The sequence below is a fragment of the Oryza brachyantha genome, chromosome 9 (assembly GCF_000231095.2).
Source record: "Oryza brachyantha chromosome 9, ObraRS2, whole genome shotgun sequence".
Taxonomy (NCBI): domain Eukaryota; kingdom Viridiplantae; phylum Streptophyta; class Magnoliopsida; order Poales; family Poaceae; genus Oryza; species Oryza brachyantha.
This window is the reverse complement of record NC_023171.2, coordinates 10,929,876-11,070,797: the sequence shown is the minus strand read 5'-3', so window position 1 is coordinate 11,070,797 and position 140,922 is coordinate 10,929,876. Positions and strand designations below refer to the sequence as shown.

General features: G+C 42.2%; 18 protein-coding genes and 1 pseudogene across 18 annotated transcripts; 6 read left to right on the top strand and 13 right to left on the bottom strand.

The window, feature by feature from the left end:
- The first annotated feature begins 9,745 nt into the window (after positions 1-9,745).
- Positions 9,746-12,772, top strand: LOC102710814 (serine carboxypeptidase 1-like). The gene is made up of 8 exons (XM_006661259.2): positions 9,746-10,091; positions 10,201-10,308; positions 10,723-10,997; positions 11,730-11,975; positions 12,055-12,161; positions 12,252-12,338; positions 12,436-12,541; positions 12,617-12,772. Exons 1-8 carry the CDS (start codon positions 9,746-9,748, stop codon positions 12,770-12,772), a joined length of 1,431 nt encoding a protein of 476 aa, XP_006661322.2.
- A 2,493-nt stretch (positions 12,773-15,265) lies between these two features.
- On the bottom strand, positions 15,266-20,171 carry LOC102717092 (polyadenylate-binding protein RBP47-like). The gene is made up of 6 exons (XM_006660648.3): positions 19,654-20,171; positions 16,717-17,170; positions 16,219-16,277; positions 16,004-16,134; positions 15,807-15,903; positions 15,266-15,702 (listed from the first exon to the last, which is right to left on the bottom strand). Exons 1-6 carry the CDS (start codon positions 20,044-20,046, stop codon positions 15,535-15,537), a joined length of 1,302 nt encoding a protein of 433 aa, XP_006660711.2. The 5' UTR covers positions 20,047-20,171; the 3' UTR covers positions 15,266-15,534.
- An 11,128-nt stretch (positions 20,172-31,299) lies between these two features.
- LOC102716622 (patatin-like protein 2) lies at positions 31,300-34,593 on the bottom strand. Its single transcript, XM_006660646.3, has 7 exons — positions 34,256-34,593; positions 33,165-33,346; positions 32,899-33,085; positions 32,432-32,599; positions 31,953-32,255; positions 31,681-31,862; positions 31,300-31,597 (listed from the first exon to the last, which is right to left on the bottom strand). Exons 1-7 carry the CDS (start codon positions 34,529-34,531, stop codon positions 31,540-31,542), a joined length of 1,356 nt encoding a protein of 451 aa, XP_006660709.2. The 5' UTR covers positions 34,532-34,593; the 3' UTR covers positions 31,300-31,539.
- Positions 34,594-36,906: 2,313 nt separating this feature from the next.
- LOC102710526 (2-hydroxyisoflavanone dehydratase-like) lies at positions 36,907-38,012 on the bottom strand. The gene has a single exon (XM_040527689.1). The coding sequence runs from the start codon at positions 37,949-37,951 to the stop codon at positions 36,983-36,985; it is 969 nt and encodes a 322-aa protein (XP_040383623.1). The 5' UTR covers positions 37,952-38,012; the 3' UTR covers positions 36,907-36,982.
- Positions 38,013-38,220: 208 nt separating this feature from the next.
- LOC102716344 (tuliposide A-converting enzyme 1, chloroplastic-like) lies at positions 38,221-39,885 on the top strand. The gene has a single exon (XM_006660645.3). The coding sequence runs from the start codon at positions 38,276-38,278 to the stop codon at positions 39,248-39,250; it is 975 nt and encodes a 324-aa protein (XP_006660708.1). The 5' UTR covers positions 38,221-38,275; the 3' UTR covers positions 39,251-39,885.
- A 4,348-nt stretch (positions 39,886-44,233) lies between these two features.
- LOC102710238 (probable carboxylesterase 2) lies at positions 44,234-45,835 on the bottom strand. The gene has a single exon (XM_006661257.3). The coding sequence runs from the start codon at positions 45,547-45,549 to the stop codon at positions 44,407-44,409; it is 1,143 nt and encodes a 380-aa protein (XP_006661320.2). The 5' UTR covers positions 45,550-45,835; the 3' UTR covers positions 44,234-44,406.
- A 2,281-nt stretch (positions 45,836-48,116) lies between these two features.
- Positions 48,117-49,454, top strand: LOC102709957 (probable carboxylesterase 7). The gene has a single exon (XM_040527528.1). The coding sequence runs from the start codon at positions 48,144-48,146 to the stop codon at positions 49,242-49,244; it is 1,101 nt and encodes a 366-aa protein (XP_040383462.1). The 5' UTR covers positions 48,117-48,143; the 3' UTR covers positions 49,245-49,454.
- A 64-nt stretch (positions 49,455-49,518) lies between these two features.
- Positions 49,519-52,236, bottom strand: LOC102709677 (annotated as a pseudogene).
- Positions 52,237-66,832: 14,596 nt separating this feature from the next.
- Positions 66,833-68,249, top strand: LOC102716064 (probable carboxylesterase 2). Its single transcript, XM_015840983.2, has one exon. It carries the CDS (start codon positions 66,955-66,957, stop codon positions 68,008-68,010), a length of 1,056 nt encoding a protein of 351 aa, XP_015696469.2. The 5' UTR covers positions 66,833-66,954; the 3' UTR covers positions 68,011-68,249.
- A 6,557-nt stretch (positions 68,250-74,806) lies between these two features.
- Positions 74,807-76,172, bottom strand: LOC102715786 (probable carboxylesterase 12). Its single transcript, XM_006660644.3, has one exon. The coding sequence runs from the start codon at positions 76,140-76,142 to the stop codon at positions 75,201-75,203; it is 942 nt and encodes a 313-aa protein (XP_006660707.1). The 5' UTR covers positions 76,143-76,172; the 3' UTR covers positions 74,807-75,200.
- Positions 76,173-79,530: 3,358 nt separating this feature from the next.
- Positions 79,531-80,674, bottom strand: LOC102709399 (tuliposide A-converting enzyme b1, amyloplastic-like). The gene has a single exon (XM_040527637.1). The coding sequence runs from the start codon at positions 80,658-80,660 to the stop codon at positions 79,647-79,649; it is 1,014 nt and encodes a 337-aa protein (XP_040383571.1). The 5' UTR covers positions 80,661-80,674; the 3' UTR covers positions 79,531-79,646.
- A 2,136-nt stretch (positions 80,675-82,810) lies between these two features.
- Positions 82,811-84,019, bottom strand: LOC102709109 (2-hydroxyisoflavanone dehydratase-like). The gene has a single exon (XM_040527318.1). It carries the CDS (start codon positions 83,834-83,836, stop codon positions 82,880-82,882), a length of 957 nt encoding a protein of 318 aa, XP_040383252.1. The 5' UTR covers positions 83,837-84,019; the 3' UTR covers positions 82,811-82,879.
- A 438-nt stretch (positions 84,020-84,457) lies between these two features.
- LOC102708829 (2-hydroxyisoflavanone dehydratase-like) lies at positions 84,458-86,012 on the bottom strand. Its single transcript, XM_015841327.2, has one exon. It carries the CDS (start codon positions 85,891-85,893, stop codon positions 84,757-84,759), a length of 1,137 nt encoding a protein of 378 aa, XP_015696813.2. The 5' UTR covers positions 85,894-86,012; the 3' UTR covers positions 84,458-84,756.
- Positions 86,013-88,787: 2,775 nt separating this feature from the next.
- LOC102708556 lies at positions 88,788-90,044 on the bottom strand. Its single transcript, XM_040527748.1, has 2 exons — positions 89,737-90,044; positions 88,788-89,630 (listed from the first exon to the last, which is right to left on the bottom strand). The coding sequence occupies exons 1-2, from the start codon at positions 89,938-89,940 to the stop codon at positions 89,091-89,093; spliced, it is 744 nt and encodes a 247-aa protein (XP_040383682.1). The 5' UTR covers positions 89,941-90,044; the 3' UTR covers positions 88,788-89,090.
- A 1,844-nt stretch (positions 90,045-91,888) lies between these two features.
- Positions 91,889-94,902, bottom strand: LOC102715509 (DPH4 homolog). Its single transcript, XM_006660643.3, has 2 exons — positions 94,723-94,902; positions 91,889-92,719 (listed from the first exon to the last, which is right to left on the bottom strand). The coding sequence occupies exon 2, from the start codon at positions 92,714-92,716 to the stop codon at positions 92,174-92,176; it is 543 nt and encodes a 180-aa protein (XP_006660706.1). The 5' UTR covers positions 92,717-92,719; positions 94,723-94,902; the 3' UTR covers positions 91,889-92,173.
- Positions 94,903-100,697: 5,795 nt separating this feature from the next.
- LOC102708277 (probable quinone oxidoreductase) lies at positions 100,698-111,873 on the bottom strand. Its single transcript, XM_006661251.3, has 18 exons — positions 111,530-111,873; positions 110,155-110,328; positions 109,424-109,605; positions 108,865-108,970; positions 108,523-108,599; positions 107,753-107,840; positions 106,709-106,898; positions 105,275-105,401; positions 105,118-105,198; positions 104,912-105,013; positions 104,706-104,801; positions 104,490-104,564; positions 103,992-104,111; positions 103,293-103,421; positions 102,924-103,001; positions 102,446-102,532; positions 101,105-101,191; positions 100,698-101,026 (listed from the first exon to the last, which is right to left on the bottom strand). Exons 1-18 carry the CDS (start codon positions 111,582-111,584, stop codon positions 100,976-100,978), a joined length of 1,905 nt encoding a protein of 634 aa, XP_006661314.2. The 5' UTR covers positions 111,585-111,873; the 3' UTR covers positions 100,698-100,975.
- Positions 111,874-115,586: 3,713 nt separating this feature from the next.
- Positions 115,587-121,384, top strand: LOC102715233 (probable protein phosphatase 2C 69). The gene is made up of 9 exons (XM_006660642.3): positions 115,587-115,906; positions 116,355-116,526; positions 117,020-117,173; positions 117,245-117,308; positions 118,377-118,484; positions 118,963-119,088; positions 119,175-119,407; positions 120,344-120,546; positions 120,716-121,384. Exons 1-9 carry the CDS (start codon positions 115,700-115,702, stop codon positions 120,721-120,723), a joined length of 1,275 nt encoding a protein of 424 aa, XP_006660705.2. The 5' UTR covers positions 115,587-115,699; the 3' UTR covers positions 120,724-121,384.
- Positions 121,385-129,120: 7,736 nt separating this feature from the next.
- Positions 129,121-130,413, top strand: LOC102707996 (probable BRI1 kinase inhibitor 1). The gene has a single exon (XM_040527705.1). It carries the CDS (start codon positions 129,240-129,242, stop codon positions 129,999-130,001), a length of 762 nt encoding a protein of 253 aa, XP_040383639.1. The 5' UTR covers positions 129,121-129,239; the 3' UTR covers positions 130,002-130,413.
- A 3,940-nt stretch (positions 130,414-134,353) lies between these two features.
- Positions 134,354-135,801, bottom strand: LOC102714948. The gene is made up of 2 exons (XM_040527772.1): positions 135,248-135,801; positions 134,354-134,914 (listed from the first exon to the last, which is right to left on the bottom strand). The coding sequence occupies exons 1-2, from the start codon at positions 135,680-135,682 to the stop codon at positions 134,882-134,884; spliced, it is 468 nt and encodes a 155-aa protein (XP_040383706.1). The 5' UTR covers positions 135,683-135,801; the 3' UTR covers positions 134,354-134,881.
- Positions 135,802-140,922: the final 5,121 nt, after the last annotated feature.

Genomic DNA, 140,922 nt, shown 5'->3' with positions numbered 1-140,922 from the left:
GTGACGGAAGAAATCTTGAGACGAATCTTTTGAGCCTAATTAGTCCATGATTAGCCAAAAGTGCTACAGTAACCAACATGTGCTAATGACGGATTAATTAGGCTCAAAAAATTCATCTCGCGGTTTCTAGGCTAGCCGTGAAATTCGTTTTTTCATTCATGTCCGAAAACCTTTCCGACATCGGATCAAACATTTAACGTGACACTTCTCTCAAAAATTTTTTGCTATGAAAAATACCTAGGTACGTACAATAGTACAACTAGGTGTACTGTATGCCTGTATCCGTCGTCAACGTCGTCAGCGTCAGCTGTCAACTGTCAATTACAATTCGTGTTGGACAGGTTGTTTGTCGATTGATTTTGCTCACAGTGCTTGGAACAGACGCAGCGGCAGGCTGCATTCGATCTCTGCTCCTAATGACATTCTTGTACGACTAATTACTTCTGACAAGCTACAAATCGCATCTCCTCAATTTGTTCTTACTCCAGAGTAAGATCCCCACGTGATTGCATGCGCATATTGATTGAAACGCTCGTGTTTTTGTTCTTTCCGAATCCTGGCAGAAAAGAACCAAAATATTGGCTAGCACGCCAATCGAATAGTACCACACTTCCTTTAATTAAATCTAATCCACACCGTTCTCTAATCTCTAATCTGTACCAAGCTGTCAGTAAACAGGTGACAAGTTGCTATGTGTAATTTGTAGTTCAGAGACACCAAGCTTTATACAGAAGCTGCGAAAACTTGCATAATTACGCCCCAGATCGAGTGTTCCACTCTGGCTACATCATGGCGTCGCTTTTGTGTTTTTTTTTTTTTTGGCAGAAAAAGGTCTGTGACCCTTTTTTCTTCGTGCAGGCCAGCATGAACGATCAGTGTAAGCACCAAGCAAGGCCCACAGTTGCAGCTCTCTGATAGCCTAATCGGGTGCTACCTGGCCCCGTCGACCGTTCCATTGTGTTGATGATGTTTCATCTCGACCAAACAAGTCGACGGAATTAGGAGGTTTGCAGTAGTTTTCATTTCCTTTTTTGATGTACGAATGCACATTGAATACCACTGTCCATGAGGCCGGCGTCGAAGCTGTCCATGAAAGGGAGGCGACAACGTGCAAGTGCGTGAGCCAGTACCAGCACGCAAAAGTCACGATTGCTTCTCGTCTTCTCGACGTTTGATAGCACAGAATAGTATACGACGAGGCTAAGCGTAACGGTAAGTTTTGGATGGCATCATCAACGTCTCTAGCAGCCTATCATGAACAGAGCAGCTGCGTTTCTGCAAGTATAGTAACAGTAGAGTATAGTACACTGCATTCGTTTACCTTTGGTTCAAACGGGAATGTCTACTCTTGCTGCCACCATCATTCGCCGTGCGATACGAGGAGCTGGCTAGAATTATTGAGACGGTGTGATCGAGCTGAGCTGAGCTAAGCCGACTCGACCAACATATTGCTGCCGCGCGCTGCGCCCGTGGTCCAGTGTCTCCCGCTCGCTGCCGCTGCCCGCTGCACGCGAGGACGATATCGAGAGCACGCAGAACGCGCCCGGGCCCCCGGCGCACGGGACCCATTCGACCGATGCAGCGTGCGTGCGTGCTGACATTTTGCGGTGCGCGCCGGTGAAAAACCTGTACGGGGCGGAAAAAGGCGTCGCCTTGTCGTCTCCCGCCGCGCCGCGCGCTGCCAAGCGGGCGGCCAGCAGAGGAGGGCGTGGTTGGCAGCCGCTTGTAGCGGCAACCGCGTTGGAATCCAAGGTTGCCCGGTTGCCGGGATCCGTCGTGCGTGCGTGCGTACTGAGCAGGGTACGTGCATCCATGCGAGGATCGAGTTGGAGTTAATCGTAGTGGCGGAGCCATCTCTCCGGCTAGTCGGACGGCCGTCCGGGCCCACCGCGGCAAAATCCAGGGTAAATTATCGTTAACGTCACTAAAAACTGGTTGATTATCATACAGTACTATAGGTCATTCGGGCGAGGGATGGAACTACATCAAAGTGGTGTCCAGAAACCTAGGCTACAAAACTTATGGGAAAGTTATATTTTATCTATTTTCATCATATATCTTACTCATTCTAAACTTCCGCATCCACATCAGATTAAACTTGACTGAAAGTACTAAAATTAATTGAATGATATCTATTCATTTTGTTCTAGCTCACTTAGATTTGATTTTATCGTATCGTTGGCTCCGTCACTGGTTAATCAAACGGGGTAAAGCAAAGCTTACGAAACTTTAATCGCCTTTTTTTGTGAGAGATTTGGTGTTTTTGTCCCGGCGAATTATTTTCGTGGGCCTGACTGCACGTACGACGGGGCTGGGGTCGATTGGATTAGTCCCTATCGAAATGCGTTGGGCTGCTTGTTTTTCTCTCTCTCCGTGTGAAAGAGGCGAAACAGAGAAAAGCTCCCGGAAGCCACTGTGTGTCCGCGGCCGGCGACGTGCAAGGACAGAGGCCACCCTGCTCCTGCTCTGCTGCGTCTAACCAAAGCTAGCTAGCTCTCTCTCTCTAATAAGGGAGGTCGTGTTGTGCTGCTGCCTGCGTCTCTCGTCACATGGCCAAAGTGGACGAAGAGAACAAAGCGGCATTCCCCTTCGGACTAATCACCTCAAAGATCTTTGGCAAAGCGATCAACGAAACCATGGCAGAGGCGATCAGATTTTCCGGCGTGCATGCGAGGTGGCCTTACTTTGTGCCGATAGAAGTTTCTCTCGATCAGCTTTTGCTCTGCAAAGCAAGTGTTTTTAATGATGATGCCGTGATTATGTCAGTCACTCTGTCAGAAGCGAGTGAACAGCGCTTGTACTTCCGCTCAAAACTACTGGCGGGCAGCGTGCACTATGCCGCTGCCTCCACGATTTACTGCTAATAAGTTCCAAGTTCTAACAATCATTCCTCTGTTCTCCTATGTGCAGTATGATCCCGTGGGATTAAATATGCGTGTAGTACCGAAGCAATGCAAAGAAAAACCTGCTCATTAACTGATGTTTTAATTGCACCAACAAATAGCACGACATGATAGTGGTGCTCTGTTACGCGAAGTGCAACACGACAAGTGGTGCATTTGTTGTACACCCCGGACTGTTCATCCATGTGACCAGGGCCGGCTGGCCGCCTTTTCAATTCCTACGTACCTCTGCTGCAAATCTCATGCCAATAATGCAAGGTCAATTGAGGGCCACGGAGGAGCATGGCACGTTTTGATGAAATATCATTGTGCTTACTCCTAATCCAATTTACAGATTTAATGTGCATAGTTATCTCACAGTGTGAGATTAATTGAGAAAAGGCCACATTAAATTTGTAGCCATTTGATCTCATTTCAATTTATATACTCCAGATGGTCAAACCTAGCCTTGGTTTGACTTTGGTCACACAGCTATGAAACTGTTCATTTTTTATCATTGAACTCTCGCGATTATTTACTTTTTGTCCCTCTCTCAAAACCACAGTGGTTTTAGAGACATGGTGCCTATGGGTGTGTTCGCAAGTGACGCCTGAGACAATTTTTTTTCTCTTTTTTCATGGACACGCTTCTAAAACTATTAAATAATATGTTTTTTAAAAAATATATATATATTTTTAAAAAATCAGATTAAACTATGTTTCAAGTTTGTAAAAGCTAATACTCAATTAATCATGTGCTAATAGCTTTGTTCATTTTACTTGTGTTGATTAGACTATTTGGCACATGCCTATATGGTGTCATGTAATCGAAAATGGTGAAGCACTAATAGTGATAACATCAACATACTAATAAATACAACTTAAATTAAATCACAAACAAGAGAAAATACTGTAATCTATATAAGTCAACATCGTCTCCTTTTTCCTACTCTCCCACACCATATAGATAATTTGTTTTAACAGACCAAATATAGTATTTTTCTCTATTATCTATCCACTGAATATATAAATAATCTTTCCTATATATCAACCCTAACACTCTTTGTTGTTGCGCCGTTGGTGTCGCATACGCCTCCTCTCCCAAGTTTCTCTTATCTACGCAATACACCTCCATCCATCTGCATCCATGTTCTTGATTGTCACTCTTCCTCAATTCCGTTGATGTTCGTTGAGTCAGTCACGCCAGTCTTCCTTCATGTTCCCATCGATCCCTCCAATTAGATCTACCACCTATCTATTCTACTCCACACTTCCTCTCTCATGGTTGATACCATGCATTGTGTGAACGGTGAACCTAATAAACACTGGCTTCAATAGTGACACAACCATTACATATCGACAGTCTAGCGCCACACTCTAACCTCCCTATAAACCCTAGAACCCCTAAACTTTCCACAGAAGAGATGAGAAGAGCCCAGTGTACTAAAAATATAATAACAAAAGAGTTTTTTACCATACTTAAAAAATACCTTAGTATTTCATTTTTTCAGTGTAAAATTTTAATACTTATCTTAAGGTATCAAAATTTTGCACTAAAATTTTTAGTATCTCAAGATATTTTTCAAGTATAGTAAAAAATCCCATAACGAAAAAGCTCTAGCTGATATGAAATTAGAAATTTGGATGATCGTGAGATTATTTTCAGTTCCCCTCGCTAATTAAAGGACGTAGCATGAACTGCAATGTACTACTGCTACCAGCCTGCACATTGTTTTTGAAAAGGAAAACATGCATATTGCTGATTGTTTTCGCGTTAATCAATATGAACTTGATCTTAGGATCATACAGCGCATTAAAATTTGTGGCTCTGAAGGTTAATTATATTTAGAAGTTCAACAGTACTCTCTGACATCATTTTCTTGATTTAAGATCAAGATCTGAATGATGCTCAACAGCCCCACATCACACTGCAATATTATATATGGGATCGATAATTCACGTACCTAGCAATCTTGCCGCCACCGATAATAAGCTGCCTAATTGAATGAAAATACTGTAATCATCTAGCCATTATTATCTCCATAACTGGCACTGCTAGATTAAGGCATTACTACACTATGCACGTTTTATATCCAAATCATCTGTACTAAAAGCAGATCTTGCAAACCAATTAATTAGCCGGCCCATATGTAAGGAAGCAAAGATAATTGATCCACCAGCAGACATATTGAAGTGGCCTTCAAATCAGAGGAAAGCAGCAGCTTCCTATATGCATCCTCTTTTTTACTCCTACTTCTGATGTGTTGTTCTTGTTAGAATCCGCACCGGAAAGGTGGTAGTTGGTTTCTCGGGTATCACCCAGAAAGGATGTCCCAAATTGTCCTTCTGCCCCTTTAATTGTGGCTGATTGATAGCGCCCATGGCGCTCTACCGTTCATGAAATAAATCACTTTGCTTTTGAGACGAGGTGAGAGAGCACATCTGCATATGCTCCTGCTTGAATTATTGCTGGGCATATGGTCTGTGTGATCTGTAATTCAGCTGAGATAGCCAGGAAGAGATCAGGCGATGAAGAATGTGGTTAATATGCTGACCATCTTAGCAGACAGGCTTGGCATAGGATAAGATTTAGCTCTAGATTCCCTTTTTTTTTTTCTTCCTTCACAGATCATGTGGTGACCAGCAACGAGAACCCATGACATGAAAATAAGATTACACGTTAGTGGTGGTCGATCTGGAGGATGTGAGTCATGTGTCACGGTGTGAGGCACTAGCTACTGCGCATTAAGCTTTGCATGGTTGCATCAGCTGATGAGCATTACTGAAGGGAGTTAATCTGAAGCAGTCATTTATCAGACTGGCAGTCTGGCACTGTATAAATCATCACCAAAGCAGCTAGCTTATTATTTTTCATGTGGATTTTATGCCGTGGAATCAGTTAGGCTTCTTACTGCAACTGTAGTAGCAACAGTGATTTTTATTATTTTTATTTTTAAAATTCGAGAATGCCGTGCGGAAGGTGCACTGGTTTGTGAGAATGTGCTGTTCTTGTCATGTTGTTCTTCATGAGTTTTACTCCCCTCGTCTCCTGACCATTGATCAGAACATGACAGCGATCACGGTTCTTGCCAAAAACAAAAGTTGGTGGTTGTGCTTTTATATGCAGCTTCCAAATATGTAGCACAATCATCAGCAGCTCCAAGCAGGAGACGACAAATTGAGAATACAGCCCAGATCGTTAAATTGGAGCCGTTTCAGATGCAACAAGACTTTTGGAAGTTATTTCAGACAGAAAAAATAACTTGATGTGACAGGTTTAATGAAAAGGGTATTCCATGGAACCACATTCCAGTGTACTCACTCCATGACTAGTCTTTTCTATCTTTACGTCCTCATTAAAAAGAGTGTAAATAGACTTGTACCTGGAGTGACTAAGTTTAAAGTGAATAATAATTAAGATTTGTTGAGATAAGAAAATAGATGAAGAAATTAAATGAGAAATATTGTGGTTGGTTGAGACTTGAGAGGAGGTAGGTGAAGAAGTGGTTATATTTTAAGATAAATTTAAATATTAGAAATAACTATATTATATTTTAAGATGGAGTGAGTACTAATATAATCTCCTAAAAACCGTATTATCCCTTAAGTAACCGAGTTGTTACTAAGTTTTTTCCAAGGCTCACTTATCACCTTTTATTGTTAATATTTTTTAAGTGAAGCTTTTAATTATTCAAAATTACCAACTATAAACTTAGTGGCATATTGGTTTGTTGCCAAAATAAACCTATCAATTTGTTGGTAAAGCCACCATTTGGCAATACAAAATTTTGTCAAGAACAAGAATGTAAGGGTGTTGCCAAAAATTTGGCAATGTTAAAATTTAGTAAGGGCTACTTTTGATTGATTCCAAAACTCGTCCTACCAAAATGCTGGAAATTTGAATAGTGCTTTGCCTATGTTGGGTTTGATACCAAAATTTACCAACTAAAGGCATTTTTTCGACAATGGAAATATTTTACACCCCAGCCTCTCCCAACAGGTACATTACATAGAAAACGAGGTTTTGTTGTTGAAAACCCTTACTTTAACGTGTAATGATTTTGCTCTGATTTTGAGGGTTTTTGTTTTTGCCCCTATTTTCTTTTAACCGAAGCATGCGTTCACGCATGTTTTTGATGGATGCTAGTGAACCTGGAAGACAAATTAGAAAAAAAAAATAGAAAACTGATTTTGCAAATTCTGAATTTACCTTTCTACCCCTGGAAATTATGTAAAGTGTTTTCTGGCTAGCAGCTTTGGTTTGCAAATTTGTTCATATTATATCAAAATTGGCATATTTGTTAGAAAGACATGTATCTAAGATTGATTTAGTTATATTCACCGAAATTAGTTTGAAGCATATATAAAATGAGAGCAAATGTATAACAACAATTAAAGGTATATAGTCTTCTCACCAAAGATTTAACACCGTCAACTTGGCCATCCAAACTAAGGGTAAACATCTAGTTCAGTTAAGAAAGCAAGGGCAAAAATGAAAAACCTAAAAATAAGAGTAAAATCAATATTGGACATAAAAGTATGCACAAAAATGAAATTGCCCCAAAAGTAAAATACATGAAAAATTTATGGTCATTACCAGTACCAAGAAGCTAGAGGTACTAAATTTTTAGTTAGTACATCAAGGTATTTCTACCTGTTACACTAGAAAAAATGGCATCTCAAGATATCTTTTTAAGATAAAAAAAGAGTTTTTTTTCCATCCTTGAGGAGGTACCACTCTTTTCTATGTAAAATTTGGTACCTGATCAAGGTACCAAATTTTACATAGAAAATAGAGGTACCAAATTTTACATAGAAAAGAGTGGTACCTCTTGGTACCTCCTCAAGGATAGTAAAATTGCTTAAAAAAACTCAAAAGATAGAGTGATGGGATAAAATTTATCCTAGCTCCTGTCATAAGGTGGCCAGCTGAAATAATGGGCTAACATAAATCGGATGGTCTTGGCTCAGTTTTTGCATGTGTTCCCCAATATGCCTATGTTCACCTGACGGGAAATTTTACGGCATGTAAGAAAATACGTTGAGGTATCACTACCAGAACTTCCTAGGTTTTGGTATTATTGTTAATATTTTGGCATGGTAGCGTACCAAAAGCAATCATAAGGTTTGTTTTGGCAATAAATAAAGCACGGGTTATTTTACCATTTCTAGGAAGATACCGGGAGATACCGGGAGGTACCATGTTTTGCTGTGTAAAATTTAATATCTTAATGTGTGTATTTTAAGTGTAAATTTTAGTAATAGAGATACTTTCTATACGATGTTAAAAATGCCCCATAAAATAAACATACCTTTAGCATGCGTACGAAGACATTTCAAAACCCAGGAAGAAAATGAGCCTAGGGTAGAACTTGAGAGACCAAATTAACGATTTAACTTCTTCATTGGTTAGTCCTGTTTGGAACAAATGAGTGCTATGAAACTAAAACGACTTTCGTAATTTTTTTGGATATATTTAACAGTTGATTTGCAGGAACAGAAAGAAATCCAGTGCTTCAAACAGTGAATTACGCTCAAAGTTACCATCCATCGCATGACTCCATCAGGCAGGTAAACTTTTCTTGTGATTCTTACTGCATCGCCATCCTTAGTAGGCCTTTTAGGCCCATTAACTTCGGACTAGATTGGTTTGGGATGAGATTTTGTTTCAGTGCAACAAAAAATACCTTACGGTATCAAATCATTTTTTATCGTTGGATCTAACAGTGCACATCCTACTCAGCTAGATCCAATGATAGAAAACAATTTGGTATCTTGAGATACCGATATCTCAAGATACTTTTTGTTAGACCAGAGCAAATCTCATTTGGGGTACACCGATACCGCACAGCCTATAGTCCCACCCGCCTTTAGGTTTATACTCACACTCTTCTTTATTCTAGGAAATCTGAATAGTCTCGTAGCAGTTCGTTCAAAAAAATACTAAAAAATACTACGTAATAATTTACCACACAACATTTTGTTTAAGTTCTAAAAAGCAAGCCTTTCATAGTTAAATTACATGCAAGATAAAATGCTAAATCTTGAAATTTCTACCGAGTTCATGAGAAGAAAACCAAGCAAAAGATGTCATGTGTATTGCTTATTCCCTCCGTTCCATATTATAAGACTTTTTGGTATTATCTAGATTCATATATATGCTAATGAATTCATACACATATTAAAACATATATATTGATGAATTTAGAAAATCCAGAAAGTCTTATAATATAGAATTGGGGAAGTAAAAAAGGAGACAGAACACCTCCAGCATATGCTTGGATATACATTGTGTGTATGCTTTTAAAAAAATACAAAATATTTTAATAGGACGCTTATATTTTTGGAACATAATTGTGTAAGCAAATATTTTTTTATATTTTTTTAGGGAGCATAGGACTAAAATCCGGAGTGGGTGTAGCTATACCAGAGCATGCCAGATCATAATTTTTTTTTGTTGTATTACACAATTTATTGTCTATTGAAAACTATGGCTAGTCTTGCTTCAAAAAAAAAAACTTGCTTCAAAAACTATGGCTAGTCCTAATTAAGCATGGTACACTCACTATACGCCAATTGGAACCTTTCTGGGTAACTATTTTGGCTAACACAAGGACAAGGCAAGAATATGGAATCGTGAGGTGGGTTGAGCTTGTGTACAAAAAGGAACTGGACAACGTACTGCCGGCGACCTCAGTATTCAAATGAGCATGAATCATTCAAGGTTCCAATGCGGACAGTTTCAGCATATCATCCTTCCACCAACTTTGGTTCTGACCAATATAAGCAATTGAGCGCAACTCTAATCTTCTTCGTACTGGCATCAGCCCAGCAGCTAATCATTTCATCGCTAAAGCCTAAAAGATGAGCAACGCATTACCCGTTTTCCTCATTCTTATCATCTGTGTGGCAGCTTTGCACGCAAATGCATCGTCGGAAGAGGCTAGATTCAGAGAGTTAATGCGATCCCGGAGGAGCAGCAATGGCTACGGCGTGCATGAGCAAGAAGTGTACTCTGTCTCGGACCAGAGCAATCTGAAGGCTGCCGACAAGATCGCGGCGCTTCCCGGCCAGCCGGAGGGCGTCAGCTTCAGCCAGTACGGCGGGTACGTCACCGTCGACGAGAAGAACGGCCGCGCGCTCTTCTACTACTTCGTCGAGGCGACGACTGGCGCGGCGGCGAAGCCACTCCTCCTGTGGCTCAATGGAGGTTAGGCTAATGTCCGTGCATGTGCTTTCTCATGCCGGCACTGTCTGAAACTGTACCGTTGCCACAGCTCGTGGTGCTATCTGAAACTGTACCGATTGATGATGTTCAGGTCCGGGGTGCTCGTCAGTTGGCTATGGAGCAATGATAGAGCTGGGCCCATTCAGGATAAACAGCGATAACAAAACGCTGAGCAGAAATGAGTTCGCGTGGAATAATGGTTAGGCACATCAATAGCAGTATTTTTGTTTGAGTATGCGTTCTCTAAAGCATGTGTATGTGCTGTAAAATTTTGATGGGCTATGGATTATGGATGAAACCGAGTTTATCATAAGAAAACAGTGATACACTACTTAAGGATGAAAAAAATGCTCAAGAATAAATGCTGATGATTTTTTTTTAACAAAGAAATCACACTATTTAGGAGTTTGGAAAGAATGATCATAATAATCCAGTGGACATAATCACTCTAGGATGGGGCAGTTCTTCTCACAAGAATCCATGCATGTAGACAATGTTACAATTTGTGCGCAAAAGAAAAACTGTTGTAAAAATACGATCATGACTAAGTTGCATCCAGCGACAGGTCGGTTTTAAAATTTAATGTAGTTTTCACTTTGCCGAAAATTTTCAGTGGCTAATGTGCTCTTCCTGGAGTCGCCTGCCGGTGTTGGATTTTCCTACTCCAACACATCTTCTGACTACGACAGGAGCGGCGACCAAAGGACAGCCGATGACTCATACATCTTCCTGGTGAATTGGCTTGAGAGATTCCCCGAGTACAAAGGCCGTGCCTTCTACATCTCCGGGGAGAGCTACGCAGGACACTATGCTCCACAGCTTGCTGCGACCATCCTGAGTCACAACATAGACAGCAAGAGAATGATCATAAACCTGCAGGGTGTATTGGTGCGTGAAATTCAGAGGCTGGAGACATTGCATAATCAAAACTGATTTTTCTTTTCTTTTTAATTCTGCATTTTGTCATGGTTTGCACTTAACATGTATTTACTTGTTCAATCTTTTTTACTACTAGCACATTACCCGTACGTTGTAACGGGATTTAATTTTAAAAAATATCATAACATATTATTAACATTATTTTTATATGTGTCATATTTTATGTTACATATTTATTGGCATATGAGTATATTAATCTCACGGTTCTTCTCTTCTCATGATAAGTAGAGTTAGTGGGAATGGGTAATATATAGAATCCACCATTATTTTTTCTTTTGAAAATAGTGTATAGATAAAAAAACAAGAAGTCCACTAGCAATATTTATAGTAGTATGAGCAATTTTACAGTCCTTGGGTAGGTATCAAGAGGTACTAAAATTTCAGTGTAAAATTTTGATACCTTTTGGTACTTAGATACTAGGAGGTACCAAAATTTGCACTAAAATTTTGATACCTCTTGGTACCTACTAAAGGACTGTAAAATTGCTCATAGAAGTATAGATCCTTAAAAAGATACTTAACTTGGTGAACCATATTTTCTAAGGTAAAAACTTGCTCCGTATTACCTTTAGCCTTGGTGAACTATTGTACTTGATGTATGTAGAGGTAAAAAAATTGCTTTAAAATTTTGATATCTCGGTATACTTTTCGAATGATCGTAAAATTTCTTCACTCTTTTAGGTTGGCAACCCTTGCCTTGATGAGTTCAAGAACCTGAAGGGGCAAATTGACTACTTGTGGAGCCATGGGGTGATATCGGACGAGGTACTTGCCAACATTACCAAGAACTGCAAGTTCAGTCCGTCAGACGGTAAACAATGCTCTGATGCTATGAACGCATATGACTCTGGTAACACTGATCCCTACGACATATACGGCCCAGTTTGCATTAACGCACCCGATGGAAAATTCTTCCCCAGCCGCTATGTAAAAGTTAATGAGATAATGCTATTTGCTCCCGTTTTGTGTGCGTGTTTTGAAAAATTTCTGTTTCTGAATTGTGTAGGTGCCAGGGTATGATCCATGCAGCAATTACTACATCCACGCTTACCTCAACGATCCTGTGGCACAGAAGGCTGTCCATGCCAGAACGACAACTTGGTTAGGCTGCAAGTAAGATCTCTGAACCTGGAGCAGAGAGTGCTGTCACTGATGAGCTAACAGTCTACATCCACTTACCATTCTCTCTTTACCTGAGTGCAGAAACTTGCATTGGAAAGATGCACCGGTGTCCATGGTACCAACGCTGAAGTGGTTAATAGAGCACGAACTGCCGGTGTGGCTGTATAGGTAAAGACTGCTTCATGTCCAGATCGAACTGTAACTACTACGCATATATCTGCCAAAGTGTAAGCTTGTGGCAAATACTCGAAATTTTCTTTTTCAGCGGCGACCTCGATTCCGTGTGCCCGCTCACCGCCACGAGGTACTCTGTCAGTGACCTCGGCCTCGCCGTCACCGAACCATGGCGCCCATGGACAGCAAACAGAGAGGTAATAAGACCAAGCACAAATTCAGAAATTGTTCTGTTCAGGCTCAGAAAAAAATTGTCCTTTTTTTTGTGGCAGGTCGGAGGGTATGTTCAGCAATTTGCAGGTGGCCTTGTGTTCATCTCTGTCAGGGGAGCCGGCCATCAGGTTCCTTACTTCCAGCCCGAGAAGGCACTCATCGTCGTCAGCTCCTTCCTGAAAGGAGTGCTCCCGCCCTATGCCAAGGAGCAGTAAATTTCTCGTGTGATGCGTGAGTGCAGAATCCTGTGCGTGGGTGCGTGAGTTTAGATGCTGATTGTTCTCGCCTGGAACCAGTTCTCGGAGCTCTCCTGATGTGCGTGCTGGCCAAAAATTTCATGCAAGTGTGGCTTGATATCGTTGGGAAATCCTCGGACTTTGCCAAAAAAAATTCATGGCCTCCTGCGATTTTCACGGGGGTTTAGAATCCTTGCCGTGTTCCATGCGACGAGTGGTTGTCTATGTTTGCGTCGCGGAAGCGCAGATGAGCCCGGCCGTTTCTACGGCGAATTCTCCTCTAGGACTAGGGCCGACGCGTATAATGTTGTGACAGGCTGCGGCCATCTCAAGCCCACCAACATCACCTCGCTCTGTATCACCTAATTAACCGCTACACGTTCATAGTGTAGGTATTATCTAACCGCTAGTTTCATCCCAAGCCGGTTATCTATTTTCTTTACACCTAGTAATATATATGCGTATTGTAACACACTAACACGTTCGTAGAAAACCAGGGAACAGTGTGAATTTAGATATCATATATTGTTACCACTCGATGTGCAGAGTAACGTAAGTATAATTAGAGTAGATTGATTCAACAAAGCACACACCGAAGCATAGCAAGTAGTCTAGGTTGACGACTCCATCGTCTCCCTTTCCCACGAGTGTGTTCTCCTTGTGTACGACTACTCCTTCCACGAACACGCCAATTAACATTGTAATGCAGCAGTATCTCAAGTAATATCCACAAGTACAAGTGTGGAATGCTCAATGCGAGTTTGTTGGAACTCACGCATGCCTAGGGTTTGGCTCGTGGGGAGAGTTCACAGCTAGGGATTTCACGTGTATGTCAATCCCTCACCCCGTCTCTAGATAGAGTTTCTAACTGGGCCTTTTGTATCCACAAGGAACTATATTGGGTCCCTATATGTATTATCGTTACAACCGGTAATTGTGCGATCTAGTAGGTTCACGCACACCCGGTACAACCTAAAAATACATTTTTGGTCCACATGTCAACAACGGCCCTTAGTAAGGCTTATGGACCCATTAAGTGTATATAAGATCAAATTGACTGAATTTGTAGCGTATGTATAAATCTCTTTGTTACAGGATATCGATTAAGCTCAAGGCAACATGTGTGCTATCCTTTTAATAGCTCAATTATTCTCTAGATCATGTATTAGATTGCTAATATGTAATTGACTCCTCAATCACTTAACATGGTCATACACTTTCATAATCTATTATATTAAGGGATTATAGATATCTCTTCTATTTAGGAGGGAAAGATCTCATCTTGATTATTCACATCTCACTATATATTTCATCACAAACATAAAGATTATTTTTGTAACTACCTACTTACGAGGCATTGTTTGACAATCCTATGTGAACCACTATGCATATTAAGAACAACGACAATCTCAGGTCTAAGGATTATACATCAACACTTGCAGAAACTAATTGATGGCTCATATATAATTTTTGTAGTGTCTCACGGTGTGTCTATCTAATAACATGTTCTCCAACATAAACCCATATTATTGATTTGGTATCCACACATATGCCTAGAGTGAGGAAAACACATATGGAGTGGTTCCTCGTCGGTATTAGGTCTGGTATATCATCACTAGCCGATGCCAAGCGATACCCATCGGTAGCACTGGGTGTTAGGGTTACTGAAAATTTTGGGTCGGGTTTTTCATATTCCGGGTTATCAAAAAAAATTGTGAGGTTATTCGAAAGAAAGAAAAATAATTTGTGAGTAAAGCTTTGATATGTGTACTCTTAGCAATCTAAATGTCAATGCTGGAAAATAAAATTTGGTGAAAAAACCTTAAAATTAACTCCAAGTTTAAGGTTAAAAATTCAAATTTTGGCTTCTAACCATAAGCAGAAATGAAAAGACGGGGTGCCAACCTGAGAGAGCTCTAGTTAACAAGTCCTGCAGAGTGGGATTGAGTTGCTACATGTCGCTTAGTTTTTTCGGAAATAAGATGTTATTTCATGTCATTTGCATGGCAATGGTGGTTTTATATTAACTCGTCTCCGGTCATAATTTATGACATGTAATCTCATCTTTTCGTCTTTGTTTATGCTTATTAGCCAAAATTTGATTTTTTTAACCTTAATTTGAAGTTAATTTTAGGTTTTTTCATCGTAGTTTATTTTTTAGCCCTGGCTTTTAGATTGTATATAAAAATTTTATTTATAAATTATTTTTCATTTGCAAATTTACCGTTTGACTTTTTCCAAAAAAACCAAAAGATTACCCCCATAGTCCATAATATACGTGGATACTGAATGAATGTACTATGATGAAGTCTCATAAAGACAAGCATTGTGGCTTGTGTCTACCGTTCCAGCTTATAAACCAGTAATTCCGGTCAAAGAGGGATTCCAAACCCTGACCCAAACACCACACCGGTTGATCATCGCTGCAAAGCCAACCGGACGGCAAAAGAAAACGACCAGATAACGCACAGGAGGTATTGAATAGCTTATTGTTCTACTTCAATAAGGTGCAGCTCCAGGTCAAAACTTCTTTTCTGGAAGCAGAGTTCAGCAGACCATGGCCAGTCAATAGGGCGGCTTAGTGGCGCTAGCTAGTTCGTGTAGTAATGTACTTTACATAACCAGTGACTGCAATCTAGCTGACCTAGGAAACCGTCTACCTTGTTCTTTTTTCTCTTCTTCTTCTAGCAAGAGCTACTGCTAATGCGTGCGTGCCTAGCTCCAGTTTGAAGTGACTCTCTTCAGCTCACTTGTTGCTGGTTCCCGTAGAACGGGTAGGCGCCGTAAGCAGCAGCAGCATACATGCCCGGATCAGCAGGGAACGGTGCAGGGTAGCCGTACCCACTGTAAAATGGCGAGGCTGCGTAGTACATCCCGTTGTTCCACTGACTGCCATTGTCACTCCTCAACTGTACATGGTCAAGATATGCAGCCTCAGGTTCTTGGTTGTGTTTTAGTGCATAATTTTGCAGAGTTTCTCTGCTGGAAGCATACCAAGGGGGGAAGAAAGTACCTGCTTGTTTGCTGGATTGCGTCCCCACGAAAGACGCACGGTCTGCTTCCCAATGGTGCTTCCATTCAGGCCTTGCAATGCATCTTCTGCATTCTTTCTGGCAGGAGGAAGTTGTTGACGACATTAATCGAATTGTCACTGGAATAGGAACAGTGGAAATTTACCCTGATGAAAACATATGTGGGCTGAAAATATACCTCTGAATAAACTGCACAAAGCCGCACTGTTTCCCAACTGGAATCTTTACTGAGGAAATTTCTCCGTATTGGGAGAAAGTTTGCCTAAGGTCATCTTCACTAACATTTGGATCAAGCCCACCGACAAATACCTACAAAAAAAATTACTGGACGGTTATAAAACAGGAAATTTCATAGATACATAAGAGTTTATGGGTGAATACATCTGTACTCACAGTTGTGTTTGTCAAATCTCCATCTGATCGAGCAGAGGAACCGGTAGGTCCAGAAGTACCTATACCAAGAAAAGTAATTAGGAAATAAGAATGAAGTATCACCATAATCAGAATAACTGTATAAGATTATCAAAGCAAGTTCGATCCCATGCAGTATATAATTAAATATGGATAAGGCAATAATCCACTATAATTCTCAGAATCTCACGTTTGGTATATAAAATTATCTAAGATTTTCAAAAGCAATCCATGTATTCTAAAAGAATAATTATAGAGTGAATAGTAACAGAAAACCCTACCCCGTTACAGCAAATTTATAGAGCCCATGATAACTTGTTGAAGATTACGTTAACAAAGAAGCAGTAGCCAAATGATAAATAAACTTAGGGGTACTGGTGTTGAACTTACGGTCCTAATACAGTACAGAAAAAAAAATGCTTGGTACAAATGTACTAGTGCTGACAAAAAAAAAACTGAATTAAATACTTGTGATTGAACCTGAGGTTTTTCTGGGAGTTGCAGGGCCAATTCTCATTGGCCTGGTAGAGCAATACAAACCATTCATCTCAGTCATGGCATGTGTCTTCTCGTTATCATCTCCAAATCTCACAAAACCATAGCCCTTTGATCTACCAGTATTAGCATCAATAACAACTTTTGCACCTTTGACAGAGGAGTACCTTTTGGAGAAAGTCTCCAGTAATGTGGTATCATTGACATCAGAAGCAAGATCTCCTACAAATATGGAATGATCTGAAGCAATATCTGAACGCCTGTCCCCCATGCTAAATGATGCCCAGTTTATCCTAAAAGGTTGGTCAGTGTTTGGCATTATATGACCAGCAAAACCTTCAAGCACTTTCTCAGCAGCAGCATGACTATAAAACTCTACAAATCCATATCCCTCCGATTGTCCAGTTTGTTTATTGCGAATAACCTTTATCGCCACAACCTGAAACATATTCAAACTTATGAGCTTGAACTTGTGATGTCAAAATAAGAAAAAAGAATGTCGAATGAATCAGATGACACATTCCAGTTAATTAGGCACCCAAATATACATAACCATCAGACTGATTGAATGTTCAAATGGTAAAGAAAAAAAAAGAAGCAGAAGACTTAATTTATTAAGAAAATCTAAAAAATGCCATTGACAAGCGTCTAAGTCTAAGAAATGCCATCGTACAAACGACTTTGTCTGAGAAATATCATCGCCGTTAGGGTTTCGTCCATTTTTGCCGTTAAATATATTGTTCATACTATAGCATTTGACAGAGAAATACTAACGGAACCCTAACGGCAATGGAATTTCTTAGACAAATTCGTTTGTACGATAACATTTTGTAGAACTTGAACTCGTCGATGTCATTTCTTAGAATTAAGTATTTATCAATGGCATTTGTTAGATTTTCTCTAATTTATTCAATACACTAGAGGGGCATGATGTTATGTATTGTCATTAAATACAATAAAAATACAGAAAATGACATGAAACCACAACTTATGAAAGAACATTTTGTATTCTAGCCTGTTAAGGGCATATTTGTTTTGGAGGAAAAATAAAGGGTTGGATTTCTAAGGATTAGATTCCTATGAAAGACATTTGATTGGAGGAATAAAGTACATGAAAAATAAAGGAAAATTCCATTTCCTACATCTTATAGAGAGAAAACATACGAAAATTCTTATCCACTCAAACCTCTTGAAAAAAATCCTATGGATTGATGTGGGCATATATTACTATTCCTGCACGTTTCCTACTTCAATGGGTTAAAATTCCTCTAAACCAAATAGGCCCTAAAAAATGGATTTCTATTTCACATTTGACAAAAAACACACCCAAAAATCATGCAAATTCTAGACCATTAGATCTGCTTTGATATTTATGCAGGGCCAAACCTTATCCTTTCATCTCCTTCTCCTCACTCAGCCCATGAATCAGCTCGAGCCCACATGCCACAGTCATCCCTGCTCCCTAGCCTCGTTGGCTCTGGATAGCTTCCTCCCCCTCATAGAGGCGGCAAGTGCCCTACCCTATCGTCTTCCTTGCCTCCGGTGGCTTCCTCCCCCCACCCCCAAACCCCTATCTCCTAGTTGGTTGGAATCCCAACATCCCTATTGTCAATATTGGCCCACCACCAGCTCTCGACCCCACAGCTTCAACAGTGGTACCACTAGCTCACCGTCCACCACCGCCTTATCACAACCATCCGTCTAAGCTCAAGGAACTCCCCCACTCCTCCTAACCCTAAAACCTAAACCCTAAATCCACTGCACTTCGCCAGGGTTGCCGGAGCTAGAGGAGGAGCTAGGGTTGTCGGAAATCATGGAGCAGATCATGAAATCAGAAATCTGTGATGGAATGTGATTTACGGAACACCCCCCCCCCCCCCCCCCCCCCAAACCACCACTACACACACAAAAAACACATAGAACAGGAAAAGTTAGTGATCCCTCTACAAACTGAAAATTAATTTTAATCAAAACAACAAAAGGAGAATTCACATCTATAGGCTACAGTGTAAAGTCCTAATTAGTGTCATTCTGGTGCTTGCGAACATCATTTGTCACCATTATTTTCTCGTTACGTTTTGTTTACTTTCTTAGATAACGAAAAAGGGTAAAACACCTCGTATAAACATCAGTTCATGAAAAGTTGTGGAACTATTTGTGTGGCCATCAGCTCTTTAGTATCTCCACATAAAGAAAACATTTCCAAAAACATTAAAAAAAACACATTCCAATCACTGAAAGGTCTACTAACCAACAAGAAACCCTCAAACCGTCCATCTGCTAAATACATCATAAGCCTAAAATTAGTCGACCAATAAGAGACGCAACAGATGGACGGCAATGGTACATCAAAGGATGCTGGCCGTTACGTGGTAGGCTAATAAAACGCTACCCACCAACCTGGCACATCAAGCCGCACGAACGAACATCTCCCATCGCCAGTACAGGACGGCATATCCGCGCAGCCAAACTGATGAAACGAGGCCACTGCAACTGCAAGTTCCAGTATCAGCTCGCAGATCCATGCCTTCCGTTTGCCCAGTGGCTTGCTACTCCTGCTATGCCATTGCCCTTTTTCAGCACAGTGACCCAATCATTTGTACCCATCTCTGCTGCTCTCACTGCACTGCACCTACCTTGTTTTAAGATCCCTCTCTCTCCTACCTCGCGCAACCCAAGAAATGGATCACATTTTGGAAACTTAGCAGCGTATCAAAATGACATTTTTAGTTAATGCAGACATGGATAAACACGTACACATTCGTTCGACTGGCTTGTCACATCAAGCCGAGGAAGGAAAGAAGAGTCATGGGCAGGTGAAGAAAAGAAACGATTTTTTTCGTAGGTTTGGCTCGGACGGGGAGGAAAAGCGGTGGGCCGTGTGGCAAGATCTGGACTTTAGGGAAGCGCGCGCGTGCTCACCTCGCCGGTGTAGCCGAAGCAGCTGTGGAGGTAGTTCTCGTCCATCCAGTAGTGGAGGTCCCCGACCCAGATGGTCTTGTTCTCCTCCTGCCCGCCTCCCTGCGCGTGCGGCGCCGGGGAGCCCATCGCCACGGCCACGGGCGGCGCCGCCGCCGCCCGCGGCTGCGGCGGCGGCGGGCCGACCGCGTGGAACGGCACGAAGTGCGGCGCGAACTGGGGCGGCGGCGGCGCCATCTGGTGCTGCATCACCATGGCCGCCGCCCCGGGGGGCGCGAACGGCATGGCCACCCAATGAGGCGGCGGCGGCGGCGCCGCCACTGCCGCCACCGGCCCCGGAGGCGGCACCTGCTGCGGCTTCTGCACGTCGCCCCCGCCGTTCGCCGCCGCCTGCATGGTCACTCACCTGACCTCGGCCTCCTGGCGCGCGCTCGCCTGCACACAGCTGCCTGCGCCTGTACCGCCTCTGCGAGGAGAGGGAGAGGGAGAGGAGGAGGATTTGGAGGCGAGAGGAGGGAAGAAGCAGCTCGCGGGAGGAGAGAGGGGGGGAGGGGAGATGAGGCTAAATAAAGCAGGCGGCGGCGGAGGATATGGAGGCGCGAGAGCCGTCCGATGGCGTGCGTGGATGGCTTCGCGACCGTCGCTTGGGGATTTTGACCGGATCCACGTCGATGTCGGCCTTGCCCCTGCGGGTTACACGTAGAGTCGTTTCTGACTTTCGATTAGGGTGAGAACCCTGAGCCGGTGTGGATGCAGCGCTCCCAGCTGATAATGATAAAATATAAGTTAGTACTGTAATAAATAGAATGCAGAATATATATATATATATATATATATATATATATATATATATATATATGAGCTCAAATGAGAGCTCTTGAAAATATGAGCATGTAAAAGTTCTAAAGAATGGTATGTGTTAGGATGGGAAAAAATATTTTCAGTTATATATTTGCCAATGCAACATATTTTCCTTCATTTCAAAATATAAGTATTTGTATGCTTCTAATCTTGTTTTAGAATAAAAATATTTCTATCTATATTTATAGTGCTATTTTGCACTGTCAATCAATTGTCATTCAATTATTTTCCTATATTAAATTAAACCCTCGCCTTTCTCTGTCTGCCAATCTAAAAATGTTTATATTCTGAAATAGAGATAAAGTAATTAATTAGGGATTTTTTGCAAAGTGTTGATGGTAGTAGTACCTTGTGAAGATGTTTGAACTAACCAAGCCAACTGCTTGAGCTTGAAAACATAATTTTGTAGGAGCTGGGCTCAAACGGAGTTGTCGTACACTAAGAGGTCTAGACACAGAGACGAATTGAAAACCAAATCATCGTACACTAAGGCCGTGTTCTTTGTTTGGCTTAGGAACCGCATGGAAAATATACCGATGATAAGATTATTTAAAACAACTTTTCTATACAAAAATTTTTATAAAAATAGAGTGGGTGATTGTCAAACAACATAGTTTTAAATAAAAAATAATTTATAAATAAAACGTTTATGTACGTATTTATAGTGGTCTAAAAGCCAAGGCTAGAAAATAAAATATGAACTACAAAATTATCTACAAATTTAAGATTAAAAATTTAACCGTTGGTTCATAATTATAAGTAGAAAGGAAAAGATAAGATGATAATGTTTAGCAATTTAGAAAATGTGCATGTGAAAAACAAGAGAAACTGCTTATTAACTTGAACGAACAAATGTGCCCTAAGGGGTTAAAGATAGAGATAAAAAAAGATCTTCTAACGTACTATTATCTGTGGGTGACTGATATACGGGCCTTCATAACTACGTGGCTCATACATAAATGAGCCATGATAGAGCCAGGGGCTTTATCCATAGGGAAGGACGATTCTAGTGGTTCCAAATGAATTAAGAAAATAATTCTCCGATATCACCGTTAGAAGGTGGAGGAAATTTGAGGGGAGGTGAAAATAGCTTGCTATATTTAGGAGGGCCTAAAGCACCATATTCATGGACTCAATGCAGCTTATGTAGAATCCAATTAATCGGTCAAATAGGAGCTTAGCTCAGCGAAAGAAGACATATATAGTTAACCAGATCTACAGGTCATCTTTTGACTTTTTTTAAACAAAAATTATATACGTGTTGGTAACTATATGGAAGAAAAACTGAAAAACAATCTACGGTTATAAAGACCTAAATCAACTAAAGACCTAAATCAACTCTAAATTAAAGATTAAAATTTTAAATTTTAACTGGTAGGTCGAAGCAGTAGAGAAATGAAGAGAGTCTGGACTTGTCAACTTGCACTGAAAGATAGTTACCGGGTTTGTCGATTCTTGTTCATGACATGTACTTTAGCCATAATTAATTTCTTCAGACGAAGTCAACTAGCAAATGATGTGAGACTCTCCTTAAATGTGGGTAATAAAGTGAGCTCAGTTCCATCATTAAAATAATCCTTTAATAAAACCAAATGTTACCTCACAAATTGTTCACTGATAGCTAACCAAGATTAGGACAAATTTAACTACTTCATCTTCGTATATGTATATGTATCAGGGACATTTTCCTGCCCAGACCATTCGACTGTGCTAGAGTAATTAAGGTTCGGTCATTAAACTTAAGAGTCCCCGTTTAATTTATAGAAACAACACAAAAAAAAATCCAGAGGATTCTAATCCTCCCGAACCCAATCTTCGGAGTTGTTTATGCATTTATGATTATCTATGTTTGTGATGTTATTTTGAGAAAAAGAAAAAGTTTATGAAAGACTTTGAAACAAATGAATGAATCATATCTACTCTCCTTTCCTTTGAAATTTTGAAATTGCTATGGACTAGCTAGATAATTTTATGGAGGAAAATAAAAACGACGCTGTAGGTGTAGCTCATGTTTCCCTATTTCTGAAAAAAAGATGGGAGTAACTCCTTTCTAAAACTTTAAATTTTTGTGTGCTAACTACGTATTCCTAACAATTTTATAATTTTTCTTCATGTTTTCAATCCTTATAGGAATTCTATGTTTTTTGGCAGCGTTTCACATGGATGATCGTAAAATGATGTATTTATAGATAAAAAGTATTTTATAAATAAAATTTTCATATACGTATTCTTATGGATAAAAAATCAAGATTAAAAAATATTTTATGATAAAAAACTTGAAAATGTATTTTAAATTTAAAGTTAAAAATTAAAATTTTGGTTTGTACACATGAGCCCGAAAAAGAGATAGGGCTAAGGATATATACGCATCAGCGGCACGGCCTAGCTAGGCAGACGCAGAAACCATAGAAAACAACCGGCAAAGTGCAAGTTGCACCCACAGATTCAGACTCTAGCACTTGTCCACTCTCCCCCACACCCATCGCCACAGACAAAACGCCATCACTCGCATAAAGAAATGGAAAATGGCGCCGCAGGCAGCCAGGGCAGAGGCAAGGATGAAAACACATGCCAGGCCGTTCGACGCGAACCCCTGCAATCTGGGTAGATAGGTGAACGAACAGACCCAGCAATGCATATGGCTGGCTGGCTGGCTCTCATCATCTAGCTCTAGCTAGCTGTGGTGTGTGTTCACCTGCAGACTCTCATGCTGTCATGCAGATGCAGCCCCAAGAGCTTGAGCTGGCCATGCCCATGGAATGGGGCCCCTGGATCTGCATGCCGTTTTGCAATGTAGAATCTGGCAAAAGTTTGTGTGTCTGTCTGTGTGGATGATTCATTTGCTGCCCTACAAACAAACAAACAAGGAGGGCACCATGTGGTTGCAAGCAGGGATTGCTGCAAGTTGGGGGTGTGGTCTGTCACCTCACTTTCAGCTCCAAATGATTTAAGAGTGTGTGTCTGCATTGGGCAGTGACAAGGGAGGGTGTGGGGGAGGGAGGTGGTGAATCTCAGAAAGTTGAGCTAGCCTGAACTTTGGTGAAAGATAAGAATGGTAAAATGCAAATGCAGATGGGATGGGAACTGCTACTGTTGTTTGTTAGCTGCCATGCTATGATGTTGTCTGATGTTTCCATCAATCAGAAAAAAAGGGAAAACAGTGCACGGGTAGTTTTTTCTTTCCATTTTTTGGGGGTGGGGTGATAGGGTGTCTTCCCTTTTGACTTCATCCATAGAATCTACGGGTGACCACCACAGATCAGGAATGGCACTGCCCCTCATCAGTTCAGTTCAGTTCAGCAAAACCGTTAGCATGTCCCAGAACTAAATCTGACAGCGGCATGCTTCAGTCAGACAACTATAGCCGCTATAAGATGACCTCAATCCGCTATGCCCTATGCTAATCCGGTGGCGTGTCACGAAGAACTCAACGCAACAATTGCATTGCTTCTGTAAATGGCATTTTCTTGACTAGATTTATAATAGAAAAGAGCGCTTTTCTTTCTCTCCGTGTAAACCTTATGGGCCGATTCATGGAATCAGAAACCTACCTAGAGATTATGGGCCAAAATGCAGAAGCCCAAGAATTTTCTTTCGCGATTCTTGTGGCTTCCGTTATTTTTCTTGTCTAAATCAGTTGCTCCAAACTGAATATCTGTCAGGCCAAATCGCGCCTTCTGAAATCCACACGAGCAAAACGCCTCCGAAATCCACACGAGAAAAATACCTGCAGGCTTCTCTGCGCCAATGCTTTCCCAACGGCAAGATTGCCAGGATATCTCTCTCAGAGAGAGGACCAAGAAACCAGTGGGACTAGGAAGGAAGCTCTTCACTTCCTTTTGGTACGGATTCAGAGTAACGACGGATTTAGTATGGAGACGACGGGGTCAGTCATTAGAGCTATCGTGAAAACCTCTTTAAAATTTTATGGCAAACAGCAATGAAAGAGAGACTAAAACTTTATCTAATTTATTCAGACTGCCTAACCTTTTTAGCTAGATCAGCCGTAGATTTAGAGTCCATGGATGCATTCACGCCGGGAATACTGATCGATCAACAGATCTCATGGCCCGTGATGGCAGCCTAGCTCGACGGCAGCAGGACAGAGGGGAATATACTCCCACGATGGCTGAGACCAGTGTCGATCCAGTCAAATGTGGTTCAGAATCTTGGCCATAACATATTACCTGGGGGGCAAAAAGGGGTGCCTCCTAGATCTCTAGTTGGGAGAGGATCTCATGCATGCATATTGTGTCCTTTTCAATTCGATCTGCTTTGCTACTAATAACTAGAGAAGCTGCCATGAGATTCTTCTAATAAAGAGGGCTTGATAGTTAGCTTGAGTAATCAGGAAGATTATCTTAATTAATTGGATGCATGCATGTACTGTACAACTGTGAGGGAATAATAATCAGGGTTCCCTTTGGTTGACAGCCATGTACGAGCAATATACTATAGATTTCAGCCATGCAGCATTAGCTTGATGAATGCTTATCTAGATTGTTCAGCCTTAATTGCTAGAAACCATTTTTTGGATAAATTTAAGTTGAGCTGTTAATAACCCAGCGTTGGCCTGTTTCATGGGTTGAGAAATCCGAATTTAATGTCAGAAAAAGTTAAAACAACACTTTCAAAGAAGGGGTGGAGCCAGAAAAACACATACCTAGGACTGGTCTAATAGGACCTTAACAAATTTCTGAAAAAAAAAGTCAGAAATTATGTGGTAGTTTTATGCTCGGTTCTTAAACAAAGAACATTTATATATTTTATATGAGTTTTACTCCTATCCTTTCTTTTGTATCTTGAGGTACCGGTACCTCGAGATATCAAATCATTTCTCACCATTGGATCTAGTTAAGTAAGATGTGCACTGTTGAATCCAACGATCATAAACAATTTGGTACCGCGAGGTACCGGTATCTCGAGATATAAAAGGAAGGATGAGAGTAAAACTTTTTATATAGTTTTTGGAGGGATTAAGGAATAGAGTAAAATTAATTTAGAGTGATTGTAATTGATTAAGATTCACTATATTTTAGGATGGAAATAGTATAATTTAAACAAAATTGTAAAGCTAAGTCTAGGGTACACACCCTAACTAACTTAGGCCTAGCTCCGCTCTTGATTCTGACCGTGTTCTTTTCACAGGTTAACTAAACCAAATTCTCTTATTTTCCAAGCAAATACTCTTCAAACTGCTAAACAATGTATTGTAAAAGTTTTTTTATATAAAGTTTCTTTAAAAATTATTTTAATTCAATTTTTAAGTTTTTATAACTAATAATTAATTAATCATATACAATATTTGTTGGCCCAAAACCGGGGAGACGCCGGCCCAACCGGAAGAAAGCCTTTCTACACTAAAAAAGCTAGCCCATGAGATGAGAAACCCCTCCCCTTTTAAGTTCATACCGCTCCTTCTAAACTTACAATGTGGAACTATTCCTAACAATATTTTTGCGCAGTTTACTAAACCCACTAGAGAACGGGCCTAGAAGCCTAGAGCCCTACATGAGGCCTAGACTTGTTCCAGAGTTGGGGTATCTCCAGTAGACTACTAATAATATTCTCCCTATAAGTGGTTTTAGGGATAGTCCAAAAACATATTTGGCTTATAGGGGGTTATTGCTTTAATGGAATACCAATAACGTCTCCTCCTATATTACAAATTTCTTTATTTCTCTTTCATAAACACCAAGATGAAAAGATCCTAAGTAAGATAAGATAGTGCGGAGGAAACAAAGTGATTTTGCTGGTTAATAGTCATGACGATGGTGGCAGCGGATGTCACACATATAGTCATAATGGGATGAGCTAGAATGGAGTGGGCTGTGTCGAGTAGACAAGCGTGGACCCTACAAGAGAAAAATTTATTGATTGGAGGAGGGGAGTTCACCCTTTATTTAAGGGGGCTTTGCGTGTCCAAAGAAAAAATATTAATAGGGTTTTGGCAATTTATTGGAGCATCCAAATATCTAAAATGACAACTTTGGGGGTACTAGGATTGATGTGACTGCAGAATGCTGAAGATGCTCTTATAACTGAGAAAGAACTGATTGCAACTTGCAAGGATATATTGAAGAGTTCGTACTTCATCATCAGTTGATCGGTTCTATAATTGCAAAGGAACGAAAGAAGATGTTGCCTTGGTGGCTTTGTTAGATTTGCAGTTCTTGGCTCTCAACAAATCAAGATTCGGTTCCTCTGGTTGGTTGGCTCCTAGGGTGTGGAGGAACTTTCTCAGTCGATGGCTCTCCTTTTGCTTCAGTTCCTTTCCCTTTTTCATTGCCCGGCAACAGTTTTCAAAATGGGCCTTTCTCTTTGGAGTTTTTGGGCTAAACCAGGAGGATTTGGAAACTAAACTGTCCAAACACCACCTCAACAGCTGAAAGATATGATTAAAACACACACACACTGCTTCAGTAGCATGATTGTAAACCAGTACTAGTAGTGCGTTGTACAGACGTTACTGCTCATCCTTATACTGTTTGTTTCCGGCAGAACCTATGGGCGAAATGCGAACGTAGTCTTTTTTTTATAGACAAATTATGTAAACTAAAGATGCACACAATTAACCACTATCAATTTATATATAAATTGTGAAAGGATATATATAGACTGGTGGTTACAGTGATTTAAGTAGCACTCAAAATACTAGGGAATTTCAGATTGGGTATCTGAGTGGCTAAGTTCCTGAAATAAAAAAATTACTGCATATATTCGAGTGGGGATAGAGGCCAGATAAACAAGACTACATAAAAAAAAAGCATGAATGTTAGGTAAACTCAAACATGAAGAAAAACAAACGATCAAAATTCATTTCTTCCATTAGAAAACCTGCCCCTAGGCTCTCTGTGGACCGTAGCTTTTCCAGCCCCAGAAATCTCTTCCTGCATGCACATTGCTTAGACTCTGCTATATACAATGGCTGGCTGCCTCCAGTCGTGTTAATATTATACACACAAAGTTTGCCACAGTGGACGATATCAACGGCTCAGAGAGCATTAGCAACCAAGTTGGTTTCATTTAACATCTTGTACGGTTTGACCCGGCGGATGGAGCGAACAAACCGTAGCCAGTGAAGGTTGCGACGGCACGCAGAAAAGAGAACGCTCGAGATCCTATATTATGCTGCTGGTTCGTACTTCGTACCTACATATTGGCTGCATAATGCGGTTAACTAACTGTTGATGGATCTTCGTGACGGTACATGCCGGGATCTCGTGCGTGCATGCGTGTGTCGTTTTCAAGCTACTGTAGCCAGGATATTTCATAGATTTGTTCATACTATAGCAGCATGCCAGTAAAGCACACAGCTTACAACATCTAAGGGATTTCCCGCACAGTTTTGTGTGGGGTTAGATAAAAAATGAAATTGGATTTAATATACAACGTTTATATATTTTTTATTTCTATAAACATAATTATAATTTTGTACGAAAGTGAAAATATAATTGAATATCATATACACAACTCTTAAAACATAAAATAGAATTGGATTTTATAGGTAAATATTAGTCTCTCCATTCCAAAATATAAGCATTTCTACGATTTAATTTTAAACTATAATATAAGTATTTCTGTATTGATTCACATGATTTTAATCATTTTAATAATTTCAGAGCCAATAAGATGCTTAGAAAGGAGTCTAATCAATTTAAAATTTAAAACTTAACCACAAAAGTGACTAAATGGAATCATTTGATATCTTATTAGTCTATGCTAATTAAACTATAAATGCTTATATTTTAGAACAAAGGTATGCTTTTTATTATGTTTTCATGCATATAGTTTATAATTAATTTTGCATATAATTTATTTTAGAGGTAAAACTAGATTCAATATACAACTCTTAAGTTCTATTTTTATATATACTGTTACATTATATTTTGATATGGAAGAGTAGAGCATTGTTAATACATGTGCCAAGTCTTAAAAATAGTGCAATTTGCACGCCGTCTCTATTTTGCTTTAGTAAAAGCAGAGCGATAAATCAACGACAAGGAGACGAACAACGTGATCATAAAAGGTGGCAAACATTGTCAACACGACAACTTGCCAGAGGCATATCCCAATAGAGTCACTCGAGCCCTCCCGTAGGGCATGTACGCCTGCTCAGGGTGACAGACAGCGGCGGAACCAGGCCTAGGGCAATTAGGGCTTGAGCCCTAAGCCTAGGTCCAAAACATCATTAGATGTTTTGGCTTCCATCCCTAGTGACACTCCATAAGGGCAAGGGCATGGCTCATCAGGGAAGCCGTGTTTTGGGCGACCCTTCTCCATTAGTTTGAATTTTTGGGCGAGCAATCAAACAATCCAATACAATAAGACAGTAATGCCTCAAGTTTGCATGGCTGCAACAGCAAAATAATCTGAGCATCTAGGTAGAACAGTACACAGTCACCGCAGAATATGATGCCAATACGTATATATAAATGTATGCAATGATAGCAACTTTGTTATTTGAGATAAAGTAAAATATCACAACAAGCATTGACCAATGTACATCACATAACGTACAGAGAAAAAACAAATTACAGTGTGCATGCACGCAGCAGCACGAACAAACCGACAGTGACAGACGCCTATATGTGCATTGCCAATTGCCAAGCAAAACCAGCCAAGAATAAACTGTACTCTGATGTAGCCGACGACGGCCGCCGTCGTCCATCTCAACGGACGTTCCCGTTGGCCTTGTTGCCGATCCCCGGGCTGTGGCCCGGGGAGGTCGGCCGGCCGTCGGTGCTCGCCATCTTCGACGCCGCCGTCACGCCGGCTGCCGCCGGCGGGCTTTGCGCTGACGCATGCTCCACCGCCTCCTTGCTCGCCGGCGTCGCCGCCACCTCGGTGATCAGCCGCCTCGCCTCGCCGGGGCACGCGACGTAGCTCGACACGATTAGCAAGACGACCAGAATACATGTAAACGAGGAGACCTTGAGACCTGCCATAAACTAGGTAAATAGGAAAATATGAAGCACTGGTGCTGTTTCAGGTGGCTCCTACTGTCTTGCTAGGTTGTCACTGCCACTGCTCTTTCTCTGGGTTTCTGGGTTTAGATTCTTCACTCAGATTCGATTTGAATGCATGCCATGGCCACTCTGACGACAATTTATAGGTAGAGAAAGTGCACTGTGCAAGTGCAATGCTTGTGGTGCCAAAGCACAGAGAGCTATCAGTACGAGGAACAGGGGGGCAAAAACGGGTCAAAATACAGATGCATCAAACAGCCATTGAGACCATCATGGAATCTGGAACCATAGATGTCATTTTCACCAAATTAAATCAAAACATTTCACATGCCAGTGCTGCAGTCAGAAACTATATGTTCATTTGCACGTGTGGTATATTCTTAAAAAGGCTGAATATTATCTTCGCCAAATTCAACCCACAAAGTTATCTGTGATAAAGTTTTACAGAGATGCAGTGCATGTCAACTCATGTAACTTACGTCCATGGAATACCAGAAGCCCAGAAAAAACATGTTGCATAGATATTCAGACGAGGTCAGCAGCATTTGCATGGCACAATCTGGGAATCTTCTTTGCTTGGACCATGGCACCATGCATAGGAGGCGCTCGTTGCATTGGTGTCTAACTTGCATTCTGCTCCGTCGATCGAATAGCCCTCTTTATACTTTTGACCGGCCAAGCACATTCGCCGGCTCCCAGGACCTAGGAAATCACCTTTTAATTATTAACTGCACGGCCTATGGAGTTGCTCTTGATCAACGGTTTAGGAGACACAACAGGTGCAGGCCACTAACATGCACAATAAAGTTCGGGGTTTTGGCATACTACAAATACTTGTCAAATCTGTTTCTTTTTTCCAAAACTTAGTCGATCAAATGCAGCATTAGTGCACTAACAATGACCCCCATGTCTGGCTATCTGAAGTCTAAGCATTCTACTTAATTGCAACAAATTTGGCTACCATCCAGCTAAAGGGAAGCACTAGGATTCCAAAATGCCAATTGTCTCAGCTTTATTAGCTACATATATATTTATATTTATGTTTTCATGGCCAAATTGCATTCCTTACCCCGCAGTCGTGAGATCGATCACTGGTCAGATCTTTCGGTGCTCCAGATTTGATTGTTTTGGGTAGCACATGGTTAGGCTAGATCAGTTGTAGAATGCCTACGCCACTGTTATATCCATTTCAAAATAGTAGCTTCCAGCCCTCCCCCCCCCCCCCCCCCCCCTCCTTGAACCTGGGTTGTGCTACCGGTTTGCTGCTAAGTTAAATAAATACAACTTGGCATATAGTTAATACCATGATCACAGCACTTTGTCCACCTCAGTTTTAAGCAATTATTTTTTACCAGCAAGTTACTAAGTTAGCAACTAGGGAATGAGCTGGAACATCAAGTGCAAGATACAAGCTAAAAAGTACTCACATATGAACTTCTTGGGCAGCCCATTCATAAAGTTGTCATTAAATATGGACAACTTTGAGTTAGAGAAGACCCTTGCATACATTTGTCTAGTCTTTACACGCTCCAAATCCACTGGAAAATGGCCGTCTTTCCACCCATGGCCAACGGAAGTACCTAAGGGGCAAAACAATTACTCTGAAAAGGCAGCTCCTCTTGTTAGTCAAAGCAGAGATAGGTTTATCTATGTCCATGTACAAAGTATAGCAATATCGTACCTGGTACTAATTCCATGCAGCAGTGTGCGACGTCTTTATTCCAAATGTCTTACTGAATGGCCGACCTGCAATGCTTAAGCAATAGTTTGGCTGAAATAAAATGGCTGAAGTTGACAACACAAAACAAAAGGTAGGCTCAATTTTATTAAAAATGAATATTTGTATTCTTTTTACATATAAACAAAGCTAGCAAGGCGCCAAGGCCTGAAATTTTAAAGGTGTAGCCTCAGTATGCCACCTATACATTTATTTACTATATGTTACAGTGCAACTTCCAAGTCAATAAATGATGGAACTCATCCAGATTTTGCTCTATCAAATACGGAGGTCATCCAGAGAAGTTTCCTATTTGGCAGGAATATAAAGAGAACAATTTCTTCATGTCGGTGATCTTGCTTCACGAATTCGCTTTTCATCAGACAGCAACTTCGCAAATCTGCAAATATCAGGGGTGCTAAGTAGCTCATAGGTGGACTTATAAAACAATTATCGTAGGCTGATAAGTGGTTGCATTTTCACCTCTTGAGAGCTTCCCTGTTGGTCATTTCTGGGTCATCACAAGCGGGCACCATCTGGCCAGTCTCCAAATTTGCACGTGAGACAGGTTTGTTTAACAGAATTTCTCCAACATTAGCGAGTTTCTCCAGATTATCCCTGGTGGCGACATCAACTGATGCCACTGTCCCTTGGAGAGTATCATCCTGTTATTCCAAAGTGGCATTCTTTGATATTAGAAATCATTCTGTGTTATCTATTACTTACAAAACGAACTGTTCATATCTTTTTCTTACCTGAATCCGCAGATAGTTCTGCTCAGAATGTAGAACTTTGAACACAGCAGCGATGTGGATATCCACCATATCAGCACTTGCCTGTGTGAAAATATCTACCAAGGGAGTCGACCCACCAACAAGCAACCAATCCAGTACTCCCCATGATTTAGCTTTTTCTGCACTGTATTTCGCTTCAATCTTTGGGGACCCCGTGCCAAGTGAAATGACCAAAAAACGGCCGTAATCCATAGGTTTTATTGGGAAGAAATCTGGATTTTGCTTGAATATCTGCTTGCTTACTTCTCCAATGGCAACTAAAGCCTAAACAAGATACACATATTTAGGGCCATTTTCTAAAGAAACAAAACTTCCCTTCAATGTCTGAATATATGAATTGGGTAAATCTGCCAATAGGCCCAAGATGTTTTGCACATCACTAAGACCAAAGTGCAATTTTATAGTAATGACTGATTGAAAACTACAGATACTTATCGTACTGGATTATTGGCAGCCACTCCACCATCAATAAGATTGAATTCCTTGATGTTTCCATGACAATCTTCAGTCCTGAAGAGGTGTGCAGGCAGGTAAGTTGGAGCAGCGCTCGTACTGATGCAAATATCTGATAGCAGAGCATCCATTGTATTGTTCTTCTTCTTCTTGGCCTATGATATGAGAGTACATAAGGTTCATTGTTGTGTAGTCCCCATCATTGATGTATCGATGGAAGTTCACGTTACTTTCTCATAAATCATTCCCTTCCTATTATTTTTACCACAAAGTAGAGAAGCTGGTACTAGTGTATAATATATGTCCTTGTGTAATTAAAATTGAATTGATCGAATGATTCTTATAAATTGCAGAAAATTGTGCCCAGAAACAACATACAATTTCGTAGAGGTAGAGAACATTGTAGTACTACTGAGAGACTTGAAAGGGAGAAGGATGAAGGAGACATGGAGACCTCATAGGAAGAGAAAATGGTTGGCTGTAATCGCTTGATGTCGAAAGTTGGTATGACCACATTCGTTAAAGTCTGATGCAGCCTGGTGCTTCCTAATTTCTCTCTCACAACTTCATGAAGGTGCTTGCCATCATAGGAAGGTCCTGACATTGATCGAACTATCCTCATCATCCTACCAAACGGACCCCTAAAGAAAGAAAGAAGCAAAATGTCAACCAGTCATGTTACGAATCCAATCAGAAAAAAACTGCAATATATGTATTCACCTGAGTTGTGGGAAAATTTTTGGAGAATGGTTCATATAAAATTCTTTAATATCCTTGGCTGCAAAAAGTGGTCTTCTATTCTTGTTTGGCGTGGCCAACATCGCAGTTACTAGCCCTCCTGTGCTAGTCCCAGCCATGACATCGAAGTAGTCGGCTAATCGGGCTTCCTCTCCATCAAGTTTCTTAAGAAATTAAAGAGAGAAGATTTATGAGGAACCATCAAGCACATGAAATGGGTGTTCATAATGAAAGGACCATAATCTGGAAAGGTTGGTTTTGTATGCATACACAGTTATGATAGTATAGAGAGCAAAGCTGCCAAGGCAGCATGAAGATCAAACAGAAATTAAAATGAAAGGGCAAATTAATTTTATGAAAGTATAGACAGCAAGGTTGCCATGGCAGCATGCAGATCAAACAGAAATTAAAATGAAAGGGGAAATTAATTTAACGTGCCAAGTTTTTTTTTTATGGTACTGTAATATTCAATTGACCAGCTACATATGGGACATAACAATCAAAATTTTCTCAATTAGCAGAATTCTTAGGTAATAAATACCACAAAATTGAAATTGGCATATGTGATGAAGAAAGAAATGCTGAACATATGTAACTATTCGATATTCATCTTTAAAGAAATGGATTAAAAAACATAGAAATCATTCTGGCACTAATGCAAAAGGTTCTTGAGAATTAAGATATGCTTGGGCTGTGAAGGGATGTCATGATGTATAGCAACATATAGTTATTGAATTTTCAAACTCCAAATAGTTGAAACTTTAAACAAGTAAACTAAAAAATTGATTTTCCCTAACTCTAAAGCGCACCCATTTTTCCTCATGCTTGGAACTTACCTCTCGCCAAGTTTGAGATGACTTGACAATCTTAAAAGAAATGAAACTCATCAGGGGCGGACCTAGCCCAAAAATTGAGTGGGAACACCTTATTAGAATGGTTAGTATGCTTAATTTTTTTCTTAATTATACATTAGTAATACACTAAATATTACTTTTGAGTGGGGTCCTAGGACCCCACTCCTCACAACGTATGTCCGCCCCTGAAACTCATAATGTAACATAACTATAGTTTACCTGCAGCTCTGATTCTAGAAAGGTAAGAACAACAGCTGGAATTATTCCTCGAATCCCTCCACCATCAATAGATAAAACTGTTATGAGATTGCCATAAGTCGGTGGATGTCTACAAATGGTATGTTTTTTGCTCTCCATATTTCTAATCTCTTGAAGGATGGGAATAGTATTTCGCTGAGGGTGGTGATTGGAGAGCTCAATGGATATAAGAAGCACATAAATAGATGTTGGGACAAGAAATTTCATGGCACTGGTGGTAGGGAAGGTCAATAACATTCAGGATACATTATCATGCACAAACTAAACGTGCGATAATCTGATTGTATACAAGATGGAAACATGTCAAACTTTTATTCATGAAAGGAAATGTAGAAACAAGTTGCAAAAGTACACAGTTTATTTTTAACCAACCATCGTCAATAGTGGTGGCTAGCTAAGGTGTTTCCAAGAAACAAACTTGTGGCAACTGATCATCTAGTATATTTTTTCAATGATTGCTATTGCTTAATTGGATTATCTAACCAATTATGGTATGCATAATGGAATCTGAGTTGATGAAATTCATCTAACAATGCTTAGAAATGTCAAATGAGCTTATCAATGTGACTAAAAAAATTGTCAAAAGAATTTCTAAATATGGAAAGTGAAATATTCTTCACCATAATGGATGAGAGGCTTGCATCCGCAAGTTTGATTTGAAACGCGATGCCTATCCATTCATGCAAATAAACATCTCTTTCTCATTTGCCCTTCGACTAAGGGATGTTATAGTGCCCTGGGGCTGGGGGTGCTGCCAGAAAAAAAAATCCAAATGCTGATCATGTTAGAACGTTGACCTTCGCTTATATGCTGTGTTTCAAACTAGTCTCTCTTGCTTTTATGCACACAACAAAAAGAATAAGATGTCCAATTTGTGCACTAATTTGAGTTGTTTGACTTAAATTGGACAAGGAATAGTGAGATCATAGGCATGTACCACCCCTTACTAGGAAGCATCAGAAGGCAGAACATTGTAGTATTTGATTTTGGGAAGTATTACAGTAACAGGAAAGAAAACGATTACCAGCTGCATTACATGGGCGTGGTATGGCTACAATTGTAACATCAATTGTATGGCTACACAATATTCCCTATACCAAACTCAGTACAGAAAGATGCTATCCTTTCCTTGCACAGGTAAATGAGGGGAAAAGCAAACTTTCAGTGTTATACAGGATAAAAGTATAGTCATACACCAAGAAAAGGCCATATGAACCAAATAGTGCATATTCAAAAAATTTAAGGATTCAAGATCTTTGGGACAAAGAATGTATAGAAGAATAATCAGATGATTTATTAAAGGAAGGGTAAGAAGAACATATACTAACATGTAAAACACTTATCACAAATCCAAAGTATCTAATACTAGAACAGCTTTTAGTACTTATATGCGCATTAACTGTCAGAAATAATGATATGTGGCATACCAATATTGATCTTCATAATAAATTGCTGTGTTAGAAGTAAGTTGTTTGTTTAGATTAAATGCTTTACAGTGATCACTTACAACAAAATATAATAGAATAACCAAACATCTTATAATAAATTTAATAGAAGATTGCAAGTTGCAATGTATGATTCATTAACAACAAATTCAAATGTATTATTCATAAAAAAGAAATTTAAATCTGTTATTACCAGGTATGCTGGTGCTAGCTCTTTCAGTTCAGGACTGTCTTATAATCTGATTACCGGTACCATTGGAGACCTCTTCTCATCATCTCATGACTCCTGTCTCCTGCAGTTCTTAACACAGTAACCTTGCTTTCCTCGTGAGTTACCAATCTTCCATGTAAAAATTCCACATAAACCTTTCTGGAACGGCAACACAAAATTTAATTGATGAAATATTATCAACAATTTCTGCCAGCGTTCTTCACTTACTGCAATAACATTTATTGCACATAGCAGATAGATTATTCAACAGCATTGCCTCCAAGGTAAGAATGAAAGCTGCATTTGGTCAATGATTAGACAAATAAGTAAAGTCAGAACTGTGCATAACCATGCCTTGCAGGATAAATGAAGCAGCAAGCCTGGGACTGGAACTCAGTAGTCAATATGGTTACGGCCTCTCTAAAAACATTATCCAGGAGGTCCGAGTATGAAAAGTTCTTCAACGAGCCCCATAACTATGTTCTGTACATTTGCTGGCTCATCACAGTTGTCAAATAGCTTAGGTATTTAGGCCGTTCCTAAGCTCACATGTAGGTGATCATTCTCACATTTGCATGACATTGTTGCATGTTGGAGAGCATATTCTTCATAAGAGAATGTTAACAGTGTTTTTTTTCTGAAATCATGCCAGAAAAATAAATTCAGAAGATGTTTTGCTGTAAATCCAATTAAAGACTTCTGGTAGTAATTGTGCAGCACTCTCCAAGATAAACCTCCCACAGGTGAGCTAGTTTATGCTAAAACTGTTTAGTACTCCTTTCTATGATTACTTCAGAAGTTAAATTCATGTCTTAGCTTTATTAAACCTTTGTAACATAAATGTTCTAATGGATAAGAATAGCTCACTAATAAATCTGAATTTGAACACAATTGGCTAGGCACATACAACATGTCTACTGAAAAACAATCAAAACAAACATCTGTAAGCAGAACCCGAACTGCTCATGTACTTGATACCCAACTCTATTAGAGCAATCCCGATATCATGTGAAGTGGTGGAGCACCGAGATCTCATCCATGGCTCAGGAACTCGGCAATGGTCTGTACTTGTGCTTCTGCCTGAGTACATGTCGGCCACAGGAGATGAAAGCCATGGCCCTGCCCATCTGCCTCCCAGATCTCCACCTCCCCCTGCCACCCAGATTCCCTCAGCTTCTCACAATACAGCTTTCCTCTACCCCTCATCGCATCCTTCCCACCGATGCACACCAGCGCACGCCGGCACCCCAGGACGGACAGGCTTGGTGCGCCGTCCGCCATCGGGTTGATCCACGGGTCGTCGCACCCGCTCGTCCCTGGGCAGACCACCGGCCATAGCCGGATCAACTCGCGAAGCAACGCCATGCCCATCTCGTCTGACTCGGAGCTGTCGCCGCCCAGGAAGTAGGGATGAATCAGGACGAGCGAGTTCACCTTCACGCCGTGGCCCAGCTCCTCGGCGCCGGCCCGCATTGCAGCGTGATGCGCGATGTTGGCGCCGGCGCTCTCGCCCCCGACGTGGACCCGGCCGAAGTCCGCGTGCGCGGTCAGCCAGGGCTCCTCCCCCTGACCATCGGCGTGCGAGGCTACCCACTGGAGCGCAGCCCACGCGTCCCCGTAGAGCGCGGGGACCGGGCGCTCCGGCGCGAGGCGGTACTCCACCGACACGACGATGGCGCCGGCCCGCGCGGCGAGCCGGTTGGCGTGCCCGTGCGTCGCGGCGTCGAACGCCGAGCCGAGGCAGAAGCCACCCCCATGGAAGAACACGAGGACGGGGAGCCTCCCCACGTAGCCGCCGCAGGGGGTCGCAGGGAGGTAGAGGCGCCCCGACACGCCGTCTCCCGCGACGACGTCCTTCGAGGTGACCCCGGTGGCGGCGTCCGTGGAGGGCGGCGCGAAGTCGATCCGCAGGAACCGCTCGACGCGACCGCTCTTGTAGACGCGGATGAAGTTGGGCGCGTCGTGGATGACCTCGTCGCCTCCGTCCCCAGCGTCAGACATGGCGGGGGTAGATCGGGACAAACTCCACTTCAGAACTCGGAATCTGGAACCATCTATTTGACTGACCTACACGACCTCCCGCCGTTGACTAGTTGGCCGCCGGAGAAGCCGCCGCCGCCAGACCACCCCGGCGGCGCGCCTTTTCAATCGAGACCATCAAAAGTAAATTGGACGGCTCACGTGTTACTAATAAAAGTCTAAGACGCACACATGGCACAGCCACGTGGGCCACGTTGGTGGTTGGCCACTTCAATACTCCCAAACAAAAGAAAGCCACACACACCCACCGGTAGGCCACCGGCGACATTCCGGCTGGCCGACTCCATGGCTAGCTGTGGCGACATCGACGGCGAGGTCGTCTTCGAGCTCGCGCCCTTCATACGCATCTTCAAGGGCGGCCGCGTCGAGCGGGACTTCGGCTCCGACCCCGTCCCGGCCTCCACCGATGCCGCCACCGGCGTCGCCTCCAAAGACCGCGCCATCTCCCCCGACGTCGCCGTCCGCCTCTACCTCCCGCCCGTCGCCGGAGCGAGCGGAGAAGGTGGGGCGAGGAAGCTACCTCTCCTCGTTTACTTCCACGGTGGCGGCTTCTGCCTCCACACGGCCTTCAACGCCGTGTTCCATGCATATCTCACCTCCCTCGCCGCGCGCACGCGGGCGGTCGTCGTCTCCGTCGACTACCGCCTCGCGCCCGAGCACCCCATCCCCGCCGCCTACGAGGACTCGTGGCAGGCCGTCGTCTGGGCGGCCTCCCACGCCTCCGGCGCCGGCGAGGAGGCCTGGCTCACCGACCACGCGGACTTCTCCCGCATGTACCTCGCCGGCGAGAGCGCCGGGGCCAACATCGCGCACAACGTGGCCATGCGCGCAGGCGCCGAGGGGCTCCCCAACGGCGGCAAGATCAACGGCGTCGTCCTAGTCCACCCCTACTTCTTGGGCCGCGGCAAGATCCCCTCCGAGGATTTGGACCCAGTGATGGCCGAGAACGTCGTGAAGATGTGGAGCGTCGTGTGCCCCGGGACCACCGGCGTGGACGACCCGTGGATCAACCCGCTCGCCGGCGGCGCGCCGGCGCTGGACGGGCTGGCCTGCGGGCGCGTGCTCGTATGCCTCGCGGAGACGGATGTGATCCGCGACCGCGGCCGCGCGTACTGCGAGGGGCTCAAGGCGAGCGGGTGGCCAGGGGAACTAGAGGTTCTCGAGGTGGCCGGCCATGGCCATTGCTTCCACCTGGTCGACTTCAACGGCGAAGAGGCCGTAAAGCAGGACGACGCCATTGCCAAGTTCGTCCGTCGGTAGAGATCGTGCCGGGGAAACTGTTAGCAATATTTGCACATGCTGCTGGTCATTGCTCTTGCTGTATGATTCGTGATTTGATTCGTGCTGGTTTCGCCTGAAACGCCTAGTCTGAATCCATGTAATACACAGGTATCTGTTAGCACACTGCTGCTCAACTTAAAATATGTATCTTTCATTTTTTTGTTTTGTTTTTCAACTGAAGTAGATCAATGTGTCAAAGATAGGCTCAAGGGCGCTACCATCACTGTTGCTAATGGCGTATTTGTTGAACCAAACTTCATGCAAATGGGATCATCTGCAGTATCTAAACTCTTCCTCGATCACCAACACTCTGCTGCCTTGTGTCCTGATCACCAAACCAAGCACTGCATGCTATTGCCGGCAACCCTACCAAATCAACCAGGGCCTTGGATGAGAATAGCAGACCTCTTGGATGAGAGAACAGGAGCGATGCAGTTGCAGAAGTTGTTAGAGCCGCGCCTCAAATATGTCAAGTCTTGCACAAAATAAAATTGGATATGGCCAAGAAATTGACACGTCTTATCTTAACTTATCTCGCTCCTCAGCGCCAATCACTGCCTAGTTACAGCTAGTTAGTCAATAATGATCAGGACTCTAGGAGAACCGTGCATGATATCGACGTGGCAAAAAAAAAAGCTCCAAACTTTGTTCACTGGAGTTTAACAGCATTTAGCTTTTTTGATAGGCTTTCTTCGTTTCAAAGTTATAACCGCTTATAACCTAAAATTTAAATTTTAAAATTTAATTTTGGACTTGATTTTGTTTTTTTATCATAGTTTGTTTTATAAAATTTTGCTTTTGAGTCGCTATGGACACATATATAAAAGTTTTACCTATAAATTATTTTTTTTTGTAAAAACGTGTTTTCGTTTATTCCTCTAGAAAGCGAAACGATGGGGCCATAATCTCAGGTCCTAAGTAATCGAGATTTTCTCTTATATGCTGACAATTTGTATTCGTAAAATTCAAAAAATGAATTGAAAGCTAAAATCTAGAGAACCCAACTTTTTAAAATTCTTCGTAGCAAATTTCTCATCGGCTACTTTTTATAATCTCGAGCTCCATAAGCAGCAGCACCTAAGATAGTTTGAATTGCAACTCAAGCTAAGCATCTTCCCTTTGAAAGAACAGATTGGTGTTGCAACCTTGTGGGTCAACCTTTATCCGTCCTCTGCTTCCACGGAAGTAGGTCGAACGTCATCATCAATTCATCATCCCGTGGAAATACAGTTCCATATATCTTCATCAGTATTTCCCGTTCTGTGTTGGACAAAAGGGTCTTGCCGATAAGCTTCAGATGCAACGTGTGATAGGTTTGCCTCCTCACTAAAGTGAGGTGTACTAAAGGAGGCACCTTGCACAACCATTAACAAGTACAAATAGAGGAAATTACAATTACAATTGGACGAGCCACAACAAAAATTTAGTTGTGTGATTCAGCCAAGAAATCTTAAATTGTGGGAATCTAGTACACAATCTACGAGAAGGATTAGTTTGTAATTGGCAAATTTTGATATGGACCCCTTAGAGCAAGTTCAATAGTATAGCCAACTACTTAGCTCCAATTGATCTATAGTCAATTTAATAGCCAATTTATCCAATAGTTACCTACAAAAAATCAATACATAGTCACACATGTCATACACACATTTTGTCTTGAAACCCATATGCAGCTGACTACAAATTAGTAGCCCACTTCTCTTCTCTCTCCTCTCTTATCTCTTTAAAATATACTTATAGCCTGCTATTATACCTGCTCTTAGAGTTTTTTAATTTACTGAAGAACACCATAACCATTGTTTTATTATTTTTATCCATTGAAAAGAAACTACGTTGAAATGATAAAAAATTGTCTCATGCTAGCATAGGTTGCTCGGCTTGGTTTGGTGAAACCGGGCTATCTCTTCCCCCCAGTCCCCTCCAAAACTCTAGAGCAGTGGCCAAGAGTATATTTTGTACTATGTAGCTTTTCCATAGTTTTAAAATTTTCTAGAATTTTTAATTCTTTCTAAAATTTTGGATTACACATTATGTAAGCCTCAATCTACTATCACCTCAATTATATTTCTGCCATACGTGATACATCATACATCAAGTTCACTCTAGTGCCATGTTAAAAGCTTGTGGCATAAGAGGTGTTATTGTCTTTTTGGAGAATTTTTCATTTTAATTGGGCCATGATAATAAAATAAGAGTTTTGTTCTCTAGTACATTACCAGTATTTAAGGCCATCTTTGATTTAAAAGAAGTTTATAGGAACTTTAGAGGATTTTATTCCTATAGAAATTTTTCGTACAAAACCCTTTGAATCATAGGAATGAACCCTATGAAATTCTTATAAAATGTCTCTTCCCATACAAATTTTAAAGGAAATTTAACAAGAGATAGAACCTCATAGAAAAAATCCTTGAGTCTTTATCTCTCCTCAAATTCATGTGTTTTTCCTGTAGTCCAATCAAACGGTTATTACTATGTTTTTTCTGTGTTTTGCAATCATCTGTTTTACACTTATATTTCTGTCAGAATTTTATGTTTTTTCTATTCTTATGTTTTTCATTCCTGTGATTCAAATGACCCTAAAGGTATCCTCTGGTCATGACACCTTTTTCCTATCCCCACCAACAAATTTACACAAACTTTGAGGCCAGGCCTTTTCGCTTTGGATGGCTTTCAATGAAAATTTGGAGGAATTAAACCATTTTGTATGAAAATCTTGTCACCGAAGAGGATGCTAGCGTTCTATAGCAAAATTTGATTTTGTAATTTTGTGTGAAAGCGTTGTGGTGATGCAGTGCATTGCATTGTCTCCAGCTCTAGGCCACAAGCCATCCTGCCCTGCCCCTAGATTTTTTTTAAAACATTTTTAATAAATAATTTTATTACTAAAACTTCTAGATAAATATTTTTACCATCTAAATCTTTGGGTTACATCGCCTCGCACTGATGTGTGGCAAGGTAACGCTGTCACGCTACTTAGCGTGGTAGCGTTTCCTGCCACGCAAATGGTGGTGGTGTGTTAGCCTTGCCAAGTCAAGTTAATGTGACAACCTATTTTGCTACGCCAAACGAGATGACGTGGCCAAAAAGTTTTAGAAAAAAGAAATATTTACTTCGAAGATTTAATAATAAAATTATTTATTAAAATAATAAAAAAAATACATGTCTGGGTGGTCGCCATCCCAACCATCTCCATTCTACCCTGGTGCCCTTACAGCACTACTAGCTTGTACAACTACGTATCCTCGCGTTGGCTAATCATGTCTTCAGCACTAATCAAGTGCCTTTCATAGTCCTGAAGAAGTGCCTTCACCACTACTAGGACGGTAGGAATCGACGTTGACAGCAAAATATACCTACAGTTCGATCAGGTAGTTCTCCAGTTCTTCCTGGAATGCAAGATATATAAAGAGCACGTACAGTGCTCCTACGTGGCGAGGAGCTATGGAGCTCTAGCTCGCCACGTACGAGCTGGTCCGCCAGCTCGGCATGGACCGTGCCTCAACCGGGGCGAGCGTTCCTTCGCGAGGGAGCGATGGCTTCGTCAGAGAGGGCAGAGAAACCAGAGAAAAAGGAAGACTGAGAAGCCGATGTCACCCAGCCCCGTCGACGCCCACGCCCACGCCGCCCTGTCGATGCCGACGCCGGCCACCGCAACCGTTCGTGACCCGTCGCCGGCGTCCCCGACGCGCTGCCGCATAGATCCGGCGTCCCCGACACGCCGCCACGCGGATCCGGCATCCGCCGCCCGCCGACGCCCGGATCCGGCGTCCCCCACGCGCCGACGCTTAGATCCGGCCTCCCCGCTGAGCCACCGCGCGGATCTGGCGTCCGCCGCTCGTCGACGCCCGGATACGGTGTCCCCCACGTGCCGCCGCACGGATCCGGCGTCTGCCGTCTGTCGGCGCTCGGATCCGGCCTCCCCGCCGAGCCACCGCGCGGATCCGGCGTCCTCCGCCCGCCCAACGCCTGGATCCGTTGCCGTCGGCCGCAGAGGTCGCTGCCACGGCCGTCATCGTCGCCGCCCGGTCCGCGGCCGCCGCCGTAGCCCGCCGAGGTCGCCGCCGTGGTTGGATTCGCCGCCCGGCCCGTCGCCCGCCCTGGTTTGTGGCCGCCGCCGCCGTGCTCCATCGCCGTCCCGACGCGTCGCCATCGTTCGCCGTCGACCACGACCGCCGCCGAACTCCTCCGGCTGGAGGAGAGGGGAGAGAGCTCGGGATGGGGAGGGGAGAGAGGGATAGGGAAGAGAGTTGGCAGGGGAGAGAGAGTTGCCGAAAAAAAATTTGTGAGGGCCCCCTAGAGCACTTTGCATTGTAGGATGAGTACCCTCATCCTACGTGGCAGGCTAGGGCTCCTCACATGAGGAGCATGTATAGTGCATGCCCTAAGTATGAAATCCCCACTGTTTGCACACACTGAATGTCGGTTATACTCATAAAAAACAAAATGACTTATTTGCAAAAAAAAAGTAAAATTTTTATGTACATATATACACAGCAACTCATAAGAAAATACTCTAAAATAAAAATAAAATCTATAAAATTAACTTTTAAATTTAAATTTTGACTTATAAGCCATTGAACCCTACAGCTCAGTTGAGATTTCAGCAGCACAAAATTCTGAATCGACCGATTTCGATACTTTGACAACCGCTGCTTCAGGCATGTTTACGGCAAGACCAGCAGACATCTGAACAACCGGTACGAGGTTTCTGAAGAAAACAAATGCTCCAAACAGTAATATATTTGCAACAAGCTGCTCGTCATGCGTCACGCGTCAACACAAGATAACGAGATGGATCATATCATTGACTGATCCTTCTGACTGCACCCTGCAGAAACGTACCAGTACTGGCATACACTTGTTCAGTTCTTCTGCTCGCTGCAGACAAGGAAAGGACCCATCTTTCTCCCAGAAAATACCCAGACTCCTTTACCAAATTCACTGTACTCATCATGAAACCGACGAACGATGCGACCAATGGCGAAAAATTCCAGACGATGAAGACAAGAAGACATATACTAGACAACTGTACCAGTAATAGCTGGTAGTAGTAGTGAAGAGAGTAATGATCAATCAATCATGTACGGCAAGTCCGCGACCAATCTGACACCCACGCCGCTGTGCTGCTGCTGCTGCTACTCGCGGCTCAGGTAGCCGGCGACGAAGGTCAGCTCCTTGGCGGACTTGGGGCTCGAGGGCTTGTCCAGGAAGTAGACGTGGTTCTCGCCGGCGGTCTCGTACTGCTCCACCTCGCCGGGCCAGCCGCTGTCGCGGAGCGCCGCCGCGTACGCCGCCGCGCGCTCCTTGAAGATGTCGAGGTCCGACACCGTGACGGCCACGCGCGAGCACGCCAGCTTCCGCAGCTCCGGCGCCGGCATGGACAGCGGGTTCACCAGCGGGTCGTCGATGCTGTACTTGTTGTCGCAGATGAACGCCCACGTCGCCTCGTACTTGCGCCGCACCGCCGGGTCCGTCGTCTCCGCGCCGACGGGGTTCTTGCCCCAGAAGTAGGGGTCGAGGAGGAGGATGCCGGTGATGGCCACCCCGCCCTCCAGGCCCCCTTCCTTCCCGGCGCGCATCGCCATGTCGTGCGCGATGTTGCCGCCGGCGCTGTCGCCGGCGAGGAACAGGCGGGACATGTTCCCCCGGTCCCGCAGCCACGGCTCCGGCCCGGACTTGCCGTTCCTGGCCACCCAGTTCAGCGCCTGCCACGAGTCGTCGTACGCCGTCGGAACCGGGTGCTCCGGCGCGAGGCGGTAGTCCACGGACACCGCCACGACGCCCGCCTTGGCCGTGACCTTGTTGAGGTAGTCGTGGTACTTGGCCGTGAACGCCGACTCGATGACGAACGCGCCGCCGTGGAAGAACACGAGGACCGGGAGCGCGCCAAGATCCTTATTCTTGTCCCCGCCTTTCGCCGGCGGCGGCAGGTACATCCGGGCGCTGAGACCGGTGCCCCGGTCGATGACGACGTCCTTGGACTTCACCCCGGTGCCCTCGTCCACGCCGGCGGGGACCCGGTCCGTGCCGTCCATGCGGTGGACGCGGCCGCTCTTGTAAAGGATAAGGTACGGCGAGAAGTCGAACGCCACGATGTTGTCGGGGTCGGAGCCGTTTGCCGGAGGCGACCCCGGCGGCAGAGGCCTCCTATGGTGGCGCGGGAGCAAGAACACCAGCAGCAAGATAGCCGCGAGCAGCAGGAGCAGGGTAAGCAGCAGCAAACCAAGCTTGGCGAGGAGCGAGAGGCTGCCGATCTGCCGCTTGATCTTGGCAACCATGATCGAACGCACCTGCTGCTGCGATAACTAACCTGACAGCGATCAAATCGGGGGAAAGAAGGAAGCTGGAGAGGAAGAGACCAACCACAACTCCAGTTCCCCGAGTTTGGTAGCTGATTAGCTAGCTGAAACCTGAATAAATACCTGCCTCAGCAAGGCTGCGGCTGCTGCCAAGAAAAATGGGGAGGTCGAGCTTGAAGATGACGCTTTTGGGGTGGGGAGATGCGACCGGGAGGACCTAGGAATGTGAGCATGACGGAGACCTTTGCTCGCTTTGGTTTGGTGGTCCAATGGTGTTGTGATGGATCACGGCATCCCGACGGGGAGGGGAAGACACCACCTCGTGCTGGGTAACTGTTTTGTCGAGCGAATCTGAGTTGACAAATACTCCACTGCTACACTGGGCATGATCTGTGTAATCGCCTCATGCTCTCTCTTGCCAGCCTAGCTTGGAGATGAATTGATTTAGCGGCGTATCTCTTCGCTTCTACATATAATGTCAAAATTTAAGTTTTTAACTTTAAATTTAAAATTGTTTTAGATTTTTATGCTGAAGTTTATATTTTTAGTCTTTACTTTTAGGGCTAATAATACATATACTCCCTCCGTTCTTAAAAAAACCAATTCTTTGGTTTTTGTGCCCAGTGTTTGACCATCCGTCTTATTTGAAAAATTTTCAGGAAATTAGAAAAAAAGTAGTCACACGTAAAATATTATTCATGATTTATCATCTAATAAAAACAAAAATATCGATCGTAAAAATTTTTTAAATAAGATAAAGAGTCAAAGATTATAGGTAAAAAGTGAAAAATTTTGGTTTATTTTGGGATTACGTGACAACTTCGTTTGTTACTCACTCACTCCTGGTCGAGTTTGGATTTGAAGTACTCTCCGTTGTTGAAAAAAATATTATTTTTTTCTCTACCTTTTGGCTGAAATCTGAAAGCCGTGGCTGTGGCCTTCAGGTTTTAGAACAGGTCTCAATGTGAGACAAAAGAATTGGAACGTGCTAGATGGGGTAGCACAAAAGGTAGCCAAGGCCTAGAAGAACATGTAAAATCTTTTCTTGATTTAAATACAAGTGATGAACAGTTTTCGTGGTTGATTAAGAGTTTGTTTGATGATTTTTTATGAACGATGAACAGAAACCTGGTCGGACCAGATGTATACTGCCGGCCAGATCGAAAGAGGAGCTCCGATCAGACCAACTGGCCCGATGTTCATACACTCATACTGGGGTGTCCACACCAGTTTTAATTTTGAGTTGTTTTGTTTGTTAGATTATTAATGGATAAGACTACCAGGTGTTTTATATGCGTGGGATATAATGTTTATGTGCTAATGAGAGTTAAATTGTGGAAGAACTTATGATCGGATATGGTTTCATTGTTTGTTCATGTGTATGTGTGTTTTAAGACTTTGAGAGCATTGCCGATAATGGATTGAGACTATGCTTAAGAGAAATTAATATCTAGACAATAGAGAAGATCACGCGGGAAACTGAAGATAGAAAACAATGAATACGGAGGTGAAGATTTCATAACATACAAGTGGAGTTGTATGGGTATGAAAGGAGTTGGATTCTGGTAAAGTACAATATTGAAAAGTTTGAGTTAGAGATAAGTTGGATACTTTTACAAGAGGGTTTCCTAAGGGATTAAGAATGTTCTCTCTTTATTACGCATGACTTTTGTGCAGGCATATTGAGGGCGTAGGTAGAGAGATGGTGTAGGCCTCCAAGCAATAGTTAATTGGAGAAAAAAGATTAGGGTTTAGATTAGTGTACGAAGTTTAGTTGAAAGTTGATGGGTGCTTTGTATGTGTTTTATGACGCATCTTAATGAAATAAAATATTTTTTAGAGTCCCTTCAGGTTTATTAGACTTTCGTCCAGATTGTTTTTATTTATTCGCAAATGATCATACAGACGAGATCAAAACCGTCTGACCGAGCAGCGTTTATAGGTTCGACTGGCGGGAAGCTCACCGAAGCAAAGCAGCTGAATGTGATATCGATGCTGATTTTTTGAGAACCAAAAATTTCAAACAAGACAAACCGATTAAACTAGATCCAAAAGTCCGGACAAAAAAAATAGGAAAAGTACCGTGGAGATTAGGGGGTGTTTAGTTGGTGAAAAGAAAATTTTTGGATGTCACGTTAAACGTTTGACAGGATGTCAGAAGACGTTTCGGACGTGAATAAAAAAAAGAATTTCACGGCTACCCCGTAAACCGCGGGACGAATCATTTGAGCCTAATTAATCCATCACTAGTATAGGTAGGTTACTGTTGCACTTATGACTAATCATAGACTAATTAGGCTCAAAAGATTCATCTCACGATTTCTCGTATAACTGTGTAATTAATTTTTAATTTCATCTATGTTTAATACTATTATATGTCAAAAATTCAATGCAATGTTTTTGAAAAATAGAATATTTTTGGGTTCACCGGATCATAGACTGGCTGAATGGTAGGTACTAGGTACCGTACCGGTCGGCGTGTCTGCTCCAAATGCGTCGATTCGGGTTCAAGTCAACAGATATCCCGACCGGTCGTTTGCTCACCATCCATCGGGGGAAGAAACAGGGTAAAGATGGCAACGCCTGCTCCAGAATCGTCGCGCCGCTTGCTCTGTGCGGCTCTGCTCGCTGCTCCGTTTGCTGCTCTGCTATTCCACCTCCGGATCCCCAACCTCAATCCCCGCAGCGCGGACACCGGCGCCGCCACCATGGACGCGGGCGCCTCCGAGATCGAGTTCGATATGCCCGGTGTCGTGCGCGTGTACAAGGACGGCCGCGTCGAGCGCTTCGACGGCACGGAGTCCGTCCCGCCGTCCCCCTCCGGCGACCCCGCCAACGGCGTGGTCTCCAAGGACGTCGTCCTCGATGCGGCCGCCGGTATCTCCGCGCGGCTTTACCTCCCGCCTGGTGTGGAGCCCGGGAAGAAGCTCCCCGTCGTGCTCTTCTTCCACGGCGGCGCGTTCTTGGTCCACACCGCCGCGTCCCCGCTCTACCACAAGTACGCCGCCTCCCTCGCCGCTGCGGCCCCCGCCGTCGTCGTCTCCGCAGACTACCGCCTCGCGCCGGAGCACCCCGTCCCTGCCGCATACGACGACGCGTTCGCCGCCCTCAGGACGGTCGTCGCCGCGTGCCGCCCGGACGGCGCCGAGCCCTGGCTCGCCGCGCACGGGGACGCATCCCGCCTCGTCCTCGCGGGCGACAGCGCCGGCGCCAACATGGCGCACAACGCGGCGATCCGGCTGCGGAAGGAAGGGATCGAGGGCTACGGCGACAAGGTCAGCGGCGTCGTGCTCCTGCACCCCTACTTCTGGGGGGAAGATCCCGTGGGCGGCGAGTCCACCGACGCCGGCTACCGCGGCTCGTTCCACCGCACGTGGGAGTTCGTCAGCGCCGGCAAGCTCGGCCTCGACCACCCGTGCGTCAACCCGCTGGCGTCGCCGGAGGAGTGGAGGCAGCTCGGCGCCGGCCGCGTCCTGGTCACCACGGCAGAGCACTGCTGGTTCGTGGAGAGGGCGCGCGCGTACGCGGAGGGGATCAAGAAGTGCGGGTGGGACGGCGAGCTGCAGTTCTACGAGACCAAGGGCGAGGGTCATGTCTTCTTCTTGCCCAAGCCCGACTGCGACAATGCCGTCAAGGAGCTCGCCGTCGTGACCGATTTCGTCAGGCGCTGTTGAGGCCAGCCGCTTCGCCTTCTCCCTCCGGTCGCCGGCGAGCGGTTAGTAACTACTCTACAGTAGTAAGTATTACCCCGTAGTAATAAAGGGTGGAATACTGGAATGTACCGTTTATGATTTTTATTCTTATAGATGATTTGCAACATTGAAGGAAAAAAATGGAATTTTTAGTTGATTCGGAATTTCCTAAATGCATCATGGTTTAGCATAGCCATGAGATTATTCTATTTTCCTACTATTCGGATGTTCATGTCTAGTGGTTCATTGTCTGGTTAAAAAAACAAAAAAAAAACAAATTTATTGTCCATTACTCATACTCAGAAACAAATTTATTTACGATTTCACCCTAGTCCATTCCATCAATCACTCGCAAGGAAGGTGACTACCATGTCCATGAGTGCCACAGATTCATCGCAATCCGGCTTGTCGAGGAAGAACACATGCTCCTCCCCCTTGGACTCCAGCCACTCAACCATGCCGGGCCATCCGCTCGCCACCACTGCCTGATAGTACGCCGCCGCCCTCGCCAGCGAAATGTCTTTCTCGGCCGAGCTGACGAGCAGCTTCCGGCATCCCAGCTTCTGCAAGCTTGGTGCTCCTTCTGCCATGGGGTTCAGCCTCGGATCGTCAAGCCCAGCCTCTGTGCCTGGACATACCAGGAACCAGAGCTTCTCTATCAGCTCCCTCGTCTCCGCGTACTCACCGTCGATCGGTGTCTTACCACAAAACATGCGAGCTTGGATTCTAGACTCTTTAGGGATTTTCTTTTATCGGCTTATCATTTATGTATTAATCATAAAAAATATAAAAAAATTTATAAAAATAAATTAATATGTAATATATCACTACATTACACAAACATGCAAGTCATTTCATTAAAAAATAACATCACGTATTAATCTATAGGAAAGTGCTGTGCGCACGAACGAAGACGTATGATTTCGTCCTCCGTTGTACGATTTTCAGCCCCGTCTTCCACGTTTCGCTGCTTCAGACGATTTACCGTCCCCACGCCGCTAAGCAAGCACGTTGTCACCGTGATTTTTGCCGTGATCGTACGTACGAAGTTCGTACGCATAGCAACACTCCTAATCTATATTCATAATTTCCTTTTATATTTTTTTATAACTATTTGGATGATATGTAATAGACGAGGGGATACCTTAGTAGCTTAGAATAGTTTCCGGGATGCAGTATGATTGCGCCTTCTACTGTTGCTCCTAGGTAGGGATGAAAACAGGACGGGAAAATCCCGTCCTGTTTTGACAGGAAAACAGGAAACCGGGAAAAAACAGGAAAAGCCGACGAAAACGGTAGCGAAAATGGTTGAGGTGTTTTCCCGATCGTTTTCATGGTTCCCGTATTTTCCCGGGATAATTCCCGTGGCATGATCTTATATTTTTATGAGTATGTGTTGATCAACTAATTTATATGATGTTGTATGTTCTTATCAATTGTTTTATGTATTATGCTAGTATTATATCCGCACTAATTTTGTTGCGTCGAATATTTGAAGTGGTTATATGGTTTATTATTCCCGTTTTGAAATATCGATTCCCGATCGTTATCGTCATGTTTCCGATCGAAATGAATCGTTTTCGAAATACCGTGTAACCGATTTCGTTTTCCTGGCCGAGGGTCCCGCTCCTGCTCCCGTTTCCGAGACAAAAATGCAGGAACGAATATGATTAGATAGTTTTCTCGACCGTTCACGACCGTTTAAATCCCTACTCCTGGGGGTAAGCTAGACTGGCCGGCGCCGGCCATGATTTCTACGTTGTGAACGACGTTGGTGCCGCCGCTGTCGCTGGCCAAGAAGTGCGGCCGATGTCGCCGTGCTCCGACAACCATGGGTCAGCAGCTGAGGCGGTCCAAATAGGAATAAGTTCACTTATAGTCACTTAAGTTACTGTCTAATCTGTTTTTCGTCCTTCGACCATAAAACCGGATACAACCGGTCTCTGAACTATCAAAACCAAACCAGTGTAAAAAGGTCCCTCGGCAGTTTTGGCTAACTTGGCGCCTACGTGGCTAGTTTGACTAGGTCTCCATTCCACGTGACATCGACATACACTTCATGACAATTATATATTAGAAAAATAGTGAGTCCACCAGTCGGCTGCACACAAAAATAATTTAAAAATGACAGGCCCACGTGGGCCCATAGTCAGCTACCTAGAAGAAATAAATTATTTTTAAATTATTTTTTGTGTGCAGCTGACAGGTGGGCCCACTATCAGCTACCCACGTGGACCTACCTTTCTTAAATCATTTTTGTATGTAGTTGATAGGCGGACCCACTTTTTTCTGATATATAATTGCCACGTAAGCGTCGTGTCAACGCCAACTATCCATGTAAGCGCCAAGTCAGCTAAATCCATCTTCAAAACCGTCGAGTGGCCTCTTTTCGCCGGTTTTGATAGTTTAAGGATCGGTTGTATCCGGTTTTACGGTCCAAGGACAGAAAAACAAACTATATATGATAAGTGATAAGTTGAGTAACCTCAAGTGGACTTATTCCGTCCAAATAAAGGCGGCCCAGGAGTCGTCGAACGCTACGGGAAGCAGGTGCTCCGGACCCAGCCGGTAGTTGACCGACACCGCCAGTGCACCGGCCTTGGAGACGACGGAGTTGAGGTACCTGTGGTACGCCAGAGAGGCGGCTGACTCGACGAGGCCACCGCCGTGGAAGTAGACGACGATAGGCAGCTTCTTGCGCTGACCGTCGACATCGGAGGCGGGGAGGTCGGGGATGTAGATGCGGGCAGAGACGCCGATGGCGCCGTCGATGACGACGTCCTTGGAGGTGACTCCAGTGGCGGCCGGCGTCGAAGCCCGCCGGAGTTGGTGTCCGTGCCGAAGAGGTGCTCCACACGGCCGTCGTTGTGGATGCGGAGGAGTGGCGAGTCAAATCGCAGCTCCGTGGTGGCTGGATCCATCGTTGCCTCTGCTGCCTTGCTGGTGCAGGTGAAACTACGGTAGGGATTGCAAGATAAAACTTTATTCCGTTGAGCTTTCAGGATTCCCAGTTATCATGTTCCCTAACCATATGATTGGTATAACAGAGTAACGATGTTTTTCCCTTTGGAGCAAGGTCAATCGAAGACCTAGCTGTTAACTCTAAATCTTTCTAGGTGACTAATAATTTCTAGGTGACTAATAACTAACGTAGAGTTAACTTATATAATATTTATAAATATATATTATATCGTATGATCCAACTCTCATACATATTATCTTGGAGTTTATTCTTTTCTCTCTCCTTCATATAAGCATAAATATGACGTGATATTTTTTAAAGCTCACTTAAAACACTTAGGGGGTGTTTGTTTCAAGGGGCTAAACTTTAGCCCCTAGTCACATCGGATGTTTGGACACTTATTATAAATAATAAACGTTATCTATGAATAGAACACAACCATAATCTTGGACTAATTCACGAGACGAATCTAATGAGTCTAATTAATCCATGATTATCCTATGTCATGCTACAATAAATATTTGCTAATTATGGATTAATTATGCTCAAAAAATTCGTCTCACGGATTAGCTCTCATTTATAAAATTAGTTTTTAATTAGTCTATGTTTAATACTTTAAATTAGTATCCAAACATCCGATGTGACATGGAGCTAAAAAATTTAGCCCTATCTAACCAACCTTAGACTCTTTGGATACTATAGGATTTTTTGTCCCTATCACATCGAATGTATAGACACTAATTAAAAGTATTAAATATTAATAAAACCCACCTCATACTCTGGACTATTTCGCGAGACGAATCTATTGAGCCTAATTAGTCCATGATTAGCGAATGTGATGCTACAGTAAACATTTGCTAATCATGGCTTAATTAGGCTTTAAAAATTTGTCTAATGAAATAGTCTTTATTTATGCAATTAGTTTTATTATTAATTTATATTTAATACTCTTAATTAACGTCCAAACCTTTAAAGTGACAAGTGACTTTAAAAAAAGTTCCCGGATCCAAACACTACTGCTCTTAAACCCAACTACCAACCGCTATAGTATTTTCGCTTAGGCTTAACTTTTAAGCTTAAATGACAGTCTTGTTTTTTCTTTCTTATGTTTATATTTATGAGCTAAAGTCTAATTTTTTACCTTAATTTTAGAGTTAATTTTGAGAGTTTTCAATGTAGTTTAACTTTCAGCATAACTACGACTTGGAACAAGGGACAATAACAGAAAAGAAAAAAAAAGCGGCAACACATGCTTCTCGATCTCCTTCCAGATCTCTTTAGATTGCATAATTAATTATAGGTTGACTAACATTTCAACAACAAGTTTTTAAGTTTGAATGATAATTTCTGAACTTGCAAGGCCAAGTTTATACAATAATTTTAAAATTATTGCAATAATAAATTGATACCATAATTTCAGAATAACTACAAGATCAAATTCACACATTGTAAGAATATTTATGTTTCTTATATTATCACAAAATTTAAACTCTACAAAGTTAATTGTTATAAAAACTATTTTATACAAACATGATTTCCGTCTGCTTATGATAAATGAAAATATGTTGATGTCAAGTTCTCATACCCGTTTGATCCCTATAGACAATAAGAGGAATTAAAGGGAAAAAAAGAAAAAAAAGAAGAAGAGTGGGGAGGCTTAGTGAGGGCAGGTTTAGTTCGTGAAAGAAAAAAAATGGATGTCACATCTTTTGAGCCTATTTAATCCGTCATTAGCATATGTTGGTTACTGTAGTACTTGTGGTTAATTATTCACTAATTAGGTTTAAAAGATTTGTCTCATAATTTTTTCTTAATTGTATAAATAATTTTTTTATCTATATTTAATGATACACTTAGATATTGAAAGATTTGACACGATGTTTTTTTAAAAAAACTTTTTGTTAACTAGCCCTGAGAAAGAAGGCCATCAGCCCTCATCCTTCGCTGGGCTAGATCCGCCCCTGCGTTCAGCCGTCCAGGCCGGTTATGTACACGGTACAATGTATGCAGTAATCACATGGGGGCGTAGAAACTCGAGAGCAGGAAGCACGGACAAATCGAGCAAGCAACAGAGCACGGAAATGCAATGATATCTAGCCCATTTCAGCTTAGGGGAACCGAGGGTTCAAACTAAAACTAAACAGGCCGAACAAATACTCGTCCGTCGTGTGGAACAGAAAAAATTCTAGCCCATGATGGAACAGAAGTCGCGGACTAGCTACCAGCAGGCCGCACCCACGCACCCGAAATCCATCCCAATATACATGTCCCAGGCCCTAGCGTGCAACGTGCAATGCCCAGCAGGTTGACACCTCGAAATACACGTGCAGTAGTAATATTTTACCACTCCTGCATGGCAGAGGCAACATATTTTTTTTTTATGTTTGGTTGGCGTATCTAATTTGTATAAGTTTGCCACAATATTTTAGTTAAATTGGCTAAAGTTTGGCTAACAAAAATAAAGCCACACTTTAGCTAACATGTGATAAGTTTGTCACACTTTATTATGTTATTGACACGTGAGCCCTATATATTGAAAAATGAATCTTGTCATAAGTGTGGCACAAATCAAACATACACCTAACATGATTAAATTTAGCTAATTTGAGGTGTGGCAAGCTTAGGCAAATCCCCTTGATATTCACCTCCCGCCAACGTTGGGATTTGGATTAACGTTAAGAGCAGGTACAATAGCAGGCTATAAGCCAACTATAAGCATATTTTAAAGAGATAATAGGAGAGAGAAGAGAGGTGAGTTAATAATTTGTAGCCAGCTACACACGGACTTCAAGACACAATGTGTGTATGACATGTGGGGCCATGTACTAATGTTTTATAGATAACTATTATATGAATTAGTTATTAGATTAACTACAGATAAATTGAAGCTAACAGTTAGCTTGAACTTGCTATAATGATCAAGAGTGACAAAAGATTAAAAGTCTCCTACAGCAAGAATATCCGTTACACTCCTCTCACAAGTGTTGTACCGTACAGTGCCGCCACGTATACGGATTCCAGTCCATTCAGGACACTGTAGGACGGCCACCGGTAGATTGCGTCCGAAACACGCATAATTGGCGATATGCCTTCAGAATAAAATACTCCTGTCGCATTCGCACAGAGAAACAGTTTTTAACATACAGATGTATATACATCCATATGCTTACATGTTTTATAAATAGTTATTAAAAATATAAAAAAATTTAACAAGATAGATTAATATGAGTTATATCACTTCACAAACATACAAGCTTAAATTCAACTTCTACAAGTTATAGCAAAAAAAACTGAAACTAACTATACACATATTTATAATTATTTTTGTTATTTTTGCTACAACTTTAGAAGTTAAATTTAAACTTGTATGTTGGTGGAGTGATATAACTCATATCAAACTATCTTGTCAAGGTTTTTCATATTTTTTATGACTATTTAGATAACACAACGGGTATATATACACCCGTGTGCTTAAAAAAACTTCTTTGCGACATGACGAACTGTTTTTTAATGCACCAGGCCTGCACCAAACGGGAGCACCAACCAACCTAAACCGATCGAAGGACACACACGCACGCGCCACAGTAGTACCCACACCATGTGCGGCGTTCAATGCGGTCCGGAAGGCAGAGGCGGAAGGCCGAGACGCCAGCGGCGGAGGGAGCGGCCGTCGTCGGCTTGTTCGCAGGTTTTACCTTTCGTGTTGGCTGCCTGAACCGTGGCCCGGTGGTACGGTGATTATAGCCCGATAATCACGAAGAAACGACATAAATTTGAATTAAAAAATTAAATTGTCTTGTCGCGGTTTGGATGATTAAACTGTACGATATTACAGTGGTTTTCATAAAATCGATAATTATAAGGTTTTGGCTGAATCACACGATATGTCGTTATTATCATGAACTTTTTTGTATTTTTTTCATTTTGTAAAGAAATTGAATTCTCACTGTATATCTCGAACGGAACCGTGGCAAACCTTTATCACACCGTAACAGTTTGACCGATAATAACGATAAGTAAAAGTAAAACCTGGCTCGTACGTACGTGGCTGCACCTGCGTATACGTGGGCCGCGCGCGCGCACGAGTCCCCAGCGCGTGATTGTTGGCGGCCTCGATCGCTCGCTCCCGGTCCCCGGCCGGCCGCGCGAAGCGCACAAACACACGAGGCCAGGTAACTATCGATGCCGCAAAACACGGTGGAATCACGCGGTAATCATCGCGCGGACCGTGGCCGTGACTGTGATGCGAGTCTCCCCATGACCACACACCCCCAACTCCAAGGGGCCCGCAATGATAAACGTAACGCTCATCACCACCACTCCGCGAGTTTAACGCTAAAAGAATTCACGCGAGCAGACAACGGATCAGGCGCGCGCGCGCCGGCGCCGCCCGCGCGACTCGCCGTGCTTTTCCCCGTCCAACCCGGGGAGCCACGAGAAGGCGGCCGGCCGTGCCCAGCATCAGGGACCAAAACGCCGAGCAATGCTCGAGAGATCGATCAAGCTCCTTTACGGCAAATGATTAGATCGTTTTTCTTTTTTCCTTTTCGTTTCCAGCATGGTTGTGGCATGAATTTTTTGAATTTTAAATTTTATTTATTATTTATTAAATAATTTACAATTTAATTCTATGAGGACAGCAAGGGCCTATATACAAAATTTATCGTGTCGCCGTTTCCGGTCGTTTGTCGCGACCGAGTGGTCGTTTGCCATGTCACATTTTCACCCTCCTAGAGGATGGTAGAAGGTTAGTTTTGTGATTTTTTTGAAATATAAAATTAATTTTGTAAATTATTTAATAAATAAAATTCAAAAAATTCGTTGTTGCATCTTGCATGGCCTAGAGCCTTGTACAGGGCGCCAGCTCATGGCGTGCATGGTGACAAGGTGATGGGCCAGTGCCAGTCGGCACGTTAAGGCTCGTATGGCACCACCACGGTAGTCAGCGGGCAAGCCCATTTATTTGCTCCTCGGCATCAGAAGCTTCGTAACTTTGAGGCGTTTCTATGGGAGTTACGTACGCCGCCGTCTCCGAAAGGTGTGGGCACAGTCAGGCGTCGCTGCAGCGGGTACTGACAGCTGACGAGTCACTCCTGTGCTGTGCCGTGGTACAGTACTCAACAAAATGGCTTTGCTCACAGGTCAGTATGAGTAAGCACTTCGAGAAAAGAGGTTTGTGAGAACATGTTAGCTGGAAAGGAGTCAGGACTAATTACTAAACTTTCAGGAGGCGCAAACAGACTGGAAACCAATTCTCACACACCATCAACATTCTGTGAGGCCAATATCAGTGTGTGTTTTATGGGTAATAAATAGGGTGTCATGTAGTTATTTTTGATGATGTGGCAAAATATCACTTTTTAGATAACATATCACTTTAGATAATCGTGTCCATAAATTTATTGAGGATGGTCTAAAGATTAAAGAACAGTGCGATGAGGCAACCTAATCTCGCTTACTGTATCCACCGCTTTTTTGTGAATGTCATGCCTTAAGCTCGCTACCGAAGCAAAGTTGCCACCATGTGACATGCCAAGTGCACTTTGAGCCTGTCCTCATGCCTGGTCAAAAAAAAAAAAGAGCCTGTCCTCATGCGTGCACGGAAGTTCAGTACAGCTTCGCAACAGGCTGATGATGCTCTGACAGGCGAATTGGATGCAGGATATGGCAGTGACTAGGCAGGCAGCACCGCTGTGTGGCACTCCATGCACAGCAGTACTACAGTTTGTTACTGCCGACGATGGAGGAAGTACCCAGCTACAGTAGCTATTCATCCCCACTGCATGAGAAACGAACAGTTCTGTTCAGGATGCCATACCCTGAGACCTGAGTCATGTGCAGCTCTGCATGGTTGATATGATCAATTACTAGCTGACGTTTTCTCCGGCTCGTTGGCATCGCCTTTGGGCCACGACTGGTACAGTTTCACTGACGAGCCTGACCGTGATTCTGTGCAAACTCGGCGTACGGGAGGAATGGACATGGCATGTACTCGTACAACGGCACGGTGCTGCAGAAGCAGCGCGAAGCAGGCAGCCCCCTCATTGCTCAGGATTCGCCAGGCAAGCCATGAAGAATTGAAGACTCTGAGGCTTGCAACAGACTGATCGACTTGCAAGGTTGCAACAGCGTGCGCCGCTCTTCTCAACATCATTCATGGCGCCGCTCTGTTCAACAACATTCATGGCGCATTCCTTCTGGCCTCCTAGAACAAGCACACATGCATGTGTGTATGCATGCATGCAGTGATCCGGGGACCAGGAGTAAAGTTTAGAGGTCAGATTCAGCTGTTATGGACTGCAAAATAGTTTCAGCTTTTCAGGCAAAGAAAAGTTTAGAGGTCAGATTCATGGCGATAGAACCCGTGCAGGGTCGATCAGAGACATCAGTTCCGCCAAACCCTGGAGTACAGCAGGATATGAGAGTGAGGTTGAGGCACATTCAGATCTATTACAAGACCACAACATTCAGATGAGAGGAAAATTTTTCTTCGGAAATCCTAGCACAGAACGGTTTTTTCGGCTGGTCATTTCAGAAGCTCCAAATCCTCAGAATGATGACTCGAAATCGCTGTCAAAGATCACTATCATCTATTTAAGAACGGGCACTGCTTGGCAGCTTAGAATTTAGTACAGGATGGACTGTTAGGTGGTGTTTAGTTGCCAAAATTTTTTGACAAAAATATCACATCGAATATTTGACCGGATATCGGAAGGGGTTTTCGGACACGAATGAAAAAACAAATTTCACGGCTAGCCTAAACAGCGAGACGAAACTTTTAAGCCTAATTAATCCGTCATTAGCACATGTTGGTTACTGTAGCACTTATGGCTAATCATGGACTAATTAGGCTCAAAAGATTTTTCTCAAAATTTCTTCCGTAACTGTGCAATTAGTTTTTTGATTTATCTATGTTTAATGCTTTATTTAGGTGCAAAAAAAACTTTGGACACTAAACAAGGCCTAACGCGTAGTGTGATCTTGCGAACTGCTCGCGAGTTTTGTTTTCTGTAGCTATGATTCCGAGCATGATCGAATCAATGAATCAATCTACTGCATTGGTTCATTTTATTGGCTTGATCTGTGATCATCATGTGGGGCCAAGGCTACAAGTGTGAACTTTACTCCTACTACTTCCGGCTGTAGGTTCCGTTGCTTTCGGTGTAAAATTAGCTCGCATCGACTTAAGGCCTATAATTAGTCATAAGTGCTACAATAATTAATATATGCTAATCACGGATTAATTAGGCTCAAAAAATTTGTCTCGCGGTTTTCAGGCTAGCCGTGAAATTCGTTTTTTTATTCGTGTCCAAAAACCCCTTTCGACATCCAATCAAACATTTGACGTGATATTTTTTTCAAAAATTTTCTCAATCTAAACACCACCATAATACATATACATGTACATATGATATGTGCTCTTTTGTATTTTCAGCAGATCGCATCACTACGTGTCTGCACTATGTTGCTGCTACTCATGTCATGTCAGGTGGCTTCAGTTCGGAATTATTGGGTTAGGTGCCGGCAAAGCACAGCATCGATGGCACAGAAAGCGCTAGCCAACGTTTAATAATACTACTAGATCCTGCCGGCAATGCAGTCCATGGCAAAGGAAGCAGCAAATGAATGAATGGCCATCGTCCTCGTCACCGAAAGCCTATTACCGAACCGTGATCTTCGCGATCTGTAATGGTGATTACTGCATAAACCGACGATCAAAAAGGGAGAGAGCTAGCAAGCAAACAAGTTGTCAGCAGTGAAACGGACACTGCACACAAGGAGCAGCGCCTGCCAGCCCGTGAGCCCGAGTCTGTGACTGACTAGTCCATTTTTTATGGCTCCGCTCTATGAAAGCTGTAAAACTTTCACGAGTACAGTTTGTGCTTGGGCGAGCTCCAGGCATCGCTGCGTGTTCCTTGCCTTTGCGACGAAGTTAGCGACGAGCTCTTTTGGTGACGGTCTTGATTCTTGAATCGTTTGGATCCACTAATTGAGTAGTAATTGGTACGTGCCGCCCCACTCAACTGAGACAGGCCGGTATGGGGGCGCCCTATCTAGAGCACTACCACGTACGAGACCACCTAGGCGAAGCAACGCTGCGTGGAGGAGGAAGACGAGCACACAACTAACACAAAGCGAGCGTGCTGCAGTGAACTGTTCGTTGCCTTCATCGTACGCAGGGCATTCAATGGTCGATGGGCCTCAAACGATGAGCGGCTCAGGATCGGCTTGTGGCTGTAGTACTAGGCTTGTACTGTAGAATTGGAGCGCTGAAACGATTAGTAAAAGACGTGTGAACTGACAGTTTCAGAAAAACCTGAAATCCTGAATTTTTTATTCTTTAAACCCATCAATAAGCAGTGGGGTTCTGACAACCCACTCCAGTTTAGCGTTGTTACAGTACTAACCCTGTATGAGTGAAAAAAGGGACTGTCTAGCTGACTGACTTTTTCACTTAAATGTCAGTCGATTTTTTTGAGTTGCTGTAATTTTGGGCCTTTTGGCTCAGAAAAGAAAGTCTGATGCGCTCTCTCCTCCTCAAGTACGAGCTTTTGTGTTTTTTTAGGCTTTGTTTTTTTAGCTTCTAGCTTAATCAAAACACGTTAAAAGGGCTCCATCCCAGTGGGAGCTTTTTGGGCTTTTTTTTTCTCTGAGGTCCAGGTCCGGTAGCACTATTGTGTTTAGTTTTTATAGTCATTTATCTTTTATGTTGTGCTATTTTTTTGTTCTTATGATTAAGCTAGGATTTGGTTCCATTGAATTTCTAAGATAACCTTTTGTTTCGTTTAATTGACTTTGCTTTCTATCCAAATTGTTTGAAACACGCACAATTAAAATTGTTATGAACACTTAGAATAACAGATATTTACTAAATCCTGATCATGTTAAAACAGATCCGAATACAAAATGAGCTAATTGTTTTACGTAAGGCTCTGCTCAGTCCAACATCTCTTCACATATAAAAATATCCATCATATCCACAATGGCCACCATAGAACCCAAGTGCTTAGTGAATTAACAATAGTTACAAAATTTATAATCCAAACACCAATATTTTTCTCCGGCTTTCATATCATCTTATACATCGATTCGATGCTGATAGTATGCTCATCGGCAAATGTTCTTCATCACCGGTTAGTAGTGTAGGAGGTTGCCATTCTACAAAAATACACCAGTGCAACAAGATGTTATTGTTAACAACTTCAGTCAATATCAAATATAACATGGAAATATTTCTAGGCAAAAATAATACAATTAATTCTAGTCATAAGAAACTGCAGTGAAAGCCATAAATAGAGTAACAGAACAATCTATTACAAAGATCTGTAGTTAATTCGTGTGATTTGCTTACTACTTATAGATATATAACTTGCATATCACTAGGCAGTGCAAGTCTAGGATAAGAACTATGCAATTAAAGTTGTAGATACTTGAAAATAAAGGGTTTTAGAGATAACTAAAATTACAACTCTAGTTTCCTACTAAAATTTGATTCATATGGTCGAGAGTTGCACATGAATAGTGCTTGGTGACAAACAAAAATGAACAGAACTAGTAAAAAAATAATCTTCACCTAAGCTAGACTTATAAAAACTATGGTAGCGCATAATATATGGTGCAGTTGCATTTTATTTATGCTAAATTTGCATATTTCAGTATTATGCAACTATATGTTAAGCTATATGCAATTTTAATATACATATTGTGCAAGTATAGGTGGTTGGTATTAAGAAATAGAAACCAGAGAGCTAGTAAATAACAAAAATAAGATCAAATTTTGACAGAGAAAAAAATCTCAACCTGAAAAAATTACCCACCTAATGTAAGTAGTGTTATGATAAATAAAGCTACGGTTGTAATATCAAGCAGTTGATAAAACAATCTTCGTACAAAAAGAATTCAGACTTTTCAAGAAATTATAGCGATGCAAAAAAGCCATGATGCACCATGTTCTAGCAAAAAAATGTTACTACAAATTTTGTGAACCAAGGTACAGAGTAATTGAGAAGTACATCCAACTTCTTTAAATCCATAAGTCTCATGTCATAACAACATCTATGTGACGAACATGGAAAATCACATGCCATAAGGCCAAAAACACATCAAAATACATATGCTATTTACCCCATCCACTTTGGGCAACCACTCCCAATCTCCCATCTCATAAAAATACAAGCAGAAGGAAAAAATCTCATGACTCAATGTGTATGGCCATGTAATTTTTGCTGCCAATCAAGCAACAGAAGGATACCATCAATTACTCAAAGGGGTAAGAGAATAAAATAGAACAGAACTCCCATCGTTTCGTTTTTTAGAGAAATAGCGAAAACGCATTTTTGCAAACAAAAAATAATTTGCAGGTAAAATTATTATATACATATCAATAGCAACTCAAAAGCGAAATGTGTAAAACAAACCATGATGAAAAAACATTAAATCAAGTCCAAAATTAAGTTCTAAAATTTAAATTTTGGTTTATAAACAGTTGTAATTGCAAAACGATGGGAGCCTAAAATCCATCAATCAAATTGATTATACACTAACAACATCTAAATGCATGTATATTGTTTGCACTAGTGAAAAAAATACTAAGTAAATAGTATGTTGCACTTCATTTATGATAAAGTTGCGCCTCATTTATACATAAGTTGCACATTTCCAATTATGCAAATATAGGTTAAGCTTTGTGCAAATTTAGCCTATATATCGTATAAGTATAAGTGATTGATATAGAGTATGTAAATTACCTATATATAGAGTGTGTAATTTATAGGTTGCACTTTCATAATGCTAAAGTTACTTATTTTATATTATGCAACTATCAGGGGCTATTTGTGCCAAAAAAAAAGTGTACATAATGTACCATATATATAGTGTGACGACCAGTTACAAAAATTTACAGAAAATAAAAACACACAAATTTGTTTCATCGTTTGTCGTTAGGAAAGGCAAGTCAATTGACTAATCAGGTGAAACATAGGATTATCTAAGTTATGTCCTAATCAAACGGACAAAGGGATCATGGTTTCTCATGGCAAAAATTGTTGCTGCTAGCCTGCTACTTGGTGGTGGTACTGCATCAACACTATATCCGAGCTACCACAAACCAAGAAACAGAGGCAAGCTTACCTCAGTTTCAACAAAGGGAACACTAGTTTTTTAATAGCTTAAAAACCAGCAAGAAATGCATCCAACGCAGTTAGGAGCCAGTCAAACGAACCGTAAACTAGTGACGATTCCCCTATGAAAGGGGCCAAATTTGGAATGAAAAAACTACAAATTTTGTATCCAGGCCCAAGTGCAGAACACCCAGAAGGCACAGGATAAACTCACTAACCATGAAAATGGAGCAAAAATGCTCTCTGCGGAGATGCTAAACAGATCAAATCAGCTCAAACCAGCCAAAACCACCGCCCCCAACAAATTCGTCCACTAGCTCACGCAACCGAACTCACATAAACGAATCCAACCTCTTTTAGAGCTTTTAGAGCTTCACCCAATGACCCAACAAAACACTGCAACAAAAGTTTGAGTATTCAATCATTACCCTCTAAAAAGGGTTCATCATTTGTCAAATACATAGAACCCGAATCTCAAAATGGCGCTTAGCAGGTACCAATAATTAGCAACCAAACTTACGCAAAATAATCCTTGCAGCAAGAGGGACAGGCAGATCCTGCACCTTAGCATTTCATAGTTGTAGAAATATTCAGAACATTAGCATGGCAAGCAAGCAGAAGCGAGGCACATATTTGAAAATGATAACTATAATAAAATGGGTAGTGCAATAGATTAGATAGAGCAAATATAAAAATGCACATTATTTCAACTCTAGTGACTATTACCATCTACTATCATGAGCTAAACAAATCATCAAGGGAGGGGAAAAAATCGTGAGTTTATATCACATTAATTTTATGGAGGAGCACATGTTGAGTTCTAGCCCAAAAATTGCCAAAAGTATCATGCTGATATCAATTACCAGGCAGGCTATTTGCTTTTCTCATAGATTCTGATAAGAAAATTAAACTTATTGCCACTTGCTTAGTCAAAATGCAGACCAGGATAAATTTATTTGCACATTAATATTTCTGTGATTTTAGCAAACCAAGTTGTGGTTACTATGAACAAGTAATTAGATGCTATCTCCAACTACTAACAAAAACCCTGAGAAAAAACCAAGTCATGCCCACTAAGAGTGAAAAATGCAAAACCAAAACCAAAACCAAAACCAATAGACAATCCCATATACATGAATAGGCAATCCCTTATACACATATATATACCCTGCACCACCTTTGTCTGGTTCTTATTCGCAGAACCACGATCTCTCTCATGGAGTTGAGCACTGACCGATAGCAGCGAAAAGTGACGAATCTGAACCCACGGCCTCGATGTCGTTTACGATTTGCACAGAACGAACCAAGGAAATTTCAGTCAGATCTAAAGTAGAAGACACCAAACGAATCAATCTACCTACCCAAATCATGGTAAACTAAGACAAAATAAAAAAAATACACGGAACTCATCAATGCTCCTCTGTAGCTGCACCCCCACCCCCACACTGTAAAACCTCGAGCAAATTTGTAGCTAAAGTTGTACATCACTAATATCAGCAATTGATACAACTAGTGGGTGCAAAATTTCATGGATAACGTAATTTTGAGAAATCAATATAACAACTGATGAGCTGCACAAAAATAAGTTGGTTGACAATACTAAAATTATATAAAAAAGATTACAAACACTTAATGACATGACAGACCTGAATGTGTTCTACTCGAAGGACACTTTATTTAGCTAAATGGAAAAATCATTGGGGGTATCGTTAAGGAAAAAATAGAAAAGCCCAATTGACTGATCAAGTGAACAATATGATTTTCTAGGTTGTTCTAAAACTACCAACCAAAATCTATCATGGTTTCACCAGTCAACCAGAAAACTCTTACCGCTACTCAGGTGGCACTACATCAAAAACATAATATGCTTCCATATTTCCACAAACTTGAGGTAAAAAGCAAGAGCGGAACCAACAAAAAATGTTGCTCAGCGAGGTTTATTGCTTAGTGACATCCAGATTACAGTGCCACGATATTTACTTGTGAAAAATATATCCAGTACCGCTTTAAAAGGCAACTATACCCCCTCCTGGAACTTGGTACATATCACAAAAAGCCCCCAATAACAATCACCCTAGAAAAGGAGTCTTGCTTCTGCTAATAGCATTATCTCAATACTACATATGCTAATACAATGGCACCATACTTACCAAAGAGGGGACAAACAGACACAAATGCTAAGCATACATGTTACACAGGTCACAAACTAACTTGATATGCTGAATAATGCCCCCAAATTAGAACTTAAATTAGAACTCGGTAGCTAGATCCATCTCAAGGGAGACACCGCATGAGTTGAGTAGTTCAACATGTACTGCTTCACGAAGCAGTGCTCCGCCCTGTGAGGTGTCTGTGACCAATTTATTCACCTCTTCACAAAATCATCCCCAAACCTACAACTATGGGAAGAACCAAACTGCATGAATCGCACATTTACCTCTTCACGGAAAGAGATCCAGGTATGCCCTCCCCCCAAGATGATGGAGATTCTAAAACTAACCGACAGAATCGCTAGCTGCTAGAGACATGACAAATCCACGTAAAACCCTATCTCAAAATCCAAATCAGGCAGAGCAACAAAACAAATCTCCAAACTTACCAGGAGCATGGCGTCAGCACTCAGCCGTACCTGAAGAATGGCGTCGGCTGTGGAAGCTCGCGAATCGCGCTCCCCTGTCCCTCCTGCTTCGGTAGACGAATCGCGCTCTCCCACTTCATCGGACGAATCGCCCTCGCTTCGCCTCCCTTCTGCCAAAATCGTTGGTGCTTCTAGATGAATCACGAGGCACACAGAAAAAGCATCGGTGGAAGTAGAACGAATCGTCCCTTGTCACCTCCCTTCTGCCAGATTCGTCGATGCTTACAGATGAATCACGAGGCACACAGAAAAAGCATCGGTGGAAGCAAATGTGAGACAGCAAAAAATCCCCATGTCGGCTTGTTCAAGGTGGATTTTTATGTGGGCCACCGGTCACTATTCTCAAAACTCACAGCCCAATAAAGCCCAAAAAAGAATTAGTGTTGCTTGCCATTGGACCCCGCGGCCTAAAACAAAATTAACGTTGGTTCAGAATGGACGGTCGCTACGATCGACTGACGCATATCAAAAATGGCAGTCGACTGCCAAATAGCAAAAGTAGTGAAATAAAAGTGCTACTATATAGTTCGTCAAAAAGAGAGAATTCCGGTGTAAATTAAGTGCAGGAAACGCGCCATCTCAGAGCCGGTCTCTGAACTTTCGGAGGGCGAGGCGATCGAGAGAGGTGTGAGTGAAGTGTGAACCGCGAACCGCGCGGGCACCCAGGGCACATGCGACGCACGGTGGCGCGCGGGAACGAGAGGCCGGGTGGGCGGGCGGGCCGGCCGCGGCGTTAAAGCGGTCGAAAGCCCACCACGATCCGCGCCCGAAAAATAGTGCGGTGCGCCCAGCCTTGTCGGCTGCCGCGCCACATAAAACCGGACCCATCCCGCGGCAGCGGCGTCTCCGAGACACTCGCAGGCAACAGCGGAGGAGAGGAGAGGGAGAGCCACTTCACTCTCTCACACTCCACGCTCTGCCACTGCCACTCTCCAGCTGAGCGCCGCAGTGTGTGTCTCCCTCTCCCCGGCTATGGCCTCGCGGATCTTGCTCCCTCTGTTGCTTTTTCTCCTCTGCTCGCACGGCGGCAGCGGCGCGCCGGCGGGGAGGCGCGGGATGCGCGTGCCGCCGTTGGCTGGGGACCCCAACTCGCAGGTCAAGTTCGACTTCTCCCCGTTCTTGATCGAGTACAAGAGCGGGCGGGTGAAGCGGCTCATGGGCACCGACGTGGTGGCGGCGTCCGCGGACGCGCTCACCGGCGTGTCGTCCAGGGACGTCGCCATTGACCCTGCCAACGATGTCCGCGCGCGGCTCTACCTCCCCAGCTTCCGCGCCACGGCGAAGGTGCCCGTGCTGCTCTACTTCCACGGCGGCGCGTTCGTCGTCGAGTCGGCGTTCACGCCCATCTACCACGCCTACCTCAACACGCTCGCGGCCAAGGCGGGCGTCCTCGCCGTGTCGGTGAACTACCGCCTCGCGCCGGAGCACCCGCTCCCGGCCGCGTACGACGACTCGTGGGCGGCGCTCAAGTGGGTGCTGGCGAACGCCGCGCCCGGGACGGACCAGTGGCTCTCCCAGTACGGCGACCTGTCGCGCCTCTTCATTGCCGGGGACAGCGCCGGCGGAAACATCGCGCACAACCTCGCATTGCGCGCCGGCGAGGAAGGCCTGGACGGCGGCGCCAGAATCAAGGGGATGGCACTGCTCGACCCGTACTTCCAGGGGCGGAGCCCGGTGGGCGCCGACGCCATGGACCCTGCCTACCTCCAGTCGGCGGCGCGCACCTGGAGCTTCATCTGCGACGGCAAGTACCCGATCGACCACCCGTACGCGAACCCGCTCGCGCTCCCGGCCTCGTCGTGGCAGCACCTCGGCTGCTCCCGCGTGCTGGTCACCGTCTCGGGTCAGGACCGCCTCAGCCCGTGGCAGCGCTCCTACTACACCACTCTCCGGAGCAGCGGCTGGCCGGGGCAGGCGGAGCTCTACGAGACACCCGGCGAGGGCCACGTCTACTTCCTCACCAAGCTCAGCACGCCACAGGCGCAAGCCGAGATGGCCACCCTCGTCAACTTCATCAACCGGAACTAGCGCGCGCAGTAACACGAATTCTACAGTACCACTACAGCGAGTAATTAGTCACTAGTGAGGATTGATGAGGTGATTACATTTTTCGTTCTTTTTTTACCTTTCTTTGGAGTCCGTACGTCGAGATTCCTTCGTCCATCGCTACGGGCCTACGGCCATGAGTACGTTGATTGGTTCCTCCGCCACAAACCGGCAGGACGGAGAGGGGCCGGGACCGTGCTCGTCTGCTCGATCCAATCCATCGCTCGCGTCTCGTACCATTAACTGCAGCGTGCTACTGTTACTGTGTTACAGCTAAATCCGGCCAGCGCGTGCAACGGTGACGACGACGCATTCAGTGGTTGGCCGCTGCGTGCAGTTACTAGTAATAGTGCTTATAGTAGTAGTTGTAGTACTACCAATATATACGGTCACAGTCAGTGTCACTATATTGCTACCAATCTGTATTTTTTTTTTTGTACCGCTGGTGCGGGCTACTGCTACCGTGCCCCGTGGTGATTAATCGAAGTGGAAAAATGTTCTCACTTTCTCAAGGTGACAGAAACCAACCCCGCGGCGCCGTTCACGTGCCGGTCGTTGCGGCGGAGAATATGTGTCGGTCTCGCGTCCTCGGCTTCCACTTTCTTTTCTCCCCGGGTCGTGTGCGCGGCGTGCGTCGGTGTGTTTCCCGCATTCGTGGGATCGGTTTCACCGATGCGCTCCGCCTCTACCCGCGCCGGTGATAGTGGAGTAGTTTGGTGTGTGTTCGGCCGTGGACGGACGGTGCGCGCACTGCCGCGGCATACCGGTCGTTTTTGGGAGCACCGACGAGGTGTGCATTTGGGAGCTTTGCGTGCACAGGAAACGGCAAAGCTCATCATGGTGTGTTTGTGATCCAGGGCCGCTTTTGATCGGAGCGGAAGCACGCGCCTTTGCTAGCTATAGCTTTGCTTGTCAAATGCCCACACTCACACCACATGGGATGTCCAGTTAATTAGCCGTGTACTTTGTAGTGATAACAGGGATTAGTACCTTTCCGCTTTCGGGAATTATACCTCTCGAACAGCCAAGCAGCTGCCGTAGAGATTAGAGAAGATAATACTACTAAACGGCTCGACACGTACGCCGGCCTGTGACCGTGCACGGGTAGCGTGCTACGAGCTGGCGCCGTTACGATCTGGTCCCTCTGTTTCTGCAGGCTGGGTGGGGCATGGACGACTTGTCTGCATCTGGTCCAAAACCCCAGATCCACGAATGCTGCGGCGCCGGGCGCTGTGCATGGTGGCCCGCGCGCCGCGCCGCGGGCGTCGTCCTGTTATCTCGCGTTCTCGCAGCGATCCGAGTGGCAAGCGGCGATCGCAACGCAACATGCAGAAGCGGATGGTGCACGGCTTTTCTGCGTGCGGCAGCCAAGGGCGCGCGGTCACATGGCGTGCCCGCCGCCCGCCGGGGTAGGTAGGGTCCCCGTCCCGGCGTCCCGGCGCGCGGCATGTGAGCGTTCTGTTCTTTTTCGTGGGTTTGCACCTTGGCTACTCCTTTATCACGGATTTTTAGCGGCTCCTCGCGTGTGTTGCTTCTTCGGCCATTCACTTGCAGAGCACACACCCACACACCAGTTATGGAAGGTGAGGTGATATTGATGCTGCTTGTCGGTACCCGGTACTAGGGTTCGGCAATATGAATTTTGTCTCGTGAGCAATCCTTTTCATGATTCAGCTGGTGTAGACTGTAGAGCTGTACACTGAGTCACTGACCAAGGCCGTTTGGCATTGTATGGGTAAGTTATCTCATCCTTGCCACGGAAAACCTAATAATAAATTAGTATATGATTAATTAATTATTAAAAATATAAAATAGATTAATATGATTTTTTAAAACAACTTTTTTATAAAAATTTTTTATAAAAAATACACCGGTTAGCAGTTTAGAAAACGTGAGCACAAAAAATAAGGAGGGATAAGTTAACTAACGGGGCCTAACTGATGAACTAGGCTTTGGTTTAGTTTGCATTGAAGCATATTGTCTTTTCGTTCTGAGCCACGTATGCAGTTCTTCAGGAACCAGAAACTGTTAGTATCATTTAAACCGACTGGATTCAAATTAAAATGTAGGAACATAAAAAAAACATGGGAATAGAGAAAACGTATGGTTTTGACACAATTCCATGTTTAAAATAGAGGATTAAAAAATAAAAAAATAGTTAAGACGATGAAAAGCACATGAATTACATGAGAGAGATAGACCCTAATAAAAAGGTTTCCAGTTGGACACTTGACCCCCATCGTACATTTCCTCGAAAACTTATATGAAATTAGGCATTCCATATAATTCAATAGGATCAAATCCTTTATTTAAAATTAAGAAGGAAAAAATTCTCAATCCTACAGAATTCTGACGTTTTTTCTTTAAATTCAGTGGTGCCTTAAATCTGAGTCTACAGAGAACCTACACTACTATCATTGTGGACCAAAGAACGCTGAACCCCTGATTGAGTTACAACGAAGGGAAAAAATAATGTAGCGTGGCATCGCAAAAGGCACACACTTTATCGACCGGATCAAGTGAACAGCAATCAACAACAGGCTGAGGAAACTGGAAAGGCGTCACCTTTACGAACCGCGCGCTCCCGCCTCCCAGCAATGGCACTGCTGCTTCCGGCAGCATGAAGCTGAAGGAGAACCAGACAACCAGTGGAAGAAGGTACACCAGCCAAGGATAGCGTCCATCAGCGGCAGCGGGGGTGGCCGGAGAGTGCCACCTCAGCGCCGGACAATAGATCGACGGGTCACTACGGCGAGGTCCTGTATGACCATCAGAAGCTCTGTTCGTTTCATGTTTTTTTTTTTTGAGGAAAATTGAAAGAGAAATCTCAAATATCATCCTCAGTTTGAGGTAAGATGATCTGCAGCAATTTTCTCCTCTTTAATTCACCTTAGTTTGGTTTAGCACCCTTCTCACACGTGCTGTCTGATCTTACCTATTTTTTAGTCAACATGGTGTTGATGCTTATGTCGGTCAGGATCAATTACGTAGCTGCAATATCCCTGCTCGTGACAGTAGTTTCAGTGTGTCGTTGGACAAATGTAATTACACGTTTTCATTCTTCGACATTTTGACCATTAGAGATTAGCAATTACGTATGTCTTATAGGACCCGATGGTAGCTTTGTTCAACGGATTCAAGGTGAGGAAGACAAGCTCTGTGTGGCACTACATCGCTGAGATAAAGGATGGGCTTCAAGCCACATACACACGGAGGAGCAAATCTGAAAATTGCAATACTTAAAAGCCGCAAGATTTTGAGGCCTCTCAGCGATTCAAGCTGCCGTGGCCACCAGCGGGTGCCGACATGCCACCCCAGCCTTTTTCCGGCCATTTTGCAAAAAAGCCCTTACGGTAACTGGTAATTTCTTATAAGTCATTGCTTATTTGTTATTGGTCCCCGCGAATACATTCTCATGTTCTGGGTATTTGCTTACAGATCCTCCACAAAATAGAAAATCCTCCACATGTTCTGCGAAGGAGAGAAAAATCCGACAATAGGACCGTGGGTCTTAAAAACATAAATGAGAGGGGCCTTTTTGAAAAGGATATAATCCAGGAACCCTAGCCATCTCACAGCTTTCCCTGCCCTCCTCCCCCACGCCGCGTCCTGCTCGCGCCGCCTCCGCCTCCACGTCCACTCGGGCCGGCACCGTCGCATCCTCCTCCCGTGTTGTCCGCCCCCATCCGTCGGCGATTCTACCCGAGCGAGTGGCCTATGCGCCACCCCCGCCCCCGGCGCGCCGCCTACCGGCCGTCTCGTGCTATCTATAGAAGGAGAGAGACCTGAAAAATCATGTCTTCCAGAGGGTGTGCCTCCGTTTTGCTCTGCTCCCAGTCCCGCCTCTGCGTGCTCCTCTTCTCCCTCCTCGCCGGCCTCTCGGCCTGCCTCACCAGGCCGCCATGTCGTCCGTGCCATCAAGGTTGTCCCACATCGCCGCCGCCGCCTCCTCCTTCGATGATGCGGCCGGGGAGTCCAATGAACTGCTGCCGGTAGCAGCGTCCGGTCGGCCCAAGAGGACGATGGTCCGTGCTGCCTGCACTGATTGAAAGATCTTTGCTTACTGTGGTAGTTCGTGGAACTACGGGAAGGCTCTTGGTTAAGCGGATTTTGGGTTGTTTGGTGGAGGCGATATTGGAGCTTTTAGTTTTAGTCACTCAGTGAAAAGATCGCTGATTTCTTCGGTTGTGATTTGAATTGCTTCAAATTTGTTTATGTTTTCTCGTGGTAGGACTTTAACTAGACAGATTGATCTGTGCTGTACTGGTCAAGGTCATATTGATTAGTTTCTCACGTTTCAAACAGACAAAGAAATTGATTGGCATGTTCTTTTTATTTTTATTTTTTTGAGGTTTGACAAACTTATCAGACCTGTTAGTTATGCATATAGCTTAGTTTGTCTTCTTGATCTGTTCACTGATGGATTGTCTTAGTCAACATAGTTAACTGTGTCTTTTTGTATGCCCAATGAAGATTTGTTTTAATTTCCTATTTGAGCTTGGATTTTGTCTTGGGTTTTGGTTCAGCGAGAAAAAGATAACGTAGAGCAGGTACAGTCAGTAATCGATCGATCCACTGATATACAATGCAGACCTTTCATCAAGGATGATGGGCTACCACCTTCCTCCAAAAGAAATACAAGACATTGTCGATGCACCGCCACTACCTATGCTATCATTATCGTCGAGCAAGGACAAGATTTTATTCCTAAAGCGCCGGGCATTGCCACTGTTATTGGATCTTGCGAAGCCTGAACAGAAACTTGCTGGTGTTAGGATTGATTGTCATTCTAATACTAGAAGCAGAATGCATGTGAGCACACTAAATAATTTGGCAAAATTTCAATGTCTTACTAATTGTTTTTATTTTCGAAAAGTTCAGTGTTATGTTCTAGACATGTTATCGTTGGAAATCTGATATACGAACTTGTAGGTCTTTTTACACTGGAATAGGTATCCATAGGCTGATGGAAGATGGGACTTTGGGACCAGAGAAGGAGGTCCATGGATATCCCGAAGGCACGAGGACCAATTTTGTCACCTCGGAAATTTTCTGGATTCTCCATAAAAAACTTCAAGGATTTTTTTCCTGCTGCTTAATTGCCTCGCCTCCAATTTTAACTGTTTCACAAATGTTCTTTTTGTATTATGGATTACTTAGTCTTAACTTTATGCACTGAACTTTTGACCTAGGTCACAAGACGGACGCCATTTATCATTCAGTGTTCGTGTTGAAGAGGTAACTGGTAGGCTTCCGTTGAAACATGGATTTGATCATTTCAAATGATTGGTTAATACTGTGTTTTTATGCTTCTATGGTGCTGTCAATGTTTGCCAGCAATTAAGGTCACTTCCTCTTTCTGCCTTCTTTTATTAATTTTCATGTATACATCGAACTCTTTTTTTTTCCACGCAACGTTCATCTATGTGCACTGAAGTCTTTTTTTCTTCATGTAACGATCATTGGTGCATATTAATAGGAGCATATGTAGTCACCATCCTGGTATATAAAGGTTGATGAGCTATTGTTGTTTTATAGTTGCATGCACTAACATGGAAGGCATTTTTTGCTAAACAATATCAAATTATTATTTGATGCCCAAACATTATTACATTTTGATGTGTAATGGCACTCACTCAAATTGCTATAATTCTTATGCTACACACATTTATATTTTATATTCACTAACAATCCTTTAATTTCTATAGATGATTGACAGTATGACACAAACAATAATACATACAACTTTTATAGGTCGACTGGTTATACGTGTATCGCGCTTCGGCTATCACCATGCCTGTGTATATGGAGTTTACTGCTCTTCCACTACATTCTTGAGTCATACATTATCTCCTAAACTTGGCCTATATATAATTAACAGAATTAGTTAACTGTATATTTCAATTAGGAATCTATACGTGTTTATTGGTATTTAATAATTTCATATTTTGCAAGTTGACTGTTTATGCGCTCGTCGCGCGCGGTCCCCTCTAGTATAACTTAACTAGTCTCACAATTCCAACGAGGTTAATGAAGCAACCTTCAAGACCACATAGATACAAAATACGCCAGGCAAATCAAACCAAGCTGAATTAGGAGGAGATGCAATAAATCATTTTATGAGGAAATTTGCAAGCTCATGTATTGATGTAGACATGTTTATATCTAACTCGATGCCTGATTACTCCGTATCGACAGACTGAATATTAGTTGGCACTACTACCATATTTGGTACCTGCAAAGTATTATCCCATCCAAACATGATACCGTGACATAGTACCCAGTATCTTGGAACCATTCATATCGATAGGATATTAGCTGATACCACCTAGTATCAGTTGGTATTAGTACGATATTATATTTGGTACTGGCGAAGTATCATATTCGATGCCTCATAGGAATCATCTTGTTTTAATATGGGGATACCGTAAAATAGCAGCCCGAATAATAATAATGAGACATTTGAATATGAAAAACTTAACTATAACCTTTATACGTTGGTGTTGACATGTTATAATAAATGTACATATATCTATGGTACTAATTTATAATACAAACATGTCTATAACTTCACAATTATTACTTGATAGGTTGTTTTTTAGAGTATATTCCAGCAATTTTATTGATGGTATTTTCTGATCTTCTGAAATTATTGATACGTTATCGTTTTCCATTCTACATTTCTCATTCCACTTTTAAGAAAACAAATGTTTTTCTCACCGTTTCATCTCTAGCTTATACTATGAAACAATGTCGAAGAGCTTTTCGTGGATATTTTTCCTAGATATTGCAAATATAACGCATCAAAACAAAGGCATATTGAACCAATGGTAGTGAGTGAACTGGCGATTCAAACCTGGATACATTCTCGCCGTTCGATCGAACAGGCGGCATAGATCGAGCGGTGCAGAAGAGCTCAGCGGTAATCTTTTACATATAACCCCTTTAAAAAGAACACTTCAAAATAGATCCTGATATGACCGTTAGATCGACCATAGGCGGCTCAGATTGAGACCCATTTGAACAGGTTAGTGTCATTTCACATATAGCCCCTTTATTAAATGAATATTGCACACGCTCCGCTCAGATCGACCATTTCGAGTTTCCCTTCTTCGCCGGAGCCCCGTCCCCTCGCCGGAAGCCACCGCCACCTTTCTTGCGCGCAGGTGAACTCAGGAGCCGGAGATGAAAGCCACGACGCGGTCCATGAGCTCCTTGGCCTTGTCGCACTCCGGCTTCTCCAAGAAGAACACGTGCCCCTCTCCTTCCGACTCGAGCCACGAGGCGCTCCCGCGCCACGCGCTCGCGGTCACCGCCGCGTTGTACGCGCGGCCCCGCGCCCCGGCCCAGTCCTTCTCGCCGGTGCAGACTAGCATCCTATCACACCTGAGGTTCTCCAGCCTCGGCGAGCCCGGCGCCGTAGGATTCATCCTCGGGTCGTCGACGCCGCCCACCGCGGTCGGGCACGCGAATTCCCAGATCACGGCCATGTCCTTGGCCGTCGCCTCGGGCTCACCTTCGACGAGCGTGTTCCCGCCGAACCAAGGGTGCAGAAGTATGGCGCCTTCTATCTTCGGCGCTGAATGGGAAGACGCCGCCTTGATCAGGACGTGGTGCACCATGTTGCCGCCGGCGCTGTCTCCGGCGATGAAGAGGCGGCCACTGTCCGCGTGCTCGGCAAGCCACTCGTCCTTCGCCGACGCGGCCCACAGGAGCGCGGTCCAGGCGTCGTCATAGGCGGCGGGCACCGGGTGCTCGGGCGCGAGGTGGTACTCCACGGAGACGGCGACGACGCCGGCCGCGGCGGCGAGGGTCGCGACGTAGTTGTGGTACGTCGTGGAGACGGCCGACTCGATGACGAAGGCGCCGCCGTGGAAGAAGACGAGGACGGGGCGCTTCTCCTTCTTGGACGGATCCGGGCTGGCGGCGGGGAGGAAGATGCGCACGGACAGGCCGGTGTCAGCGTCGACGACCACGTCCTTGGACGTGACGCCGGTGGCCTCGTCGACGCCGGCAGGCGCAAGAACGGGACGGTGGAGACGGTCCATCTTGCCACTCCGGTAGATGCGCAAGGACTCCATGTCGAGCAGTATCTCATCGGAGTTGGGCTCCATGGCTGTGGCGGAGTCGGTTGCCGTTACTGGTGGAAGAAATCAGCCAAATTGCAAGGCAAGGGTCCCGTGTATTAATCAATCAAATAACCGTTTCTTAGGGGATTAATCAACGGTAATGTCAGTTCGTCACATAGGGAGAAGCGTGTGGTTCATTTCGTCAACGGTAAGATTTTCGAAGAGAGCGAATAAGAAGACTACCAGAGAAGAAAACAAGAGACAATGTATCCGTTATTACCAGAGAAGAAAACAAGTTACCACATCAGCTGTCCGTGTCTAAAACAAGGGAAAAAAAATTCTCTGAACGAATGTTCACGTAGTAACCGTTAACCCGTGCAACTTATATTATATATACAAACTTTGTATATATAAACTTACTTCACAACTTTGTGGTGTATAATCTTTGTAGATATGTTTTAAGAAAAATAATTTTCATGTAGGTAACTTGTCTACTAGATAATTTGTATGTTATAAATTTATTTCCATGTATAAATTTTCTATACATAAACATTATAGTATACAGATAAACTTTATACACACAAATATAAATTATAAAAATAAACTTTCATGCATACGTGTCTGTTCGCACGAGTTAACTGGCGCATAACGTTCGTCCATTAGACCCTCTCAGCATCACAAAACTTAGGCTCTGCTTAGTTCCTAAAAACTTTTTTTAAAAACATCACATCGAATCTTTAGACACTTAAATAAAACATTAAATATATATGAATATTAAAAATAATTACACAGTTATGGGAAAATCGTGAGACGAATCTTTTGAGCCTAATTAGAACATGATTAGTCATAAGTGCTATAGTAACCAACATGTACTAATGACGGATTAATTAGACTTAAAAGATTCGTCTCATAGTTTCTAGCCGAAATCTAAAATTTGTTTTTTCATTCATATCCGAAAACTTATTTCGACATCCGATTAAACGTTCAATGACAAAAAATTTTGGCAACTAAAAGCTGCCTTACAATCCGGAGACGCGCAACTGCTCTAGCAGTGCACACTTTTGGCCCGCCCATGTAGTTGCACGTTGCTTTTCTTCCTGCTCGCGCGCCACTTTCTTTTTTCTCGGTGAAGTGGGCCTTTGGGCCTTAACGCCTTATTAGATTTTTTTATTTTGTTTTATTTTTAATATAAAGTTTTCTTAATTTTATTAAAGGTTATAAAATTTCGTATTGAAAGTATTAAAAAATATATTGAAAGTTATAACAAAACTCTATAAAGTTATCATAGTATCAATTGAAAGTTTTGTATTTTAATGTTTCTGAAAAAAATCTTTATACTACAAAGGTGATGACTCTGCTAATCCAAAAATTCTGTACTTTTTTTACTGTTTTGGAGAACTGTAGTACGTCGTCCTGAGCGTTTGATCTGAATCGGACGCATGTCTTAATCCAAGCAACCAAAAATGATTTGTAAGTAAATTGATTTAAAAGTAAATGGTTAAAAAACAGACAACGACAAAAAGACCCTAAAATCAAAAAAAAAATTAAATCACAAAATTTAAAATCTTGGCTGCAAGTGATATGACGGTAACAAGACGTTGAGACTTGAGACCTTGTTGGACGGTTACTGCTAGTCGTCCATTGGAATAGTCAACGGAATAGTAAAGTGGAAACTTCCCGACGAATTACTTCACATACGATGTTTTCACATCGGATATTTGGAAACTAATTTAAACTAAACTAATAAAAAAAACTAACTTAAAAAATGAGAGCTAATCCGCGAGACGAATTTTTTAAGTCTAATTAATCTATAATTAGAGCATGTTTACTGTAGCATCACATAGGCTAATCATGGATTAATTAGGCTCAATAGATTCGTTCTCGCGAATTAGTCCAAGATTATGGATGAGTTTTATTAATAGTCTATGTTTACAATTTATAATAAATGTCCAACATTCGATGTTTACTCCTTTGTCCCAAACATCCCCTTAATCAACAGCTACTGGCCGTGACAGACATAGGGCGTGCTAAAAGATACTCCCTCCGTTTTATAATATAATATGTTTAACTTTTTTACTTGCAATGTTTAATTATTCGTCTTATTTAAAAAATTATGAAAATATTATTTATTTTGCTTATGACTTACTTTAAGCACAGCGGGTCATCTTTTATATTTATACTAATTTTTTAATAAGACAAATGGTTAAACGTTGCAACCATCTTACATTAGAAAAGAGAGTTAGTATATTTATAAACAAAATATAATTTATAAAAATAAAATTTTTATATAATATTTTTAGCGACCTAAATATTAAGATAAAAAATAAATTATAATAAATAACTTCAAAATTAACTTTAAATTAAGATTAAAAGTTTAAATTTTAATCAATATATACAAGTGGAAGTGAAAAAAACGAGGGCGATGCTTTAGGCTTGCCCTGGAAATACAGAGGTAGTATAGTAATGAACATGGTTTCTCAAGAACATACGAGCGTACGTAAATGCTAAATTCATCTAAGGCCACGTTCGTCCCTAATCCTAAGTTAATTTATTCTTTCATTTTTAGCGTGTACGCTTTTAAACTGCTAAAATGAGTTTTTTTCAAAAACATTTCTATAGGAGAGTTGTTTTTAAAAAATCATATTAATCTATTTTATATTTTTTATAATTAATAATTAATTAATCATATACTAATCTATTACTATGGTTTCCGTATCAGATAAGTTAACTTATACCCCTCCCTTACCGAACGGGCCTAAATCCATAATGGCATCAGGAATGTTAAATGGCTAAATTGGTGATAAGTTGATCTCTATATTAGGAGCACATAGATTAGTTTAGACTTCAGAATGCTTATCACCAGACATGGTAAATAAGGCGGGACCCACCACTAAATAAATTTGTATTCCCAACCTCCCGTATCCCTCCCGCGAGATCCAGATTGATCCAAAGACCAGGAGGTGGAAGCAACGGTCCAAAATTTCACCACCAACTGCCACTCCAATTTTTTTTATAGTGTAGCCCAATAACATCGTGTAAATAATATCTCTTTACTGATATCAACCATGTGACCTGGTAAGGCTGTTATTAACCTTTTACCACTCTCATAGTGGTTATTAGAGCAGATACAATAGCAGTCTATAAGCCAGCTATAAGTATATTTTAAGAAAATAAGAAGGGAGAAAAGAGCATCGGGCTACTAATTTATAGCCAGCTGCAGCACGGACTCCAAGACAGATGTGCGTATGACAGGTGGGACCAGATATTTATTGTGTAGTCTATGCTGTTATATGAATTGGTTATTAAGTTAGCTATAGACAAGTTAAAGCCAACAGTTAGCTATACTTTTGAACTTGCTCTTACCGGGTAGCAGTGGATTACCCCCCTCTTATCATAGCATCGTGGATGCTCTAAGATTGAACAAAGATCGATATTTCTACCACAATGACATTGGTATGCCATTTATTTCGTTTTCGAGATGTTTTCAGTCAAGATACAGCTGCAACATGCAAAGCAATATACTCCGTATTAAAGCTGAGAGTAGTTGATTCATGCGCCTGATATGAATGCCACGACGCGATCCATGAGCTGCCTGGCCTTGTCGCAGTTGCCCGGCGCGCGGAGGAAGAAGACGTGGCCCTCTCCCTCCGTCTCGTGCCACGCCGCACTCCCGCGCCACGCGCTCGCGGCCACGGCGGCGTAGTAAGCGCGGCCCCTCGCCGCGAGCCAGTCCTCCTGCGCCGCGCACACGAGCAGCCGCGCGCAGCCGACGCTCTCCAGCGCCGGCGCGCCAGGCGCGGTTGGGTTCATCCTCGGGTCGTCCACGCCGTTGGCCGCCCCCGGGCACGCGCACGTCCACACCTTCGAGGTTATGTGGACCGCCTCCTCGGACTCGCCGTCGATGGCCGTGCTCCCGCCGAAGAACGGATGGAGCAGGATCGCGCCCTCTATCGTTGGTCCGTCGCTCGAGGAGGCCCTAAGGAGCATGTTGTGCACGATGTTGCCGCCGGCGCTGTCGCCGGCGACGAAGACACGGGCCGTGTCGCCGTGCTCGGCGAGCCAGTCGTCCTTTCTGGACACCGCCCACAGGAGCGCCGCCCAAGAATCTTCGTATCCAGCAGGGAGCGGGTTCTCCGGCGCTAAGCGGTAGTTGACGGACACCACAAGGACCCCCGCCACGGCGGCGACGGCGTTGAGGTAGTTGTGGTAAGTGGCGGAGTCCGCGGACTCGATGATGAAGCCGCCGCCGTGGAAGTACACAAGGAGGGGAAGCTTTTTGCCAGGTTCTTGCCCCTTGGGCAGGTAGACGCGGACGAACAAACCTGTCCCGGTGTCGAGGACGACGTCCTTGGAGACGACTCCGGTGGCATCGTCGACGCCGGCGGCAACTATTGGGGGCCGGTAGAGGCGGTGCACGTTGCCGTTCTTGTAGATGCGGAAGAAAGAGCTGTCAAACACCACCTCCTCCATGTGCGGTTCCATGGCCACAATGGAGGGGGGGAGGAGTCGCATTGGCTGAGGAGTCGCGTTTATACAGACCTCACGTTGAGTGATATTCTGCATCCCATTTTTCGCTCACGTCTGTCCGAAAATTTAATTTTTAACTTTAATTTTAAATTTTATGATAACATTTTTATCGTAATTTATTTTTAAATTTTGCTTTTAGATTTAGAAACACGTACATAAATATTTTGTTTATGTTTTTATTTATAAATATATTGTTGGTTCTTGATAAGGGAAACGAAATGAATGTTGAATTCAGACATCAAGCCGACATGGTTGCACGGTAGGACTTCTACATATCCAGTCACACGCAGTATAATAAGATACGCAACAGGAAATTATGCAATTTGTCACTGTCAAATTAAAGCTCTGGTCCTACAATTGCCATCACCGAAAATGAGTTCGACGATGTGATAACATACAGGTTTTCTTTTCTTTTTCTTTTTTTTTATCACCAACCATCATGGAGAAAGACTTCAATCAAAGAGATGGCGAGAGGTTACGACTTACCACTCCACGCATTAGGCTTTAAGGGGTTGTTTAGTTTACAAAAAATTTTACAAAAAACATCACATCAAAACTTTAAACATACATTTGAAGTATTAAATTTAGTCTAATTATAGAACAAATTTTAGATTCCGTCTGGAAACCGCGAGATGAATCTTTTGAGTCTAATTAATCCGTTAGTAGCACATATTGGTTACTATAGTACTTATGGCTAATCACATTCTAATTAGACTCAAAAGATTCGTCTCACTATTTCCTCCATAATTATGTAATTAGTTTTAATATTTATATATATTTAACATTTAATTTGATGTTTTTGGAACTAAACGGGTTCTAAATCCTGATGTTTATAAGTATTGGTGTGCATCATAAGTTAGTACAGCGGCTAGAAATTATACTACTACTTTTTTTAAAAAAAAGGTATATTTATATATTTTCATGATGATAAAAATATGGGTGATACGACATATTTATAAAAAAATAATTTATAAATAAAACTTTTATATACATGCTTTTTAGCGATCTACGAACCAGGGCTCAAAATAAACTGTAATAAAAAAATCATAAAATCTAATTCTAATTTATTGTTAAAAAATCTAAAATTTGGCTTATAGTAAGATTCTAGTTGAAATGGAGTTATCCTGTCCACATAGCCAACATGGACCGCTGCCTCCAAGGTGATAACAATATTTGTGTTTTACTAGCAAAGAAAATTTTATTTGGCTGCTGGTGGATGGTGGTATTATGTCACTGTCCCATCGAGATTGGAATTGGGTTATCGAAATCGTGCATTGAACTGTTACTCCCTCCCACCGGTAGCGCGGTGGATAACAATATTTGGGAACCCTGCATTGGATATTTTCCACCGTGATGGCCCAGATTGATGGCTACTCTCTACGATCAGCGACATATCAATTCCCTGCTTAGTTGTTGGTACCAAGCACTTTCTCCGTTAAAATGTGTAAGGGCATACGAAGTTCGAATTTTATTGTTCAATAATATAAGAATATATCTGTCCATATATCTATGTCAAATAATCTTAACCATATTTCTTATTTAATTTTCTCATCTATTTTATCATCAGAACCAATCACAACCATTTATTTTCTCAACCTGAATCTCTCGTAAAAAAAACTCCAAACAACCTTATATTATTAAGGAGGGAGTATTAATCAAGGTGATTAAAAGTTTCTTACTGTTAGGATCATACTGATGTTAGTCATGTTGTATTCCTATCTATTCTGTTACAGGCCGGTGAAAGAAATTTTTCATATGGAACGCAAGTTCCTGACGAGAGATCTTGGCTCGGAATTCTGATGCTTCTGTGCCCGGAAGAGTGATAGTTATAGAATTCAAAATGGAGGTAACAAACAAACTCTTGCAATGTGGTTATTTCCAAACAATGCAGGCAAAGGCTAAGCAAGCTACCAAGCTGAGAGCTATTATCAATTTGTCATGCTAATGGATGCTCTGGGAGAGTTGAGTTCTTTATCCAAGATTTTTTTTGGATTTTTTCTCAACTTTTATACTCACGCTACCGAACTAGTCATATATAAATTTACCATATTGCTTTTCAAAATAGTTTTTTAGCTTTGTAAAAGCTAATTCCATCCTTTATCCTTTATATTATTAAATAGCTATAAAAAATCATATAATCGTTTATCTTTCATCTCTTCAAAAGAATACAACGAGATCAATCCAAATTATTTTAACCATAAATTTTAATTCATTATATATTATATAAAGAAAGCGAATATAATAGGTAGTACTAACTAGGGAGGAGATCCGGCGGCTATGAACTCCAAGACACGGTCCAGGAGCTGCTTGGCATTCTCGCACTCCGGCTTCTGGAGGAAAAACACGTGATCCTCCCCCTCCGACTCGAGCCACGCCAAGCTCCCGCGCCACGCGCTCGCCGCCACGGCGTCGTGGTACGCGCGGTTCCTCGGCGCCAGCGCGTCCTTCTGCCCGGCGCACACCAGCATCCTCTCGCACGCGAGCTTCTCCAGCGCCGGCGCGCCCGGCGCCAGCGGATTCAGCCTCGGGTCGTCCGCGCCGGCGCCGCCGGCCGCCCCCGGGCACGCGAAGCACCAGATCATCCCGGTGATCGCGGCCGCGGCCGGGGGCTCCCCCTCGATCGCCGTGCTCCCGCCGAACCATGGGTGAAGCAGTATCGCCCCCTCGATTCTTGGCCCGCCGTTCGAGCCCGCCCTCATGAGCATGTCGTGCACGATGTTGGCCCCGGCGCTGTCGCCGGCGAGGAACAGTCGGGCCGTGTCACCGTGCTCGCTGAGCCAGCCATCTGGCGCTGACGCCGCCCACAGTAGCGCGGCCCAGGAGTCGTCGTAGGCCGCCGGCAGCGGGTGCTCCGGTGCCAGGCGGTAGTCGACGGACACCACGAGGACGCCGGCTGCGGCGGCGAGGGTATTGAGGTAGCTGTGGTAGGTGGAGGAGTCGGCCGACTCGATGAGGAAGCCGCCACCGTGGAAGAAGACGAGGACGGGGAGCTTCTTGGAGGGCTCTTGCAGCTTGGGAAGGTAGAGGCGCACGGAGAGGCCCGTGTCGGCGTCGAGGACGACGTCCTTGGAGGTGACGCCGGTGGCCTCGTCGACGCCGGCGGGAAGGCAGGGAGGTCGGTGAAGGCGCTCTATCTTGCCGCTCTTGTAGAAGCGGAAGTGGGCCGGAGCCTCGAACACGACCACGTCGGGCTCCTCCGGCTGGGTGGCCATGGCGATGCTGCAGAAGGTGTTTTGGGCTTTTGGCCTCGGGTTACTGCGTTTGATGGCTGAATGATGCAGGGGGTGATGATAAGGTACGTGAGCGTTTGAGGAAGAGCGTCGGTCCCATGTCCTTTTCTCCCTTAGATCTAACTGGCGAATTCTAGTGTCGTTTGTTTTTATTTTTCCTTCAAAAAATCATATGAAGTTTAATTAGGAAAAAAAAGTACTAATGGCATGAATAGAATGGCCGATTGCAAAGCCATGTGCCCATACTCCCTCCGTCCCACGTCAAATCGGTTCCAGGATTCGCAATGAAAAATTTGCTGTCTCAAAAATTGACTATTATACCCTCATTAAAGTACTATTCAATAATTATTCTCTAGAAAATATAAGATCGGGTAATAATATTAATTATAAGGCATACAATTATCTATGTTAGTCATCACACGATTTGGGTGGCAAACCATTTAAATCAAGAGTTTAATGATCCTATGGTTGAAAGACGAAAGTTCTGATATTCAGGAGGATATCACATTTATCAAATAATCTTTTATTTTTCGTATTCATCTAACGAACGAAAGCACGAGCTACGCTTTTTGATACTGCAACACGAAATTTTGCATGCAATCGATTTCAAAATCCAATTAGTAAAACACTACAGAGTATTTAGTTCGCACTTTCGCTATTGATCAAATGTTTGATTTTTTATTCTTCTGTCAAACACACGCGCGTAATGCATAGGGACTGGATGAGAGGGCGTGTATGAGATTTTTGACTTACGTATATGCTTTCAGATTATTATCCAACAGCAGCGCCCAGATTTAATTGATGAAATTAAAATTTTCAAACATTTAATTTGATTTCAACCAAGTGAAACAAACAATTCAATGCTCAGTTTTATTTGTACAGTACAATCCAAAGCTGCAGGGTCATGCTTCTCCGGCCATGAACGCCACGACGCGATCCATGAGCTGCTTAGCATTCTCGCACTCCGGCTTCCCCAGGAAGAACACGTGCCCCTCCCCCTCCGACTCGAGCCACTCCAAGCTCCCGCGCCACGCGCTCGCCGCCACGGCGTCGTAGTAGGCGCGGTTCCTCGGCGCCAGCACGTCCTTCTGCCCGGCGCACACCAGCATCCTCTCGCACGGGAGCTTCTCCATCGCCGGCCCGCCCGGCGCAAGCGGGTTCAGCCTCGGGTCGTCCGCGCCGGCGGCGGCCTCCGGGCACGCGTAGGACCACATCGCCGCGGTGATCGCGGCTCCACCCTCCGGCTCTCCCTCGATCTCCTTGCTCCCGCCGAACCACGGGTGCAGCAGTATCGCCCCCTCCATCCTCGGCCCGCCGCTGGCGGCCGCCCTCACGAGCATCTCGTGCGCGATGTTAGCGCCGGCGCTGTCCCCGGCGATGAAGAGGTGCGCCGTGTCGCCGTGCTCGGCGATCCAGCCGTCCTGCGCCGAGGCCGCCCACCGGAGCCCAGCCCAAGAGTCGTCGTAGGCCGCAGGGAGCGGGTGCTCCGGGGCGAGCCTGTAGTCGACGGACACCACGAGGGCGCCGGCCGCCGCGGCGAGGGAGTTGACGTAGCTGTGGTACGTGGCGGAGCCGGCCGACTCGATGAAGAACGCGCCGCCGTGGAAGAAGACGACGACGGGGAGCTTCTTGGAGGGCTCCTGCAGCCTTGGGAGGAAGAGGCGAACAGAGACCCCCGTCTCGGCGTCGAGGACGACGTCCTTGGAGGTAACGCCGGTGGCCTCGTCGAGGCCAGCGGGAAGCACTGGTGGCCGGTTGAGGCGGTCGATCTTGCCGCTCTTGTAGATGCGGAAATGCTCCGGCGACTCTAGCACCACCTCGTCATCTGGTTCCGGTTCAGTGGCCACCGACGAGTCCTTCTGGGAGGTAGAACGAGCTACCATTCTCCACGTACCGAAGAAGCATTTCAGGCTGGGCGAAACAGTGGTGGACACATGTGATGGTCGAAGTAAGCCACTTCTGTGATCAACCGTTCGTCGCCGGCGAGGTTGGGCGGCCACCCAACCAGCCGAAACGGTGGCGCCTCCATTGATGGACATGGAGATCGAGTCGAAGCGAGGGTTTGGCTGGCCTTGGTGAGGCCGTGTGGCAACAGATAAGCCCTGGAAGAGAAGGCTCTTGGTGTGGCAACGTATGGGCCTCTGAAGTTTGAAGCATACGCGGCCGAGCCGGCTGCTTTCATTTCTTCATATTTTGTCCAGATTTCTAATCTGCTGTTGCGCGTGAGTTTTTTTAAACGGACAAACGGTACATTTTTTTTATAAAAAACTTCTATAGAAAAATTCGTCGTATTATATTTCTAAAATAGAGTTTTAACTTTTTAAGAAGTTAATTCTATTATTTATACCATTAAATAGGTATAACAAAAATCGAAAAATCTTTTCTCAGTCCATAGAAAGAACACACAGCCCATGCTGTTTGAACTCTTGGATAGTTGAATGAAATCAGTGGCTTAAAATCCATGCAATGAAGCATGTGTTTTTATCATGCATGTCACACTTCTGGGACCGCTCTACGGATGACGTGCTTGCCTGTGCAGGCGACAACATTCTCTGCAGCATCATATTTAATGTCCAATTACTCCGAGATAACCAAAAAACTCGTGAAATTTGCTTAACTAGGGGATTCCCCGTTAATTTTATTTTACACATAAAAATGTAAATGAATTTGATACACAACTCTTATACATATTTCATTTCTCTAAACACAAGTACACAACTATGTACAATTATGGTCTAGCTCGCGAGTCCAAAACGCAAAACCCAAGTCAAGGTGGGCCGTAACGGGATTCCCACTACAATATGGGCCAAAATTATGTTGGGCCGGAAGTAGAATCCCACGTACGTGCCGGGCTAAAATATTATTGGGCCAGAACGGGATTCCCATGTACTTGCCTGGCTTAATTATGTTGGGCCGGAACGGGGTTCCCCCCCACAGGTGACGTGGCGTTAATCTGAGCCGCGTATTTCCTTTTCAACGGTTGAGATGTTCTCAGCAAAGGCTTCTGCAACCAAAAATGCTCTCTCCGCCCTCTCCGGCGACCATGACGGCCTCCGGCGATCTCCGCCGCCGTCCTCCCCCCCGAGTCCCCCAGTACGTTCACCTGCTCTACCAGTCTCCACCCACCATTCTTATCCAGGGAAGTCGCCGCATCCTCTCCTCCACGACCGGAGCTGGCGGCTGCGGCGAATCGCTCTTCGTTTCCGCTGTTACGCCTCTGCAGGAGCTCCAGCGACCGCGCGCATGGCCGCACGCTTCGCCTCCGATCCTCTTCCGCTCGCCGGTACCAAGGTATCCTCCCCCCCCCCCCCCCTCTCTCCCCGAACAAATTGATTGGTTTGCATTTTGCTGCTGGTTGTTGGATCACATGATAAATTGATCATACGATAAGCAACTGAATACGATTGGGTGCAGAAATTGGGCGCGAATTGGTGATTAGTTGCCGTCTTCCATGAGATCTATAGCTCGACATCAAGCTTCAATAGTAAAACCTTACACTTCATTATGCCACCATGGAACTAACAATGCACTGGAAGGACTTGGTAGGTATGCAAATCCATCAACATGCCATGCTGAAATCTTGATTCCACCTTTGCAGCAACTATGAGACCATGCGTCAATTCTGTACAGGGAAAGCACTTTTGAAACAGCTTACCGCCAAATCATATGGAAAGCATTAAAATGTAATTGAAAACAATATCATGCGCCAACTTTGAAAAATGAAACAATGGACTGTTCCCATCAATCTGAATAATAAATGACTAGTACCCCAACTGTCTGCAATAAACAATCCACAACTTCTAACTCCTACAATGATGCCCTATCAGTCTAGCTACATTTTCATCATGGTAGCTGCTTGATTTATTCATTGCACAATGCAACCAGTCTAGGGGCTAAGCTCTGATCAGAACTACTCTAACACCTGCGAGTTAGCATGGAATACCTGATAATCATTGGTGACCCTTTTCTTCTCTGAAGATTTCGTTCTGATCTGTCGTAAGGAAGCTCATCATTGAGCAAGAAGTCCTTTATTAAAAGCCTCCAAAGGATCATCCTAGTATATTTTTGCCACTACCATATCCTACCTTAAGGCCCAAATTTTCATGCACCTGCGTGTAGTACCACTTCACTCTGAATTTCTGTTCAATGCAAATCATCAGAGCTCTTTGATGATTCATGCGCTGCCAGTGTCAGCATTATTGCTCTTGAGTCAGCAGTGGTGCTGGTACAAACATGTTCAGAATATTGCAACCTTAGCCGTTACATTTGTGCAGTTGAGCTGCCGGAAAACCAAATACTCACCCGTATAACCTTATCGCCTTAAATGAACATTGTGTTTCTCCTTTGACAATCAAAGCTGTGTCCCTGACCACTCTTCTTGCACCCACTGTTCTATTAGTAGAATTTAGACTGGCTGTTGCATGTTGGCTCAGCCTCATAAATTCTCTGAGTTTCTGAATTCTGACCTCTCAATTTGCACAGAATTGAATTGGTCCCATTGGATTACAGTACTGTAGCATTCAGAGCTGTAGACTGTGGTCTGTAGGCCTGTAGCAATGTCAAGTGTGCCGTCAGTAGTGGAGTGCTTGGTCCCTCCAAGCAATTCTTCATCAGATGCCACTGCTTTTTAGCGATCCTCCTTTTCCTTTTGGTAGTATCATTTGAGTTGACATGTCATCGAGTAAAGTTAACCAACCGTGCGCTCCTGCCTCACTTTATTCTGCTTTTACATTCGTGTTTCAATGCAGCAAAGCTCTGTCTTTACCTCATTCTGTCATCCAGAGAGAACAAACATCTATACTTTGATAAAATTACAGAAAAGCCATTTTTTTTCAGAAGAAGAAAGCAACCCAAAAATAGATGGAAAGAAAGCTGAGATTCTGAAACTCTAATCAGAGGAGGAGAATGAGGGTTCTGAACTCTCTGGACAACATGCAGCTCAAATCTCAAGGTTCATCTGAGTTATTCAGCACAAACGAGCACGAGTATAGGACACACGATTACACCGACACATGCGAACCAGGAGGGTGCATGTTCTTCCAAAAATCCAAACAGAAAACAACAAGATTACATGAAGCACTGTCTCTCATCATCGATCTTGTCTTCCCCACAACGAGGTTAACTATACCTGACAGTGAGAGCTTGCAAACATCGTCACATGCCCCGCAGCTTTGCTGGCTTGCTAGCATGGACGGTTAGAAAAAGGGTTTTCTTGGCTAATGGCGTCGAGACGCGATTAGCGTCTACTAGGAGTAGTTCTGTAGTAGCTGTAAGCAGGAGCCGGGCTCGCGGCGTGGTTGCTGCTGCTGCTGCGCTTGCGCCACTGCCACGAGTCGGCCGGCGAGCTGGGCAGCGGCGGCAGGACGGCGGGGAGGCGGCACAGGCCGAACGGCCACCCGTCGCAGCCCCGGAGCGCCCCCCACGCCGCCGGCGACTGCAGGGGAGGCGGCGGGTCCATGGCGGCGAACGTCGACGACGCCACGGTCGCGCCACGGCTCGTGCTGCGGGAGAAGAAGCTCTTCACCGAGAAGAACGCCTCGCTTTCGTCGTCGCCGCCGCCGCCGACATCGTCTTCACCTACCTCCTCCTCCTCCTCCTTACCCTTCATCTTCTCCTCCTCCGACACGGACTCCTTGGGACTCGGGAACTTCTCCAGAACGCTCCTCGGATCGAGCGGCGTGAGCGACCAGGCGAACGCGCTCGACGGGGTCGGCGAATCGACGCTGCACCTCGACCTCTTCCTCATCTGCCGGTTCCTCATCTCGTTCAGGATCACCTGCACCAAGAACACAAGAACACGTACGTGGACGGATCAAGAACTAGCTGGCTAGCTAGCTAGCTGTAGTGCCAGCTATCTTGTGCTTCTGCTGCAAATATTGAACCTGCTTCGTGTCGAGCATGTCGTCGAGGCAGCTGCCGTCGTCGTCGTCGCTGTCTTCGCCGGAGCTCCAGCCGGCGGCGGGGATCCTGGCACAAGGCACATGGCAGTGGGCGTAGGTCTCCCTGATGAGGGAGGAGAGGGACTTGCAGTAGTGATTGGTGGCCGGGATCTTGGGGTGGTGGTACTCCTGTGCGAGACAAGGCATTGTTCCTCCTCACCAGCGATCGATATCGTTCTCGATCGATCGATCGATCGACCAAGCAACTGTCCATGCGATCCATCCATCGATCGATGCGTCGTGCGTATAAATGGTGGTCTCGACGAGACGAGAGGGATGTGGACGTGCCATGACAAGTGCCCTGCAACTTAAAAAAGAGAGGCTAGCTAAGCTAGCTCTACTTGATCGTATTGGGGCATGTATAAGTTTGTAATCCTTTGGGTTCAAGGCTAAGTAAGAAATGTTCGATCTCGACAGTACGCTGCAAATTGCGGCCTCGCGTTTTATTCCAAATAAAAATCACTGCAGATCGTGTAACATGTTTAGCCAGTAGGAGTAATGTGTCGTTCTGTAATTACGACGAAACTCGAGAGTGGGCATAGTTTCGGGGTTTCAGTTGCACTCTCCCAATCGACCTCGAATTCAAAGGGAAGCAAAATCGCGTCATTAGCAACACAGTATTCGCCTCAACACTCAACAAGATCACGACTACAACTGCAACAAGTACTTGTTCTTTGATACCAAACCGGTACACTTTTCCGGTGAAACGTCGCCGTTGGGATAAATTGTTGCCGCCTTCTTTCCCACACACACCACTCAGCACTAAATCCCAGGGGAAGGAAATACCCGTGCAACGTACTCATCAACGCACAGTTCGAAGCCGATCAACGTGTCAGTGTTGCACACGACGCCTGCAAAAATGGCGCCGTGTTTGCTTGCTTTGCAGTTGCGATGGCTGCGTCAGATCATGCTCGTTTTTTCACCTTTTTTTTTTTTGTCCGGTTGATCCCACGGCGAGCTCGTCGCAGTGCGGTCTCGCGCGCGCCGGTGATCATGGCCGTTGTTTTCGCGGCTCTCTTAAAGCAAACGCTAAACCAACCTCGCACCAACTGCAACGCCAAGTGTGAGGCCTGCGTAGCAGGACGAAGGCTACACCTCGCAGAGGGTTCTCGTAATCTCAAGTTCTCAACGACGATGAGGTCATGGAGCACTTAACAAGAGGGAAAGTAGTATGCGAACTTCTAGTTCAAGATATATATGTATGCATGTAGCTTTCAGGAGCATTGGGATGGGAGATCAATGTGGGCAGAGTTAAGTTTCTATTGCCTTTTTGGCTTGATTCTGGAATATGTGAAGGATCATGTGTGGGGAGAATACGATTCTGAAGGTGAAATGCTTTGGTTTGTTTAGTGCACTGTCTGGTTTTTTATGGTCTGCAAATTACAGTACTGCTGAAGTAACGAATAATTAAGACAAAGTAAATGTGTTCGTGTACGAGTAGTTTTCGTTTGCTCAGTTTTATTAGGTTTTAGCCTTTTAGGACAACTTGGATGTATACAAATTATGTTTAGGTGTTCATAAACAAGAGCAGTATAAGCAGTAGGCTGGCACTTGTCAATATACTATATGCTTTGCCGTACATGGCAAGCAGTACACTCATGCAAAATAGAAAATGCAACGCAAGTAAAATATACTAATCATGACTTCATGAGCGTTGTGACCACCGTCGTTATACAGATGACTTACCGCTAACGGCAGATGTGACTTTACAGAAAACTAATGACTACAGGTGATAGAATTATTATTCATCAGTTTATAATATAAGAATACAACATAAAACTGTTCTGTATAGGATACTGTCCTTGCTTAGCAGTACAGATACCACTGAACTTTAAATTACAGCAAGGACGGCAAGTCGGCAACTCTCAACGGCTTCTTGTCACTTGTCAACAAGACAAGAAGTATAGTTTAGACGGTTAAAGAACATAGCTATTCTTTTTTTTTTTTTGAGAGAAGAACATAGCTATTCAAACCTAATAAAACGGTAAACATTCATTTAGCTGTTGTGCAGGTGTACAGCAGTACAAGTGACTGATGCAAGCAATAAATCAGTCAACAGACAATATTTACCAAAAGACATGTATTAATCACCTTATAAGCATAATTAATTCGCAGCGGCCTGAATTGACAAAGGTGGTTAGCTGATTACAACGGTCAAAATGTCATTTATAACACTACAACCAACAGAACCTACATAAAATATGTCATTTATCACAGTATATTGAGTAACTATGATCAGAGGTAAATTCTCTCAGAATTTCATTTTAAGCAGCGATGTAGATTCCACGGTGCACGTTGAATTCTTCAAAGAATAGTAGGTAGCATTAGCATGTTTATATTGATCGTTGCTGGCAAGCACACTGATGGATGCAAAAAACTATCATGAAGTTTTATTTATAACCAATCGTGCCTTGAGAGAACATGAGCCACAACCAAGAACAACAGATGCTGGAACAGAATCAGAAGTCTGCAATTCCATCTCTCCGTCCTCCCTGACTGAAATTCCAATCTTACCAAGTTCATGTGAAGTGATCGAGAAATAATCACCACACCTACAAGGGTACAGAAGCTCCACAGCATCAGCGGTAGTTTCAACAGTCATGTCGTCAATTTCAATTTCAGATGCAACAACTAACAGGTTCTGTCGGGAAGATTGCAGCTGCCTATCATATTCTGCTCTTGATTTAGGATAGCGTAGGATTTCCCATGCCTTTTGCACACTGAGAAATTCATTTTGCTCACTGGAAGACACTAATGGATTGGGAGCCATCTGTGCTTTATCAGGATGTGTATTTAGGGCAGCAGACTTGTATGCTGCACGGATTTCATCAAATGTAGAATGTTCCCCCACAGATAGAATTTCATACAAGGTCTCCTGGGTGGAAAAGTTGCTTCCTTGAAGCATGTCTGAATAACTGTCCATAGACTGAGAAAGAAAAGAGACAAGTGGTTCAGCAAACCAGAAGGGGCAAAAAAAGTGTGTAATTTATGTCTACTCATCTTCTATTGCAGAAGCATTTGTGAGTGGAAGCAGAATCGAAATAACATAATAATTGTGCAAATCTGCAAAGGATGTGCATTGGAGCACCTCTAAAATATAACTTCTAAAAAGGGTATATTACTCAAGATTTTGCGATGTCATGAGACAACCCTTTCACCAAGGGGACAGGCTTCCGATTGGGACTCTTGAGTTTACAATGAAAGATCCGTGCCACTTTTTACATTTGGAATTGCTCATTGTTCTTAAAGATGGATTCCACCCTACTGTTTCAAAAAAAAAAAAAAGATGGATTCCCCCTTGGTTTTGCACAAGGATTAGAAACAGTATCAAGTCCTAGACTCCACCATCATAGCGTGACTTACAAGATGGTGATGTACTGGTCTGCTCTTTCCAAAATTGGGCAAAAATAAAGTACCTACTAAAGGGATTAGCAAGCTCACAGAGAGGCTGAACCTCTGTATAGCGACCAAAGTATATAAATTTCTGGTTTTGATCTAAAATCATCAGATGAGTGTAAAATTACTTTGAAATAAAGTTTCATCATAATCATCACAACCTAGCAAGGTCTGTCATTTGGCATCTGCACATGTCAGTATCAACCACTCAAAAAAAATCATCAATTCATCATAGTAGAAGAAACAGCACATGTTATGGGTTAGGGTTTATAGAGGGTAAATACCGCCGGGAGGATAGCCGGGCGGCGACGGCTGCTAGAGATGAGAGAGGGACTTAGATTGGGGAAGACTAACTCTAATTCATTGCTTGATTAGAATGACGATACAATCCATCCTTATATAGATGGTGAGACTTAATCCTAAGTAACTAACTTGATCTAATCTAACTTTATCTCTTAATCTTATCTTATCTCTAGTGCTACAGTACCGCGTGTACTGTTCATCCGCCCGGGGGTTGGGCCCATGAGCCTCGATCCCTCGGCCCCTACCTATGACAGCACACTTAATCAAGACAAGCTCTACACACGATTTGCAGCAGCAAGAACTATAAAACAGATTCGGAGGAAACCAACTGGCACTGACAAGAAAATGAGGCAAATGACAACTAAGGGCTTGACAGCCGATGCAGCCTTGTGGATCGCAGGGTCAACTGTGTGGCAAAGTTGCAACGCACGAGGCAGTGGGGGTAGGTGCTGTCCATGAATGGCTTCGCACTAAACCTGGGCCACCAGCAACTGTTGTTTGAAGTGCCGGCCAGTGCGGTGGTGCAGCCAACAGGCAAGTGGGCAACAGACAAGGGAGAATCAGAGAGAGGCGGTGACCAGGTTGATGGGGAATTGCTGGCTAGTGATTTAGAGCAACTACAATAGTGTGGCAATTTTTCGCTCTCCATTTCTCCATTTGGCAAGTTTGCCAAAAAGATTTCTCTCCTATTCTGATTTCTCTCCTATTCTCTACACAATCCAACGGGCTCTGCATTTCCTACTCTCCAAATCCCAACAGCCAGTATCCTCTCTACAAATATATCACTAAAAGAACAAATCCATCCTCCCTACAACAGAATTTCAGCCCATATAGCAAAATTTCAGCATTTTATCCGATATGAAGTTCCAGAGTTCATTGCAGAGCATGAGTGCTAAAACAATTTGAGATCAAGCAACGAGAATACTGATTCTAATTCAGATCAGTGACATCATCGTCAGCAGTGTTCAATACTGTATAAATGTAAAATGTAGCATAAACCCTAAACTCCTAAAGCCAGGGGCGGATCTATTGTGGGACATGGGATTCACTTGAACCCCCAAACTATTTGGGAACAAAAAGAACCTGTTATTAAGGTTATTACCAAGGCAAATTAGGCCAGATTCAGAAGAGAACCTATCTAGGGTTCATGATGCAGATTCCAGAAGAGAAAAAAGTAGAGTGCTTGGACAGATAGATGAGAGAAGAGGATGTGGATGGATGGATGCTCACCGAGGAGTGACGAGGACGACAGCGCCCCTGCTCGCGGGAGATCAGCGCAGGCGGTGGGAGGAGAAGCCTGTCCTGGGCCGCCGCAAGGGCGGGAGGAGCGCGGGCGGAGGGGGAGCTCGCCGGCCGGCTGTCGCCGTAGCGTACGGGGAAGAGAGGCGGAGAGAAGAAAGAGAGGAGTAATACGAGTCTGGTCGTTTAATACAAAACACTGCTTTACGAGTTACTACTACAACTGAAAATTTTTATATTACGATAACTAATATGGTTTTTATGCAACTTCGATAAAATTTACTCTAAATAATATGGCTTAAGTATAGCTTATCCAGACAAAGTTTAGTATATAAGTTGACTAGTATTAAAAAAATAATCTACTTCAATTGGTTTTTTATTTAATTCAAAGTAAAAGGTTCCTTTGCTGAACATGCTAAGAAAAAAAAAGAATATTAGTCTCCAACCGCACAATAAGATAAACTTCTCCTACCTATTAGGAGTTATACTCTATTTATCAATAATTTACTAATATTATTTCAAATCTTTATATTTTAACACAACTTATTTTTTTACTACAATGTAATGTGAAATAAATATTGGTCACCGTAATGTTGTTTTTCTTATCTTTTTTCATCCTTATGATAATATTCTTAGCTTTAGCAACTTAATTATTGCATCTAGCTCGTTGTTTATATAGTATATATTATTTATGACTTTTAATTACACGAGTTAGTGGTAATGAATGTACATATGCATTCATATTATTAGACTATTTTTTATAGCTTTTAAGATATTTTTAAACCTAATCCATAATGTTATCAGGTAATAATATCTTTAGATAATATTATGTGATACAGATAATTATATAAACTTATATAATATTTATAGATAAATAAGGGAGTGACATTTATCATAAATTTGATGATTATAGTATATTATAAATAATTTTCAAGTGATCTAAAAAATCTCTAACTTATAAAAGTATATAAAATGTTATGACTTATACTCTATTTATCAATAATTTACTAATGTTATTTCATATCTTCATATTTTGAACACAGACTTATTCTTTACTAATATGTAGTGTGAAGCTAAATATTTGTTATTGTAATATTTTTTTTATTTTCTCATCCTTTGTTATTTCGATGATAATATTCCTAGCTTCAGTCACCTAACTGTTGCAATAAAAACTAGCTCGTTGGTTATAATCTATAGCATATATTATTTATGAAGATATGAAATAATCTATAGTATATATTATTTTAATGATAATATTACTAGCTTCAGTCGTGAGATTGATTAAATTCATGTAATAAAGAGTGGTAAAATGTTAGATATCCCTACGGCAAAAAGTCATTGCGATGCATATTTTTCTTTTCTTGAGTTTGTCAAATGTTGTATCGAGAGCATCTGAAGTTTATTGGAGTTGCTTTTGGATCATCCTTGTGACTTGTCTAAGGTGTATAAATAGCACCACATGCTTTGAAGGATGTGTCTGAAAAGCAACCATAAACAAAAGTAATGTTAACATAGGACTAAGATAAAAACACATGTTGACCCAATGAATTACAAAACCAAACATCTAACAAAGCACTCCCATTATTGTCACAAGACAAAGCTGGGCAGTAGTACACGACGCACCGTGATGGCAGAGAGAAACTGTGTCCATTTCCGTGATCATCCCCAAGAACTTCCCCGAAGCCTTCAAATTCTACTGACACGCCATTTGTCGCCGTCCTCCTCCTCCTCCTCATGTTCTCTCTCGCCCACATTAAAGAATCTTATCTTATGGCACCCAATTATACGCAGAATCTCATGCCGTAGTGTCACCCAATTATCCATCCCTTCCAAATCAGCTGTCGGGTCTGTTTGGAGAGCTTTTCCTAGCTACAGTTTTTTTCAGAAGCTGCTTTTGTCAGAAGCTGTTCTAAATGGTCCACAGTTTCTGAGAATCTATAGATACAGATTCTAGAAAAATGAACTAAGAATCTAGAATCTAGAGAAACTGAGTTTAGAAGTTTTTCAGATTCTCAGAAACTGACTACCAAGCAGCTGCTTCTCGTAATCTAAAACTCGACCAGTCATCTGTTCACTACCAACCCACGGCCACGGCCGTGGGCGCCCGCCCGCCCACCTCGACTCAACCCCACCGCGCAGCCAGACGCCCAGACACCGCGCATGCTGTTCCCGCCCCAAACCATAGGTAGGCGTGGGTACTCAGTCATTTCGATTAACTGGTCTCGGTCTTTGGTTTTTCAACTAAATTTTAATCACTATAAATTTAGGATTGGTCCGTTGTCAGAAAACATACAATTCGGTCTTGGGGCGATCTTTTTTTGAAAAAAAAATTTCAAATGTCATATTTAAAAATAAAAAATAATATGTGGATGAAACTTTTATATAGATATTCTTAGCGTTCTAAAATCTAAGACATAAAAATGAACTACGACAAAAAAACTTTAAAATTAACTCTATATATAAGGTTATAAATATATGTAGAAGCGAAAAACTGTGGATGTTGATCATAGTCATGGCTAAAAATCAGCAACAATTTTATATATGCAAAGAAATCATAGACATTTTCAACATAAAATCATTAAAAAGATTCACAATAGAGTCTAAGTAAAGACTATTATTAGGTTTTATGCTTACATGGATAAAAAAATTAGTTTAATTTTATTAAACTTATTAAGCTTACTGGACCGTAGGCTTCATTTATAGGGGTGTTAACGGATTGGATAATATCCCATCCGATTCGAATCTGTTCAAATTGAGGATGTGGTAGGGGTTTGTAACTACCCGGTGGATACGGAGTCGGATTCGGATAGTGAGTTGCGGATTCGATATGGATGCGGTATCATTAATATCCGGTGGATGCAGATTATCCGATTTTCTTACCGGATTATCCGATAGTCATTCTAGCCGATATCTGAGTTTGTTAGCCCACAAAGCACTCAATCAAAAGTCCATCAATAGCCCAAATATTTTTCATCAATTTTGAATGACAATGTATTGGTAACATGTACATATCACATCCGATCATAATACTCCGTTTTCGAACCGACTCCGCAGTATTTCCGACGTCCGCAACAATCCACGTCCGCATCCATATCAAAAACATCCGCGTCCGTTTAAAAATTATGGTTTAGTATATGATATGGCCACTATCCGTTCGAGTCCGCTCCGTTAACACCCTATGCATTTATATTTTTTGTTACTTTGGTATTTCCTGTTAAGCAAGAAAGTGACCGAAATAACCCAATATATTTCAGTCTTTCGTCGTATTGGATGACCGACTTTTTTTTTTCAGCCTCGGTCCTTTCGGTACGGTATTTTCTTGCCCACCGGCCACCCCTACCGTGGGCAGCATCGGCCGCGGCAAAAGAGCGCATCAGCATCGGGCAGCCTGGCGCCCACGCCCGCGCGAGCCGCACCAAGTACAGGTCGTGACAGCACCCTTGCCCCCCTCCCCTCCCCCGCGCGACACGTACATTAGTACGCGCGCGGGGGAGGAGAATCTCGCGCGAGTCCACGACGCCCACCACCACTACAGCTCGCGTCGCGCGCGCACCGCACCGAGCCTTCTTCCTACCTAATCCTATCGTTATCTCCTCCCGTCCCACCCAACCCGGCCGGCCCCCGTAATACCCCCCCCCCCCCCCCCTAACACCCACGGCCACGGCCGCATTACGGCATTAGCATCCAAGGCAGAGAGAGAGAGAGACAGTTATTAGTGGAGGAGGAGGAGGAATGGCTGCCGCGGCCGCGGCCATGACGGCGGCGACGAGCTGCGGGAAGCGCGACGGCGACAATGCGTGCGTCGACATGTGCGTCTCCGTCCCTTCCCTTCACCTTCCCTTGCTGCCTCTTCTCGAGAGTCGAGAGAGATTATAGGAAACAGCTTGAGAGCTGACTCCTGTTATCGCGCGGCTGTGCAGGCCCAAGAAGGCCAAGAAGGGGAGGCTGCCGGCGCCGGCGCCGGCGCCGGAGGAGGAGGTGGAGGCGTTCCTCGCCGCGGCGGAGAGCAGCGCGGCGCGGCGCTTCGCGGCCAAGTGAGTACAGCGTACAGCCCAGCCCATACAAGCAACGGTGCATTCGATTCGGTCGTCGTCTCAGCTCTGGCATTATATAGCCAGCACTTGCACTGCGTCGCACAGCAGTGGGCCTGTAAAAATTGCTCTCTAGCTGATGCTGAGCCTGAGCCTCGAAGTGCAGTTTGTCAGTGTGGTGTCGTTGCACTCGCACTTGCACACAGTAAAAAAACGCCAAATGGAGTTACTGTGCAAGCGCATCTTTGCTTGTGATTTCCTCAGTATTTTCTTTTTCTGTTTAATTTTCTTGTATACGTGCTTCTTTTCTCCTACACCCTGTTCTTTTGGAAGGAATGCTGCGCAGCCGCTACTAGTCTAGAGCTGAACAAAGTTACTGCACATCCTGGAGTCTTTCGGGCACTTGGGCTCTAAAATACTTGGAGCTATGGAGATCATGGGATAGCTCGAACAGCAAACGCCTTTCTTTTTCATCACAACCCTGCCTTCCCAACTCCAAGTGGGCATTTCTTTAGAAGAAAATTCCAGCTGGTTCAGTCTGTGCTGATGATGTTCTCCAACTGGGACAGGCTGTAGAGTTTCTTCATGCCACCTCTGCCCCCCACAATTTTGAAAAACAAAATTAGCTTTTCAAACTTTTTTTTGGGGGCCAATTCGAGTGTTTTGCCAAATGCGAAATAGTGTTTCAAATGCGAAATAACGTTTTGAATCTTTTGATTGTGTTAAAGGTACAACTATGACGTCGTCAAGGACGCTCCGATGGACGGCCGGTACGAGTGGGTCCGGGTACGCCCGTAAAGAGGATATGCGGCAACAGCCAGTCAAAATGTCAGGAGGATGCACAGACCAAACCCTGTCCTAATGAATCTTTTCTTTACCCTGTACGTAGTAGTAGTTGTTAAAATTACCATGCCCATAGTATTGTCATGTGTTTTTAGCTGTAATTATTTAAGCTCACGAGATGGCTAATCATGTAAAAGCTCACCTTGTACGTTAGTGTAGTGGTAGATGCTTCGCCTGTAAACGCATATGCTTACCTTGTCGTTATCCGTGGAATTTGTTGTCTTCTCTGTTTACATCTGAACCCGTCGGCAACTTGCGTAGTTACTAGGAATGTATACATCACATTTTCAAGGTATTGTCTTTGCCTGGTTTTTTTTATGACCACAGGTACTTACTTTTATACAAACGGAATGCAAAATCTCACTGCTTTATAGAAGCATCTCCACCACACCGTTTGTCCTTTCGCACCCTGCAAACTGAAACAGATGACCTATACAACTTTGACAGTTCCTCAGCAGACAAGAACTGATAAAAAAAACCAATTTTACTTTTTTATTATTTTTCCCTTCTGGAATCGTACTTCTCTACGTTCAGAATACAGAAGAGACCGCCGTTCTTCGATGAGTGACGATGCGAGCCTTCGTTTTGAGGCATTATGTTGCACGTGGAGATGCTGAAATCGTGTTAGGATTTGGGAATTCGAAAACGTCACCCTCGTCTTTTCACCTATATTTATGATTATAAATCAAAATTTAAATTTTAGTCTTAAATTTAATGTTAATTTTGAGGGTTTTTTATCATAATTTATTTTTAAACATTTGTTTTTAGATCGATAAAAGTACGTATAAAAATTTTATTTCTAAATTATACTGTGTTGGTAAATTTATCGTTTCACTAACAACCAAAAGATGACTTCATATGCGGGAGCGGCAGGAGTTTCGGAAGAGCTCACGGGAAGCAGTATAATCGTCTGAAGCAGGCAAACGCCATATTTAAAAACAGGCATCAAGAATCGTCAATCACGATTTCAACTTGCAAGCACCTCCTTATGTGTCTTAGATGGTCAGCTCACACGAACACATAAGAGCTCCCTCCAACAGAAGAAATTATCCCTAGACAAGTGTGAAAATTATTCCTAGACAAGTGTGACAATAAGCATGGAACGATCTTAATATATCATTGAACTGTCCCACAAAATGTCCGACAATTGAGCTATACAACATATGCAGCTGCTCGATTTCTTCCCTGTCGGGGTAAATATGAGAATGTTCCAGCTACGCACAGACTACAAGACTGAGCAAGAAGCCCCCATGCTGTAAATGTGTCAAATAGCCTATTCATTTGTCTTTAAAATGGTAATGCGTATTTTTTGCACTATACTTTCTGATGATTACCAGACGACGAAATATGATGTATCTCATGTCCACAGACTATAGTTTAGCAAGGGTCTGACTGTATGACGGATCAATGCACACAACAACCTGGGGAGATTCCAGAAGAATAATCTGTTAGTCAATTGGAGACAAGAGGCTCATAATTCATCACAGAAGTGACGGTACCTTGCCAACACTCTTGCCAGAATGAAGATATTCTACCGCATCAGGCGCTGAAGCTACACCCAAGAATTTCTTGGGGTCAAGGGAAACCTGCCGCATGCATTGAGCCATGCAAAGCTAAATTAGCAAATAAAATCATTCATATATTATACATATTTGCTATTACTTTACGAAGTTATGAGCCAACTCTGGGATTAGGGAGAGGTAACACAGATGGTAACATTTACTGACAAAATCCAAAGTGTGACACTGTGACTCAAAGACCAGGAGCCCATAGGAGCAGCTTGTAAGCTGCACTGCTTATTGTTCACTGGTGTCCCAATAAGCAGAAAGTGAGAGCAGAGAATGAACAAAGAATAAAGAATATTAGAGCAAGCAACCGAGCACCAGTGGCAATACGATAGTACTGCCTGTTAGCAGGAGTTTGAAACAGGTAATAAATCCAGTCTAGTGTGACCGTAATAACCTCTGGTTAATCATCTTACACAAAGCGAGGGTGAAATCATAAGCGGATTATTAGGTGAGCATGGCCCATCCAAAAAACTAAATAAGAAACCAAGAATACGAAAAAAAAAAAGCAAGATTCAAATTTTCAGTTCGCAGAATAAGGTAAACCCTAATTTTCACCTTGAATAAAAAAGTGGTTGTTTATCATCCTCAAGTTTTAAAATCGAATTCTATTCCATGGTGGTTTTGGTTGACATGACAGTTGTTCCCACCGACGTGAATTCATATGATTTAAGATTCCTTGATGTGTACCCAATTAAGTAGCATTCACGCCAACAAAACATGTATAATATGAGTCTGTATTAACGAAAACAACTGCTACATTGATGAAGAGTTGAAGACTACTTTGAAATAGAGTCCAAGCTGTGTTGTGGTTTTTGAATTCAAGTGCAAAAGGATGGAGTTCAAAAAAAGTTCAAGGGACAAAAATAGACTTCATGCCAAATAAAATGAACAAAAATAACAACAAATTAAATGCGTGAAACAATCCTGCAAAAGAGAACATTGAGGCTGGCTCTAATTCTAAGTGGTTTCCAACTAAATAGGACACTAGAATCCAAAATTTTACTTACATTCAGTTGGAAACCAATCTATGTCTGCTAAGACCGTTTTACTTTCAAACATTCAGCTGGCTCTAATTCTGAGTGCAACGTTTTGGACATAAGAACAATATGAAGAGAAACATGAAACCGTAGAATAATTTATTGCTTTTATTATGTGTATCTTCACTAGATTTCTGACACGTTACCCAAATAAACCCTACTAATGTAACTTCATTTTGACCTTAATCATGCATAGTGCCAAACAGAAATTTACATCACGAGGCTCAAGGCATACCTTTAGCTTTCCGGAGGCATACAAATCAAAAAGTTTGTCAAGGTGATCTTGCCACAACTGAGCACACTGGATTAGGAAAAAACCCGCCTGAAATTGACAAGGAAACAACTCATTAGTGTTACGAAATTCCAGAAGAATTCTATTTGTACATCACACTCACTGCCCATACAATCCATTTGCCTGACATCATCAACTTATTGTTCAACTGCTAACTACTAGTAATTTCCAGGCTCTGTTTGGAATGCAGGAATTTGATAGGAATCAGGAAATTTTACCATGTTATAGACAGGACCCTAGATTATTTGGTTATGATGAATGATTGCCGTATTTTCAAATTATTGATATACAAATAGAGATAATCAGATCAATATTCTCAAGTGATGAATTCATTGTTTACCAGTTTATTAAATGAAATCAAATAAGTGAGGTTCATGGCACCTAAAAGGTTCATGTGGTCTACTGCGCACAGCACACATACCACAGTTTGACTTTTAGCAAGGATCTTATCACATAGTCCAGTGTAGTTCCGTGGCCTCCACCCATGCTCTCCTTGATACTGAAAAAGGAAAACAAAGATACCTTTTATGAGTTGGTAAAAGCCATGTCATTCTATCAAAAACAACCACAAGCTAAACAGGATAATAAGTACTAATTTCAATAGGAGTCATTAAAACAATTATAGTGGAATGGTATTTCCTATTGTAAATATTATTTCAGGTTAAGCACACAACAAAATTCCCATAAATACCACTTGGATAGTCCATTCATATTCCTACTGTTACTAAATTCCCATATTCACAACATACGATAAATTAAAAAAAAAATGAGTTTTAGTTGTCAACCGTACCTGGGAGATCATACCGATTACAATAAGACGTCCATGGACTGCAAGTGCATTCAAGCACAAGTCAAACATTTCCCCACCAACAGATTCATATATAATGTCTGCACCTCTTGGAAACTCTTTTTTCAGAACCTAGAATCAAACATTTAAAACGTCGCTAAGTACTAAAACCCTCATTAAGAACTAATACAGCAAATGTAAATAGCTTATGGTCACTGGAAGGCTGGAAGTGACAGTTCCAGAAATACTACAGTAGCATAAAGATTTTCTACATATACATCACAAATAAATGTAATTCAAGCATTCCCAACAAACATTAGGCATTACCAGTAGCACATGAAATGTGCAAAAGTGTAAACATTATAGCACTCCGCAAGATCTGATAGTACACACCCTAAAGGAAGATGCTACAAACCTTACAAACATAAAACACAACCTCATTGTTTAGCTTAATTTAAGCATAAGCAAAATGGCTTATTAACGATTAAAAAAATTGTGGGTCAAACTTTTATATACGTGTTCTTAGAGATCTAAAAGCAAAGACTGAAAAATAAACTACGATGAACTATGATCCAAATTCAAGTTTTAAATTCAAATTTTGGCTTATAAGCATAAGCAAAAAAGATGGGGGGGCAAAGTATACAATATGGCAAAATAATTCTAAGTGTATAGATATGAAAGATGAAGTTGAAGCAAGCTTACATCTTTGATGTTTTCGTTTTGGTAGTTGATAACTCGATCAACTCCTAAGGAAGCCAGAAGTGCAGCTTTACTATTGCCACCGCATGTGGCAACAACCTTGTTGCCTGCTAGTTTTGCGAGCTAGTGAAGTGATAAATAAAATACATTCAGCACATAAGGATATGATTCACGGTTAGTTACAGATTTACAGATGACAAAAAACATAATAACATAACATTGTCTGTGGCACTATGTGTCCTAGAAACATTGTATATACTGCAGGAAAATGTACAGGAAAGGATCCAAATCATGGCCCCCAAGTACTAGTTAACTATGAGAGAAAAAATGCATGTCCTAACTTACATGAAACAGTTAACTTAAATTCCAAAATGGTATTTGAGGCATTACATTTACACCTCCTAGATGAACTATAGAAAGAGGTGGCCAGTTGAGCATTGCATTAAATCAACAGTAAAGGCATAGTGATAGTGCCAACATGGCAATATAGCATCAACTGACCTGCACAGCAAATTGTCCTGTTCCACCAGCAGCTGCTGTAACTAGAACAACTTCCCCTGATTTCATTTGGCCTGCCTAAAGGCAGCATAAATCAACCCAAATCAGACAATGAAGTTATATTCCAGCAGACCATCCCAAACTTAAAGTCTGGTTCGCCAAGTATGAGGTCAAAGCCACATGTTGTGTAGCAAAGAAACAAAAGAGCTGCATCCTAACCTTCTCAAGGGAAATTGATGCAGTCAATCCTGATGTTAACATAGCAACGACCTCTGGTTCTGGTCTTGGCACCGGAAGAAGACGCTTGGCCGGAACCTTTCATCAGAAAGATTTAAAGCCAAAAGATTTGAACTGACAGGATGCTGGAAATGATGCATTGGTTGTTGGTAGTTAAGTGTGCAACACAAATGCATAAGATGCATTACCTGTATAAATTCAGAATAGGTCCCATAAGTCATAAGGGCTACAGGAGTGCCAACTTTAATATAGTTGACTGAATCTCCAACAGATGCAACAATGCCAACAGCCTGCATAAATTAGAGTTTCTCATGACAGAGGTCGTAGTTGTATATCTTAAAAACATTAACCAACATTGGGCACTCTTTAAACAGTTTAACACGGCATTGATCACCTCAAAACCAGCATCAAATGGAAGCCGTGCAGCAATTTCTTTAGCACCACCACTGAAATAACGGCCAGAGCTGAAGTTAACCTGAAAGGATCCATGAAAGGATAGTCAATGAGAAATCAAGAGGAAAACAATTGGAAATACCATTCCAAGGCCTTACATCACTAGCATTTACACCAGCGTATATTATTTTAACCAGAGCACTGTGTGGTTCAACAGGCAATCTCAAGCGCACACGATCAAGTCTTGTAGCATCGCGAAAATTGTGGCTGAGTGTGTGAACAACTCTACAGGATCATACAAAAGAGATAAATCATTATAAAATGAATTCAATTTTGAATATTCTTAGTAAAAAGATGCAAGCTGTGAAACATAAAGTCATATTATTGACTTGTTGCTGTCGATGGTAAGTTTTGAACACAGATTCCACCAAATGGTGCTCATAAATGTACATATTGTAGGTTGAAGATTGATAGCATGCTCTTGGACCTGTAAGCGTGTGCAAGAAGCATCAACGCCAATATGCTTGGTGAGTTCATGCTTCACACAATCATGACTAATGCTGATCACATCTGTATTGGATGACAGCAAGGAACTAGCATGTCAAATAGGAACACAAGAATGTGATTGCATTTTGCCTCAGCACTCATGTCAATTTGAATGGGACACTGCAGTCTGGTTCTTAGTCTTCCAACCAATAAGAGAGGAATACCTTACACCTGTACTGGTTTCTTTTTAATTATATAAAAAAGAAATACGTGTACTAGTAGTAACATATTGATTTCTTATTAGTTAAATACCCGTGCTTTGCTACGTATTTTATGATATGTTATCAAATTTTCTTATATGAAATAGTCACCTTAATTTAAATTTATATGTAGATATCAATCTATATTTAACTGGTTTTTAATATCAAGAAATTTGAGAGGTAAATTGGAAAACTACAGTGAGGGTAGGTGGTGGTGGCTTCACTGCCACCACCACTACTCCTATTTATAGGAGCATAGATATGTAGAACATGACGATCAACTGCTTTTCCAACAAGGGATGGACCAGATGATAGATGAGGCTGCAGGCATGGGCTGCACAGTGCAGGGCAGGCTCATCATTTATAATTTTCTTACTGGCAAATGTTGCATCATTATGAAAAACATATACTTAATAGTTGTTTTTTTGTCTAACATATTGACCCAAATTTCAACCATTTTAGGGAAAGATTCTAATAAAAAAAATGTTCCCTCTGTCCCAAAATATAGCAACTTTTAGAGTTGGGCACCGAGAAAGACATGAAGTCTTACAAGCTAGCACCACAATTTGGTAGGTGGGTCTGGGTTCGAGCCGCACCACCTATTAATAAACATCGTTATAAGAGCTCCTCCTAACGATAGAAGCTAGAAGTTGCTATATTTTTGGGTACTACACAACAAAAGATGCACTTTAGAAGCTAGAAGTCCCTATATTTTGGGGCAAAATTTAAACCCTAGAAATTGCTATATTTCAGGACAGAGTAATAAAATATTGAATTGTTATTTACTTGAGAATGTCATGGAAGCACTTTTAAATGATGTAATTGTACTATACAATGAATACTTACATCTTCTCATAGAACTCAGGCGTATGGACTGTTGAAAAGGTATTTTGTGTTAACATCCTTTTTGACTTGGAGGGATTCAGCAGATACTTTCTTCGTTCCTCTGGTGTTGGCCAGTACTCCATCCCTCTTCGTTTAGTTATCCAAAGGCAAGCACCAGCCTTGCTTTCATCTTTGATGAGTTCAAACGTAGCTAACCAAAATAAAAAATGTGCTATTTTCAGCAAACCAAAATAGAGAGGAAACAAGATTTATGCATCAATAGCAGTTAAAATACCACAGTAGATAAAAATCAGGTCCCTAAACACATCTAGCGGTATAAGGAAGCTAACTAGTCCAGTCACACCAGAACAATACCAACCTGACAGGGACAATTGGTAATTGGCATAGGCACATTGACACATCCCGAGAAAAGGACAGTATTCAGGCCTCAGATATTTGCACGCTGGTAAAAATCTATGGCATATTGTGATCTCATATCATCGCAGAGATTCACTCATTCAGTTGCTCACATGGTTAATTCGTTATCAATGGATATGTGAACATATAGTGATGAGATATATGCTTAGGTTTCATTGATTAAACCTACAGGGCTGCAATGGAAAATGGAAGACCTTTTGGAAGGTGATACTCCCTCCAAAACAGGTTGGTAAGAGTTACACTGCATGTTAAACCATCTCTGCCAATTCCACAAGCTTTCAGCCCAAAATCACTTGGTTTTACGAAATTTAAGGATCTAATTGTATATTAGCAGTTATCAAGCTCAGAGACCGAAGTTATTATTCATGGATGTGGACCTGGAGCGTACTTTATGTCTTTGCTCAAATCAAAACAATGGAATCACGTTCTTTTACATAGAAAATGTGCACAGATTTCTACATTCTATTCAACATGTAAACATCCCATCTCAACAAAAATACTATAATTATTCATCAAAATCTTGAACGTGCCGGTATAAACTGTGACAAGCAAATGAGGTCAAAAGGCTAAAAGTGGCGAACACACATACGGATGTGCCAGCTGCTCAAAAAAGTGAGGAAAACATACCATTAACAATATCTTCCATCGTTATATATCCACCAGTTGCATCTACTATTCTACGATTTAGTTGCTCTGCCATATTAGTTTGAACAAACTGCACACATCAAACCATAAAACAGTTCATGTTTGATAAGAATCATGGAGAATCATTGCCTTATACCATCCAGCTGTTAATAATGAGACAAGAATAGAACAGTTTGTTTAGGACAAATTTGAAGTAATGTGAATCTATGACTTGGAGATTCTGCATTCTGGAAACTATTGAAGTTGTAGATGTCAAGGCTTTCGGATTATTCACAAATTTTCCCATATGGAATTATCATTTAACTTTTGCCCACTTAGTTGATTTTACCTGTGAGCTCAACTTACATGTCCATACAACTAAAAAAGAGAGCTATATAGCTATATAAGTTTGCAATTCTAATAGGTGCACGGATGGTCACAAGGATACATGCTCCTGGTCCTGAGAATCCAAGAAGTGACCAAATCACTTTTTATGTCTCTTTTTCTACGAAACAGTATGGGAGGGCCTACTGTAAGCTATATCTGATTAAGTCAAAAAAGAAACTCTAGGTAATAAGAACTTATGTAATGGAGAGCACAGCTGGGTGTGCTTTCTGTTGTACCATGATCAAGTTCATATTCTGACATATTACCAAACATATCATCAAATCCATGAGTTTTGGACAAATAGATTTTTCATGCCAGAATACTATGAGTCAGAAATGGCAGAAAGATAAGTAAATATTTCACATTTGTATGTAATATCTTCATACCTCAGGGCAGAGTACATTGACACGTACACCATGGCGTCTCAATGGAGCAAGTGATCTTGTAAACATAACAACACCAGCTGAAATACAATGTTTGAGATCACACAGCAACACCGCATGAAAAACATATTTGACAAAATATAAAACATAGTTGGGCATGTATTATTAGAAAAATGTGAGATCATGTACAAGTTGTAATTGCAAAATATCTTCAGCCATATAGATAAATAGTTCTCATGCATACTATTTTACACCAATAAAAGGTCAAATTATAATACAAGTTAGCTTTTCATCGCAGCTGAAATCCTCTACCAAAAAGAAGAATATATGGGATAGTGCATGCACCTTTTGTCCCACTATATATGGGATCAAAGTTCATAGGATAAAGGCCTGCAGCTGAACCAATATTTATTATGACACCAGGTTTCTTCCCAGATCGCATAATTTGACTCTGGTGAAAAACTCAACAGTAAGTACATATGGTGTTTGCATGAACTAAATAAAAAAGCATCCTTATCATTTATCAATGTTTCAAAAGAAATGCACGATGAAGAAACCAGATACCAATAATGGGCATGATTTATCAATTGTCATCAATCCAAAATGCTACCAAGTTTTCTCTCAAAGAAACTCTATGGGCATGATATATTGTGAAAGACTATTACCATTTAACTTCCTCTGATAATAATAGATGAAAACAAAGAAAGGAAAAAATAGACAATAACCCTCTTCTGTATTCCAGAAATGGTTCAACAGATACAAAAACCATATGTGCCCTTCCTAATCCTATGTTAATACATCCAAAAATAGTAGATGGGCATCTATTACTAGGTCTAGCATTAAGAGTTTGAGTAACTGAACCAATCAAAGTTAATGAGATTCAACCAGTTCCCAATATACTTACTGCAATGCGAGTACCATCAATAACAGCAACAAGGTTCACATTTACAGCATGTCTCCATGTTCTAGTTCCATCAGATTGATCATCGTAAACTAATGTTTTGACTGCAATTCCAGCACAGTTGATGCAAATATCTAGTCCACCATATGTGTCCACATGTTTTCCAAAGGCAGCAGAAAGATCGCCTACATATGAATCAATGAACATCAGGATTATGGAAAACAAAAAGTTCAATCATAGTTGTGCTTTAATTTAACAGTTGAAACCATACTACAGGTAATCATAAAACCAATGACAAAATAAATCACAACAGTACAATTACAGTAAGAAAATCCTGTGTTTCAGACCAACAAGACAAAGGATTTGGCACTCTCTCTCACACACAAAAAGGTACAAACAAAGCATAGCTAAAAGCAATATATTGCTTTTTAAAAATAAAAGGAGGCATTACCATGTTAATCATTAGTTGTTAAATTGTAAATGTACTTCTGAAACACTGCAGGGATGCTTCTGTTGTTTCACATTAGATTTTACATAAAAAAAAACTACGTTACAATTGACTAATGAAGTAGCTTCTCTTCGGCAGCCTTCTGGCATCTGCCCAACCTTTTAATACTTTAGTTCTAATGTGGGTCTTTTCTTACCAAAACTTTTAGCACCATGAAAATAGCTACAAGTGTGGTGTGCAAAATGGGGCACATGAACAAATCAACTGTACTTATCAACATTATTACCTGCATTACTAACATCACATTTGATAAATATAGCAGTCGGAACTTTAAGATCTCCATGAAACCTTTTATTTTCGATTTGAACTAATGAAGCAGCTTCTCTTCCATTTTCTTCAGAGAAATCAACAATAGTCACAAATAGACCCTTCTGTGCAAGAGCAATGCAAAGTGCTTTCCCTGGAAAAAAAAAGAGAAGAATCTTCAGTCAATGCATTAAAAGAATATGCTGGAATCATTGTCCTATAGAAAACCAGTTAAATTATGCATGGAACAAAGTAATATTTGCCAGCACTATATCCTAGTAGCGAACTTCACAAGTACTCCCTTCAGTTTGATAATTCTTGCCGTTTTAGATGACAGCAAGATCTTCTAAATCTATCTTTGACCGTGATTTCCCATTAAAATATCTACAATAAATAAATAAATGGCTTACTTTATTAAAGTAACTTTATGAATCATCTATGCATGTTGTCCTAGTAATTTTAAACTATATATTTTAAAAGTTAATAATAGTCAAAGACTTAAAAGTTTGAGCACACTCTTGTCCAAAACGACAAGAACTATGGAACTGGAGGAATTACTTGCTTAAATACCAGTTGTTGCATTTACTCAACATATTTATTTGCTCAGCATGACACTGATACGGACTAAACAGCAGGGATTTATTTATATTCATAATATAAATGATAGCATGTACCAAATCAAAGTACAACAATACAAGGTACATGTTGATTGTCAGAATGAGCATGCCGGGTGCCACTATCCTTTCAGAGATACCAAAAAGAAAAGGGGAAATTTGAGGTACTCTGCTAAATTGTAGCCACACTAACTTTAACTTTTCCTCAGTACTATGTGAAGGCATAACAACCATACCCATCAAGTATTGTGTCGGTTTGAGGTTCAGAGCTCACCTCCACTCTGCCTAACACAAACATTGATCAATTATTGAACCATAAGCGGTACAATCATAAGCCCTCAACCTCCTCCGTTTGCTAATAATGCTGCAACCGTTATAGTGCTTTCTCGAAAGGCACCCATCACTGGGGATCAATGGACCATCACCTGTTCACCTCCAATCCAAGTACCACCGGCATAACTAGCCGCTCCTCCCCATCTTTTAACCCATTTAAAAAAAACAACAACACCCGCACCGTCGCACGAACTGATGGAAACAGCACAAAATCAGACCGAGCGGCCGCCCGAGCCATGGAAAAATTAAGCATCACCCAACCAGCCGCAACCGTCCCTCACGCACGAGCAAACAGCGAAGGCGCGTCCACACTCCAGATGCTCCCGTGATCCCCGGACGCGCAGACAGAGAGAGAGAGAGAGAGAGAGAGAGAGAGAGAGAGAGAGACGGCGAAGAGGCGATCCTTACCGATGCCGGAGGCGCCGCCGGTGACGAGCGCCGACATCCCGGGCCTCAGCTCCATCTCGCCGGCGGGCACGGGTCCGTCCGTACGGCGAGCTCGCGGCGTGTTGTGGGGTTGGGGAGAGAAGGCGAGGCGAGGGGAGGGGAGGCGACGGGCGGAGGAGGCAGGAAGCGGAGGAGGGAGAGGGAGAGGGACGCCGCTGTTTGCTTTTATCTCGTCGTCCTCATTGTTGACCAACCGAGCTCTGCGTTCGCTTCACCGCAGCACGGTTTGATGATTGGATTTGGAACGCGGAGCACGCGAATGGGGTGACCCAACGGTGCTGATTAGTAATTTCGCTCTTTTTTGGGCGTGTTGCCGGCTCTCACAGGACGGGATTTTATACTAGCTTGCAGCATTACGTATACGCTTACGTGATGGTATAATCATGAAATATTTAATGGAACTATTTGTCTTTGTTTCTGCCAAACACTGTAGTACATGTCGATGTTCCTACGTGAAATTCAGATGGTTTCACCAATACTACGTGAAATTCAGCAGTATTAAGCCGAAATTGATGAGTTTGTTCAGAGATTTTTACCACAATCAGATTGGTATCTCAGGGATGAAGAACTATACCATAATCCTACCGCAAAAGAAGGAGAGTATCACATGGATGAATAGCTACAGTTACTTACTCGCAGAATCTATGATCCAAGAAAATAGTCCAGATTCTCATCCATAGTCCAAAAATTAAAGTAGAAAATAGAAACTACGGAACTCGGATTTTCCATATTCTTGTCGTCTGGCTTCTCGTAATCCTAGATTTACTAGATTAGATCTTACTCAAGCAACAGTGTAACACAGACAAAAATAGAAGGGACATATAATATGAGAGGTGATGTTTTCTATTATAAGTGACTTAAGATATATTATGAAACTATAAATTGAAATGGTAAGTCTACTAAAATAAGCTAAAATTTGGACAAACAATATTTTTAAAGGAAATTAATGTAACATGCTAGTAGTGAATTACTACTGAACATATAGCTATTCCTCTTATAGATTATCACAGGTATGTTTCATAAGCTAATAATATATACAATTTCATTTTTTGTATTTTAATTCAGTATTTATAATATTTGTTTAACTTTGTAATAATTAAGTATATCCTTGAACATTATTAAAATGCTTTATCACCCACCCTCATATTTTCGCTTATGCTTTTACTTATAAGCCAAAATTTAAATTTTAAATTTTAATTTAGAGATGATTTTAACACTCCCATCTTTTTTTATGCTTATGCTTATAAGTTAAATTTTAAATTTTTAACTTTAAATTTGAAGTTGATTTTAAGGTTTTTCACTGAAGTTTATTTTTCATTGGAAGCTTTTAGATCACTAGGAATATGTATATAAAAATTTTATTTCATAAATTATTTTTCATTTGCAAATATATCAACAACCACCCTCTAAGGCTTTTTCACCACAATTTTTTTAGCATTTGCTTTTAACTCACTATACATATATATAAAAGTTTTATCCATAAATTATTTTTAATCATTAATAATCGATTTCACTCGTACTTGTAAACAACCAAACAATGAGATCGACCTATTCATCTATAAGACAAAAGGAATTATTAGTATAACCTTATGTACCATGTTATAAAGTTAATTACAATTATGTCGTACAATTTATGTGTCTAAATTAGAATAAGCTTTGCAACGTAGTACTACAGCCTGCCAAAGGAGGGGCGACATGGAAGAACTCCCTCTAGAGCAACTTGCGTCTGCTGCCATTGCTCTATGCCTCTATCTAGCCCCTTCTTTCTCCGTCTCCAGCGTCCTCGTTGGACACGATGGGAAGGGGTAGTCTAACGGTGATTATTTAGTTTATTTAGAAAAAAATCAATCAATATATTTATAAATAAAAAAATTATGGATAAAAATTTATATACACGTTTCTACGATAAAAAACTTTAAAATCTAATTTAAATTTAAGAATTAAAATTTAGGTTTTAAATCTACTATTTAATCTAGCGTATTCCTTTACATAATGTTTATGGAGTTAGATTTGTTTGTTTGGACGGATCTAGCGTGGGGGTTGCGGGAGCTCCAACCCCCTACATGCCGGATCTCCTTAGAAAATAGAGTTCAGAGGAGGTGAAGAAGAGGGGGTTAGAGAAAGAAGAAGGCTGCGTTCGCAAACGCTACTGAATTAAAATGTTTTTATCGTTTTCCGCGCGCATGTTTCCTGAACTGCTATATTGGATTTTTTTTAAAAAAAAATTATATGAAAGTTGTTTAAAAGAATCAGATTAATTCATTTTTAAGTTTACAAAATTTAATACTCAATTAATCATATAATGATTTGACCTATGTGCAGTGCCAACTTCGAACGCGGCCGAAGGTAACACCGCCCCCGATTGTTCGAAGTCTTTCGTCCTTTTGTTGGTACCTACAAGCTACCTCATTCGTGAGACCCTCTAGAAAGATTTGTCTGCCTGGGTTTGCTGTCTTGCTGATGACAAATCGGCAGCATCAACTTGTTTGGTGGCGTCTGTTCGTTGTTCCGTGGAAGTACTGTTCCGTGGAAGTACGAAGCTGATGGCCCGATACCCGTTCATATGCTTGTACACGCGTTATAGTTGATTAGCGTTGATGTTGTGGTTGTGCTAATCGGTTTTATGGATCCTCCTCATTTTGTTTTGACAGATTTCGTTTATATAATGTGTAAATCAAGAGGGTTGTTTTTTTATTTAATAGTCTAAGACAATTTTCAGTTAGGTAAAAACACCTGAGTTGATTGTCTAGACTTTTTTAGGGAAAAAGCAAACGGTATATTTGTAAACAAAAAATAGTTTATGAATAAAACTTTTGTATATGGACTCTTAGTGATTTAAAAGTCAAGGTTGAAAATAAACTATAATAAAAAAACTCCAAAATCAATTCTACTGTAAGATTGAAAATTTAAATTTTGGTTTATAAGTATAAATATAAGTGAAAAGACAAGGTATCACGGTTTCACGCTACAACCATGTGGCATATGCCATTCACCGTGTGAGATATCCAGATAATAAGCCCGTATTAATGGGGCCAGTAAACCAATATACCCATAAGGTAATTTTTAATGTAATTTTTTAGGTATTTCAATATTATCAAATGATATGTGCTATAAAAATACATTAATATGATATATGTTTTACGACGAGAGAGGAGTTAGGTTTCATAAAACCTAAGTGTACATTGTTCCTTATTAGATATAAAACTAGATTTAAATCTTCACAATCAGCCATTTGTTTCATCTGCACATATTTAATTAATTTTTATTGGTTACTTGATAATATTTAAGTCATCTATTCACCTATAAAACAGCTAAGTAAAATTTTGTATTAGATGAATTGGTTTCATTCGTCCACTTCAATATATTGTTATGACATGATGCAATTCCAAACCACACCTTAAACAGAATGATCTAACGTCTCCACCTCTGTCACGGGGAAAATTAATCACTACACACGCTGGCACGCCATCGGAAGCCAGGACACTCGCCTGATCCCGTCAAACGCCGGGCCCCGGGCCGCGGGCCCCGCCGGCCAGTGACGGCAGCGGACTCCCCAACGGTCCGGCCCGGTGGCCGGCCTTCTCGTGCCATCCGCCGCCGCCGCCGCCGCCGCCGCTCGATCACCACCTGTCCATCCAGCGGCCGGGCGCCCCGTCTCCTCCAGCTCAGCACAGACAGCCCGGCACAAGATCAAAAAATGGGTGGAAATTACCACGCAAACACACAAAGAAAAGGAAGGCCAGCAAAACAACGGAGAGCCGCTGCGAGATCAAAGCTGCGTTGCCATTGCGCGTCGTTCGTTTTCTTCCCCGATATAACCGCGGCCGCCCGCCCTGCCGATCGCCCTCTCCTCCCCCTTTCTCCTCTCCGTCCTCTCCAAGTCAACAGCGTGCGTGCGCTCTCTTCTCTCCTGTCCTCCCGGCCGGGGTCGCGGCCGGCCCCCCGCGTGGCGCCCACGACCCCGCGCGTGATTTTCGGCCACCGCACCTTCTCTCTCTGTGGGGGGGGGGGGGGGGGGGCGAAGCGAGGTGGGCGACTGGCGCGGGGAAGGGAGTTGGAGTTGCTTGGGGAGGTGGACGAGCGCGTGATCGTTCGGGTTTTGGGAGAGGAGGGGGAGGACTGTGAGGAGCGATGGCGATGACGGCGGCGCCGGCGCCTGTAACGGTGCCGCTCGGCGTGCTGCTGCGGCGGGAGGTGACGAGCGAGCGGATGGAGCGCCCCGACGTGCTGTGCGGGGAGGCGGCGCGCAGCCGCAAGGGGGAGGACTTCACGCTGCTCCTCGCCGAGGCCGGGGAGCGCGTCGCCGGCGACCCGTCCACCTCCTTCTCCGTCTTCGCGGTACCGCATTGTCCTATGCATGCCCCGAATTCTGGAAGGTTCTAGAATACCTATACCACCGAGTTGTGCGTGGCAGACATGGAGGCCACCCCTGTCCCCATGGCTGCCACTCCGCATCTCTAATTCTTTCTCTTTTTTTTTTCATTTGAATTGTTCCGCTTTCCTCCCGTCCCGTCTATAACAAGATTTCGTCAAATTTTGCATGTAGACTAGTTCAGGGCGCAAGTAAGTCCCGCTGCGCTACATATGCATTATCTCATCTGATCCAAATGATGATCGTGGTTAATCTGAGTTTACACTATGTTACATTGTCCAAGCTAGCGTGTACACTGATGATGACTCTGATGCATTTGATTTATTTAGTGGTTCAATAGCCGTATTTTACCGGAGTTGTTGGACTTGCGTTGATCGATCGCTGTCTCATTGATCACTGTGCTTTGTTTGATAGCTATTTGATGGGCACAACGGATCAGGAGCGGCCATGTACGCGAAGGACAATCTGCTAAACAATCTTCTACGTGCCATTCCTTCAGGTTTGAGCAGGGAGGAGTGGCTTGCAGTGCTCCCGCGCGTACTTGTCGCAGCATTTGTCAAGACAGACAAAGATTTCCAGGCAGTAGGTAAATCAGGCCATTTTTTTTTGTCAAGCCTATGAAATTCAATATTGATGCCCCTTTCTAATGTCTAAGCGGTATACTTTGATAAGCCGGCGAAAAAGCAGTACTTTGGGACGAAGTAAAGTATGCATAAAACTTTGAGCTTTTTTACTATCTTTGAAAAAGTATCTCAAGGTATCATACATTTTAGTATAAAAATGGTGATACCTTGAACTACTTTGTATCTTAAGGTATCAAAAATTTGTATTAAAATTTTTTTTACCTTGAGATATTTTTCAAAAATGGTAAAAAAGTCCTAAAACTTTTCTTGTCGTTCCTGTTCGTTGATTGGATTCCATACTATCAGATTTGTTGAACAGTACAATTTCATAATTAATGCTAAATGTAGGTGTGCAAAAATGCGGCTCTTCTTTAAGATGTCTTTAGGTTATAGGTACCTGTAAAATTTAGTGATGCCTTTTTTCTTTACTGAAACACTCTCTTTTGTTGTTTTCAGCGGAAACTTCTGGTACCACTGTTACATTTGTAATAATAGATGAGTGGGTTGTAACGGTAGCATCAGTTGGTGATTCACGTTGCATACTAGAATCTGCTGATGGTTCAGTATACCATTTGTCGGCTGATCATCGTTTTGATTCCAACCAAGACGAGTAAGTTTTGCCTGCCTTTAATGTGTTTTTATAAGAATTGTCCAATATCTACAATCTGCATATTTTTTCAGGGTTCAACGTGTCACTGCATGTGGAAGCAAGGTTGGGAAACTGAATCTTGTAGGTGGCCCTCAGGTTCGACACTTGCACCCTTAATTCTATGAGAAAATTGGCTGTATGTAGTGTGGATGTGTGTCGTCTAACTCACGTTCCTGTTAACCTGTAACTCCTTGTCTCCTCCCAAGTTTTAGTTCTCAATGATTTGTGTCTTAAGTATGCACTCCACTGTCCTTGTTTGACGCTTGTCAAACAATGTCCTAGATTATGATATGATAGGATAAATTTACCTTTTTTAAGACCACCTGTTTTCAATCTTATAGCAATTCTATTTTCCACCATAGTCTTTCAAAGTTCTTCTTCTTTGAAAATAGAGTAAAATACATGGCTAGCCCTTAAACTTGGGAGTGAATATCATCTAGGTCCGTGAACTTAAAAAGTTGCACATCTAGATCTTAAACTTGGGAGTGGATGTTATCTAGATCCGTTAACTTTTAAATTTACACATCTAGGTACACCATCTTGGTTTAATGAATCATAACCGGTTCAAAACTCATTTGACTAAAGTTGACCGCTGACGTGGCATTCCACGTAGGTACTATATTTACAAACAACCCCGTCTGTGGTTAACTTTAGTTAAATAAGATTTGGACCGACTATGATTTATTAAACCAAGATAATAGACTTAGATGTCTAATTTTTAAGTTTACGGACCTAAATCATATCCACTCTTAAGTTTAAGGACCTACATATGCAATTTAAAAGTTTACGGATCTAAATGACATCCGCTTCAAAGTTTAAGAACCTAGATGTATAACTTTTAAGTTTATGGACCTCGATGACATCTGCTCATAAGTTTAAGGACCAGCTACGTATTTCACTCTTGAAAATAATATCAATTCATTCTGTATAGGATTGAGGCATCAAATTTGGCGTGCATCTAAAGTCCTAGTATATTTCTAAGGGATATATAATTCTCTAATTCCCAATCCGTTTAGGACAATGTTTATCTCATCAGAATTACGTAACCTTATATTAATTCCCAACTGTGTTCAATTTGTTGTATCGATTCCTATTTTTTTAATATATTTTTTTGGTTGTCTGTAGTAGATTTTTATTCTAGAAAATTGTCATTTGCGCTTACAGGTTGGTCCTCTAAGATGTTGGCCAGGTGGTTTGTGCTTATCTAGATCAATTGGGGATATGGATGTTGGTGAATGCATCATACCTGTTCCTCATGTGAAACAAGTGAAGGTCAGCTCAGTTGCAAATTCTCATCTGCATTGCATGTCTCATTGTTTCAACTATTATGTGTGCATGATTACTTCTCATCAGATGCCATCAAAATTCTTCTTCTCCAAGACAGTGTCTTCTACAATATTCCACCACATTTGTAACTCATGGTGTCGCATGCTTTTAGTTATGATTTACATGTTTGCAGTTTCAGTGTCCATTACTCCCTCTGCTCTCAAAAACAAGTCATTTTAGAATGCAGGCAGTCACACAAGTTAACTTTAACCACAAAAATCATTTAAAATATAGATTTTGGTTATATGAAAGTGATAGATTCAAATCTATCATAACAAGAGCTTTCATAATATTACACTATGTAAAATTTTCTTAATTTATGCTAAAGCGCTAGGCAGTCAAAGTTGTATAGTTTTGAATTTGAAAAGTCCCAAACGACCTGTTTCTTGGGGAATATTTGATTTCTGTTGTACTGCTGTTACAGCTATCCAATGCTGGAGGCAGGATTATCATTGCAAGTGATGGTGTATGGGATGATTTGGCTTTTGAAATGGCTCTTGAATGTTCTCGTGGATTCCCATCAGATGTAGCTGCCAATCGAATTGTGAATGTAACAGTCTGAACTTTATCATTTTCCTTCATGACAAACATTGGGGCCTTCATTTCGTGAATTATAAATATTTTTTTATTCTAAAGGAAGCAATTCAACCTCGAGGACTAAGAGATGATACTACGTGCATCGTGGTGGACATATTACCTCCCGAAAAACTAGCTCCAGGTCCTCCCACAAAGAGGCAGGGGAAGATCGTATTCAATAATATGTTTCGCCGAAAACATCCAGATGTATCCTTTAAACTAGATCGAGAGTATGCTGAGCCAGATGAGGTGGAAGAAATATTTGAGGATGGTTCTGCAATGATTTCTAAAAGGTATGATGTTAACCAGTTTCCCATAATCACTTCACTTGGGGTAGGGGAACTAGGAACTTTATGAATAATTCTAAGAGACATGTTTCAATGAACACTGGTGGGATTTCTGTTGTTTTCGAACGACCATGTGCACTCAATATACACATCGACATAACAAAATGCTATTCAGTACTGTCGAGTATATCTCTTTATGAATAATAAATGTTGTCATCATGATGATGATCTTGTGAATATCAATATACCACCATACCAGGTTAGATGGTAAAGAAACACTGTTCTTGGATTTGTGATGATTCGTTGTTTAGATCTGATGCTACATTGCCTTATGTGGACAGCAAACGTATCCTGCTGTCTGCTAAAGGTTAGCAGGATTTTAAGGAATTATTGGGAACATCAGATGAGTTGGAGGTTGGCACTGTTGACTGATGGAGTACACAACTTCATTCATGTTTCCTTGCACGTTATATTCAATGTTGTCTGCTGATTCCTTTTCCAACCCCACTAGATTGGATCCTTTCTTTTTCTCTGGTCGTTTACATGTTAAATTATATTTCTGTTCTGAAACCAGCCAGATCTGGTTGATGCATGTTAATTTTTGGTCGTAATCACTTAACCGAACCTCGTCAACTGCCGGAAATAGTTTTCTTTCAAACCAAAATGGATGAGATTCCTGGCCTTTACTTGTGGAAGTCAATAATTACTGATACTAAAACGGTATGGTAACTAAAGTTCAGGGTGTGTTGTTGTTTTATTATTGATGGATATGAGTTACATTTTCGAGATAGGTTCAGGAGGTTCAGCAAAAGTTTCAAATCGTCCATTCATCTTTTCAATATCTTTGAAATGCAAAACTGTTCATCTTTCCATTAGATTGCGTACCTTTTAATGTTTTTTTTAGGCATCATGGTCTTGATTTCTCACATGTTTGTTATACAGGCTTGCTGCAGGTTATGCACTTCAGAGCATGTTTAAGCCCTTCAGCTGTGCAGTTTGCCAGGTACAGCTGAAAGCTGGTCAAGGAGTTTCTCTACACAGCAATCCATTGCAACACGAAAAATTGCAAGGATGGCAGGGGCCTTTCCTGTGCCAAAGCTGCAATGAAAAGAAAGATGCAATGGAGGGGAAACGGCCTCCAACAGGTATTGCTAAATTCGTTATGTTATTTATCTTGGTTCTCGAACAACATGTTTACCAGTAAAGTTGTCATGTAATCTTTAGATTACTGATATGTTCGTGACGCTTATTTAGATTACTGAATTTTTCTTTGATGCTTACTGATTTGTTTTTTGATGCATTTTTCCTATTCAGATTCTTAATCTACAGTAAATGGCTTTGTGAGTGGTGAAATGTGGCAGCCCCAATCGTTGGAAAGATTCTTTCATACAATCAATATTCTTTTCTTTGTTACTAGAAAGACTAGTTAGTTAACCAGTTATTTCGCAACATTGTTCTTTGTAGTCAAGTAATACAAAGTATTCTTGGCAAAATAGATTGGAGATTCGTTAATCAGTTGGATTATCATAGCATCATCAAAAAAGCTGGATAAACATAGAAAACAGTACATTGTTCAGAAGAGGAGAGTAGAATCCTTAGCATGGGTTAGCTTTCCCATGCCATTTCAATATATAGAAATCATTGTACAGGGGCCTAGAGGACCACAATTATTCTTTAATTTGTTAATTTGTAGATGGATTGACGACTGATGGTTCAAAAAAAGAAATACTCCTACTAAGTAGTGAATGTTCTAGTTCTTCAGTTTTTTTATTTGATTTTTCTTAAAAAGGACTAGTTGTACTCCAGATCTATCGTACTACATCCTGTGAAAGGATCCATATAAGCCTAACTTGTAACTATCATCTACCCTGTCTCTCTCCTTTTCTCCAGCTATGCTGTACTGTGTTGGTCCCATATGTACACACATCTTGCCGTCTTGGTCACTTGTGCAGTTGTGCTAAACAGCTGAAGCAACCATTCAGATCACCGGGTTGTTATTGCACTGTATACCATCAGTGGTATGCACTATTCATTCATCCATTTTATATTGGAAGACTTTTAGATTTTTAGATCTTGTCTACGAACAGATTCACATTGTACTAATTAATTTATATATATATATATAATATATATATATTGATACGTGGATAAATTTAGATGAATTTATAAATTCTCGTAATATCGAACGGATGGAGCACTACTGTGTAAGTGAACGCGGGGAGCCTGGGACAGATCACCCCCTGCAGAGTCCAGACTTCAGACTTTTGTCACTTGCACATCACCTTTGTCTCCTCTCAACCAAGGAATTAAACATTTAGACATGAAAAGCCGGAGACGTGATCGAGCAGAAGACCGTGCAACAAACAAATGCTACATACACCCCCTCTCGCCAAAACAACAGCTCACCCACTGGGATTTGCACGCGCCACCTGACGATTGCAAGACGATAGCCGCACGCGCCACCTGACGATTGCAAGACGATAGCCGGCCGGTGAGCATCCCGACAGCTCATCTAAATTTATCTAAATTTATCCCTGACAGTTTATTTAAATTTGGTCATCCATATTTTTATTTGGATGATCATCTAAAACACTTTTATCCTCCATATCCCTTTGTACTCCAGCATATCATCTATGTATGATATCCTTTATATCTATTTGGAGGATTAGAGAGAGAACATCTAAATATATAGTTTCTCTCTCCTGATATGGATGACATTTAAAAATAGATGACGAGATAGATATTCTGCTGGAACTCAACTTGTACTCTTCATCCTTTATTTTTAAGATGGAGGATGGGATGGATAAGCTGTTGGGGATGCTCTTAACAAAGTTCTTTATTTTCATCCAGATTTCTCGTCAATAGATCAATATATGTGTTTATTATATGGGTTTTTTACCCGTATATTGAGGCTCCAAAAATTTTAGTGTAAAATTCTAGTAGCTTAAGATATACGGTATTTTTTAGGTACTAAGGTCGCATTAGGCAATCCAACTTAATAAACTAGATTCACTCGTTTTCTGCATGCACGCTTTCCGAATTTCTAAACGGTATACTTTTTGTGAAATTTTTCTATAGGAAAGTTGTTTTAAAAAAGCATATTAATCTATTTTATATTTTTAATAATTAATTAATCATGTACTAATCTGTTTATACGTTTTTCTTGCGGCTAACTAACACACCTTCCTCTCCTGCCGAACACGGCCTAAGAGTTTTACACTAAAAATATGTACATCGATATACTTTTAAAGATGGTAAAGAAACTCTCAATACATGTTCATATTGATTAACATTTATATGAATTTTAGTTCTATTTGGATTTATTCATAGATTAATCTATATATTTAATATATGTTCATAATCTTATAACGTGCAAGAGGGATAATACTTGATTAGTGCACCGGGCGGCCGGCTCGTGGATCTTTCGGCCGTGCATGCCTGACCGGAATGAACAGCAGAAGCGACGGAAGGTACGGCACACCCACACCTTCTCTGGTGATGTGTGCATGTTAGTTATATGTTCGTGACCGAAGAGAATGCATGCGTCACGGTCGTATACCATTGGATTTTGCTCCCAGGGCAGCTTGGAAAACGAAATGACCACTCAAATAGATCGAGCGAGAAGCAGGCAGGCATGGACAGGAAGAAGAGCACAAAAAGATAAGGCTCCATCTATAGGCTGCTGTGTGTTATGCATGCCAATCATAAGTCCGGCAGGTGCAATCAAACAATCCTGGAGCTTACCCATGCATGTGACCTGGGTTCCATCTTTCAGAATGACAGCTATACTGATATATTTATAATTTTCTAATGATAGTTTTATAATAACGTTTTAAACAAGTGGCAAATTTATGGTTGTCCCAAGTACTAAACAGCGGATGTTGCACCCGCACAGAGTCACACAGTGTAGACAATTTCTCTGTCTTAAAATAAACATAACTCTTAGTTCAACTTAAATTAATTTGAACCAGAAAACTTCGCTTATTTTATAACGAAGGGAGTATATATGTATAGGGCGCACTCTCCGTCTCTCTTCATCTGGATTTTTTTAGCTGTGCTTACGTTTGATAGAATTATAATCCTTCTAATTTCCCATGTAGTTTGTTTTACCCTTCTCAACTATTTTCTAAGTGCATGACATTTTAAAACTTATAGCAGTATGCCCGTGTACTGAGACGGGATGAAAAAGGATGAGTCAACGGATCCATTCATGATTCTACGGTGTCCTAATTTTTCCTATCCTTTTTTTTCTGATGGGGCGCTTTTTATTAATGCTCATAGACATATTTTCCCTCATCGGCTCTGGACTTATAGCGTAATCAGAGGTCACTTGGTTGTTGCCAAAGAAAACTCTAACACAGAAAATGTTCGACATACTATTCCCTCCGGTTTGAGAATAATTTTGTTTTGGAAGGGCATGGACTAAAAAAAACTTTGACCACTATTTTCTTTACAATATATATGGAAATATAAAAAATATAAAAGATATCGTTGAAGCATTTTTCAAGATTAATTTGTGTATATGGTCTCCATGTTTTGAAACAAAATAGTTTAATTTTTATTCACAGTTAAAGTTCAGAAAATATGACACTAGTCTAGTGCAAATCAACTATATGTGACTCACCTCCTGTTATGCAAAATTCACACTGCTATGGTGCGAAAATCACGCTGACACACGAAGGTATAGAAGGTTTGCTCAACTCTAGTGCAGTCCTATCAAATCTAGGTTTGGAGCATGCCAGCCAATTTACCCACTGCAACTAACAAGCAAGATAGAAACAATTAAATCAAACGACCAATTGGTTAATGAGCCGATACGACCAGTCGATTAACCTATAAGAACTATATTAAGACAATCGTCTATGTTATTGATATAAACATAATGAGTGCGGACTGACAAGGAGATTCAAATTGAAGAAATACTTACATTTTGGAACAAATAAAGTAACTCTTATAAATAAAAAAACAATTTATTATTTAGATTGTTTCTTTAATTATTGTGCACAAGCCTAACACAATTTAGAGTTCAACTTATGAAATCAGTAGGAACAATTTAGGCCGCTCGTTTTAGCTGGCTGAGGTTGCATCGCTACAGTAACACACGGCCACATACGAAGCATCAGCCGCTGCCAGTTGATACAATTATCCCTTCACTATACGAGAGGCGTGGCCGTACAGCCGCTTAGCTTGACCCGATGGCCTCTTCTACCGATCAATCCTGGGCCACCTGTACTGCTGCCCAACAGGTTGGAGTCTACCGGGCTTGTGGCACTGTTTGACATTATTTTTTTTTCTAAAAAAGCTATAGTTATTTTGAATTTTAGAATTTAATTGTAAAAATTTTAGGCTTTTATTTTCTTCATCACTTCCATTGCCACGCTCTATTTTTTTTAATGATTGCTAAGACAACGACTAAGAAATATATGTATCTCACACATTATTATAAAAAACCACAATTCAAATATATGCTACCTTTTCAGAAAATGTAGTGCTCCAGTTAAAGATGCGGTTTCTAACATTCTGCTTACAAGCCCGTTTGAGATATAATTGATTGGATTGTTACAATGGATTCTTTATTTCTTTATAATAGAGATAAAATAATTATCTCAAAAAACAAACTTAATAAACGGTCTAATCAATGCGGTACAACAAAGTTTTTTTTCCCACAAAACGTATTGATGTGGACCAAATAACGACAATAATCCGATCGATGAAGTAGTGCACCTAGGCTCTGTACAGTGTCATCCGTGGACCGTGGATTCTAATGGCGCCAGAAGCTAGCTGGTTCGTGCTCGTGCATGCATGTGCGACGATGGTTTACCAGCTGCCGTTGGATTGATTGATCCTTCTGCATAGCTACCAGACTAGTAGGTAGCTGTTTGGATTCAGGGACTTTTTTTAGTCTCTTGTCACAACGGATATTTATATATTAATTATGAGTATTAAATATAGACTGGTAACCAAACTAATTACATAAATAAAGACTATTTCATTAGACAAATTTTTAAGCTTAATTAATCCACGATTAACAAATGTTTACGGTAGCATCACATTCGCTAACCATAGACTAATTAGGCTCAATAGATTCATCTCGCGAAATACTGTAGAGTGTGGGGTGAGTTTTACTAATAGTCTATATTTAATACTTCTAATTAGTGTCTAAACATTTGATGTAAATTAGACTTAAAAAAGTTAGAGGGAAACAAACATTCGATAAGTAGAGGGTACACGTTTCTGGTTTCTCTTGGTTTTATTAATATATGCAAAATTTAGAGCAAGTTTAATATAATAGCATAGTTGACTAATAGCTATAAGTTTATATTAGAGCTAATTTATACAATAGATTAGTTATAAGGTTAACTTTAATATTTTTCTAATATATCTTTCTTTCACTTAGACATTTAATGAATTTATCATGAAAAATGTGCAGAGATAACTCTTGCATATATAAGAGCCAAAACCTCCTTATTTTTTATTTTCTCTTTCATCCACGTACGCTTGTAGATGATTTATAGCCTTCTACCATACTTGCTCTTATATCGTCCTTAATTTCCCTTTTAGATAAGTCATTTCGTACTTCTCAACTCTTTCGTAAAATATAAGTTGTTCATGAACTTCCAGGCACCATTTCATATTTTCTTCCTTTTTATCCCTTCTTAACTAAATGTTTGCAAATAAACTACTCTTCTTTTTAATACAATATTATTACTCCTTACATAATTAAATTTATATGACAACATTGACTTTATTCGATCAAACTTTTGAAACATCTATCATAAGTAGCTCTAAAATTTGTGGTTTGAAAACATGAACATCATATGGTACATTTTTCGTATTAAGTAATTTTACAATATTATTAATTTGTTAGATATTACAATTATGTTATACTAGCAAAACAATTATAAAAGGTGCATACCAAAGACTGGATAAATTCATTAGTTTCATATATTTCAACAAATCTAGAGGTAGTAAAGGGCAGCAAAGTCATTTGAGTGATTTTCTTAGTTCCTATATCTACTACTTTAAAAGAACCAAGGGGGTTTAGTGGTGAATCTCTCACCATATTATCAACTCATTACTTTTTGCGAAGACATAAAGAAACATTATCATCTTTTCGCTTTTGCTTATTAAACCAAAATTTAAATTTTAACATTACAGTTTGAGTTAATTTTGGGGGTATTTTTACCGAAGAGTGAAGTGGATCCCTAAACTTGTGTGCATGTGTCATCTAGGTCTCTGAACTCTCAAAATGCATTTTTGGGTCCCCGAACTTATCCGCGGTGTCATATAGGTCCAAACGAGCTCCGACCCGCTCCATTCGCCGACGTGGCATGCCACGGTGGTGCCTACATGTTGGTGGTGTCATGTGGGTCCCACATGTCAGTATCTCTCTCTTCTCCTTATTCTTTTATATCCCTTCTCGTAGGTGCCACCGTGGCATGCCACGTCAGCGGATGGAGCGGGTTGAAGCTCGTTTGGATCTATATGACACCCCCGGACAAGTTTGGGGACCCAAAAATACATTTTGAGAGTTCAGAGACTTAGATGACACATGCACACAAGTTTAGAGACCGCTGGTACACTTCGCTCTTTACTGAAATTTATTTTTAGCCTTGGCTTTTAGATCGATAAGAATACATATATTAACGTTTTATTTATGATTTATTTTTATTTACAAATATAACGTTTCATTTTTCTATAAAAAACTAAACATTGACACGCCCCGCACGAAAGTGTAAGAGCAAAGGGCCCACTTATCAACTAACAGCTATATGTAGAAATAAAAAGATGATACATGTAAAAAAAATATTAATAAGAATGGGCTGATGACAATGTTTTCTTTTCTAAAATTCCATTGTAATTGTTGGTAAGCTATTATAAGAAAAATAACTTATAGTTAGAATCCTTTAAAATAAAATGACGTCAATGGAGCAGAGTCATGTATTTTTGAAATTAGGCTAGATCTACAAAGAGAAGGCACGGAGGGTTTCTCAACAGTTTTGACATATTGTTCTTGTGCACCATTGAATGAATCACAAAACATTCACTATCGACCAAAGACAAAGGTAGTTTTAAACTTTTAATTGGTCGGTTAATCATTGCTTTGGGTTGGAGGAGACATGGCATGATGGTCCATATGGAGCTACGGATACATGTACATATCAATCGATTTGCACACATTAAATGCCACCGGTTGAGGCTATACCAATTAGTGTACGAATGGGCCACTCGATATTATCACGGAATAATAACATGTCATCCCAGATTGAGGCATTCTGCTGTTAATCGACCGAGATGGAATATCATATATTTGCCTTCGTTTTACGAAATCTTATGCCTCAAGTGAATTTAAAATTTGGTCGTTTGCATATCTAAGAAGAAAAAAGGGGCTAATATAGGATAAGTCAACAATATTCGTTTCGTATGGTTATAAATTATCAGGTTAATCTAAAAAAACCTATATCATTAGTCACGGTGGATTTAAATTAGTGTAGATCGATCAAAATCAATATATGCCGGCTGCACACAAATATGGTGATTGTATTTTCAAATAAACTTTAGTCTAGTTCCACTTAAATTTCCCCGTGGGGTTTGACTAGTTTACTACAAATATATATAAAGAGAGTAGCACACTAATTTTGTATAGAATATAAATCATGCCTAAATTTGTGTACAAGAACAGATAATATTTTGCTAAAATTTAAGGTCCAAAAATATTATTTTAAATAATCATGTCACAATATTCTTAAAAGAAATTATCTAGTCAGGTCCCATTTATGACCAAGAAATCGTTTTCCAATGGAAATTTAAGTAAAAGATCATGGATTTATTCTCTTTTGCGTGTGTTGGAGGACACACACGTAGATATGTACATAAGCAACTGTGGGTCCGTGCCGATCTCCCGTAGCTATGTGTAATACTACGAAAAATATTTACATCACTTCGTGCAATATTCACTCCTTTCTTATATATCATTTAAATAGGTATTAAAAAATTAAGACAAAATAATATATATTAATATAAAACATATCATTCCACAAGCATACATATTTAAATTCAACTTATATAAATTCTACCAAAAATACCAAAAATAATAAAGTTAACTAGGAATATCCGCGTACTAGTTTTAGCGTAATTTCTTTATTACTTGCATGCCAGTTTACCGTTTGTTGTAACATTTCACATCAACGTCCCTTTACTGGATGTGTTCTTTATCGACATTATTTTTCACGATGATCATCCATAAGCTACTAGCCTACTACTCATTAATTTTTTGGCACATGTTTAATCACTTATTTTATTCAAAAAATTTTGTATAAATTTATAAGAATACAAGTTATAATTAAAATATATTGAGTGATAAATCTACTCACAACAAAATAAATAATAAATATATATTTTTTATTAATAATATATAAAAAATATTTTTCTCATACTTGAGAAGATACTATGAGATATCACTGTTTTCTATATAAAATTTAATACCTTCTACTATCTAAGGTACCAATAAGTACAAAATTTTATATAGGAAACGGTGTTGCTCCTTATACTTCGGGGAAAATGTCCTATATAAAAAGCAACATCGTAGACGGAGAGTACTTTGCAGTGATGATCTTGTCCTTCACTTGATAAGTTAACCACCCAGGAGCCTGTACTTAGTGCATGGGTACACTTATGCACCATCGCATTCCACAGGTTAAACCCCATAGCCGGCCGTTGCCATTCGCCATGCCGATGCGCGCATCCCCCACTACACGTACAGCTGTCGACCTAACCTTGCCACCCACTCTCTCGCGCGCGCAAGCGAGCGAGCACACAAACCCTACCACCGAAGGCCATGAACACACCACGGCCGCGGTCGCCACCACTGTTCAAGCCAACCACACATCCCCCACCACCGCTCCTCTCTCCGGCCACCACCACCTCCCCTTCCTCCCGCGACTTCGACTTCTCCTTCTCCTGCTACCTCCCTTCCTCGCCTCCGTCCGCCGCCGACATGTCCCGCACGCCGCCCCTCGGCCGCGTCGGCAGCGACCTCAGCCACAACAACTACGCCAAAGCAAGCCATCATCATCACCAAGCCTCAGGCGGCGGCAAGGACAGGGACAAGGCCAAGAACAAGGCGTCGTCGCCGTTCTTCTCCGGGCTTGGCGGCTCGTGGAGATCAGGCGAGAGCAGGGACACGGCCGGGAAGGCCGAGGAGGTGAAGAGGAAGGCGAGGGCGAGGAGGGGGCTGGACGTGGGGCAGTGGGTGAAAAAGTACATGGCGTCCATGGTGGAGCACCTGCTCGCCTCCTTCTCCGGCCGCCACGGCGGGGAGAGGGATAGGCGGGAGCAGCAGCGGCGGAGGCCGCACTCGTTCTCGGTGCACGGCCCGAGCGCTCTGAGGGAGCAGCGGGAGCGGTGGAGGCGGCGGCGCGGGCAGCTCTCCTCGGCGCCGGCCTCGCTGCGCGCGTCTCCGACGAACAGCGGCCACCTGTCCGTGGGCGGGTCGGTGAAGGTCTCGACTTCGTCGGAGGAGAGCACCATGGAGGAGCTGCAGAGCGCCATAGAGGCCGCCATCGCGCACTGCAAGAACTCCATCGCCGTGGCCAAGTAAACCGAGGCTAGTGTAAAATGTAACAAGTAAAAATTCATCGTCGTACGGAGACGCACATGTGCCTATTGCCATGCGTACGTGTCGCGAGCATTTGATCAGGTTTCCAATATAGCTTTTCGAGCTTCAGAAGAAGAAAAAATAGTAAATTTGGTACTCTCTCTTGTTCATGTAAAGATGTATACGTAAGAACAGATGAAAACGAAGAGCTTTATATATACGTACGGATAGTAATATACGTAGTATCTCTTAATTTGCAAAACTTTACTGCTATTGTTGAGGTGCTTAACTATCACTGTATCACACTGTAGTGCTTGGAACTTGGCATGGCGATATGATAGTACTGGAATCTTTGGAGTGACAACATTGTCGTCGTTCAATAAAAGCCCAGGACCGATTCTGCTACACGCCACTTTCAGACGAAATGACGATAGTAACTCCCATGTTAATTAATCTCGACACAATTATTCAACCTGACCACACTCACCTCATATGACCGGCCGGCCGGCTCTGCCTAGCTAGCTAGATTCCATCCACATTTTTACCATGAGAAATTGATCAGGGTTTTCATCCAGAAATTAACAAATGATTGAACACGAATCGACACTGGAGGTAACCATCGAGCTTTTGTCGATAGCTAGTACTACCAGCTTAGATCTTCTCCATGTCGATTCGCTGCTTTTCGTTGGTGCGTACCACTAGTTTGGATCTCATGGCCGCGCATCGCCGCCGCCGACGAAGTCGATCGATGGTCGACGGCGTCAAGAACGATCGTGATGCCCGGCGTCTAGACGACGCACTTTGCTCGCCACCGAGGTGCGAGGCCGGCGGCCCGGCCCACACTGTCGCGTGTTGTCGCGGCCGAGGGTATTTTTGCGAAATATTGGCCCAAAAAGGATCATTGTGCAAAATTGAGGTCATCCCGACAATAATGGTCCGAGTAAAAGTCGTATTTTAAAACTTGTAATTCTATGTCATTTTCTTATGGGAAGCGTAAGAGATCGGAATTATACAACTCCATTTCTGATTATTCACGAATGAATAATGATGAGTAGATAAGAGCTCATATGCAAAGTGTTTGGCTTCCTGTATCAAAACATAATTTAAAGGTATCATAATAAATCTGCATCACCATAATTTGGATCTACCAAAAGATGTTTTTTTATTCTCTGTTTCTCTTATTAGCATTGATAATAATAAGTTCCACATTAATAATTGCTACATAGTCCAACATAAATCTCAATAAATCTACATCATTATTATAATATAAGCAATTTACTATCTTTGAGAAGATAACAGGGGATAACACTGTTTTCTAAGAGATATTAAATTTTATATAGAAAACAGTGGTACTTCATGGTACCTTCTCAAGGATAGGAAAAATGCTCTTATAATATAGATCTATTGTAAATCAAAGGTGGTTTTTATTTTCTTTTTGTTGTTAACATGAATTACAATAAGTCCTACTTTAACACTTATTACATAGGCCGGCAGTAGCATGAATGTTTGCTCATTAGCTTTGCTGTGGGCCCGATGATCGCCGGCTACAATTCTACCCTGTCACGGACTGAAGGGGAAAATTAGGAGTCATGTTCTCTCCAAAATCTACTTGATGTTATCTCGAATAAACTTATTTTTGCTATGCAACTTCTATTATTAACAATATTTTGGGGTGATACAAGTTGATTTTGGAACGTATTGTAGTGAAGAGGTATATAAATATAAAATTTTCGTCATCGTTCACGCCTTCACGGTCATGTCAGACATATTTACTCTTTGGATCTCAGGTAATTAATACATTAAATTAAGATTAGAGATCTTAATATATACATCTTGCAGAGAGACTGGTTATAGAGGACTGAATCATGTATATTTAGTTCATGTTTAGTACCTATTTATTAGTCCCTGTTAGTCCCTTTTACTCTCTAAAATCCTAAACAGGAACAACTAAAAAGTCTCTATTTAAGATACTAAAATAAGTCCTAAAGAAGATGGTTATTTGAGACTAAAGGAACTAAACATGTGTGGTGGGGCCACCAGACCAAATAGTCACGCTTTAACTGCTCATTAGTCACCATTTAGTCCCTTGAACCAAATAGTACAGACTAAAGTAGGGACTAAACTTTAGTTCTTAGTTATAGGACTTAAGAAACCAAATAAGATCTTAGTGGGCATGCTCTCAGAACAGACAAGGATCCTTCGGGATGGGACGGACAAATAAGTTTGGGCATATCAAACTGTGGAGGTTAGTGTTGAAATAACAGACTCTGAAAAACTGTAAGCTTTGTTTTTTTATGTAAAAAAAACTATTACAAAAGAGGCCCTCCGGTGAAGGGAGTGGAAGGGGGAATTGAAAAAAAAAAAACTTGGCGTATCATTTGATTGACCAGATCGAGGTACATATCTTTAACTTAAAAACCTGGTTATTCTTTTTTTTTTTAATTTACGCTTTGCTGATATGCAATTTGCAATGGTGTTTAGTATGCCCATAAGTTATGTTGAGTTATATGAGAGGCCGACTTTGATGGAGCGAAGCAGAGGCTTGGTACGGACTCTATGGATTTTAGAGTTTCACCTTATATATATCTCTTGTAAACCGTCGTGCGGCGTTGTAATCTCATCTCGAAATAGTGAAGATATTTTGCTGGCTGGCGCCCGTAGTTTTTTCTCTCATACCTTAAGAGGATTTTTCACGTTAAATCTCGTATCTTCTATAATTGATTTACTGTGTTGATCGTTTATTTGCCTGTCGTTATTCTAACAAGTTAAACAAGGATGTATATAAATTTTGGACTATCCATTGTCATTCTCCGAAAGCTTCTGCCGAACAGGTGCATTGTAATATGATCACTTTTTGTGCCCAAGTAGCTGCTGCAGCTACCAAAAGTTTTACAACTAGAGATGTCAAACATGTGTAGACTCCCTCAGTTCAAGGCCTACTTTTCTCTCATGCTTTCCACACAAAGCATTTTAACTGCCTATACTGAAATTATTTTTCTTGAGACAGCCGGTTCTAAAATTCAGGATGGGCTAAATTTTTGGCACTTCTATGCTTCCCAAGCCTTGTATCCTTTTCTTTTAGGAGGGTCCAACCAAGCTAGGGTATGTGGGCTTTTCTCTCCTTCCTAAACCAAGGTGAAGTGCAGACTGGGCCTTGTAGCCACCGGCCTTGGACCTTACCATGTAGTAAGCCTCTTCTCCATTTTGCCCTCAAGCTCAGGGTTTTTTGTTTGGATTATGGATTAAAGTTAAGCCAAGTCAAGCAACACAAATGACAACTGACAAATCACGCAGAAGTGCAGAACACGTATAGTCTACAGTAAGCACCTGAGCCAACCTGAACACAATCACAACGTGGTGGTAACTGTTAACCAGTCAGCTTGACTGCTTACCCGGCCCTCCTAGCCCAACATTCCAAGCCCCAATCCAACACAATCTGACCAAATGACCCCTAAGGTACAAGGCGCTTTCAGAAGAGCGCAGAGATGGCAACCTGGGCGCCTTTCGGCCGCATCCAGTTGCGCTGCGCGCTGCACCAAAGATACCGTTCAAATCAGAATTCAGAGATTTTTCATGTTTCCTCTCTCTCAAAAAAAAAAAAGAACAAAAGGATTCAGAGATGGAGATGCTGTCGTCGCATGCACGCAGATGCAGCAGCTGGCCCCCTCCTCCACCCTGCCCCCTGCCATGAAATTTTTTTCCTGCTGTGCTGGGCAGTGCAGCGTAGTGCAGGCATTTGTTTTTGTCCTGTGGCCACACCATTGCTGTCAGAGAGTGCAATGGCAGGGGAGATAGTAGTGCTGATCCAATATGTAATGGAGATGGATGAATCATGGATGGTATAGCACGATTGACAGCTAAGTCCACTCGTAAAAATTTAACACTGTGCCGGCGATCACCAGGTAGGGAGAGAGGAGAGGAGAGGAGGAGATTGCAGCTGCAGCTGCCTGTCCATGGCATTACACGACAGGTAGGGAGATGTGCTGGGGCCCTGTCCCTTTTAACTCTCCCCATGAGGCCAAGTCAGGACAAGCTGCTCGATCGAGTGCTGGCTGGCACTCGCATAGACTATGCTTGACCCCTCTTGGCTCTCTCAGTCTCAGCTCAGATGCATGTCACTCAGACACTGCCTGGCACAACATCAATATTAATATATACATGATCACTGGATTCTCAAGTGTTCTTGTACTACTCCTACCTCACTGTTTTTCTCTCCATTCTTGTTTTAGTTGAATCATACTCCTATCTTGCTTTGTCACAAGCCAGGCTAGCTAGATAGCTAGCACTCGCTTGATTTGAACTTTTGAAGCTAGCAGGGCTGTCCAGCAATGGAAGAAGTAATGTTGAAATGGCCTTCATTGAACTGAAAGCTTGCATTGCCAGGACTGGCTAGATTACAAGCATTTTTGTACATAGGGAATGGAAGTGATGTAGAGAGATGGGGGTGGTGGTGGCGGAAGCAGACAAGCATGGGAACAGCTAAACAACACGTACAAGAGCAAAGGACCACACCATGTGGGAAAAATACATTTTACTGGCCCTTTCCAATACAAAACATCAGAGGCGCAGCAGCGGAGTTAATTTGACTACATTGCAAACCCACCCATGCATCTACCATACCCAAATACCCAACCAAAAACTAGAGATCAAAATTCCCTTTTACACCCAAAAAATAGTGCAGCAATGAGGTAAAAGGAAATGCGCATTTGCCCTGCACATGCAGAGTCTCTTCATTCGAATGACCTGCTAGCTAGATCATCAGCAATAGGGATGATGAACAAGCTAGCTGATGAAAAAGGCTCATCGCCACCGTCCGATCCATGGCTACTTCAGTCTTCAGTTTCACTACAACGTACTAATACACTTCACTGCGTTTTGTTGCTTCAGTCTCTCGAGCTCCCCTGGCCTCCAAGATCCTACAGATTTTTGCATACATTTTGGCGTCATTTCAGCAGGAAATGGTTAAGAATGCATGAGTTGTTCCGCCGCTAAAATTTCTGTGCAATCTGGTGAAGTACATGCATGCATGCAGATATGCAATGCACATCTCAGGCTCCAAACTTTGAGAGAAATCTTTGGTGCAGAAAGTGCATGTACCCGGCTGCACAGGAGGGTCTTGCAGCTAGCAGGTGGTTTTGAAGATCCGGAAAATGTTGCAATGCGACAAAGCAAAATGGGACAATGCGGAGCTGTAGCAGAGTGCATTCATGGAGTGCTAGCTAATGGCGCAAGAAGGGTGAGCTGATTACCATCTGGGTGTCGGCCGACGACGACGACGTGCCGGCGGCAGCGTCGGCGGGGGGCTTCTTGGGCGCCTTCTTGAGGCCGAGGAACTCCTTCCACCGTATGTTGGGCGCGCGGGGGACGCGGCCATGGCGGCTGTCCGCGCGCAGCTCGTCGCGGAGCGTCAGCGGTCGGCCTCCGGCGTCGGCGCCTCCGCCGTGGCCGTGGCCGTGCGGGGTCTCCCGGAGCGGCACGAGGCGGCCCTTGGATATCAGCTGGTCGGCGGCCATCATCGGGTGGCTGCCGACGGAGAACTCGAAGTCGGCGTCCCCCGGCGCCCGCGCCGGCTGCTGCGGCGGCGGCTCGAGCGCGAAGTCGCTCGAGAACGATATCCTCGGCGCCATGAACGACGACTGGTGGTGGTGATGCTGCTCCGGGTTGTACATGTTAACACATGCCATGCATCGACCCCACACCGGCACACGCGCCCCTCCCCTCAATGCCCGGCCGCCGCCCGCCGCGCACAGCTACAGATGATCACTACGATGGCTAAACGTTCGCCGGCGGCTGGTGTTTTGCTCGGTGACCAAGCTATGGAGAGTGTGGAGGGGTGGGGTTCCGGGGGGTTTTATAGTGGAAGCGATGGAGGGGAAGCTAAGGGCGGCCGGCGTGGGCGCGTGCGCTGCATCGGTGGGATGCATGCGAGCTAGCGGCGCGGGCGGAGGGGAGCGAGGGTGGCATGCAGATCGATCGATGGATCTGCTCGGCGTAGGCTTCTTTGGACGAAACGCATCGGGGAGCACTGCAGTTTTTTTTTTCTTTAATTAATCAGTCGTTACGCTTTCTCGCTTGACCGACTCTAGCTTAAACTTGGCGCTATTCGGACCGGGCAGGAACAGTATTAATTAGAAAAACATGGTGTGTAGAACGGAAACGATCTCGTGGGGTGTTTTACTAGTCTTTAACATGTTATTCAGATGGTTATGAATATTTTTTTAAGATAGATTAATTTAAAATATGTTACTTCGCGACCATTTAGGTTGAAATATGATTCCTAAGAGGTTATAACCAAAATTTGAAAGAAAATTATGATGCTAAATATACACATAATAGTCGGTGTTTATCTTCATTAAAGTTATATTTTTTTAATTCACATGTTTCCATAATAGTATATCTCATTATTATATATTTTTATTTTTTAAAACTTTTAGTCATTATTTAGATAACGTGCCATAGACGAGTACTCTCTCGAGATTTTAGAATCCATTACTGTGCAGAAGAGAACGGAGGATATGGAATATCGCTACCAGCATATATGTATAGCTCACCGAAAAAATTCTCTCCAACTAGCTAGCTACCTTCTTTTCCCCAAGAATTAGGGAACTTCATATGGGGGCTTCAAAACACCTTGCAGATCGAACTGACAAAACATTCTCGCACACATGCCATGCTACCGGACCTAGCTACTAGCTCACGACCGAGATCGATCGATCGATCGACGACCATCATCAGTAATTATATATCACGCTTAATTTTTCTTCCCAGGTTGCATATAATCTGGTCTGTTTGTCTTGACGCACGCACGCCCCAGACACAGCACTGCCAACATGTCCATCAGATCTCAAGCAGAAATCTTGCACGCCGTGACAATGAGGTTCAGAGAAATGGATAGCATTGGAGCTAGATCGATCGACAACCATGCCTGGACAAAACCCTCACCCAAAAAACAAACAACGAAAAAGAAGAGATCAAAGATAAGATAAGCATGACAAGAGCACAAGGCACATGCATGACGCTAATATATATCCATCCCCGGGTGCAAGTGGGGAGAGGAGGCTATGACCGACACACTACATTCTCTGCAAGCGCATTGGGCACCTTTCCGGTTTTCCTATGCCCATGTCTCGCCTAATAACGCCGTAATTGTGGCCGGCATGTGAAGTGCAGGCTGGTACAGTGTACTCTGAATAGTGAATACTTTTATGACCAAACCAATCTTTTTTTTGTTGTTGTTGTTGTTGGTTTATGCAGCTAGCGCTGACTGACGACTCGACTATTGGGCTGGAACTGCGAGATGTTACGACAGTTCAAACTTCGAACGCTACTGGCCCTTTATTTGAGGGGGGTACTGTTGCTCAGTAATATATATGAAAAGTTGTTTAAAAACTAGGGAGGTAGCTAGCATGCGCGAATGCACGGACATACGTGTTAGGCCATAGGCAATGTATAGAAATTATATAGTCTATATATGGGTGGAACTCATCATAGCTAGCTGGTATAAGTTATGCTAAACTCTACGATATTTATGATATAGTAAAAAATAAATGGGTCATAAATATGAAAATACCTCTCTTCCTCAACCTTCTCGTAACCCTCATTCAAAAAGTAGTATATCTTATACTCCTATAGGCAACACATATAACTATAAACTATTTTAACAATTAATGCTATAGAGAATACACTCATAATGTATAAAGGCAGCTCATATGAAACTATTTATTATGTAATGACTACTTCTATATGTTACAGTGGGTCTAATAAATTAAATGCAAACTAAAAGTGAAATATTTTTTTCCTTTCAAACCGTTCTCTTTTTTTCTTAACAAATCTCAAAAACTTATAATGCTGGTTTTTGGAGTTTAGTTAATCTACACATTTTTCATGTTTGGTACATTGCTAATAAATCCATATGGATTTCAACCTTAGTCCTTCATATGTATAAATGAACAAACATGTACATGGCATGTTAATGTTCACATATAGGGTAATTTATTTTTCTTTAATGGTCTGTGCAAAGAAAAAGGAAATAAGTTTATTTTCAAACCTTAAAGATATATGTACGAGCCCATAGAATCGTGCCTATGAAAGTTTATCAAGCACTATTAACAGGTCACCTCCCTCCATCTCACCATAGTTGCTCGAGGTAATGGATATATAGAAGCCCAAGCAACAACAGGGAAGGTGGACATGAGGTTTGTTTCCTGCTTCTCCTAGGCTATGTTCGGTGTAGAGAGGGATAAGTTAACTTACGTGCTGTGGAAAACGTATTAACAGATTAGTGCACGATTAATTAATTATTAATTATTAAAAAAATAAAATCGATTAATATGATTTTTAAAACAACTTTTCTATAGAATTTTTTAAAAAAAATACACCGTTTAGCGGTTCGGGAAGCGTACGCGCGGAAAACGATAGGGATAAGTTAACTTATAGCCAGGGCCGAACGTGGCCCTAGAGTAAGATGGTATTCGTGAATGTAGCGAAGGCGCGCGTCGAGGGGAGGTAGCTGTTGGATATAGCTAGGGCCTCTATGTCCAGATCCAGCCACACAAGTAGCAAGGATAACAATGTCGGGGCATCTTCCCTGCTTAACCTGAAATATAACATCCTTTGTGGTTATAGCAAAGACACGTACTGGGAGGCAGAAGCAACCGTGTGTAGTTCTAACGTGGAGACTATGCTCCCCATGTTGGCAGGCATCGAGGAATTCCTCTTTCCTTCACTTCCGCCCCATCCTTCGTGCAACTTAATGTACAAACAATCAATAATTAGATAACTAAACGACCATAATTTATGATAAACATATATTGTTTCTGAATTAATTGAACTATTGTTCTATTAAATCAATAATTCAAGATGTATATTGGACTTGTTTGTTATTTATGTGAAATACAGCACATCGTTTAGGAACAAACCCCCATGGCAACTAAATATTAATGTAACATTAAAAAAAATTTACAGCATACATTATGTCATTGTAAATCATTGTGCAAGCACGCATAACTAAATAATAGATCGGCAACACCTGAAAAGAATTATAATGCGAGATGCGAATACTATTTTCGAATAAAAGACTAATAATATCCAGGGACCACATTCCAACGTTTTGCATGTCATCCAAATTATGAGATAGTAGTAGTACTAGTTTGATAACATAGGTTGTATCATCACGCAAAAGTACTATGGTCATTTGATTTGAATGTATAACCGTATAATTGTTGAAATTTTGAGTTGTTCCTTCAAAATTGGAGGAAAGGGATTACAAATAAAAAATAATTTATAAGTAATACTACCTTCGGTCATCTTTATTTGTCGTTTCAGACAAACATTTTGGCATATTTTCTTTGTTAATTGTTTGTCTGAAACGTCATTTAATTATGTATGGAGGAAGTGTGTGTATATATATATATATATATATATATATATATATATTCTTAGTGATCTTAAAAACAACTATGATGAAAAAAAATCCTTAAATCTACTTTAACTTTAATTTTAAAATATTAAATTATGAATTATAAACATAAATAGAAATGAAAACATCCTTTCTCCAACTGTGCGCCTGCACCGCCGAAGAAGTGCCAGGCAAGTCCTTTTGCTAAGTACTACTGCCTCCGTCCCGAAATAAGATCATTTTTCAGTTTTTTGATACAATGTTTTGACTCTTCGTCTTATTTAAATTTTTTTACGATTAATATTTTTATTCTTACTAGATGATAAAACATAAATGTTAATTTATTCGTGACTAATTTTTAAAAGTTTTTATATAAATTTTTTAAATAAAACGAATGATCAAACATTAGACATGAAAAAATGAAAAATAAAATTATTATAGAATACTCCGTGTGGACGGAGTACATGAGTGTACAGAAGGCGCTACCTACGGCAGGGATCGAGTACGTTGACTGGGCTTTGACCGGAAGAGGATAAGCTGGGGACGTGGACAGCTCGAAAAGACCACGTGATCCTGAGTAGGACGAGTAAAAGATCCCTCCAGTACGGGAACCCGTGAACAGTACGCGTACGTATGCCGCCGCTCACAAGTCACACTCTTCACATCACAGCTAGCTGCTCGCTGCTGCTATCGCCATCGCTATCGCCCTGCCTCCCTGCAACAGCTTCCCATCAACCGTCAATCTGAACTCCTGCGGTTTTGCACTTGGCTGCTGCTACATCCATTTTAAAAAATACTAATTATTCTAATTTATTTAAGGTATTTTTTAATTTTTAATTTTTATATATTTTACTAACACTCTAAAATCATTAAAATTATTCTAATCAGTGTAAAAATATTTTATGTTTTATGGCGGACTACTACTACCGGCTACGTGCAGTGCAGCTGCCGCCATGCTTGTACTCCATGCTCGCTGATTCGTGCAGGCTGCATACGTTCATTCATGTGTGTGCAGGTGCCAGGAGATGCCGAAACCGTCACATATCATTCAGTTTTTGTCCCGTGGTTGTTCTCACTTTCTGGCCAGCCGACTACGACGACGTACGTGCAGTACTCCATCATATCGGAATATCGGATCGGATCTCCTTCAGTACGCACGTACGTACGTATAAGACGTAAATTGTACTGCGTACTTAGCCTCCTGTACGTATACATCCAACACTGATATGATGATTAGTTGTACTATTATTGTAGTAAGTACTCGCTCCGTCCTAAAATAAACCAATTTTTTTATCTTTTATCTATAATTTTTGACTCTTCGTCTTATTCAAAAAATTTTGCGATTGATATTTTTATTTTTATTAGATGATAAATCATAAATAGTATTTTACGTGTGAATAATTTTTTTCTAATTTCTTAAAAAAATTTTAAATAAAACGGATGGTCAAACGTTAGACACGGAAATAGGAGAATTGGTTTTTGTTGGACAGAGGGAGTAGTACAGCAAGAATACTGCAGATGTTTTCA

Coding starts and splice junctions, on each gene's coding strand:
- LOC102710814 (XM_006661259.2), top strand. CDS start 9,746: ATGAGCAACGCATTACCCGTTTTCCTCATTCTTATCATCTGTGTGGCA. Junction 10,092..10,200: donor CCTCCTGTGGCTCAATGGAG/GTTAGGCTAATG, acceptor GATGATGTTCAG/GTCCGGGGTGCTCGTCAGTT. Junction 10,309..10,722: donor TGAGTTCGCGTGGAATAATG/GTTAGGCACATC, acceptor GAAAATTTTCAG/TGGCTAATGTGCTCTTCCTG.
- LOC102717092 (XM_006660648.3), bottom strand. CDS start 20,046: ATGCAGGCGGCGGCGAACGGCGGGGGCGACGTGCAGAAGCCGCAGCAG. Junction 16,278..16,716: donor AACTCCCAGAAAAACCTCAG/GTTCAATCACAA, acceptor TTCTTGGTATAG/GTACTTCTGGACCTACCGGT. Junction 15,904..16,003: donor TTTGTGCAGTTTATTCAGAG/GTATATTTTCAG, acceptor TCCTCCTGCCAG/AAAGAATGCAGAAGATGCAT.
- LOC102716622 (XM_006660646.3), bottom strand. CDS start 34,531: ATGTTATTGACCTTCCCTACCACCAGTGCCATGAAATTTCTTGTCCCA. Junction 31,863..31,952: donor AGAACTATCTGCGGATTCAG/GTAAGAAAAAGA, acceptor TTGGAATAACAG/GATGATACTCTCCAAGGGAC. Junction 31,598..31,680: donor AACAGGGAAGCTCTCAAGAG/GTGAAAATGCAA, acceptor TGATATTTGCAG/ATTTGCGAAGTTGCTGTCTG.
- LOC102710526 (XM_040527689.1), bottom strand. CDS start 37,951: ATGTCTGACGCTGGGGACGGAGGCGACGAGGTCATCCACGACGCGCCC.
- LOC102716344 (XM_006660645.3), top strand. CDS start 38,276: ATGGCTAGCTGTGGCGACATCGACGGCGAGGTCGTCTTCGAGCTCGCG.
- LOC102710238 (XM_006661257.3), bottom strand. CDS start 45,549: ATGGTTGCCAAGATCAAGCGGCAGATCGGCAGCCTCTCGCTCCTCGCC.
- LOC102709957 (XM_040527528.1), top strand. CDS start 48,144: ATGGCAACGCCTGCTCCAGAATCGTCGCGCCGCTTGCTCTGTGCGGCT.
- LOC102716064 (XM_015840983.2), top strand. CDS start 66,955: ATGGCCTCGCGGATCTTGCTCCCTCTGTTGCTTTTTCTCCTCTGCTCG.
- LOC102715786 (XM_006660644.3), bottom strand. CDS start 76,142: ATGGAGCCCAACTCCGATGAGATACTGCTCGACATGGAGTCCTTGCGC.
- LOC102709399 (XM_040527637.1), bottom strand. CDS start 80,660: ATGCAGAATATCACTCAACGTGAGGTCTGTATAAACGCGACTCCTCAG.
- LOC102709109 (XM_040527318.1), bottom strand. CDS start 83,836: ATGGCCACCCAGCCGGAGGAGCCCGACGTGGTCGTGTTCGAGGCTCCG.
- LOC102708829 (XM_015841327.2), bottom strand. CDS start 85,893: ATGTCCATCAATGGAGGCGCCACCGTTTCGGCTGGTTGGGTGGCCGCC.
- LOC102708556 (XM_040527748.1), bottom strand. CDS start 89,940: ATGCCTTGTCTCGCACAGGAGTACCACCACCCCAAGATCCCGGCCACC. Junction 89,631..89,736: donor ACATGCTCGACACGAAGCAG/GTTCAATATTTG, acceptor TTCTTGGTGCAG/GTGATCCTGAACGAGATGAG.
- LOC102715509 (XM_006660643.3), bottom strand. CDS start 92,716: ATGGACAGTTATTCAGACATGCTTCAAGGAAGCAACTTTTCCACCCAG.
- LOC102708277 (XM_006661251.3), bottom strand. CDS start 111,584: ATGGAGCTGAGGCCCGGGATGTCGGCGCTCGTCACCGGCGGCGCCTCC. Junction 108,600..108,864: donor CATATATAGTGGGACAAAAG/GTGCATGCACTA, acceptor ATTGTATTTCAG/CTGGTGTTGTTATGTTTACA. Junction 104,112..104,489: donor CAGGACAATTTGCTGTGCAG/GTCAGTTGATGC, acceptor TCACTTCACTAG/CTCGCAAAACTAGCAGGCAA.
- LOC102715233 (XM_006660642.3), top strand. CDS start 115,700: ATGGCGATGACGGCGGCGCCGGCGCCTGTAACGGTGCCGCTCGGCGTG. Junction 116,527..117,019: donor CAAAGATTTCCAGGCAGTAG/GTAAATCAGGCC, acceptor TGTTGTTTTCAG/CGGAAACTTCTGGTACCACT. Junction 119,408..120,343: donor TCTGCAATGATTTCTAAAAG/GTATGATGTTAA, acceptor TTTGTTATACAG/GCTTGCTGCAGGTTATGCAC.
- LOC102707996 (XM_040527705.1), top strand. CDS start 129,240: ATGAACACACCACGGCCGCGGTCGCCACCACTGTTCAAGCCAACCACA.
- LOC102714948 (XM_040527772.1), bottom strand. CDS start 135,682: ATGGCATGTGTTAACATGTACAACCCGGAGCAGCATCACCACCACCAG. Junction 134,915..135,247: donor CGTCGGCCGACACCCAGATG/GTAATCAGCTCA, acceptor AAAAATCTGTAG/GATCTTGGAGGCCAGGGGAG.